At 37.3% G+C, this 140347-nt stretch overlaps 17 protein-coding genes across 33 annotated transcripts in view; 7 read left to right on the top strand and 10 right to left on the bottom strand.

The window, feature by feature from the left end:
- The window catches only part of LOC117618596 (elongation factor 1-delta 2-like), a 2290-nt gene extending 1499 nt beyond the window's left edge, over nucleotides 1-791 (bottom strand). The window contains exons 1-2 of the mRNA XM_034348236.1: nucleotides 744-791; nucleotides 1-193 (exon numbers count right to left, since the gene is read on the bottom strand). The exon at nucleotides 1-193 is cut by the window's left edge and continues 33 nt beyond it. Coding sequence (XP_034204127.1) covers nucleotides 1-170 — 170 coding nt within the window. The 5' untranslated portion in view covers nucleotides 171-193; nucleotides 744-791. The remainder of the gene's footprint in view (nucleotides 194-743) is intronic.
- Nucleotides 792-8588: 7797 nt separating this feature from the next.
- LOC117619353 (exopolygalacturonase-like) lies at nucleotides 8589-10205 on the bottom strand. The gene has a single exon (XM_034349282.1). It carries the CDS (start codon nucleotides 10162-10164, stop codon nucleotides 8938-8940), a length of 1227 nt encoding a protein of 408 aa, XP_034205173.1. The 5' UTR covers nucleotides 10165-10205; the 3' UTR covers nucleotides 8589-8937.
- An 882-nt stretch (nucleotides 10206-11087) lies between these two features.
- LOC117617310 (UPF0235 protein At5g63440-like) lies at nucleotides 11088-12318 on the top strand (the record flags this gene model as incomplete). Its single annotated transcript, XM_034346642.1, has 3 exons — nucleotides 11088-11169; nucleotides 11364-11478; nucleotides 11829-12318. Coding segments are annotated over 3 exons (357 nt in total), but the record flags the coding sequence as incomplete, so codon positions are not given.
- Nucleotides 12319-12568: 250 nt separating this feature from the next.
- Nucleotides 12569-14504, bottom strand: LOC117618813 (cytochrome P450 705A22-like). The gene is made up of 3 exons (XM_034348547.1): nucleotides 13838-14504; nucleotides 13416-13755; nucleotides 12569-13335 (listed from the first exon to the last, which is right to left on the bottom strand). Exons 1-3 carry the CDS (start codon nucleotides 14413-14415, stop codon nucleotides 12688-12690), a joined length of 1566 nt encoding a protein of 521 aa, XP_034204438.1. The 5' UTR covers nucleotides 14416-14504; the 3' UTR covers nucleotides 12569-12687.
- Nucleotides 14505-15787: 1283 nt separating this feature from the next.
- LOC117620326 lies at nucleotides 15788-18843 on the bottom strand. Its single transcript, XM_034350491.1, has 7 exons — nucleotides 18494-18843; nucleotides 18057-18230; nucleotides 17844-17936; nucleotides 17675-17743; nucleotides 16940-17146; nucleotides 16335-16460; nucleotides 15788-16197 (listed from the first exon to the last, which is right to left on the bottom strand). The coding sequence occupies exons 1-7, from the start codon at nucleotides 18719-18721 to the stop codon at nucleotides 16042-16044; spliced, it is 1053 nt and encodes a 350-aa protein (XP_034206382.1). The 5' UTR covers nucleotides 18722-18843; the 3' UTR covers nucleotides 15788-16041.
- Nucleotides 18844-23881: 5038 nt separating this feature from the next.
- On the bottom strand, nucleotides 23882-25401 carry LOC117617185 (protein LIM1). The gene is made up of 2 exons (XM_034346466.1): nucleotides 24385-25401; nucleotides 23882-24108 (listed from the first exon to the last, which is right to left on the bottom strand). Exons 1-2 carry the CDS (start codon nucleotides 24686-24688, stop codon nucleotides 24092-24094), a joined length of 321 nt encoding a protein of 106 aa, XP_034202357.1. The 5' UTR covers nucleotides 24689-25401; the 3' UTR covers nucleotides 23882-24091.
- Nucleotides 25402-25502: 101 nt separating this feature from the next.
- Nucleotides 25503-28520, bottom strand: LOC117617182. Its single transcript, XM_034346465.1, has 7 exons — nucleotides 28182-28520; nucleotides 27777-27950; nucleotides 27565-27657; nucleotides 27396-27464; nucleotides 26663-26869; nucleotides 26055-26180; nucleotides 25503-25917 (listed from the first exon to the last, which is right to left on the bottom strand). The coding sequence occupies exons 1-7, from the start codon at nucleotides 28407-28409 to the stop codon at nucleotides 25762-25764; spliced, it is 1053 nt and encodes a 350-aa protein (XP_034202356.1). The 5' UTR covers nucleotides 28410-28520; the 3' UTR covers nucleotides 25503-25761.
- A 404-nt stretch (nucleotides 28521-28924) lies between these two features.
- LOC117617181 lies at nucleotides 28925-33835 on the bottom strand. The gene is made up of 2 exons (XM_034346464.1): nucleotides 30725-33835; nucleotides 28925-29691 (listed from the first exon to the last, which is right to left on the bottom strand). The coding sequence occupies exon 1, from the start codon at nucleotides 33672-33674 to the stop codon at nucleotides 31719-31721; it is 1956 nt and encodes a 651-aa protein (XP_034202355.1). The 5' UTR covers nucleotides 33675-33835; the 3' UTR covers nucleotides 28925-29691; nucleotides 30725-31718.
- A 19299-nt stretch (nucleotides 33836-53134) lies between these two features.
- LOC117617535 (clustered mitochondria protein) lies at nucleotides 53135-68732 on the top strand. 2 transcript variants are annotated; one of them, XM_034346954.1, is made up of 30 exons: nucleotides 53135-53304; nucleotides 54008-54247; nucleotides 55546-55607; nucleotides 55821-56010; nucleotides 56084-56224; nucleotides 56337-56493; nucleotides 56604-56797; nucleotides 56890-56991; nucleotides 57846-57981; nucleotides 58119-58247; nucleotides 59045-59438; nucleotides 59825-59929; nucleotides 60069-60187; nucleotides 60325-60433; nucleotides 60523-60612; nucleotides 60921-61052; nucleotides 61265-61399; nucleotides 61486-61656; nucleotides 61847-61933; nucleotides 62873-63007; nucleotides 63262-63417; nucleotides 63746-63814; nucleotides 63923-64081; nucleotides 65261-65317; nucleotides 65408-65448; nucleotides 65557-65676; nucleotides 66366-66675; nucleotides 67171-67278; nucleotides 67379-67450; nucleotides 67860-68732. In XM_034346954.1, exons 2-30 carry the CDS (start codon nucleotides 54022-54024, stop codon nucleotides 68301-68303), a joined length of 4350 nt encoding a protein of 1449 aa, XP_034202845.1. In that variant the 5' UTR covers nucleotides 53135-53304; nucleotides 54008-54021; the 3' UTR covers nucleotides 68304-68732. The 2 variants fall into 2 exon arrangements, with proteins under 2 accessions (XP_034202845.1, XP_034202844.1); XM_034346953.1 differs by having other exon boundaries at nucleotides 53149-53304; nucleotides 67839-68732.
- A 749-nt stretch (nucleotides 68733-69481) lies between these two features.
- On the bottom strand, nucleotides 69482-76837 carry LOC117619751 (chaperone protein dnaJ GFA2, mitochondrial). The gene is made up of 18 exons (XM_034349777.1): nucleotides 76518-76837; nucleotides 76288-76384; nucleotides 76091-76162; nucleotides 75652-75737; nucleotides 75122-75205; nucleotides 75005-75043; nucleotides 73605-73688; nucleotides 72792-72836; nucleotides 72615-72702; nucleotides 72411-72475; nucleotides 72239-72313; nucleotides 71506-71578; nucleotides 71150-71241; nucleotides 70963-71034; nucleotides 70534-70590; nucleotides 70353-70401; nucleotides 70058-70124; nucleotides 69482-69925 (listed from the first exon to the last, which is right to left on the bottom strand). The coding sequence occupies exons 1-18, from the start codon at nucleotides 76602-76604 to the stop codon at nucleotides 69832-69834; spliced, it is 1326 nt and encodes a 441-aa protein (XP_034205668.1). The 5' UTR covers nucleotides 76605-76837; the 3' UTR covers nucleotides 69482-69831.
- A 2634-nt stretch (nucleotides 76838-79471) lies between these two features.
- LOC117617082 (FT-interacting protein 1-like) lies at nucleotides 79472-82894 on the top strand. The gene has a single exon (XM_034346332.1). The coding sequence runs from the start codon at nucleotides 79472-79474 to the stop codon at nucleotides 82682-82684; it is 3213 nt and encodes a 1070-aa protein (XP_034202223.1). The 3' UTR covers nucleotides 82685-82894.
- A 255-nt stretch (nucleotides 82895-83149) lies between these two features.
- On the bottom strand, nucleotides 83150-85494 carry LOC117617504 (60S ribosomal protein L6-3-like). Its single transcript, XM_034346894.1, has 4 exons — nucleotides 85053-85494; nucleotides 84331-84437; nucleotides 83625-83806; nucleotides 83150-83500 (listed from the first exon to the last, which is right to left on the bottom strand). Exons 1-4 carry the CDS (start codon nucleotides 85307-85309, stop codon nucleotides 83345-83347), a joined length of 702 nt encoding a protein of 233 aa, XP_034202785.1. The 5' UTR covers nucleotides 85310-85494; the 3' UTR covers nucleotides 83150-83344.
- A 388-nt stretch (nucleotides 85495-85882) lies between these two features.
- Nucleotides 85883-88990, top strand: LOC117617503 (30S ribosomal protein 2, chloroplastic). Its single transcript, XM_034346893.1, has 4 exons — nucleotides 85883-86328; nucleotides 87513-87614; nucleotides 87782-88081; nucleotides 88634-88990. The coding sequence occupies exons 1-4, from the start codon at nucleotides 86014-86016 to the stop codon at nucleotides 88670-88672; spliced, it is 756 nt and encodes a 251-aa protein (XP_034202784.1). The 5' UTR covers nucleotides 85883-86013; the 3' UTR covers nucleotides 88673-88990.
- A 1307-nt stretch (nucleotides 88991-90297) lies between these two features.
- Nucleotides 90298-96768, top strand: LOC117617502 (sister chromatid cohesion 1 protein 3). 2 transcript variants are annotated; one of them, XM_034346892.1, is made up of 15 exons: nucleotides 90298-90416; nucleotides 90484-90621; nucleotides 91290-91551; nucleotides 91637-91683; nucleotides 91791-91840; nucleotides 91964-92031; nucleotides 92126-92598; nucleotides 92704-92794; nucleotides 92876-93012; nucleotides 93103-93689; nucleotides 95121-95160; nucleotides 95325-95397; nucleotides 95520-95655; nucleotides 96196-96305; nucleotides 96594-96768. In XM_034346892.1, the coding sequence occupies exons 2-14, from the start codon at nucleotides 90498-90500 to the stop codon at nucleotides 96292-96294; spliced, it is 2187 nt and encodes a 728-aa protein (XP_034202783.1). In that variant the 5' UTR covers nucleotides 90298-90416; nucleotides 90484-90497; the 3' UTR covers nucleotides 96295-96305; nucleotides 96594-96768. The 2 variants fall into 2 exon arrangements, with proteins under 2 accessions (XP_034202783.1, XP_034202782.1); XM_034346891.1 differs by having other exon boundaries at nucleotides 90416-90621.
- A 2462-nt stretch (nucleotides 96769-99230) lies between these two features.
- On the bottom strand, nucleotides 99231-101190 carry LOC117617036 (thioredoxin-like protein Clot). The gene is made up of 2 exons (XM_034346276.1): nucleotides 100916-101190; nucleotides 99231-99802 (listed from the first exon to the last, which is right to left on the bottom strand). The coding sequence occupies exons 1-2, from the start codon at nucleotides 101058-101060 to the stop codon at nucleotides 99549-99551; spliced, it is 399 nt and encodes a 132-aa protein (XP_034202167.1). The 5' UTR covers nucleotides 101061-101190; the 3' UTR covers nucleotides 99231-99548.
- A 574-nt stretch (nucleotides 101191-101764) lies between these two features.
- LOC117619100 (pentatricopeptide repeat-containing protein At5g14770, mitochondrial) lies at nucleotides 101765-107316 on the top strand. 15 transcript variants are annotated; one of them, XM_034348942.1, is made up of 7 exons: nucleotides 101765-105055; nucleotides 105687-105790; nucleotides 105938-105982; nucleotides 106090-106136; nucleotides 106269-106333; nucleotides 106427-106501; nucleotides 107050-107316. In XM_034348942.1, exon 1 carries the CDS (start codon nucleotides 101859-101861, stop codon nucleotides 104934-104936), a length of 3078 nt encoding a protein of 1025 aa, XP_034204833.1. In that variant the 5' UTR covers nucleotides 101765-101858; the 3' UTR covers nucleotides 104937-105055; nucleotides 105687-105790; nucleotides 105938-105982; nucleotides 106090-106136; nucleotides 106269-106333; nucleotides 106427-106501; nucleotides 107050-107316. The 15 variants fall into 15 exon arrangements, with proteins under 15 accessions (XP_034204833.1, XP_034204834.1, XP_034204831.1 ...); XM_034348943.1 differs by having other exon boundaries at nucleotides 106082-106136; XM_034348940.1 differs by having other exon boundaries at nucleotides 105687-105808.
- Nucleotides 107317-127467: 20151 nt separating this feature from the next.
- Nucleotides 127468-129547, top strand: LOC117619107 (cytochrome P450 71AU50-like). The gene is made up of 2 exons (XM_034348953.1): nucleotides 127468-128418; nucleotides 128713-129547. Exons 1-2 carry the CDS (start codon nucleotides 127549-127551, stop codon nucleotides 129325-129327), a joined length of 1485 nt encoding a protein of 494 aa, XP_034204844.1. The 5' UTR covers nucleotides 127468-127548; the 3' UTR covers nucleotides 129328-129547.
- The last annotated feature ends 10800 nt before the right edge of the window (nucleotides 129548-140347 follow it).

Here is a 140347-nt window from a genome sequence, read left to right as displayed (position 1 = left end):
CACCGAGACACGTTCACAAATTCTGATGGTGGAGGCTTTGAAAGAGCTGCATGGACAATGAGATCATCCTTTGAACCTTCGTAGCCAGTGATGTAACTGCGGGCAAGCAAGTAGTCATCCAATTTCTTCAGGCCAACAGCCGAGTTGATGTCATGGAATGTGACTGCCATTGATAAGCCTTTTTGTGATTTTCCTACAACCCATATACAAAAAATTTAGTCTTTCGTCCATGGATGAGTTACAATTTACATACCCACTGATAGGTACCAAAATCAGCCAACTAATCTAATGAATAATTAGACAAAGCCCAACCGAACAAATATTGCCAAACATTATATTACTGACAAACGAAGTGCTTTTAAAGATTTTATTCTGGAAAATTTCTCAATCAATCAGTTACAGAAATTCAGTCTTTCATCCATGGATGAGTTACATAACCACTGATAGGTACAAAAATCACCCAACAAATACATAATTAGACAAATCCCACCAGAACAAATATTGCCAAACATTATATTACTGAAAAAAATAAGTGCTTTTGAAGATTTTATTCTGGAAAAAAATATCAACCATTGAGTTCCAGGAGTTCAAGCAACTAAGTGTGTCCGTAAAACTAGAAAGCTGTTTCAATTTCAAACACTAAAGAGATTGATGAATCATATAGCCTAAAAGGTGAATCATATAGCCTAAAAGACTCTGACTTGATCAAAAGTAAGGATATTAAGCAACGGATCTTAGCTTACCTTAAGCAGGAGGAGCTACTACACAGAGAGTAAGAGAGAGAGAAGACTGTTGAAAGGTTAAGATTTCTAAGGATTATATAGGCAATTACGAGTCGCCGTATATAATGAGGAGTCATCTAAATGGGCCAGTCCGGGCCGACACAATCAGGTTACGGCCCAATGTGTCTAAATTAGTAGAACATAACATGACATGAAAACGACGTTGTCCAGGTCTTTGTCTTGCTGTAGTAAATCCTAGCTTGACAATAGCACTTTCATGGTGTATTTATTAATCATGAATTAGAATTCTCATTAGGAATTAAATTCCACCTATGGAGAATTTTTGTGTTTACTTCACATCAAGGAATTAACGGCATATTTACTAATCCGTAATTGGATTATGAGGAATTGAATTGAGAATGAAATGGATTGAAGAGAATTAGATTCCGGATTCCTAATAAAATTGTTTACTAAACCATATGAATTGAGGGGAATTAGATTCCGGATTCCTATTGAAGTTGTTTATTAAAGCATATGGAATTGGGGTATGAGTGATACTAATTACTAAAATGTCCTCGTTGTTGGATTAAAGTAGATGACATGCTAGGAATTTTGAAAATTGTGTGAGGATATAATGTATAAAAAAGATGAATGCAGTCAAAGATTGTTTTAACCCATATAATGAATTTATGCGCTTGCAAACTTGATTTTTCTTTTCAGGAGCTAAATCACATCCTGGTGGTAAATCCATGTATATCTCTTCTACCAAGTCTCCGTGTAAGAAGGCATTCTTAACATTGAACTGATGTAGTGGCTAATCTAGATTTGTTGCTAGAGACAGTAAGACTCTGATAGTGTTGATCTTGGCTATTGGGGAAAATGTCTCTTGGTAGTCCACCCCATATCTTTGTGTGTACCCCTTCACCACCAATCTAACTTTATATCTTTCAATGGATCCATCTGCTTTGAGTTTCACAGTATAGATCAACCTGCATCCCACAGTCTTCTTTCCATAAGATAGCTCTCATGTGGCAATCTTCTAGAGAGCTCGCATGTAACACCTTGTCCCAAAAATCATTGTTTAATTTATTATTTAATTGTGGATTTACAATTTTGCCCTTACGGGTAGGGTTACTTTAGTCACTTTTCGATCTAGAAGGATTTGGAGAATTTGAGAGGCACAATTTCTTAGAGCTCGCTCTCACAAGTTCGTAGACACGTAGTGAGCTCAAATTGGAGTTATAACGAAAAAGTTGTGGTCAACGGAAGTGCAGCGGCGCAAACGTAAATTTTTAGAAGTTGGGTTTTAAAATACCCAGTCAGCCTCTCTCTCTCTCTCTCTCTCTCTCTCTCTCTCTCTCTCTCTCTCTCTCTACACGCACGCGACTTTCTCTCTTTACACGAGCGGCATCAAATTTTTTACGGCGATTTTGTCGCCATCCAGTGTCCGATTCGAGCAAAATTGGTTGCAAAAGTTTCGTATTGATGTCCTCTATCTTCCCCACATTTTCCCAGCTCAAAAACCCAAGGAAATTAAACTGAAACGATTGGAAATTCTGGTGATTTTGGTCGTTCAAAATACCCATTTTAGTCGACGGTTTCGGCTTTGATTCAGCTAGTTCTGACTAGTTTTTGGTTGTGGTCCGAGAACAAAACTTGGTCTTCTAGTAAGTCTGAATCTGTTGGCATAGGTATTCACCGGTGGTTTGGAGATTTTTCGTCGCTGAAAATTTTTTCAAGACACCCACGCGCTGCTAGCTGTGGGTGGCAGCCCATAGAGTTCTAAATTGTTACCCTTGTCGTCCTGAGCATGACGGTATGCTCGAATTTGGATTTGATTATCGTTTGACAGTCGAACGCATATTGCACCTATTATGCGATATCGGGGTTCAATAGGTTGGACCGTTCAATCGGTCCCATTTTCTAATGCGTTGCTCCTCATACTTTTAGGATTTGTGTTGGAAATGGTGGATCAAGAATGGGAGTCCTGGATACTCCGAATCAATGATTCTAGGGTTAAGTAAACCGATTACCGTCCGATCGTGCCATCGAGAGCAATTCGATTGCTCAATCGAAGTAGACCTTGTTGGACTTATAGTAAAGTTTGGATCGAATCGGAGGTTATGGGCCCGGCGGGCCCAATTGGTCAAATTCAGCGATCAAACCGACCATTAGATCGTGACGGGACTTCTAGAACGGCTGAACTTTTGGTTATGGACCAATAGGAATTGTCATATAACAATTGGGGTCGTGGGCCCTTCGAGCCCAATTGACTTAGATTGTGGGCTTTGTTGGCTCGGTTGAGGCTTTTTAGTAGTTGTAATTGTAATTGGAGATTTGTGTTAAAATGGTATTGTGTTTTGAGTGTTTTATTAAATTTTTATGAATTATTATGTAATCACTTTTATTTTCCATGAATAAGGAATGGCTTGGATAACCGGATTTTGGCATGAATAAGGAATTAATTAAATGCCTGATTTAAATATATGCTCGGTGGCTTGAAATCGATGAATGATGGATACTAGTTTTCTCAATAGTATGTTGTACATATTTGAATGTAGTTTGAGAAAAGTTTTGAAAGATTATGCATGGATAAAACCGGGTTCGATACGGATTCTAAAGTGGAATTTGAGTCGGGTCCTGTCATCGTATTTATTTATTCATGGCTTCTTTCCATTTTGAGCCTTCTAGTGCTTCAACCACACTATTGGGGACATATATATTTGCCAACTGCTCCACAAAATATACATGTGACTCTAATAATCTGCTTAGAGATATATAATTATTGATGGTGTATTTTTCTTTCTCTTTAAGACCTGCTTCGTACTGTACTCGAGGTTTACCACAATTATTTCTTTCTAGAAGTTAGTATATAAGGGTATCTGCATCCTTTATGTTTTCTAAAATCAAATCATCATGGTATTTTTCATTAGTGTTATTAGTTTTAGGAGGAGCTGTTACCTAAATGACTTCTTCGGAAGGTGATTGGTGGGGTACTAAAGCTGATCATGGGTCCGGATTGGGCAAAATCTCAAAAAACAGTTCAACTTCCTCCCAATGATTTTGGCAGCGTGGAGTTGACTGATCATTTTTCATTGGCGACCGGTTGTTTTGACACAGAGGCTTAATGTTCAGTAAAAGAGGACAAAGCGACCGATAGTTTGGGCAGAGCGCCGGTCGTTTTGACACCGTGGCTCTGGCTGTGAAGGAATAAAAAGGGGTGATGGGCGACACATATTCGCCGGGATAGGTCTATCCCATCAAAGTTCGCCGAGATAGGTCAATCCCGTTAAAGTTCGTCGGGCTAGGTTTATCCAGACAAAATTCGCCGAGACATGTCTAGTGTAGGTTCGGTTACATCATACTAACCCAAGACTGAGAACTAAACCTAAATCGTAAAGCCTAGGTCGAGTTAGGTGATTATCCAAGACTAATCGAGTCCTAAGAGCCCTACAGTAGATTTGTAGTTAGAGTTTAAGGCTTGCGAACGATTTTGGAACAAGTTCAGACAAGTTCGAAAGCTACGACTTTTGGTTCGAGACTTGGATTTAGAGTTTGGAGATTAAAATTCGAGTTTTAGAATTTTTAAATAATTGAAACTATTTTTAAAATAATTTTAAATTCCACAAAATTATTTAAGATAATTAAATATAATTTATTAGTATTTATTAAGTAATTTTTATGAAATTAATTGAAATGTTTAAATACTAATTATTCACTAAATAGTATAGCCAAGCGACTATACTATTTAAATATTAAATATAATATTTTAACGGTATAGCCGTTCTGACAGGACCCGACCCAATTTCAACTTTGGAATTCGAGCCAAGTCCTGTGCATGTCCGACACCTGGCGAATGTCGGGCACCAAGAACCTTTTTACCCTTCTTAATTTAAATTCTTTTTAACTTCCCTTAGACTTCTGCCGAAATTTCGGCAGAGTCTCCCCTGTATTTTGACAACTCCCAAAATTTTTCACCTGTTAAACAATCAATAATTTCACACTAACTGCCAGAATATCTCAAATAACCAATCTTAACTCTAGTTTCTCAGTTTCAACTAGATATCAGAGCATTTTTTTCTAAATTTTTCAAGGTTTCAAGGGTTTTCTACGAAACTCTACCTTACGTGGTGAAGCGGAAATTTTGCATGGCCCGATGGTGGATCCCGTGCACTTCTACGGCCTGGGGGCGAAAAACAGGTTGAAAAATGTGAGTAGACAAAAATATGGTTCTTAGAAACAACTTTATAACCATAATAACCCCCATTGTAAAAGTAGTTAAATAAAGCTGAATATGTACTTTCCATTGAAAGCATACTAAACTCAAGGCATTCTATATAAATCATATTCCAACTCGAAAAGTTTCGCACAAAAGCACTGAAATCAAAGCTTGCATAAAACACTGAAATCAAACTTGTATAAAAGCTCTGTACTCAAACCTTGCATAACTGAACAAATATATAAAGATATAGAATGCGCAAATATCAAAGAAACTGGTTTGAAATAGCTGAAAATCATAACTGAATAAAAGAGCTGAAAATCCTTTGAAAATACCACCTATTTCTACCCCTGTCATATCCGTCAATTCCCCTGGCAGGTCTCGGGCGCCACGCAGTCCACCCGAGCCGCAAACTGGCGAAATTAGGGGACTATGATCAGCCTGATCTGCCGGCAGATTCCTCGATGACACTAAGTCAACTCGAGTAGCTCTGGCAGGATGCAGGGGACCGTAGTCAGCCTGATCCGCAATCCTGGCAGGTCTCGGGGACACAGAGTCAGCCGAGCCGCAATTCTGGCAGGTCTCGGGACACCAAGTCTGCCGAGCCGCAAATCCTGGCACTCACGGTCCGAGCGTCCCCGTAACTCGTGAGGCAAAGTCAAGTGCACTGACATAAGCTGAAATCGGACTGGATGTCCGTAGACATCGGTCCAACTCTGGGTAATCACCAAAAAAAATGGGTACGAGGTGGTTTTAAAATAAATTCCTTTAGAAAAAAATATCTGAGTAATAACTGTAAAGCTCAAATTGTGCTGCGGTCTCAACTGATTCCAACCTCAAACTCTGTTTCTATAACTGGTAAATAAGCAGCACAGACTTATAGAACTATTTCTGTACTAATCATGTTCGGAACCACAATAAAGCTTACTCAAGATCAAATAAAGAAATTTATTCAAATAAACTCATTTATAAAACTCATTAATATAAAATCAATAGAAAATCACTTATGAAATCTTTTTTTATAGAAATCCTTTATATAACTCATTTATATAAAATAATTCGTGAAAGAAAGTCCACTCACAGATGGTCCGAGCTCAATGGACCCTTCGAAGGTCCCTCCTGCAGGTCGACTGGACCTCTGGTGCCTGATTATCCAGGAATAATAAATCAATAGTCTGCTGAAATAAAAGAATTAAATTAAACACCCTGCCCCCGGCTCCTAGAAATACGTGCACTTATCTTAAAGTTACTCTTATGCTCGCCTTAGCTTTTTAGATAGTTAGAATGGTCTTAAGAGACCCGAAGCCTCACTTGAGCGATAAGCTGCCAAATCGGCCGATCCGGGACCCCGTGGGTCCACGGTCTCCAATGGCCAATCTGGGCTTCTCTGAAGGTTCCTTACAGAGAAGGAACCATGTTCCGCGAATTTGGTCCGAAACGGACGGTCGGATTGGCCAAAATCTCATTATCGCTTAAAATCTAAACCCTAGCCCCAGGGTTCGCGATTTCGGAGTATCCGGGACTTCGATTCGCAATCCGTCGAATCTTACACGATCCTGAAATCATGTAGACCGACATATCCGAAATTCAGCGCGATCCGACGATTTGACGACACTGCACCCGCGGATCGCGCGATATGGAAAATCCGTTCGGGGCTCAAACGGACTCCGAATCGAGATTCGCAAAATCCTACGCGCTCGTGAAGACACAAGGGTCACAAAACTGCACAGAATTACTTCACCACCCTCTCCCATGCGCCCCAGCACGCGCGGTCAGATTTGGGTGTCTTAAGCGATTTCAGGTGGCCGAAAAATCTCGGAACCAAAACTCCAAACTCCTATCCTAGGTAAAACACCCCATTTGGAGTCACTTTTGTTCTTGGACATACCCCAAAAAGTGAACAGAAATAGTAGTTTTTGGCGGCCGAAGTTTCGGCCAGATTTTCAAGTCGAAAATTGATCGCTTTAGAGCTAAAATCGATCGAAACCATACACCCAACAGCTAGAACACGAAAAATAGCTGAGAAACCATACCTTACTCGATCGATTTGGTGAAGAATTGAAGGAGAAAATCGAGCTGGAAGTTTGAACTGGAATCGGTGAACATCCGTCGGAAATTGTGATTTTCCGACCAGCTCAGGGTGGCCCCGGGGTGGAGGTCGGTCAGGTCTTGACGGCGAGAGGGAGGCGGAGCCGATGGTACCCTCGCCGGAGATCGGCTCGGCCTGTGGTGGCCGGGCCGTCGCCTAGAAGTCGAACGGTCGCACTGCTGAGTGCGACGGGAGAGGAAGAGAGGAGAGAGAGAAGAACTGACGGGGGAGAGGAGAGAGAGGGAAATAAAAATCTGACTTTTTGACCAAATTACCATTTTGCCCTTCGCGGTATTTAGACCATATCTTCTTCGTTACAACTTCGATTCGGGTCTACTCCATGTCTACGAACTCGTTTCACCGCGCTCTACTCAATGGCGTAAGCGAAATTTCCAAATTCTTTTTCGATTAAAAAGTCAAATTTTCCCCCATTAAAATATGCGAGGGCAAACTTGTCTTTTTGCTAAAAGATATTTTCCTTACTTCTTAGATATTTTCTTTCTTTTTAGATATTTTGGTTTGGGTTATTACACGTTCGGCTATACTCCATAAATATAATATTTTAATAGTATAGGGCTATACTCCATAAATATAAGATTTTAAAGGTACAGCCAAACGGCTATAAACTAAAAAATAATAATATGTTAAAAGTATAGCCTTAAATATAATATTCTGACAGTATAGCCGTACGGCTATACGGTAAAATAGAATATTTTAAATGTGTAGCCGCACGGCTATACCCGGCAAATAGCAAACTCTCCCAACGAAGTTGCATCGGCACATGTCTATGCCGGCAAATATTCGTCGGATTAGACCTCTTCCGATGAAACTTACCTTTGCCGACGACATTTCGTCAAGAGATTTTTATTTTTATTTTTTTCATTTTAAAAATATAAAATTAGTTTCTTTACTTTTGTTTTTTGGCCAACTTCTTTAATTTAATATATGTAATTAAGTAATATCTTAGCCTTTTTTAATTACTGTAATTAGTAATTATGTACTAACTATTATTTCTTTAGTGAATATTTAAATATGTTACAGATTTAATTCTGCTGTGCAAAAATGAAAAAATAAATTACTTATTTTCTTTTGGGTGTCTTAATTAAATTTTTCCAGAGCTCAAGGCCCATCTTTTTTATAATTAAATATTATGTATTACCTATATAATATTTAATTCCCAAATTGAATTTGAAGCCCAATTGACTTCTATTTGGCCCAACTTCCAATTACTCCCATAATTATAAAGACCATGCATTTTCTTCTTTCTACAAATGTGGGACAAAAGTCATTGAATTTTATTCAAACTTCCAAAGAATAGCAATAAACAAGCCTACATTTAGTTCTTCGTAAATTTAAAGACATTTCTAGCATTCCATGGAAGAATTTGTAAAAGATTTATGTAATGGCCCCAAACTAAGTTATTCACACTCTTGGTCCCTCTAAAAATTGTTTTCTAGCTTCACCTCCTATTTTTATTATTATTATTTTTTAAATTATGATTTCATTAATTTTGATAAACTTGGAGTATTATCCAATAACAATGAAGTAAGTCATGGAGTCTCTTCCTCTAACCAAAAGATTCTTGATCTAACAACAAGGCATGCCTAGCAAGGGAGTGAGCCACCTTATTACATTATATGGAGCTATATCGCCATCTCACCAAAGAGAAAGAATGTGTGAGGCACTTAGCTTCTTTAAAAAGGTGACCTTCCACACACGCAAATCCTCCCCATCTTTCTCAAGAGCAGTAATAATAGGGTTTAGGGTTTATGAGGGCTCTAAATCCTGTTGGCATTGATGAAAATTGTGTTGTGTATTTATTTATCTTGGACAAAGGAGAGAGCATGTAGCACAAAAGCAAAGTAGAACACGTCAATGTATGTATAGAGAACATTAATTTGTACTTTCTACTTCTTGGATAAAGGAAGAGGTGCCAAGGACGATGTAGCACAACCAAGAGCCTTTGTCACGCCAGTAATTGTGGGCTTGACATTAGAACACATAGAGGTAAGAGGGCCTTTGTTTCCACCGTAGGTGAGATCAATGTCAGTCAACTCCACATTCTCACACGGTATGCCCGTGGTACATACAAGCTTGACTGCAAGTGGAGTGAAAGATGAGCCCTTAATGTTCTTGAAGCTAACATTGTTGATCTTAACTTTTGACGGAGGCTTTTGTTCACACTGAGTATATGGGCAGTACAATTGGTCTATGAGGATAGGGTTACTGACATTAACCATGATAATATCCTCATAGTGTATCCCCGAGGCAGTGCTAGGCGAAGGAGAATCTGGAAATGTTTTGATTCTCACACCGTTCTCCGTATTAGTCAGGGTGCAGTTCTTAACTATGATCCCGGTCACATCCTTTTCTTCCTTATATTTTCCAAGGCTTCCAATGCTTATTCCATGGCCTGGCCCACAAGTAACATCAGTCACTGTGATTTCGTGGGAGTCATCACCAATAGAAATACAGTCATCCCCAGTTCCAATCTTTGAATGAGTAATGTTGATAGCAGTCGACGCCCCGATATGGATTCCATCTGTGTTTCTGCTCTCGTCAGGTGCTGTGATAGTAAGCTGTTGAAACGTAGTATGGTTGCACCGGAAAACATGCATGTGGAAAAATTTGCTGTTAAGTGAAGTTATGTCTTGAACTTTGGAATTTGTGAGGAATTCGAACCGCAGATTAACGGGAAGAGGTTTGCAATTTTTGTTTTTGTGGCAGTCATTTTGATTCCAAGAAAGTGCTCCTTGGCCATCAAAAGTCCCACCACCTGATAAGGTGAGCATGTCAATGTACTGAAAACCAACCCAAGTATCCGGTCTTGTGAGTTGGCCAGCGTCTACTGGAGCCTGCAATGTGCCTTGAACTTGCATCTCAATGGGAGCCTTACAGGGGCCTCTGAAAGTTGCTTCTTTTAACTTGTATGTCCCGCTCGGAACAACAACTTTACTCGCGGATGGCGATGCACATGCATCACTCCAAGCCTTGGCCAAGGCCGTACTGACATCAGAGCCAGGCTTTGCACCGTATGTTGCACTCGTCACGTCAAACACACTAGCATGAGCTTTAGGTGTAGATGCTAACAATAAGCACAAAAGCATTGCCAAGAAACTTAATTTCATAGCCATCTTGATTTTCCTTCCACTTTGTTATTTTATTCTCTGTTTTTTTTTTTAACTCTGGAAGGATGATGCAACTCCATTTTGAGTTGAGGCCAATTTATAGTCCGATTGGGAAGGCTCAACACCATCAAACTATCCAACCAATCACTAACTATTTTTATACACAGTTGCATGTTGTTTTTATAATTAGTAAGCTGTTTAGCCTTGAGAATATTCATCACCAAATCTCTATCTAGAACGTGCTAAGCTGTTTGTAGTATTGCTGTCCTCCTCCACACCCCCCCAATATATGTATATTCCAAACAAGGAGGACCAAAACCATGCATGCACACCTGGATATAGTTAACAAGATCAACAGGAAAAGACCATGCCTACACTATTGGCGCATCTATGTATATACTTTTTCTAATATACTCCAACTAGAAAGTGCCTCATCTTAACAACTTTAATTCATCTACTTAGCTTAAATAATCCATTTGCACCATTGTGGTGGTTAGTTCATCTATTTTTGACCATACTCTTTTTGAAGGTGGTTTGGTCGTCATGTGAGGAAAGAACATTACTTACCCACTGGTCGTTATTGGTGGTTTGGTCACCATAGTTTATACCAAGTGCTTAACTGCTTGGATGGAAGTCAAGGTAAGGAGAGAATTACAAAAAAAATTCCACATGAACAGTCTGATGGGTTAGGGTGGGATTTGAGATAGGGGTTGGTATTTATACCTCCCACTAAAAAGTCTCACACAATTTCACATTTTAAAAAATCCTGTGAAATGCAAAGAACCCAGTAGTGTAGTGGTTTGGAGTATTTACTCCCTCAGACAAGGTCCTGCAAAATTAGCAAGGTACAAAAAGTCTTAATTGAATACCACATGACTTATTTATCCCAAAATAATCTTTTAAAATACCAATTGAATACACCTTAGTAAACAACTTCTAACTCTCCTCAATCCAACTCTGATCTCTTCGTCTACTACTGCAAGCACTGTGGATCTCACCTCCTCATAACTGGTTCTCTCTCCCTCTCTTTTGATTGTAGTTGGGTTATTGTTTGAGTAGAAATTAATATGTTTCAAAAAAGAAATTGGTGTAATTGCTCATTTTAATTGGTATTGGATTTTTCATAATGGTTGTTAAAAGAGAGTTTGTTGAATAATACTTGTGGGCAAGCAGTTTATATTATACTGAAGTGTGTGTTGTATAAGATACCCAGTTGCAGAAAATGCCCAAAAGGAAGACTGACAAAGCTTATGTGTTGGACAAGAGCAAACATCTTGCAAGGCTTAACATTGCTGAGGCTGGAAAAGTTGTATTGAAAAGGTTCTTCTTTCTTCTTCTAATGAAAGTATGATATCCTTAGTGTTATACCGTTTGTAAGAAGAAGAAAACAATTGGGATTTTACTGATGTGTGTTGTATACTGGACTGGATGACACTCTCTGTTTAACAGTGGCTGATCACCTGCCTTCGGTTTCTTGTACCTCAGTTTGTCTGACAGTTTCTGTGAAACTATTTTGTTTCTACACCTTTTCATACTTATGTTCTTCCTCGAGATTGTCCTGTCAGTGCATTATGTTCTTCAATCAAGATAGAGTTTAATGGTTTTTTCAAAATTTATGTGATAGTATCATCATAGTTCATAATTTGAAATCTTGTTCGTTATTAATCCAGGGGTGAGGGGAAAATGGAGAAGCAATTTCGTATGAACTGTGTGGGTTGTGGACTCTTTGTTTTCTATCGCTCAGAAGAAGATTTGGAAGGTGCTTCTTTCATTTATGTTGTTGATGGTGCTCTAAGCACGGTTGCTGCTGAAACCAACCCACAGGTATAAGTTATGATGCCAATTTAACTCAGAAACTGCTTAAGCTGATCTTGCTTGGCCTTCTTCATTATCATTTGGTGATTATTGCAGGTGGAGGATTTGTCTGCTAGGCAAGTATATGAGAAACTTCTGGAGGCTGTAACTTTGAGGTTGTACAATTTACATGTCAATTGTAATGAAAGATAAGATCCATTCAACTTGTACGTTTACCCCGGACATCCTGGACTTCAAATTATTCTTCTGTTAGTTGTGATTGTTGTAATGCAATGTTGCAATGTCAAAAATTCAATTGCACAACCTGAGTCTATTTGATGATAATTCCAGTTAATTCTGTCTGTAGTCTTGCCTTTGCTATTAATCAAGAATTGGTCAATTGGAGTAGTTACCAGTTATGCGCATGTGAGCTTTGTGAACGAGAATAAGAGTCGGGGAGAAATTAAGAAATTTTGCCCTCCAATTGTATCTCAATTTCTTGAAAATAAAACCACTTATGCTAGGATCCAGAGTTACCTTTTAGAGAAATCATTTTTAAGAACGCATTATACTTCGTATACTTTTCGCAATGGCATACTAAACATGGAGTGGCATGTAAGAAGTCTATGATCAAATTTCGTTATCTTGTACTGAGTAACACAAATACCCATATAGCTTGCCTTTCTTCTTAGCACAAGTTTGTTTTGCATAACCCACATGCAAGTTTACATAGAACTATGTTGAAGAAGCAAATGGGTTGAAGTGATCAACAGGTAAAAGTATAAGTGGGCGAGCCATGGGCAAAGACATGCCTGCGCCAACTTGCATATTAACCTTACCCTCATTTCCATCTCCAACTTTCCAATCAAAGCATTGAACCATGGCAGCAATTGAAGTATTCAACAAGATGGTTGCCAAATTCGAGCCAGGACACCTTCTCCTTCCCGATCCAAATGGAACATATTGAAAATTCTGTCCTCTAGTCTCTTTCTGATTCATTTCCCCATCTGCTTTCTCTTCAGGAGACAAAAACCTCTCTGGCCTAAAGTCATCTGGATTGTCCCATAACTCTGGATCTCTCATTATAGCATACTGGTTGATTGCTACTGCAGTCTTTTCTGGTATATCAAACTCTTTTATTTTACAAGCTTGGCGGCTCTCTCTTGTTGACAAAGGCACTGGTGGGTGTAATCTTAGTGTTTCTTTGATCACTGCCTGCAAGTAGGGGAGGTTTCCAACATCCGATTCCTCAACTAGTCTACTACCAACAACCGATTTTATCTCCACCCTGAGCTTGTTGAATATGTCGGGATGGTTGATGAGCTCAGCTACTGCCCATTGCATGGCCTCTGCTGTGGTAGCAGTACCTCCGATGAAAAGATCCTGACATAATGGTAAATTATGAATTAATCAGAAACAAGGAGATGCGGTTTGAAAATATAGAAAGGATTGAAATCACTTACAAGCAAGAAAGCCTTCACATGAGTTCTGGAAATCTTGACCTCAGCTTTATCATCTTGATAGGCCTTCAATAGTATATCCATCAAATCTTTATCTTCTCTATCCCAACCCTCTCTCTCTGCTCTCTCTTCATGCTGCTTCAGCATCCCCTCTAAAAGTTTATCATACCCCATGGTCACATCCATGAGCTGCTTCCCATAAACCCAGAAACCCAATCTCTTCAGTGGGCCCAACACATCCCCAAAACAAACCTTTGCAGCCAACTCAAATGATTCTTTTACCAACTCCCTGATTTTTTCAGCTTCCTCACCATTCTCTGAACAACTAGTGCTCATAGCCATCCTGCTATTAAACAGGTACTTGTTAAAAAGAGAAATATTGGAGAAAATTTCAAAGATCATATCAGATAAATTTTAGAGCATGCCTGCATATACTGTTGTTTGTAAGCCTCATCAGCTCCGCACCCACATCAACCATCTCTTTCCTCGTAGCACTCTCCAACATTTTCCTCAAAAACTTTGCAACCTCTGCATGTCGAATCGCGCGTGACCTTTCTATTTGCTTGGGTGAGAGCAGTTCTGTCATGCAAAGCTTCTTCATGAACCTCCAATAGTCACCATATGGGGTGGCAAAGAATCCCAAGTTTCCGTACGGCAACTCGTCAGCAAAAGCAAATGAGGGACGAGAAGCAAAAGTGAGATCGTGGGTTTTGAAGATTTCAGTAGCCATGGAGGCTGACGAAACCACTAGCATCCGAGAAGCGCCGAACCTGACTAGGAGGAGAGGACCATACTTGGTGGAGAGGTTGTGCAAGGACTTGGACAAGGAGGAGGAGAGGAGGTGAAGGTGACCGATGACCGGCAAAGCCGGTGGACTAGGAGGGAGGCAGAGAGTGGTGGTTTGCTTGGTGGGTTTGTTGAAGAAGGATTTGATCAAGATGGTGGAGAGGAAGCAGAGGATCAAGCAGATGAAGTAGTACTGGAAATCAGTCATGGTGCTCATGGCTTCCAACAAGTTTGAGCAAATAGATTCAGCGCAGAGCACTGATTGGATCACTGGAGACTTGTATTAGTATGGACAAAAGTCACTGAATTCTGATTTGTTAGGATAGATAATGTCGTTAATTCGTTCAATCATGTTCTATTACATCATGTTCAATTAAGACTTTAGGTTTTGTTGACCAGTGTGAGCAGCAAACCTTGTCGAGTTGTCGGTAAATAATGAAGACTGTTGATCCGTTTGACTGTGATGAGAACATGTGGTCCAGATTTTATAATAACGTGAACATCACTCACGTGTAAACCTTGGATAGTTACATATTAAATTAATAAGAAAGCTGAATTTTCAGCTGAAATCCAATTTGGATGCAGAACCATTTTAGTCAAGCCTGCCAATGTTGGCGGAGGTTGGTGTCAATTTTATAACCCATTTTATAAGCCCGCCAATGCAGAACCTTTTTCTTTTTTTTTATTTAATCAAATGGGTGAAAAATATTGCTTCAGGAACCATTTTTTTTTAGCACTGTTGTGTTAAGTAACAGAGAGGAGCTAGAGAGTACATGGTTCAAAGTTGATAATACACTTCTCTGGGAGCTGCATTGCCATGGTACGATCGACGCCAGAAATCGAAGGGCCATTGACAAACACACATAGGCAAGGCTGGCCAAGAGCTTTGAGGGCATTGCAGCAAGTCTCACTTGGTGGGATGGGGCTAAAAGGAACAACTGCTGCTCTGCAAGGTATTAGCTGAACAATAGACGAGAAGAAGGTGCTTGCGCACATGGTGCCCTCCCCTTGATCCACCAAACCTGTCAAAACTAACATAACCACCAAAACTGGAAGAGTCATAGTGATTAGCCTCATCTTAATTAATTTGAGCTGAGATTAATTACAGAGAAGATGTCCCGAATTCAAATATATAGGACATTATGATGAGGGTCATGCCATCATGCAGGTACATCCTACCCAAAGGTCACACCTATATGATGCCATTGTCGCCAGCTCTGCCACTGATGATATGTGCATAAAAACCAGCCAAAAATACATTTGGTGTGCTGGTGGAGCAGTTGTTAAAACTCAAATTTCATGACTCTTTGCATTTTCCAAATGCATTAGCAAAGAAGCTCCAGTTAAAATGAATCGAAGGCACCTACGTTCTCATTGTTTGCATATGTAGAGGCCAAAAACAATGCGCTTCAGCTACAAGATCCCAAAGTGAGACCATTCAAAATATTAATATCGGATAATTAGCTCCAAGTTAGTATTTAAGATTATTTGATTTAGACCAATCTGAAATTGCTAAGAAAAGTATATTCGATTATGAAGTGTTAAACTCCAAGGACGAAAACGAAATTGATGCTACAAATAGTTAAGCATGACTAACAAATCAGAGATATATATTCGATTTGGGAATCCAAAGAAATTGTACAAATTTTCTTGCTGGAGGAAGAACAGAAAGTCAGTAAATGAGACAATATAATTCTCCAATCTTTCCTCATGTGTGCGGCCACAGTTAATAATCATCGATCCCAACCTTCTTTATTACAACTCATCTCATTCCCAAAGTCCTCTTCAAATGCTTTTCATATCATTGACATAACAAGTTATGATTTTCACATATTACATGTTATCAAAGTTCTCCTTTGTTTCCTTTGAGATTGATTACTGCAAGCTCCTGTTCAACAAACTCTCCTGCATAAATCGCCGGATATTTACTGGCAAGCGAGGATTCTGCAAAGCGACCTAAGGGCTTTAACACAGCATCAGATGCTATGTGGGCAAACAACTACATCGCAAGAAATGTCACATATAAGTATACGATGCATCGAGAAATCTTATTTATATAAATCTCTTTTAAAATGCCAACTAAAAGTAGAAGAACGAAACGGTAACAATGACAACAATATGACTAGCTTCACTCACTGTAGAAGATACTCTCCAAAGTAAGCGATGTTGCTCCATTGCTAGTTTGATTGCGTCAACTGTTCTGTTTGTTACAACAACTTCATGCATTCCAGCTATGCAATCTCCTGCAGTCAACCACTCTATCTGCACATGAAAATTTGTGTGAATGGAATACAATTAGCTTAAAGATTTAAAATACAACACATGTCATACCCAACCAACCTAAAAACAGCAATTCCAATCAAAGAGGTGGGGTGTGTTGTGGTTGTTACACTAAGCACAACACAACTAATCAAATGTTTCGCAGGTGTTGTATTTTATTTTTTGACCAAAAGATGTGCATAAACCCTATCTGTACTACTAATCGAAAAGCCCTCCCCCTCTCCCTGTCCATTTTGAACTATAATCAGATAGATCTTGCACATGACATTATTGATATAGTTTAAATATAAGTTTAAATTTTTGTCTTTCATAAGTTAGGCCCTAAAGAACGTGTATTATGTGTTATTTAATTGATGCAACTGAAATCCAAATTGATTTCCCATAAAAGCCACCATATCCAGGGGATCAACTAGCTTGTAAACTATTGGAAAACTACTAAGCACAATGGTAAAAACTCTTACCTGCTTCCCAGCATGAATGAGAAGACATCCTACAGGAACCTTCACTTCAACTTTTTGCCCATTTCTTAGCCAGATATTCAGACCAGGAAATCTACTTCTGCCATGAATGGTAAGGAAGTTCAGGTCGTAGTGATATCCTGCAAACACAGTACCCTCCTGGCCGTAACGCCGAAGGTCACTTCCTGTTGGAGCTAGAAGGTGTGGTCCCTGGATTCACAAAGAAAGGGTACTTAGCATATATCGCATGAACTTAGCCAGGAAATTGGCAAATGGAAAGGAAGAGATTCTAGATACTCAATTCAGAAGTTGGTGATTGTCGACAAGGCAGCATGGAGACAAAATACATGCTCAATATACGATCACAAGCCAATGTATTTAATAAGACTATAAAGTGGTTGAAGAATATGCCCAGCCCAAATTAATCTTTGTAAGAAAAAAAGACAAAATAGAGAAGTGTAATAAGATAAAATAATAGTGGCATTATGGAGCAATACAAAAGGTATTCAACAGAATGCCACACAAATTTGGGGATACAGGTGGTCACAGTGGCTAAAGATAAGAAAAGTGATGGATATAGAAGATGGAATGGAAACTGATGGATGTAGGCAACTACTGTCAGAGTAGGCAACCAATAATCATGATTCCATTATTTGATTTCAATACCGCTGCCCCACCACTAGTGGCAGAAAGTCATAGAGACATGAATGTAAGTTTCACTTGGCAATCATTGGTCACCTGCTTCATAAGAGATGTGAATGCATCCTTTGGCAAGCCAAACCCAATAGCAGCCATTTCAGCAACAGCCTGAAAAGAAAGAGAGGCATAAATTACATGAAGAATATTAGATAATATGCAAAACAAGCAAGTGGTATGAGCAAGCTGAAAAATCAAATTAATGGCTCACCTCTATTGCGGATATCATCTTGTAACCCCATGAATCCATGGTATCTTTCCATTCAGGAAACCCCTCGGGTACGACCGGCTCTGCGTTAAGTTCCTAGAAAACAAGAATAACATAATCATCATCATCATGGCAAGTAGAATAATAGCATTTAATTAAAACAGTCAATACATATGAGTGCAAAGTGAATATCTAAAGGAAAACAAAGAATGAGACCTGAAAGCGGGTTTCTGAGGGTCGAGGACCCACTCTCCACATGTATCGCCATTTGCGATCTGCCCCCTTGGGAATGGATGGCTGGAACTCTTTGGGCAGTTCTTTCAATTTCTCCTGCATTTCTTCATCAACAAGGCTTCTTGGCACTTCCACACCCTCTGGTGTCACCCCAACCTGTAATCTTATCCCCACTTCAAGTTTTGAACAACAACAATCCAATTCCCACCACAAATCAAAAGAAATAGACAATTAAAATCAAAAGAGAACCCAGATTGTTACGATATCAAATCTCAATCATAGGAGATAAGCCACCAATCAGTAATCAAAGAATTGGGCTTCAATTTTCAATTTTTTTTTTTATAACAAAATTCAATTTTTCATTTTTCTGATATCTAGGCAACAGTTTTTCATTTTCTCGGGAACCAAACAGAACCCACCTGGTAATGCAATTGGGGCCTCTCCTGAAGTCGCTTGAATTCCGGCGGTCTATCGAAGTATCTCTCCATCATATTGAGGAAGCGATCGTTGTCCTCGGCCGTGTATCTGGGGTCCTTGACCAACAGAGCACCTGTTTCTCTCAGACTCCGGCTCACCTCGCCGCACAACTCCTTCACTTCGCCCTTCGATCCCAAGTACAAACTCAGATCTACCACCGTCAGCTCCATTTTCCCGATCCAAATCTTCAACCCGGATCAAAATTCGATGAGATTCCTGGTTTTTGAGGGTTTACAAATGATTTAGGGATGGCGGGAGATTTTTTATTTTGTTTCTGTATAATAACGCTTGCGTGGAGATTCGTGTAATAATGGTGTCGCTTTTCTTTTTGGGAGAAAAGGATTGCGTGTAGTGCACTGGACATACGATACGTCCAAATTCGGTATTATCCTGACACGTGGAATTGAGTGACTGAAGTGGATCCTGCCAGCTCAACATTGATGAAGGTCTGGGAAGTTTTTTGATACAAAGGGGAGGAATCCAACTTAATACATGGTTAAATACTTTTAAGATCACTTGAACTACAAGTCCTTACATGAAGGTCGGAAATTAAAGAAACCACTTTGCGGCACTTGCTAGTACTAGGTAGGCAACGAACACCCAATGTTAATATTGTACAAGCACCAAGCAAGCTGCACAATAGCAAGTGCAACACACAGGGCAATGAGTGATTGTATAATGCTTCTCTTATATTGATGGCAAGCATGCTTACCTATCTATACAAGTGAACTAGCTCACCATTCCACCGACTAGTCACCTCTTGATGAGCATTTTCATAAGTTACGGAAGAAAAGGAAGCATCAAAATGCTTGAAGAGTTACTTATAATGACCAAATACAAGAAAATAAAATAATTTGCTAACTACCAAAATACTCCCACACACAATCAAGCTGCTATGGGCTTGACTAATGACTTAGACAAGCATGGTCTGCGGCATTACAAAGCAACCCCTTATTTTTCAGCTTCCTCACCATTCTCTGAACAACTTGTTGAAGTTTGGTATGAAATCGATTATGTATTCCTAGCTAAGTTAGGAATCCAAGTTGTAATATGTTTGGGAGGTTAGCTAAGTTAGGAATCCAAGTTGTAATATGTTTGGGAGGTTTGGACGCAAGCTTTCAAGTTGGTCTTGGATTCTTAGTTTAGTTTTGGTTTCCTATGTATAGTAGGATTTGGTTGTCATCAATTTAGTATAAATAGAAACCCTAAAGCAGTCTAATATTGGAGAGTGAGGCATCTATTTATGATTTTGAGAGCCATTGAGAGTTTGTTAGTTCTCTTTCATTGAGTTTAATAAAAGGTTTCATTGCAGGTACTCCTATATTGGAGGAACCTTTAAATTGTTTGTGCTTCTTTTCTTTGTTCATTATTTTAGTTCTTGTTCCGGGTTAAAGTATAACAAGTGGTATCAGGAAGAATAAGACCTGGGAATTAGTAGAGTTGTATAAGACCAAATCCACCACCAGGGGCTAGCCTAGGCAGGAAGGGGCCCTAGGCTTGGAAGCCAGCTCCAGCGCGCATGACCCAGCTCGGGCAAGGCTTGGATGGTCAACCACCATGAAGTGTGCCACCGTTCTGGCCTATGCCGGAAACAGCCCAATCAAGGCGAGGAGGTTGATGCAGCCGAAGATGCGCACCCTCATGCCGTCAAAAGCATGCAGCACTTGGTGGTAGAAAGCGAGCACCCTAGACTCTAATCCGAGTCTGGAGATCGCGGGAAAGAACAAAATATTAACTGGGCTCTGTTTTTTCAATATGACATAGAGGGCGTCTTGCCGTGCTATGTCGGTCGTGATCGTGATAGGTCAATCGTGAATATGAGGTCTGTAGCTAAGGGCAACGTCTGGTCGATGGATGGCTGACACTGGTAACAATGTGATATTAAGCCGACTAGCACTTACGGAGCTCTCCTATGGTTAGGGCGAGGTGTATATTGTTGTGGGGTTGTACCTGAGTCCCTCCAAAGGCATAGAGCGAGGGTGTCCTTCTATCGATTAGCGCTCGATTTTATTCCGAGCTGGTTGAATACGGGCGCGAAGATGATATTGGAGGAACTCCCCTTATTGATAAGGACTCGAGTTATGTCTCAGTTTGCGACACCAACGGAGATTACCAGCGGATCACTATGAGGTTGAGAAGTATGGTCATCATCCGGGCTAAAAATGATGGGTTCCTCGTCGCCGTTCCTAGGTCGTTTAGAGGGTCGCGCTACATCACAGATGGAGAGGGCGTTGTTGGTTGTCTGGCCGAGCGATCGAGCATATCGCTTCCTGGACTTGTTGGTGTCGCCACCCAGTGAGGGGCCTCCCCCGATTGTGGATATTAGTTTTCGAGAGACCGAAGCATGAGTTCACCAACGCTTCGATTTCTTCCTTCAATTGGTAGCAATCTTCCGTTAAGTGGCCAAACATGTGCTGGTACCTTGCAGTACCGAGCTTCATCTCATTTCCCTATGTATTCATTTCGACCCTGGCACGGAGCTGGTAGCTCTTTCTCGGCGATTGCCAGGATGTCCCCTTTGCTAGTATTCAAAGGCGTATAACTTGGGTAGCGCTCGAGGACGTTCCACTGATCGATGTGTTTCTGCTGTCGGTTTTCTTTCTCTTGTGGATTCCCTCTCCGCGAGTCCTGGGTGTGATGAGAAGGTTCGGCGCTCGTGGTCTGCTCTCGGAGAAGGTCTTTATACATCTCGGGGGGAGGGGGTAAGGTTCCGAGTTAGGTGGAAAAGAAGCTTTCTCCTTGAAACCCTCCCATGAGGGCATTGTGAGCTGTAGCGTTGTCGCAGCCTTCGCAGTGGGCATACTCATTATTGAAACGGGTGGCATAATCCCGCAGAGACTCGTTTGTTTTCTATTTTACGAACAAGATATCGTTGGTAGTGTACAACTGGCTTGATATGATCATAGACGAATGAGCTGATGGATTCGGGGTTTAGCATTTTAAACCAGTTCAAGGCTGCTCCCTTCAGGGTGGTCGGGAAAAGTCTGCATCTGGTGGCCTCGTTTGCCTACCTTCCTTCCATTGCATAGTGGAAACTGTCAATGTGGTCATGTGGGGTCTGTAAATTCTTCGTAGAGGGCAATTTTCGGTGCCTTCGTTTCACCGACGACAGCTATCTCGAGGAGTTCCTTAGTGTAGGGGAGAGGGATTTCATCCTCGAAAAAATAGAGGACGAGCAGGTTGTGGGTCTTTTGGACCTTACCAAGCCTGTCCTAGAAGCTTCCCATTTCTCCTTTGATCATGGCCTTCATCGCCACTCTTAGGTCAGCCTCACTAGGGGGTGACGAGGTTGTCAGTCTAAGCGAAGTGGCCCTTTCCTTTGCGCAGGATGAGTTTTACAAGGGCGTCTTCTTCCAGGTTGATACCCTCGGGGGCAGGACTGAGTCCAGAGTTGCTAGTTTGAGGCATAGGAGTTGACGCCGACTCTTCGCCAAACAGGCACCTTTCCACCCTCCTGGTACTACTTGAATCCCTGGTGGCCTTTTTATGGGCTTTCCATAGGTTCACCTGGAGACCGATCTGCTGCTCTTCTAAGTGCTCGTTGGGGTCCTGGAGAGTTCTATTTAGATCTTGCATGGTATCGGCCCCGTTAAGGAGCAGTTCAACTTTGGCTTCAAGGGTGCTAATCCTTTGTTTTTTCGCTCTCTGGCATTTCGTACTTCTTTGATCAGGAGTGCCAGGGGTAGAGATTCCCTTCATCTTTCTGCCCAGCATATCGGCAGTGGAGTAGCTAACACGTAACCTTTGAGTGTCGTTTCCCATAGAAGGCGCCAAATATTTGAACCACAAATATTCAAGTGGTTAACACAAAGGAGTACAGTTATTTTAAAGTGGTTTCAAAGGGAAAAGAGCTTTAAGGAGAAAAATAATATATGGCAAATGACAAGACTTTTCTTCTTATTCCATTCTTCCGGGAGGGATCTCAATCTCTCTTTTTACAAAAATCCCTGCTCCATTTTTATAGGGGAACCAAACGAATTAAATTACAAGATGGCCAGCTCGGCTCGGAACCGAGCCGTTTATGTCACATCAGATCTGTCAGATGATGGGTGGCTGGGGTTAGTCCACATCCTCTGCTCATGATGACCTATTCGTATTTCCACTAGGAGGGGGTGTGGGCAAAGTAGCCTGTCGCGCACAGTGGCAGTCCCATCTGGTGAGGTGGCGATCCGGGTGGCTTACACCTGGCTTTCGAAAGGACCTAGACACGCTTTATGAGGTACGGCGAGTCAGCAGTCAAATGGGGTTTTGTCATCTACGTGGCCGATTTGAATCCTCTTGAATATTTCCAAGGAGTCCGAGACCGAGGGTAAATTTACTCGTTTCCTCTGGCGCAGTGCACGAGGCATACGTGTTGAGTTTTTATTGGGCAGATGGGCTCGGTGTGTATCGAGCGTCAACAAGAGGATCAAGCAGATGAAGTAGTACTGGAAATCAGTCATGGGGCTCATGGCTTCCAACAAGTTTGAGCAAATAGATAATTAGATTCATAGCAGAACACTGATTAGATCACTGGAGACTTGTATTAGTTTGGACAAAAGTCACTCACTGAATTCTGATTTGTTAGGATAGATAATGTTGTTAATTCTTAGGCCATACTATTACAGATGTTCAATTATGAATTTAGGTTTAGTTGACTAGTGTGAGCAGCAAACCTTGTCGAGGTGCCAATATATAACCCCGATTGTTGATCCGTTTGACTCTGATGAATTTTGCAAGAGGAACGCCACTCACATATAACCCCTTGGATAGTTAATAAGAAGGCTGAATTTTCAGCTGAAATCCAATTTGGATGCAGAACCATTTTAGAGCCCGCGAATGTTGGCGGAGATTGGTGTCAATTTTATATGCCAAATAAGTTTAGAAATATATCTCAGGAGAGATTCTAGGTTAGATTTTCTCATTCCTCAATATCACTTGTATAAAAAATAATAATAATAACTTAAGCATATGGATTATGGACTCATTATGAGCAATTAATTCCCTTTGTCACAAATGTTTTCTTGACAAGAGGTAATTGCAAGAATGAAGATATTGCAGCATTTACAAGATCTCTTCACTGATGCCAAAAAAGAATTATGGTTTTTTTTTCTAGTGTAAATAAAGTCAAGAATAGAGACAACAATATCTCTAGATTGTGTAAAAAGAGTCAAATTTGATTGCTGCATGTCATCAACTCTAAGGGATGCCTCGGCCAACTGGCCTAATCACTTAGAAAGTAGGGGGGAAAAGCAATGATGATGAGAAGAAAAAAAAATTAGAATTACCAAAAGGGGTATCCAGGTAAAAGGAACAAGTAAATAATACATATTTTTGTTTTTGTTTTTTTATCAAGTAAATAATACATAGTTATTAAAATAAACTAGTAATCTATTACATCAGAAATCAAATTAAAACCCAAGGGGTTCACTGCATAATCTCAAGTTCTAAAAATACAGCCTCTTATTAACAGCAGCATTAAATATTAAACAACCAAAAGGATCCCTATAACTCCAAGACACTTATTCCAGAATACTCCTCAGCTCTATGCTTCAACTTCTTTAATTCATGATTTCACCTGCATCCGAGAAAACAAAACACCAGATTCATCAATTATAAATTTTCAGAAATACACAAGGGAAAGATGTTCGTTTTCTTCTTTTCTCTTTTTTTTTTTTTTCCCCTCTAAAGATTCTTACAATATTACCAATAAACAAGCAGGTTCAATATAAACATATATAGTAAAAGTCATTATACAATATATTAGTTCAAATGGGTGAAAAATATTGCTTCAGGAACCAACTTTTTTTTTTAGCACTATTGTGTTAAGTAACAGAGAGGAGCTAGAGAGTACATGGTTCAAAGTTGACAGTGCACTTCTCTGGGAGCTGCACTGCCATGGTACGATCGACGCCAGAAATCGGAGGGCCATTGACAAGCACACATAGGCAAGGCTGGCCAAGAGCTTTGAGGGCATTGCAGCAAGTCTCACTTGGTGGGATGGGGCTAAAAGGAACAACTGCTGCTCTGCAAGGTATTAGCTGAACAATAGACGAGAAGAAGGTGCTTGCGCACATGGTGCCCTCCCCTTGATCCACCAAACCTGTCAAAACTAACATAACCACCAAAACTGGAAGAGTCATAGTGATTAGCCTCATCTTAATTAATTTGAGCTGAGATTAATTACAGAGAAGATGTCCCGAATTCAAATATATAGGACATTATGATGAGGGTCATGCCATCATGCAGGTACATCCTACCCAAAGGTCACACCTATATGATGCCATTGTCGCCAGCTCTGCCACTGATGATATGTGCATAAAAACCAGCCAAAAATACATTTGGTGTGCTGGTGGAGCAGTTGTTAAACTCAAATTTCATGACTCTTTGAATTTTTCAAATGCATTAGCAAAGAAGCTCTAGTTAAAATGAATCGAAGGCACCTACTTTCTCATTGTTTGCATATGTAGAGGCCAAAAACAATGCGCTTCTAGCTTTAATGCTATAATGCTTTACACACTTTTACTTCAATCAATTTCTTGAAACCTATTAAGCAAGAACATGGCAAACTACAAAATGGCTCAGAAAACCTCCTAAACCACCTTTCAAAAGATCCCAAAGTGTGACCATCCAAAATATTAATATCGGATAATTAGCTCCAAGTTAGTATTTAAGAGTACGTGATTAGACCAATTTGAAATTACTAAGAAAAGTATATACGATTATGAAGTTTTAAACTACAAGGACAAAAATAAAATTGACGCTACACCATAGCAACTCAGAATACAAAATCAGTTAGGAGCAAATCCAGACTTGCGTCATGATCATAAGTTCACAACATTTGAAGTATTCAAGAAGATAATTTCCGTGTTCAATTGAATGCATGATTCTCAAGGAAATTGCTTTCGAGCACATTTGACAACTTTTGGTGAAAATCAAAATATGTGAGCACAATGTACCAAAACAAAATAGTTAAGCATGACTAACAAATCAGAAATATATATTTGATTTGAGAATCCAAAGAAATTGTACAAATTTTCTTGCTGGAGGAAGAACAGAAAGTCAGTAAATGAGAATATAATTCCCCAATCTTTCCTCATGTGTGTGGCCACAGTGAATAATCATCAATCCCAACCTTCTTTATTACAACTCATGTCATTCCCGAAGGCCTCTTCAAATGCATTTCATATCATTGACATAACAAGTTATGATTTTCACATATTACAGGTTATCAAAGTTCTCCTTTGTTTCCTTTGAGATTGATTACTGCAAGCTCCTGTTCAACAAACTCTCCTGCATAAATCGCCGGATATTTACTGGCAAGCGAGGATTCTGCAAAGCGACCTAAGGGCTTTAACACAGCATCGGATGCTATGTGGGCAAACAACTACACCGCGAGAAATGTCACATATAAGTATACGATGCATCGAGAAATCTTATTTATATAAATCTCTTTTAAAATGCCAACTAAAAGTAGAAGAACGAAACGGTAACAATGACAACAATATGACTAGCTTCACTCACTGTAGAAGATACTCTCCAAAGTAAGCGATGTTGCTCCATTGCTAGTTTGATTGCGTCAACTGTTCTGTTTGTTACAACAACTTCATGCATTCCAGCTATGCAATCTCCTGCAGTCAACCACTCTATCTGCACATGAAAATTTGTGTGAATGGAATACAATTAGCTTAAAGATTTAAAATACAACACATGTCATACCCAACCAACCTAAAAACAGCAATTCCAATCAAAGAGGTGGGGTGTGTTGTGGTTGTTACACTAAGCACAACACAACTAATCAAATGTTTCGCAGGTGTTGTATTTTATTTTTTGACCAAAAGATGTGCATAAACCCTATCTGTACTACTAATCGAAAAGCCCTCCCCCTCTCCCTGTCCATTTTGAACTATAATCAGATAGATCTTGCACATGACATTATTGATATAGTTTAAATATAAGTTTAAATTTTTGTCTTTCATAAGTTAGGCCCTAAAGAACGTGTATTATGTGTTATTTAATTGATGCAACTGAAATCCAAATTGCTTTCCCATGAAAGCCACCATATTCAGGGGGTCAACTAACTTGTAAACTATTGCATAACTACTAAGCACAATGGTCAAAAATGCTCTTACCTGCTTCCCAGTCTGAATGAGAAGACATCCTACAGGAACCTTCACTTCAACTTTTTGCCCATTTCTTAGCCAGATATTCAGACCTGGAAATCTACTTCTGCCATGAATGGTTAGAAAGTTAAGGTCGTAGTGATATCCTGCAAACACAGTACCCTCCTGGCCATAATGCCGAAGGTCACTTCCTGTTGGGGCTAGAAGGTGTGGTCCCTGGGTTCACAAAGAAAGGGTACTTAGCACATATCACATGAACTTAGCCAGGAAATTGGCAAATGGAAAGGAAGAGATTCTAGATACTCAATTCAGGAATTGGTGATTGCCGAAAATGCAGCATGGAGACAAAATACATGCTCTATATCCGATCACAAGCCAATGTATTTAATAAGACTATAAAGTGGTTGAAGAATATGCCCACCCAAATTCATCTTTGTAAGAAAAAAAGACAAAACTGAGAAGTGTAATAAGATAAAATAATAGTGGCATTATGGAGCAATACAAAAGGCATTCAACAGAATGCCACACAAATTTGGGGAGACAGGTGGTCACAGTGGCTAAAGATAAGAAAAGTGATGGATATAGAATATGGAATGGAAACTGATGGATATAGGCAACTACTGTCAGAGTAGGCCACCAGTAATCATGATTCCATTATTTGATTTCAATACCGCTGCCCACCACTAGTGGCAGAAAGTCATAGAGACATGAATGTAAGTTTCAATTGGCAATCATTGGTCACCTGCTTCATAAGAGAAGTGAATGCATCCTTTGGCAAGCCAAACCCAATGGCAGCCATTTCAGCAACAGCCTGAAAAGAAAGAGAGGCATAAATTACATTAAGAATATTAGATAATATGCAAAACAAGCAAGTGGTATGAGCAAGCTGAAAAATCAAATTAATGGCTCACCTCTATTGCGGATATCATCTTGTAACCCCATGAATCCATGGTATCTTTCCATTCAGGAAACCCCTCGGGTACGACCGGCTCTGCATTAAGTTCCTAGAAAACAAGAATAACATAACCATCATCATCATGGCAAGTAGAATATAGCATTTAATTAAAACAGTCAATACATATGAGTGCAAAGTGAATATCTAAAGGGAAACAAAGAACGAGACCTGAAAGCGGGTTTCTGATGGTCGAGGACCCACTCTCCACATGTATCGCCATTTGCGATCTGCCCCCTTGGGAATGGATGGCTGGAACTCTTTGGGCATTTCTTTCAATTTCTCCTGCATTTCTTCATCAACAAGGCTTCTTGGCACTTCCACACCCTCTGGTGTCACCCCAACCTGTGATGTTATCCCCATTTCAAGTTTTGAGCAACAACAATCCAATTCCCACCACAAATCAAAAGAAATAGATAATTAAAATCAAAAGAGAACCCAGATAAGCCACCAATCAGTAAGCAAAGAATTGGGCTTCAAATTTCAATTTTTTTTATTATAAAGAAATTCAAATTTTCATTTTTCTGATATCTAGGCAACAGTTTTTCATTTTCTCGGGAACCAAACAGAACCCACCTGGTAATGCAATTGGGGCCTCTCCTGGAGTCGCTTGAAATCCGGCGGTCTATCGAAGTACCTCTCCATCATATCGAGGAAGCGATCGTTGTCCTCGGCCGTACATCTGGGGTCCTTGACCAACAGAGCACCTGTTTCTCTCAGACTCCGGCTCACCTCGCCGCACAACTCCTTCACTTCGCCCTTCGATCCCAAGTACAAGCTCAGATCTACCACCGTCAGCTCCATTAGGATCAAAATTAGATGAGATTCCTGGTTTTTGAGGGTTTACAAATGTTTTAGGGATGGCGGGAGATTTTTTATTTTGTTTCTGTATTTGTGTTTTTTAAAGTGTATAACGCTTGCGTGGAGATTCGTGTAGTAATTGTGTCGCTTTTCTTTTGGGAGAAAAGGATTGCGTGTGGTGCACTGGACATACGGTACGTCCAAACTCGGTATTATCCTGACCACATGGAATTGAGTGACTGAAGTGGATCCTGCTAGCCCAACATTGATGAAGGTCTGGAAAGTTTTTTTTTATACAAACGAATGATATTGGAGGGAGGAATCGAACCTAGTACATAGTGCACGGTTAAGTACTCTTAAGACCACTTGAACTACAAGCCCTTGCATGAAGGGCGGAAATTAAAGAAACCACTTTGTGGCACTTGCTAGTACGGAGTAGGCAACAAACACCCAATATTCATATTATACAAGCACCAAGCAAGCAGCACAATAGCAAGTGCAACACACAAGGCAATGAGTGACTGTATAATGCTTCTCTTCTATTGATGGCAAGCATGCTTACCTATACAAGTGAACTAGCTCACCATTCCACCAACTATTCACTCCTTGTAAGTAGCATGATGAGCATTTTCATAAGTTACCGAAGGAAAGGAAACATCAGAATGCTTGAAGAGAACTTATAATGACCAAATACAAGAAAATAAAATATTTTGCTAACTACCAAAATACTCCCACGCACAATCAAGCGGCTATGGGCTTGACTAATGACTTGGACAAGCATGGTGTGTGGCATTACAAAGCGACCCCTAACATTCTCCCCACTTAAGATGTCAGCGCTCACGATGACTACATCTTCTTGAAGTCTTCAATCTTTTTCTTAAACTGCTCCAAGTATATCTCCTTCTCTCACTTAGTCTCTGTCTCCAAGGCCCTTTCACTTGATGAGAAACTCCCTTCATAAGTGAGAAACTCCTTTCATAGGCAACCGCCTAACCTCATCCACTTCTTTCAGCTTCAACCACTTGATGTCGACGTCAGCTCTGGTTGACTGGTTGCATGCTGGATCTTTTGGATCTTGCATGAAAAACATGAAAATTATGGTGCACCTTCATCCACGTAGATCCAAAGTAGGAACATCAACTTTGTATGAGGCTCTCCCTCCAGCAAAAATAGCTAGGGAACCAAAATTGAACTGGGTAGAAGTTTGTGCAGTCACAAAGCTTCCCTCAAGTATCCAATGCCAACAATCGTGTACGTCTTACTTGTGTCCCGACTCCCATGAGATCTGCACTTTTCCACTTACAATCAATTCTATAAATTTAAATATTATTCTAACATATTTTTTCTGGAAATTAACAATCACGAGATTAAATAGAAGTTTCAAGCAGTACGTAATATGCTGTTAAGTTAGCTGATTTTCCTGCTTACTATATAGTTAGAGCAATTGCCAATTGATAGCTCCCTAAAGTCAATATGCACTAGTATCCTAAGCTACAAGGAAGGGGATTCAAACTCGGATACAAGGGACAGACACACTAACCTAGCTGGCCTCACCCTCATCTGCTTAATATTTACACATTTGATGATGGGTATCATTACATACTGGAAAAGTAAAATAAAATTTTATCAGAATACGGCAACTTTTGCTGTGAATATAAAATAGAAATTTGAGCCTTGTCTCTTCAAATTAAGGACAGTATCTAATATGGCACTTTTCAATATGACCAATGTCAGTATTTGATGAGTGAAATATACATCAAGATTAAGAAAGATGACTCACATACTCATTTTTGCTTGCAACACATACAACACTCATTCATAAGGAATCCTTGTTTAATGAAATTTCCCAACATAAGAATCTTTTTTAAAGAGAAATTAAAAGCCCAAAGAAAGAACGAGGCCTTTGATTACCTAAATGGCCAACAACTTACTGGTGCATGATGTAACTAGAAAATAGCTGAGTCCCTCTTACACAGTAAATAGAGGACTAATCATACTCCATACATTGCCTAGAAGATTGGTAAAACAAATAAGACAAACAATTCAAGTTGGAACCAAAAAGCGTGCAAGACAGTCCTATATTTGCAAGTTAGTCCTAGTACACATCAAAATGCTGTAGCATTCTTTTAATTTCGGTCCTTGCCTATATTACACAGTATCAAGCACAACAATCATCGTTCACAAATGAGTAAAAAAAAAAAAAAAAAAAAAAACAAATCGCAGATTTATGTCAACAAACATATGTAAAACAAATTTATATTTTCATGCATATTATACGAAGTTATAGAAATGACATTGGTAGCAGATTGTTAGCTTACCAGCCTGACCCGTGTGTCTATTATTGGGATCAAGGATGGAGTGATTACCCTCAAAACGCTCTCAGCATCAGCCTCCATAAAGGTTCCACTTGTGAATCTAAGCTACAAGAGACCTTATACAAAATTGTTGCCTTCTCAACTCAGCTGACGAAGCCAACATATAAACACAATTCTTTGTGCCAAAACCAGAATTCATTCCATGTTTTATTAACATCAATATGATAAAACACCACACTTTCTTCAACTACAAACTCTAAAATAAATATATAAAAAATTATCATACAATTAATTTATTATTTACCCAAAAATTGAAAACAATTGCCAAAGGGTGAATTATGAAGATGAAATTGCAGATGCATTCCAATACAAGCACAACGAAAATCAATGAAAAAGGCCTTTTTCCTCTTTTTGTTTGGTTTTTTCTAAATCTCTGCAAGCACAGTGAAAGCAGTGAATGGTACGGCAAACTGCAGTAGTTTTGTGGCTGTGGAATAAGATACAGCTTACCTACATGTTTGCAAACATAAGTGACACTGCAAAAGTTTCAACAAAACAACAGGGTTCGGCCTTCTTTTGCCCTCCAGCTTTTATATATCTCTAGCAGCCTTTAGCTTTTGGTTTTATATGATTTTTGCTAACTATGCAGTTGTTTTGGTTTCAAATTATATTTATCATCATAATTTTAGATTTTTCTTGTAGCACCAAGTGCTTGTCTTATGTAGCAAATATGTTTCAAAACCTGCATGTCCATATGATAGTGAAAGTAATAAACCAAAAGATGGAAGAAAGCATGTAAAGAGAAACTTGTATATCCATTCACACAAATGAAAAGCCAATACACAAAAACACAAAGCTTTCACATGACTGATAATCTAAGCTACAAGCTCATTATCAAAGAATGCTACAACAACATACAATCAACATAAATCTCTCAAAATAAACAGAGAAAAAAGAGGCACAACCCTCTACAATGCAACAGTGATTTCATCATGCGTCAATTGCACATATATACCCCACTCTCATACCTGTGATTAACCTCATAAAAATCTGTATTACCCTCGGAAGCCGGTCGCAAACAAACTCCGGACAATGATCTGTTTCCTTGCCAAGAAAATTTCACATGAGCAATAACTTCAATGTCCTCACTGCCATCTCCTTCATTAGAATCCACAGGCATCCTTGCTCTCAACCTACCCGGAGATCCATTCAACGGAATCTCAGGGACATGCCATTTCAGTTCTTTCTCAGACCTACTTAATACAGCTTTCGGGGACACCTTCAACAATGTAGGATCAAGGGGGAGTTTCAAAACAAATGTCACATCAGTCAAAGGCGCTGGCAGATCAGGATTTGACACATATTGTATCATCACAGAAAGTAAGCTCCCTGTATGGCGTTGCACAAGGCGAACCCTCAAGGGCAATGGTGTCAACCTAGGCAGCAGACTATACTTCAAGACGGGTAAAGGCTCATCTGAGGCTGCGGTCCTTACATGAAACATCCCATTGCCTAGACTACTAACTCGAGAATTCTGCATAATAAACCTCTTAACCGCACTGGTTCCCTCAACCCGGAATGAAAACTCGGTTTCTTTATCACCACTAGTCTTGGTTGGCAAAGTTTTCAAATAAACAACACCCATTAATCCTACTCTAGCAAGCAATGACTCTCTAAACTCAGCACTGATCTCTTCCACAATGTGCATCTCAGGACCCTTCATTTCACTTTTCACAAGGGTATCAAGAGGACTGCCTGCTGCCGCACCTCCTGCAGCCGCATCAGCAGTTTTCGGAGCATCTGGCCCGGTCTGCAACAACTCGAGCCCGCCAAGCCCTTCCTTCTTCGCAACCTTCTTTGTTCCAACAAACTCGGAAGCATCCAGCCCACCACCCCAAGCATCACTAAACCCTTCAAAAGTCTCACCCAAAGAAGCCTGGTCAAGCCCAAATTCAATCCCACCATACTCCCCTTCAAACCCTTCAACAGCAATATGAGTAGACTGGGTCGCCTCTGCCGGGGGCAATGTCGTCACTTCCAGTGTCGCCAACGCCAGTGTTAAGTCCGTGGCCGAAGGATCCTTATTCTTCTTGAACCCACTCACCAACTCTTCAGGCTGATTAATCTTTTCACTCGCAGCAAATGGGTCTTTCTCTACTTGAGTCTCTTCCTCATTCTCTAACTTCAGATCCTTCTCCTCACTCTGCACCACCGGCGCCAAGCTCGCCGCCACCTCATCTCCAGCAGCTATTGTCTCCGGGGGCAATTCAAACCCCAAATTGTTGAACGCCTCAATGCCCACCTCGTGTTCGACGGAATGCGCCTCAACAGCTCTCCAATTCTCCGCCCCACGAATCTTGTTCTCAGTATCCAAGGCCGAGTGCACCATCTTCGCAATGCCGTCGCCGTGCATCGACGAAAGCATCGCCGCCAATCGAATATTACTGACACCTCTCAGAACAATGTCGAGAGCCATGTAGATCTCGGCATACTTTCGACCCAGCTTCTCCGGAGTAACATCGACACCACGGCAAGCGGTGACGATGACGCTGACGGCTTGGTTGACGATGTGGATGCACTCGAAGACGTTGATCGAGTTGTCATGATCGGCCGTGGTGACGCCGAGGACGTAGATGGAGTTGACGAGGCGGTAGACGACTCGGTACCGAGATTCGACGCCGACTATGAGCTGGCCGCTGGAGGCGGCGAGTGGGTCGTCACCGAGGGATGCGATGGAGTCGGCGGTGGCGTCGGAGGAGGAAGATTCCGAGTTGTTGTGTTGCTGGTCTTTGGGGGTGTGGAGTTGTTGTTGTTTGGCGACGGCGAAGGCTAGGCGGGTTTGGCGGAAGGAGGAGACGGCGACGAGAGCTCGGGCCGGCGGGAACCATTCTCGGGTTTGGAGCAGGATATCGGATCCATTGGCGGGTTGGAGAGAGAGCGCTAGGCAGGACATGGTGGGATCGGATCAAGCTCAGATCTGATCCAGGGTTTGGGTTTGAAATGGTTGATGATGTGAAGTAGCAGAGAGAGAGAGAGAGATGACTCGGTGACCCTCCGATGGAACGAGACTCGGAGTAGATGGTGGGAAAGTGGTTTTGGGCCAAAATGAATTTAACAGGCCTCTCCTAGATTGGAACTAGTAGAATTTTGGCCCAATTGTTACAGTATTTCTACTCATTTGTCATGCAAAATATAAGAGAAATAATGACTATTACTACCCAAATAAATAGTATCTGCCCTAACAACTTTTTTTTGTTGATTTTTCACTCATTGCCATGACAATTTAAGGACAACCACTATTCACATGAATATAAGGAGAGGAATTCGCATAGAGTTTTGGTGTTGAAAGTGAATAATACGGCTAAGTATTTATTTAAAAAAAATTCTGAAATTTTGGGTTATTTTTTCCTTTTAAAAAAAAAATTTGTTATTTAAATTGGCTGTTAATGTCATAATGACATCAGAATTAGGTCACCTTGCCTAGGCAAGTCTTGTCTTTGGGCTTGCCTAGGTTGGCGGAGCCCAGCTCCTGCCCTAGCAAGACTAGGTGCTGGAAACACATTTAAGGGCCGAGGGGCCTCTTTCCCAGGCTGAGACCTCCGTCATAGTCATTAATGTCATCATCGCCGCCGTCGTAGTCATTAATCTCTACTATTATAAAACCAATCCAAAAGTTATTTCTTTCTTCAATTTCAACTTAATCAATTTCTTGATGTTTTTCTTTTCCGATTCAATTACGAAGTCCACACAAATGACGACATCAAATTCAATAACAAATGCCTTCCTTTTTTACTTTTGTTCTTTCAAACTTACCATTACTCATTTTTTTTTTTCGAAGCTTTGTTTTTCTTTACATGGATGTATAAATAATTTCATGAGGAAAACTGCTAAAATAAGTTTTTCAAAGCATTAAACATACATGTTTTTTTTATTTCAATTATATTATACGTCATTTTTTCAAACCAAAAAATATATATATTTATCTTCTGGTGTATTTACTAATAAGGAATTGAAGTTCGAATCATGAATTGAATTCCAATTATGGAGGATTTATGTGTTTACTTCAATCAAGGAATTAAAAAGTAAGTGTAGTCCACACAAAATTAGGAATCGAATTCTTGATTTTGGAGGAATTCAATTCTTGGGTGGGAGGTGGTATTCTAATTCCTGGATAACTAACCCATTATGAATTCATCTTTTTTACCCATTTGTTGAGGCCCAAAAAATCCAAGGTTAGGCCCAAATATATTTCTAGGCTAATACAACAGTTAACGGGGAAATAAGCCTGACTTGGGTATGCAAGAATTTGTCGTATGCGCTTATACAAGTTATGATCCACATGCCAAGCCAAGTAAACACGCAACCCGCCATGCAGAGAGGCTGTAACGAGCTTGTAAAATATACTGGTTCTATGAACCTGTGCTTATTGTCCCATCAAGCACCATTTAGCCCAGCTATAGCCTACTGCAATACAGGTGTAGAGGCTTTTTCGTTCCAGCAGCTACTACAGGTCTGGGCTGCTGTAAAGAGCCAAATGAGAGAAAATTGCCCTTGGGTCTGAGTTCAAGAATTAGGCCCCAAGAATGCTTCAAAAGGATAACTAAGCCTTAAGAAGCATCTTGATTACCTTCACCAGCAAAACTAACAGTCGCTCTCAGATAAATTCTTAGCTTGGCATGAAAGGCTTGTGGCATGAAAGCAAAGCAATCATGAGTTTAGCATTAAATAGAGAGAGAGATGTGAGTTCCTATGAGAAACAAGGGTTCTAAGGAGAAGGGGAAGGGTTTCTAAGTGGGTTTGTTGAAGAGAGTGAGAGGGATGGGGGTATATTGGGTGTGTTGAGTAGTTTATGGCAGCTCGACGAAAACTCTGTTAAGCTTTGGAACAGTTTACCAAAAGGGAAAATGGAGAGAGATGGAAGGATGAAGCTCGAAATTGCAGAGGTTTCAGAGGTGAGAGATAAAGCTTGCTTTCCAGATGTGTGTGTTGTAGCTAGTGGTGAAGTATTGGTTGTTTTGGGTAATTTTTCAGCAGCTTGACAAAGGCTCTGTCAAGCTCTGGAATGACTTACCAAAAAAGAAAATGGGAGGTGATGGAGGAGTGAAGCTCGAAATTGTAAAGTTTCAAAGATGAGAGATGAAGCTTGCTCTCTAGATGTAGGTTGAGATGATGGGTAGGAAATGCCTCTTTTTATAAGCGCTGGAAGCTCCTTCTTCCCAAGAAACCCTAATGTTTCTATCCAATTTGGCCATGTCTTTCCTCTCCTTTCTCTTTCTTCCTTTGACTCATCCTATTTGGTGAAATTCTCTCTGCCCAATCCCACAAAAACAGGGTTTGGGGAGCTCTAGGATTTTCTCGCAGCTGTTCCAGTGAGGGAATCCCATTTTCAGCAATCTTTCTTCCTTCTTTTCTCCCCTCTTCCATGGCTAGATCTTATGGGGGGAAAGAAATGGGTATGTACACTGGTTTGAAGGGTGCCTTGGCTCCTAGCAACCTACGCGCACTAATATCCCTTGGTTCTTTGCGTGTTCGACCATGGTGTTCGTTCTTAGCCTATGTGCTGGAGCCTCCTAACAGCCCACTGACATAATACTTTGGCTTTCATCATGGTTCATGTTTCCAGCTAAGTGCTGGAGACTATGGATATTTTCTTGGCTGCTTGGGTTTTTGCTAAAGTGATTGGTTAGCCTACCAAGGGAATGGGCTTAAATGATGAGCTACTTTATTTATGGTGATGGGCTAATTTCCTAGGGTATTGGGCTCTGTTTTTCTCTCTTTTATGCTTACCCACATATTTGGGCACAAGAAATGGGCTTGAGTTTTGGGTTTTGGGGCTCCCAAGTGACCCAAAACTTCCATTTCTAGGCTCATCAATGGGCTTCATGAAGGCTCGTTACCATCCATACCACAACCCACTCAAGCAATCCCCGAGCCTTTGTATGGCTTGGGCCCACTTAAGCTTGTAGCATGGTTGGGTGTGAAATAATGATTTCCTGCTTGGCATGGCATGACATGTCGATTGGCGTGCTTTAATTTTATCATCTTTGAAAAAGGACATGATGCTTGGAGGGGTAACTAACATGGGCTTGTAAAGTCGGTGCCTTTTATAGGCTTATTTCAATTTTTAGCGTGACGGATTGCATATTTATTTGACATGGCACATGGTCGTGGCTCGTGTAAGCGTGCATGACGAATTTCGCATGCTCCGAACCGGGTCTTTTCTTAAGGTGTCGCACTGGGCCAGGAATTTATTTGGGCCCAACCCTGATTTTTTTGGGCCTCAACAACAGGAAAGCTCGAGCACAAACACGCCAAGCAACGTGCAACCCAAGCGAAAAACCTTTATTTTGGTACGTAGCCACCTTACAAGAGTAAGTAGGTCCAAGCCATGCCAATGCTTGGGGCTTGCTGAGCAGGTAATGGTATGGATGGTTACGAGTATTCATGAGGCCCACTGAAGGTTCAAGGAATGGAAGTTTTGGGCTTCTTGGGAGCACCAAAACTCAAGGTCATTTTTTGAGCCCAAACATATGGGTAAGCATGAGAGAGAGAAACGTGACCCAATGCCTTAGGAGAATATCCAATGGTCTGCAGCACTTAGAAAAATCTCACATCAGCTAAGACATCCAGCAGCTTGTCAAAAGACAAAGCAAATGAGCTACTTCCAGTAGCTTGATGGAACTCACAGGCCGCTGGAAATAGAATGCCAATGACCCAATACCTTAGAAAAAAGCCCAGCCCAGAACCTTATAAAATATCTAGCATCGTATCTAGCGTTGTCAAAAGCCTCAGAACCAAGTCAAATGGTAAGCCATTGCAAAAACCAAAGGAAATTCATATGCGCAGGAGGAATACCCATTAGACTAACGCCTCTACCCATGTTTCTTTATTCTGCAAGCTCAAATAGGAAAACCAGAGAGAAAAGTGGGTGGCGCCTCACCCACACGAAGAAGTCCAGCTACGTGAAGACCTTGGAACCCCAAAAAGCTTCATGCCTATGCGCTCAGGCTAGGAAAGTTTCACCAAATAAGATTGAATGGAAGAAAGTGAAGGAAAAGGGAGAGGGTGGCTTGATAAAATTGAGGGTTCTAGCGCCTATAAAATGAGGCACCTTCTACCCCGCAAACACACAATCCAGGAGCGTGACCAAGCTTTGTCAAGTGGCTAGAAATTTACTCAAGACACCGTATTCTCTATTTCCATCTCTCATTCTCTTCCTTAGTCAAAATCCCAACAAATTTCTCTCACCCTCTTGCTATGAACCCTTGTTTCCATAAGAAATCCAAGCTCTCTCTATCTCTATCTCTCTCTAATGCTAAACTCATGAAGGCTTAACTCTCATGCCAAGCCATAATATTGATCTGTAATAATTGTCTATCTTGTTGGTGAGAGGAACCAAAGTGCTTCCTAAGGCTCCACGAGCTTTTCGAAGCACTCTTGGGGCCTGGTTCTTGAACTCAAACATAGGGGCAAGTATCCTCTCCCACTGTTGGAACCACCAGATTCAAGCTCTGGTTCTTCTATTTTCTCATTATATATATATATATATATATCTCTCTCTCTCTCCAAAAACCCTATTCCATATTTGAAACACTTATCTTTTGAAGCCAAGTTGAAATCATGGGCATTACTTTTTTGGTGAGAAATCCAAAGGCACGACCAAGCATTTGTCAAGCTACTGGAAGCCCAATCAAACAAGTAGCAGCTTCTAAAACACCTTTTCCACTATGTTTCAAGCAAACCCTTTCCAGCGTATGCTCCACCTCTATCATCAAGCAATAGCTTCACATTAGCTGATGTATTATTCTCATCAAAACTTTCAATGCATTGAAGAGCCATTGAAGAAGACCAAAGCACTCCCGAAGGTCTCAACTCTTTTGGGGTGTTTTGGGGTTTGGTGTCGCAAACTCAGACAAAGAGGCAACTCCACCCATTTGCTCTTTATAGCGGCACAGACCCATTTATAGCTGCTAGAATGAAAAAGCCACAACACCATTATATCCTCGCACAAGTTTTAAAATTTCAACTTTTACCATCTATTTTAACCCAACAATGAGGACATTTTAGTAATTAGTACCACTTCTACCCCAATTCCATATGATTTAGTAAACAACTTCAATAAGAATCCGGAATCTAAGTCCCCTCAATCAATATGGTTTAGTAAGCAACTTCAATAGGAATCCGGAATCTAATTCTCCTCAATCCAACTCCTCCTTAATTCCATTCATTCTCAATTCAATTCTTCATAATCCGATTACGGATTAGTAAACATGTCATTCATGTAGTTTCTATTATTCTAAAAAATTCGACACTTTTGCTGAGTTCACTTTTACTACCTTTGCAAATAGATGCATGGAGAAATATGAGGCTTTTAACATGCATGAACTCTCGAGCTTTTTTGTTAGACATTGTCACCGGTCGCTCTCTTGAGTCTAAAAAAACCCAATAGAGGGGGAAGGAGGAAGAAGTGTCACGACCTCTCTTCTCCTCTTCTCTCTTTTTTATTTGTCCTTTCGAGTTGATGAATGAGTTTATTTGGGCGTTTTGAATTAAAAAACCGTTTGTGGTTATTTTTTTTGAGCCATAATCATATCGAAGTTCCCCATCACATCTTTTGGGTATTTTTGAATAAGAAGCTCCTTGTTTGTGTAAAAGTGTTGTGGAAATGAAGAAATCAAATGAATTTCAAATAACTCTTTGTATATAGTCATTTCAAATTCATTCAAAATGTATATGATACAATTTTCTAATTCTTTATTATTATCAAATTTAGCCATGGAGCCTAAAGTCCATCATTTAAAAGGATTCGAATCCTATGCCTGGATTTCCTATGTTATAATCTGCTTGACTTTTCTTCTCTACATACCACATTATTTAAATATCAATCCAATGGCGAAAAACTAAAACAATATGAGCTCGTTTGGTACGTCAGACTGCACTGACTAATTTCCGTCGGATAATATTAATCTGTTCCAAAGAGTACTGACTATTTATCCAAAATATTATAAGGCGTTTGGTGATGTTCCGGATAAATAGTCTGACAAAGTTATACTGTGTTTGGTGATGTTTCGGATAACATCATATCAGACTATTTTTTGGTTTAAAAAAAATCTTTGATAATTTTAATGAAAATTGAGATTCAAATGACATGAAATTTTTTTAGTAAGATTCATATGACAAGATTTGTTTTTCAATTGTTTTTGCCAAGATTTATTTTTCCATATAACCCATTTTCAAAATTGTAGTAAGACTCTGTCACAATCTTAGTTATTACTTGATGGTTCAAATGCCTTTCGTCAAATATGGATAAGACTCAGTCAAAATTGATGTTAGAATTAGCTTCAGAAAAATCGTTTTCTTTTTTTGAGACGAAACTTATACAAAAGCCTAGCAACAATTTAACCCGAAGTTTTATTGAAGTTGATTTGTACGAACCTGAATGAGGGATGTATGTATTCAACTAAACTACCAACACTAGCACATTTGTTTGTTTTTGGACGAAAACTAGCACTACTCTAATACCAACAATCTAAATATTCCCACAACGTCGAATCACTATATCACATACAAAGAAAACATTCGATTAAAAAAATGTCAAAAAAGAAAAATTCATAACCTAATTTCCACAAAAATGTAATAAAAAATTGAAATATATAAAAAATAGAGAAGAAGCAAGAAGCAAATTGAAGAGAGTATGAAAAAGAGAGAAAGTGAGAGATGGATACCTTGAGAAGAGTGAAAAAATAACCTATGGAGAAGATAGCAGAGAAGAACCCTAGGGAGAAGAAGATGACAAGAGCGTCTAATTTTTTTGGTAGAACGCGTGTTCTTTTTTCTTAGCCGTATAATTAAACGTGTATTATCTAAACCGGGGTGTGAAGGTTGTATTAGGTCAGGTAAGGAGAGTATTAAAAGCCCAACCCGTATAAAATAGTCGGATAATTAAATAATACAAGTGGACACCAAACACCTGACATAAACTACTTACTCTTATCCAAAGTCTAATACGGTATATCAAACGAGCCCTACTTTATATATATATATATACACATATATATATATATATATATATCTATATCCCCACTAAAGCCAGACCAATCCAAATGAACCAGGAGACAATGGAATTCTGTAAAAAAGAAATTACAGAATTACTCCTGAAGGGAATCATCCGTAAGTCTAAGTCCCCCTGGTCTTGTCCTGCCTTCTATGTCCAGAAAAATGCTGAACTAGAAAGAGGAGTCCCCAGGCTAGTTATCAACTACAAACCCCTCAATACAGTCTTAGAATGGATTAGGTATCCCATACCTAATAAACGAGACTTAATTAATCGGTTAGAAAAAGCAGTTGTCTTTTCCAAATTTGATCTTAAGAGTGGATTCTGGCAAATCCAAATAGAAGAGTCAGATCGGTACAAAACTGCCTTCGTCACTCCTTTTGGTCATTATGAATGGAATGTTATGCCTTTCGGTCTTAAGAATGCGCCTAGTGAATTCCAGAATATTATGAATGAAATTTTCAATGCTTATAGCCATTTTTCAATTGTCTATATTGATGATGTCTTGATCTATTCCCGATCGATAGAACAGCATTGGAAACATTTGTCTATATTCCTTCAAGTTGTTAAGCAAAATGGTCTAGTTGTTTCTGCTAAGAAAATCAAATTGTTCCAAACTAGTATTCGATTTCTTGGCTTCAATATCTGTCAGTCTCAGATTAGTCCAATTGATCGAGTCATTCAGTTTGCTGATAAGTTCCCAGATGAAATTATTGATAAGAGTCAGCTCCAGAGGTTCTTAGGATCCCTCAATTATGTTTCTGATTTCTATCAAAATCTGAGAAAACAATGTAAGCCCTTGTTTGACAGGTTGCAGGAAAATCCTCCTCCTTGGTCCTCTGTCCACACAGAAATTGTCAAACAAATCAAAATTCATGTTAAGACACTTCCTTGTCTTGGCATTCCTTCAGTTGGTTCCTTCAAAATAGTCGAAACTGATGCCTCTGACATTGGTTATGGAGGTATTCTTAAACAAAAATTGAGTCCCAATTCGCCAGAGCAAATTGTTCGTTTCCACTCTGGTATTTGGAATCAGTCGCAAAGTAATTATAGTACTATTAAAAAAGAAATATTATCTATAGTACTATGCATCTCTAAATTTCAAGATGATTTACTTAATCAAAAATTCTTAATACGAGTTGATTGCAAATCTGCAAAACATGTTTTAGAAAAAGATGTTCAAAACATTGCATCCAAACAGATTTTTGCACGTTGGCAAAGTATTTTAAGTATCTTTGATTTTGACATTGAGTATTTGAGAGGCAGTGAGAATTTTGTTCCTGATTTTCTTACTCGAGAATTCTTGCAGGGAAAGCAATGGCACCCAAAAAAGACAAGCAGAAAGCAGGTGCCAGTCAGTCCAGCCAACCCAAAACCTCCCAAACACCAACCCAAGACCAGTCGCCCAAAAGAGTCCTCCCTGCATCCATGAGTCAATCCAGAATGGCCCATCCAGCCTCAATTGTCCCATATGCAGGTCATCCTCCAATCCCAATCGTCCCAATTGCAAACAGATTCACCAGCCTTGGAACCCCAATAGGATCCACCGTTGGCCCAATCCGCCCTAATTATCAGTCAGCCCTTGTTTCTGACTATGATCCATTTGCAATAGTTCCTCCAGTTGCTCCAATTGCCCAAACATCCCAGTCGTCCACCCAGTTCAGAAAGTCGTCCCCTTACTTCCCAAAAGATAAGGTTAATTTGTTCATAATCGAACCATTGTATGATGGGATTTCTGATCCGATAACAATTGTCAGGACATATTTCCCTCCTAATTCCCATTTCCTTCCTCCTGCACCCTATAAAGACCTCAAATACTATAGGGATATCCTGCATGAGACCAAATCAGTTGAAATTAAGCCTATTAAGGATAGAGATAACCCCGCGGTCATCCTCTATCATTCCCTTTATATTCAGCAAATTCTGAGCCAAGCTGAATTCAGTCGCCACCCCTATGAGTTGAAACACCTTAAGTCCACTCATCCTTATACCTATGCAGATTACATTGATGCATGGTATAATATCTTCCTCCATCAAACAGTTGATTTTTCCCACTCCTGGTTCATTAATTTCGATGCCAAATTCAGGAGTCCTTTCCCCTACTGGTTTCTTCATTGGTGGGATCAACATGGTCCAACAGCCGATATCCTCCCTACTGAAGTTCATAATCTGACCAATTATTATGCCAGTAAAAGCCAATTTACTAAACAACAGTTGTTTTTCCCCAAGTTGCTTCTTTTTATTGCCAGGTACAAAATCCCCTTGATAATGAAGTGGAATTATCATGTCAATTGGGAAACCAGAATCATGTCTCGCCAGTATTTTGTCAAGTGGTGGGATAAGTTCTCAATGGACAGAATTTCCATCTATGTCTTCAAGGATTTTCCCCAATCGGATCATCCTCCCAAGCCAAGTTCTCCTACAGGCTCAGTCAGCTCGGCCATCTCAATCGATGGAAAATCCAAAGCTGAACTCCGGGCCCTTGCTGCACAATTGCTTGACCAAGCTAGTCAGATGAATGATGATGAGGACAACGAATCTTCCCCATCTGCATCCAGCTGTCAGCCTGGCTCCAGCTCCTTTGACCCCAATATCCCTTTCGCGCAGGATCCTTATGACGCGTATGATTTGGGATCTGATTAGTCAAAAGTTGCCATCACTTCCTCTTTTCACCCCGGTGAAATGTTGGAATCAGAATAATTGTAACGTAAAAACAAAATTGCTTTTGCTTTTACCCTTACTTTACCTCAATAGGTAAAGAGAGTAAAACAAAAATACTTTTGCTTTTACCCCTGCTTTACCCCAATAGGTAAAGAGAAAGTTGTTTTCCGTACTTGAAACCATGGTTACTCTCCAATTAGGGTTACTTTGGATTCAAACCTTAGTTGCTTTCTTTCTTTTTAAGCTGGCTTCGGCCTCAGTTGTAAGCACTTGGTTTTTTTTTCTCCTTTCTTAGTTTTCAAAAGTTCTCTCTGAAACTCCTTCAGACATGAACTCACTTGTAAATATCTGAGTGTTTAGCTTTCAATAAACAAGACAACTTTGTAAGTTATCTTGAATTTCTCTTATTTTGAAAATAATCTTATTCTACTATTTTCATTTATGCATTATATTCTTGCATTAGTCTGAAAGGTTTTTTGTTTTTCTATTTCTCTTGTGTTTATATATATATATATATATATATATATATATGGGTCAGGATCGAGGGGCACACAAAAAACCACACTTTTTGACACACTTTTTTTAACCATTAGATTTAAGTAGTTTCAATGGCTAAGATTGCATCTAAAATATATCATTAGTTTTTTGTTTTGTTTTTAGAAACAATTAATACACATTGGAAAAACAAAAAACTTTAAACTTTTTTTATTTATTATTTATTTTCTCTCTCCTCTCCTAGCTCTACATCTTCTTCATTACTCACACTGCATCTTATTCTTCATCTATGATGACATGAATCTCTGAAAAACAAGAAGACCAGAGAACTCATGCCATGGGTCTTTCTTATGAACAAAAAGAAAAAAGAAAAAATCCAAAACAATTTTTATCTCTCTCCTGCACAATTTCCTTCGTCCAAACTCTCATTTCTCATTAGTCTTAACAAAACAAACACTGAGTCGTAATTGAGCATCTGTTATGCCTTTCTCTTTTTTCTTTTTTTGACATAATTGAGTGTCTATAATTTGAGGGTGGGTTTGTTTTCCACCATTTTCAGAAAATATAAGGCCATAAGTTTACCAATATAACAAAGTGGCCGAAATAACTCTTGTTGTTAAAATTAGACGACTTTAGGCAGAGATTCAAGCTAAGATCTGGGTTAAAATAAAGGCCTAGAAACAACAACGTAACTTTTCCAATGCCTATTTCCACCCATGACAATTGCTCCTGGGTTTGAACGGAAAAAGAAAAAACAGAGTCACCGACTTCAAACTAGGCGACAACGACTTCTACGTCATTGAAAATTATAATGATTAGACTAAACTAGTACATATATGGAAATTTATTGACAAACAATTTATTTAGATTAGATTGGTTGTTGTGTTTCAAAATTGGGTCAGGATTGAGAGATTGGACAACTGAGTTTGATCAAAAGAGAACTAAAGATTAGGAATAGAATTAAAGATAAAAATGGTGGTGTCATTTCTTATGGGTCATATACCTATGGGAAATTATCCTCTAAAATTTGTGCAGAAGGATAAGCTCTTTACACCGACATGAAATTAAAGAAACAGCTTGATGAGTAGAAGACCATAAGAAGAAAAGAATTATGAGACTTTTGTGAATAATTTGGTTTTGAACCAGTAAAATCATATTCACATAAACCACATAAAAAGGGAAAGAAATTTGGGGGGCGTAAGACTAAGAAATATGAGAAATAAGAGTCTAAGTCTGAGCCTAAGAAACTGTATAGAACCTTTAGAAAAAATAAATAAGTAGGATAAACTAGTAAAAAAGCTAGTAAATGAAAGAAGGTCTGGTCCGAACATGCTATAAGTGTGGAAAAGTTGGACACTATAAATCTGAATGTAAAATGAAGATTAAATCAGTAACTTAAGCATTAGCGAAGAACTTAAGCAACAACTTTGCCAAATAATGCCTAATTCCTCTGGTTATGAGCAAGATAGTAATGACAAACTAGCTCAACTCGAAAATGAAGAATTATTTGAATCTGATACTGAAACTAGCTCAGATAGCGAAGACGAGTGCGCATGTCAATTCGATGATCTTAGAATATGTGTTTTAACAAAAGAAGAAGGTTTGATAATAGACTTAATTGACAAGATAGAAGATCCAGAGAAAAAGAGAGAAGGGTTAGAAAGTTATATCTTGCTAGCTAAAGTAGGACCAAGTAACCTGCAACCATTTATAACTAATGTAAGACAACCAGTTGAAAACTATAGCTATAAAACTATTGTAAACATGATGAATGATCAAATTCATAAGAAAGAACCTACTCTCAATTACCTTCAGTGTGAAGTCATGATGTGAAAAAAGAACTTAGGGAGTTTAAAAATAGGGTTAGAGTTCTAGAACTCTATCATCCTTTTTCGAAAAAATATACAGAAGAAAAATCTGAGCAATTAGAGTTTGAAAATCTAATGGGAGAATTTCAAGAGAAAATAGAACCTACGAGAAGAGAAGCCCTGTAAGAAGAGCAGGTTAGTACAATGAAATTCGTTAATAGCATAGATAAAGTGATAGCATAGAAATGATATGCGATGATAACTATTGTGATTAATAAAACCTATAAGTTTACAGTTGAAGGGCTGATAGACACAAGAGCCGATCTTAACTGTATAAATGAAGGAGTGGTACCCACTAGGTGTTTTCAGAAAACTACCCATGTTCTACATACAACCGTTAATAGCTAGAAAATGGGAATTCAATTTAAATTATCTAACGTTGCTGCGCTTAATCAAGGAATTTGTTTTGAAACCCTTTTTGTTCTGGTGAAAGGTTTAAACCAGTCTCTAATATTACGAACACCCTTCATTAATATGTTTTATCATTTCTCTGTTTCTGAAGAAGGAATTAGAATTGAGGTAGAAGGTCAACCTATAATCTTTAGGTTTTCTCAACCACCGAAGCATAAGTATATTAATGAAATCCAAGAAAAAATAAAAAGGAAAGAAAATTATCTATATCATTTGAAAGAAGAAATGCAACACAAAAGAATAGAGGAGCAACTGCAAAATAATAAGATAAAAGAAAGAATTGATGAAATCCAAAAGATGTTCGAAAATCAAGTTTGTGCTGAAATACCTAATGCATTTTTAGAATAGAAAGAGGCACATAATTGAATTGCCATATGAGCCTAATTTTGACGAAAGGAAAATCCCAACCAAAGCCAGGCCAATTCAAATGAATACTAGGTTAATGCAAATTTGTAAATCTGAAATATCAGATTTATTGAACAAAAAGTTAATCAGGAAAGCTCATCTCCTTGGAGTTGTTCTGCCTTTTATGTGAAAAACGCAGCTGAATTGGAAAGAGGAGTACCCAGATTGGTGATAAACTATAAACCTCTCAATAAAGCCTTCAAATGGGTTAGATACTCGATTCCTAATAAAAAGGATCTCTTGGATAGATTAAATAAGGCAATCATCTTTTTTAGATTTGATATGAAATCAGGATTTTGGCAAATCCAAATCGCTGAAAAGGATAGGTACAAAACAGCCTTTAGTGTCCCATTTGGACATTATGAATGGAATATTCTACCTTTTGGATTGAAAATGCCCCTTCTGAATTTTAAAATATTATGAATGATATATTTAATCCTTACACTGCTTTTACCATTGTTAATATTGATGATGTTTTAGTTTATTCTAATTCTTTAGAACAACACTTTAAACATCTAAATATTTTCTTGAAAGTTGTAAAGCATGCTGGATTAGTGGTGTCGGCAAAGAAAATGAAATTATTTTCTTCAAAAGCTCGCTTTTTGGGACATAATATTAATAAGGGACTGATAGTTCCAATTGATCGAACAATATCCTTTGCTGATAAGTTTCCTAATGAAATTAGGGACAAGCAACAATTACTAAGGTTCTTAGGAAGTCTCAATTACATAAAGGATTTTTATAAGGATTTAACTCAAGACTCAAAATTATTATACCAAAGGTTGAAAAAGAACCCGATTCCCTGGTTTGATGAACACACTAAAACTGTTAGGAGACTGAAAGTCAAAGTCAAAGAACTTCCTTGTTTAGCTCGAGCCAACCTGGAAGCCTTTAAAATCATAGAAACTGATGCTTCAGAAATTGGGTATGGGGGAATCCTGAAACAAAAAGTCGATAACTCGGAACAATTGGTTAGGTTCACCTCTAGAATTTGGAAGCCAGCTCAAAAAATTTATTCCACTATTAAGAAAGAAATGCTAGCCATTGTCCATGCTGTTTCTAAATTCAAAAGTGATCTTTAAATAAAAGATTTTTCATAGAGTGGATTGCAAGGCCGCAAAAGACATTTTGTTTAAAGATGTAAAAAATTTAGCATCAAAACAAATTTTTGCAAGATGGCAAGGAATTCTTTTTGCTTTCAATTTTGATATTAAATTCATTAAAGGTGAAACCAACATACTCCCGGACTTCTTAACTCAGGATTTTTTGCAGGGTGTGAACTAGAAGCTCCAGACAGATGACTCCTAGTAAGAGTCCTTCAGCTCTTACTAAGTCATCGCCTCTTGATCCAAAGCCACTGATGTCTTCTTTTCCATATAATAACGGTAAGGAGAAGCAGATTGCTGAAAATCCATTCCGTGAATATATGAATATGTCTGTAGCAATCATTGAAATGAATGATCTAGATAAACACCAGAATTTTCTCGCTGAAAAATATTTAAGGGATAACCTTCCTCCCTTGAATGCCTTATATTTTCTATGAAACTCTTCTGATTGAAACCAAGTCTGTTAGTATTGTTCATCGTCATAGGGGTGTGTAGGGGTCTTTTTGTTCCAGTAGCCTGACGAATGGGCTTGGGCTGCTGTAAGAAGAAAATGAACAAAAATTCCCAAGTGCCTGAGTTCGAAAACCAAGCTCCCAAAAAAGTTTTTGAAAAGTTTGATGAAACTTTAGAAAAACACTCTTAGGTTCTTTTCACCAATAGCCAAATAAACATAATAAATCGATTAGTGACTTAGTTTGAGGAGCTTGTGGCATGGGAGCTAAGCTTTCATTAGTTTAGCAATTTGAGAGAGAGAGAGAGAGAGAGAGAGAAGCATGAAGTTCTTACAGAAAATGAAGGTTTGGAGAAGGGCAGAGGAAATTAGAATGATTTCTAACTTAAGGGAAGAAGAAAACAAACGAAGATGAAAATTAGGTGGCTTGAGTAAATTTTCAGTTGCTTGACAAAGCTTCTCAGGCCCTAGATCCTAATTTTGCTAGGTAGAAGAAGCTCCTTTTTATAGGCAGAAAGAATCCTTAATTTTGTCTAACCTCCTTCTTCCTTTTTCTTTGCTTCTTTCCATTTAACCCTATTCGGTGAAATTTTCCTATCGAAGGCACTTGGGTAAGGAGCCCTTTATGGTTCCAAGGTTTTGACACAGCTGGTCTTCTCTATAGGGGTAAGGCGCCACCAACTTTCTACTTGATTTTTCCTATAGGAGCTAACAGAGGAAAGGGGGAATGAGCATACGGTTTGCCCAACGAGTATCCTTCTTGCTCGTATGAATTTCCTTTGGTTTTTACGTTGGCTCCTGTTGACTCTGTCATAGAACTTTGGGCAAAGGTTGAACACGCTTGCTAGATACTTTGTAGAGCACTGGGCTGGGCTTTTCCCAAGGTTTTGGGTCGGTGATACTCTATTCTACAACGACCAGTTAGCTTGTTTTCGTCAAGCTGCTGGAAGCAGTTTGCTTGTTGCGTTTTTAACAAAGTATTTGGGTGCTCTAACCAACATAGGGTTTCCTAGGCAAATTACTATATTCTTTCTAAGGCATTGGGTCATTTTCTCCCATCTCTCATGCTAACCCATGTGTTTGGGCTCAAGAAATGGGCTTGAGTTTTAGGGCTCCCAAGCAACCCAAAACTTCTATTTCTTGGCTTATCAATAGACCTCATGAAAGCTCGTTACCATCCATATCACAACCCACTCAAGCAAGCCCTAAGCATTTTGTGTGGCTTAGGCCCACTTAAGCTTGTAGCGTGGCTAGGTGTAATGATGATTTTTCTCTTGGCATTGCATGTCGCTTGGCGTGCTTGAATTTTGTTGCTTTGAAGAAGGATATGACACATGACGGGATAATTAGCTTGGGCTCGTAAAGCTAGTGCTTATTTCAACTCTTAGCATGACAGATCGCATATTTATTTGGCATGGCATATGAGTCATGACTCGTGCGAGCGTGAATGACGAACTTTCGCGTGCTATAAATCAGGTCTTTTCTTAAATAAGGCATTGCGTTGGGCTGAGAATTTTTTTGGGCCCAACCATGGATTTTTGGGCCTCAACAGGGTGAAAATACCAACATGATAGCATTCTCTAAAATTCAAATTTTGAATGTCATCTCCTTGGGTGGGGTCCTAGCCCTGAAAGGGCCAGAACATTTATCCATCCTGAAATTAGGCCATATTCATATAATTTCTGGGATTATAAAAAAGCATAGAAGATGTCTTATGTTTTCAAAATCAAAACTATTCTCATACTTGGTTTATCCAGTTTAAACTTCGAGCTCTGAAAGAGCTTCCTAATTAGTTCAAGAGCTTTTTCCTTATTTGCGGTCCTACTTTGGAATACCTTCCTCTTGAAATTAAGAAATCTTTTCAAATGAAATTTTGTAAATGGAATAAAAACCATCATGATGAAAGGATCTTATTCATGTGGTTCATGATAATGTATGAACTACCATGAATATTAAAATGAGAATATGTTATTTCGGAAAATGTTGATGAAGAATGGACTTATATCCCTAATTTAGTCCAAAGTATCTTAGTCAGATGCTGAGATAAATTCACTAGAGATCGCTTGGCTCCCTCCAAGATCACCCGACACTCATCCCATCTTTTGACCCTGTTGCTGCTTAACCTTTGGCCACTTTTTCTGCTATTTTAAGTGTCTCCTAAAGGTTACAACTGTTGATAGACCAGCTATGCTCAACTTCATCAAAAGAAGACTTGAAAAAGAAAGTTCTCCAGGTTATTGATCTAGATGACGAATCCATGGCATCAGCATTTGTCACTCAGCCTGAAGATGAGGTGGACCCTTTTGCTAACGAAGATATGCTAGACAATTGTCATCCAGATCTTTATGCTGGGCCTCAGTAATATTCTGTCTGATAAGAAGACAATTTGTACTTATTGTAATTTTACATTAAAACATTTTTCTGTTGCTTTAGCTTTACTTTTCCTCTAGCTAAAGCAAGATGCTCCTGCCTTAACTCTGCTTTCACTTTACTTTTGTAAAAGTTTGCTTTTTTCTTTTGGTTGTTTACATGAAATTTTAGCAACAATCATCAAAGTGAAGATGCCACTCTACTGTAGGCTGCTTTGTGACTTCTTGTCTCTAATTGACACGTCAACAGCCTTGAGGCCTTAAATAGAGGGCTTCTCCTCAGTTGCACATCATCAAAAAATATCGCCTCAAAAATAAACTTTGTATTTTTTAGTGTTTAAGTGTTTTATTTTCCAAAGTGCTGCGTCTGCGAAGCTTTTGTTAAGCACTATTGCCCTTCTACTTCTATGTAAGTTCGCTAAATATTAATGATATCATTTTTAATTTCGTTATATTCTTATCTTTGATTTTGGCTTTGTATGTTTGAATTTCTTATAATTATTCTGTTTTTTTCTCTACTTCTCCACACTAACTTTCGCATGTAAGCTTAAAACTGATTAAAAATTTTGCTCTTAAGAGGCTGGGCCATATCTGGTATCAGAGCCAAAAGTCCCTAGAAGAGTTGTTAGTTTGAAGGTTTTAACTAAGTTTTGTAGGTCTTATCTTTTGGTTTTTCTGTCAAGTTTCCTTTCCTCACTAGTCATCGAGTTGTCTAGTTGTCGAATAGGCTCGTTGGCCATTGCTAGTGAGGCGTAAGGCAAGGAAGGAAGAAAGGAAGCTCTAACCACAGTTTTTCTAAACTCATGCTATTTTTCATTGTGATTTCAATTATGACTATGAGGAATTAATTTTCTTAACTAGGGCTACGATATATTCTAATCATGAATACTCAATTTCTTAGTTAATATTAATTTCAAGTTTTTCCCTTTTTATTGAGTATCTTTTGTTGTGCTTAATGTTTAATTTGGTTTGGATGTCTGATCACCATCTAAGTTGAATTAGTGTGATGCAAGTTAGAGTAGATGTCATACTTAACTTGAGTTTTGCTTCTTGCAATTAATACAATGAATGACTAATTGTAGATGCCATGCAGTTAGGGTTTGTGTGATCGCTACATAATTTCCATAGAGCTTAATGAGTCTTTATGTGTCGAATTCATCTAGACGCCATAGAGAATTGCATGTAAAGACACTTTTGATATAACCAGATGCCATGGCCATTGAATAATTTAAGGAAATTGATCTCAATAAGGGGAATTGCTTGGAATTGACATGCTAAGGGATTGGGTAGGATTGGTTAAGGTGAAATTGTTAGATTTTCTATATAAGTGTACATGATTTTTTCATGCAACCTAAAATACATAGAAGACATACCTAGCACCATCTTCCTTGAGAATACGATCTCAGCTCATTCAATTGTAGCAATAGCAACTCTGGCAAAAGACAAGAATGGCTCAAGACTTCTGCTCTCTCTCAGAAATTGTTTCAGCTCTCTCTTTATGATGGGATTAGGTTTAGAGAATGTGTCTGACGAGAGCAGGGTCTTAAGCTTATATAGGGCTAGGTCAAGTCATCTCCACTCATCACCAATGGCTGACTTGACTAACACTTTAAGCCCATCAAGCAACAGTTCACGCAAAAATAAATAAATAGGACCCCTTTAATTGGCTTTAAAAGTTTCCTTATTTCACAAGATTTTGGGCTTCAAGGTATAACCTAATTTAAACTTTTATCAAACATGATATAACTTAGTATCTAGTGCACCAATCTAAATAGGAATATAATAGAAATCAGATGCTCTAGTGTTTTTTTCTATTGGTTTTCCTAAATCCCTTATGTCGTGCAATTGTCTTTAATTTTAATTGAATTCTTTAATTTTAGTTTTTCTCAATTACAAATTCAAATCAATTTAATCCGTTAAAGTTTCTCAATTTAAAATTAGTTTTAGTTTAATCGTTAGGACTATTAAGAATTAAGTCAGTCCTTGTGGGACGATATCTATGCATACTTAGCTATACTATCTTTTGATTCATATACTTGCGAGCGTTAAAATTTGATTAATTTGTTAAACCTAAATTTCGCAACAATTGTGTTTTGACTCACGTTTCTAATGAAGTTTTTTACTTGACAAAGAAAGAAAAGAAGTCCATCGCAAGAAATAAGATATTGATTTGGAGAAAGAACTCATTAAAGAAAATGATTAGTTCCAATTTAAGTTTATATATACGTGTGTGTGTGTGTGTTGTGTTAGTGTTATAGCCGTTAGTTTGTATTTAAATGAGGTGACTTGTAAAGAAAATAAGTCTAATAGATTCTAGTAGACGAAATGAAAGTAGAGAATCTGAATCCGAATCAATTAAAATTGTAATCGTGTATAACCTAGGTTAAAAACAAAATTATATTACTTTTTTTTTTTCCCAACGCCCATTTTCTTAAATAATAAAAGAGTCCATTTGTCATTGGCTTGTAAATTTTCACAATTAAAAAGAGAAAAGCTTTTCGGCCGTAGATAAATGAGAAAGAAGGCCCAAGCCCACCAATAATGGGTCACCAAATTATTAGAAGGTCTCTTTCTTTCTCTCCCACTCTTACTCTCTCTCTTTCTCTCACATAAAAGGGCGAAACTTCGCCGCCTCTCGGGCTCTCAGCCACTGCCTTCTGCTCCTCGCTCTCTACCCCCTCCTAAAACCTCAGCGTGCGACTCTCACCCTCTCTCCACACACACAGATATATATTCATATATTCATCGTTCCCAACGTCACAGGTAATAATACTAGTGTTATTCTATCCGTTTCATTTCTGTTAATTCCTCGTTTGGTTCCCAAGAAAATGGAGTGAAAATATATCAAATAAAAATGGAAAATTGATTCTTTTGTTTTTTGGAGAATGAATGAACAGGTGTTATACCTGGCTCAGTTGATTGAAAATTCTTTTTTTAAAAACTTGTTTGCAAAATGAAGAAACTGAAAGATTGAAGACTTTTGTTTGTAGTGGTTTTCCAGACTTTGCTCTGTGTTATAACTTATATGTAGGCCTTTCTTTTTATGCTTAGTCTTACCATTGCAACTACTGTTTTGTTGTTCTTTTTCCTTTTATATTATGACTTTATTTTAAAAATAATGCTTTCATGCCTAGTTTGGGGAGGAGGAAAGGAGGCAGCGGCTTTGAATTCGTGCATTTTGAAATAGTAGGAAAGGAAGAGGCTTTCCATGTTTTTGAACTGGTTATATTTGATAAATGTATAAAGCACTATATGTGTGTGTATATGTATCCGTATGAGCACAAAAGTAATACTTATTTCCTCTCTCCTATTTAGTTGTTTGTCTTTCGGGGCTTTTATGTCCTTCATCTCGTGTGATATTGTTTAGTGGCTTACTAAATGCAGTGTGCATGCTTATTTTTTTTTCCTTCCTGTGTTTATTCATGTGTGGTGCTTATGTTTTGGGTGTTTTAATAAATCTTTGCAGAATTGGTGGTGAAAATGGCTGGAAAATCGAATAAAGGGAGGAACCGTAGAGTGGCACATAATGCTGCAAATTCTTCTGATGCAGTGGTCCCGACTGATGCTCCTGTGAAAGATAACCCAAGCGCTTCAGAGCCCATCAAAGCTGATGCTAATGGTGTTTCAGCGGTGGAAGAATCAACAGAGGCCAAGCCAGAGGCAAAAGAGTCTGAAACAGAGAATTCAACCAGCCAACCTAAGCAAGGTGAATTTGGTATTATGGGCTTCAAATATTTCTTCCACCTGTAAATACCTCTAGTCAATATGCCATTCCCATATTCACCCTCTCTCGAATCTTTAATTCTTTTCAATACAACAGTTAATTTAGGGCTTGTTTGTGAGTGATTCTGGGATGGCCAGAATCACTTATAGGGAGAAACATATCCCACGTGCTTCTCCGTATAGTCACTCTTAAGTGGTTTTAAGTGATTATGGGGAGAAGCACCTCCCATGTGATTCTCCATAAAATACTTAAAATCACATAAAGTGTTTATATGGAGAAGTGATTCTCCACAGAAGTGATTTTTGGCCTATCAAGAATCACTCCCAAACGAACCCTTAACCACCTGAAGGCAATGAGAAGCAATGTACATACATAAACATTTAGAACTTTACACAAACTCGCATGTGTTTAAAAAATATGCAGGCACTTGTATAATGTAAACCATGTTTGTGTAAGTAATTTAAGATAGTACAAAATAATTACATTTTTCTAGGTAAGTGAAGGCTTCGTTACATACAAAAGACATGTCCACCACTTCATATCTTTTAGCGGACACATAGGAAGTACTTATAAAAACACAAGACATGAATACTGAGCGGGCATATAGGGAAAGGATAACATATTGATTTAGCAGATGGAGAAAGTCACACATGCACACACATACACGCATATGTAGCTTCTTTCATATTCAACAAATCAAAGGATGAAGGTTAAGAGTGGACTCTCTTCCTTTCTTTCTCCTCTCAAGTTGTCTTTTTATTGTTGCAATGCTGTCATTGCAAGCAGACCAGAAAGATGGTATCATAGCGAGAACTTTGGACTGATAAAGGCTTTCGACACACAGATTTTTATTTATTTATTAATGATAAACTCTATGTATTTGTATATTTTAACGAAAAAATCATCAAGATGTATGGACGTGTTTTGCACTTTTTTAGAGGCAATCCAATGCATTTGACATGTGACTACTACCCCCCCAATTCTATAGCCGTGCTTTCTGGAATGTACTATTAACTTTAGCTGGATTATTCCTTTGTTTTTTTTGTCCTCTAACGTGGACATGGACTTATTTGTACAAATAATTGCTTAATTTCATCACATTTGTAGGTCATGACTGAATGCCTATATAAGTTTTCAATCAAGCTCATTTACCTTCAAAATTGGCGACCATTTAGTTTTTTGTTGTTGTTATTTTGAGCTAAGCTTTTAACTTTTTTTACTCATTCTCTTATAAAAAATCTGTTTATCTCATTCTGATTTCCCTATCCATGAGAATGCAGGCGACCTTCATCTGTATCCCGTCTCTGTCAAGACACAAAGTGGCGAGAAGCTTGATCTACAAGTGAGTTAAGTTTGATAATATATTGCTTGTAATTTCACTGAATATGTAATTGGTTGCAAAATGCAAAAGGTGATGCAATTTGAGCACCCTGTCCATGTTTGTTAATGCACACTTTATTTTGATAGTTGATTGTGGATATTGATATAATTATGTAATCTAATTAGATATTTTGTGTCCTTGAATCCATTTTACCTTATCCATTATAATATGCAGTTGAACCCTGGAGATTCTGTTATGGATATAAGACAGTTTCTGCTTGATGCGCCAGAGACATGTTTCTTCACATGCTATGACTTATTGCTACACACAAAGGATGGCTCCACTCATCATTTGGAAGACTTTAATGAAATTTCTGAAGTTTCTGACATTACCATTGGTGGTTGCTCCTTGGAGATGGTTCCTGGTATACTAACAGTGTGTTGCTTTTGGGGTTGTAAGATCTTAAAGGATCTTCTAATGTGAATATTTTTCTGCAGCTTTATATGATGATAGATCTATAAGGGCTCATGTTCATCGTACACGAGAATTACTTTCCCTGTCCACACTTCATGCGTCACTATCAACATCACTTGCATTACAGTATGAGACAGCACAAAACACAGTATCAAGTCCTGGAGGTTGAGATTTTGTTCAGTTAACATAAATTCATTCTAATATTCTCATTTATTGTACATGTTATCTACATTGGGGATTACTTTTAACTGGGGACTGTAATTCACTGTGATCTAGATGCCACAAAAACTGAGGTTCCAGAGCTTGATGGTTTGGGTTTTATGGAGGATGTTGCCGGTTCATTGAGCAATTTGCTATCATCACCGTTGAAAGAGATCAAATGCGTGGAGAGTATTGTGTTTTCATCCTTCAACCCTCCACCAAGCTATAGAAGGTGAACCATAAATTCTCTTGCTTGCATCTTATGACATAAAATAAAATGTATCTTTTTTCCTGGGAATTGTCTTATCTTAGCTATGTGCTGTCTGGCGTTTTTGTTGCCAGGCTTGTTGGGGATTTGATTTATTTGGATGTAGTAACAATGGAGGGTAATAAACATTGTATTACGGGGACTACCAAACTGTTTTATGTAAATTCAAGCACCGGGAATACTCTTGATCCTCGGCCAAGTAAAAGCAATTTGGAAGCTACCACACTTGTTGGACTTTTGCAAAAGATCAGCTCTAAGTTCAAAAAAGGTAATTGAAGTGGTTCAGACCTTTTTTACTTTTTTTTTTCCTCCTCTTTGAAATTTACAGAAGTTTGATTAATTATATTCTATTGATTGCAGCTTTTCGTGAAATTTTGGAGCGGAGGGCTTCTGCACATCCTTTCGAAAATGTTCAATCGTTATTGCCACCAAATTCATGGCTAGGGTTATATCCAGTTCCAGGTGAGCTTAACTTCGTTGGACTTGAATACTTTTAAATGAGGATTTTGGGGTTGTAGAAGGTGTCACTTTTGTGCTGTAATAATAATTTCCTCGAGAAGATTTTACAAGATCTCCATATTTTACATGTCTGGTAGCCTGGCCTCTTTCAGGCATTACTGCTACTGATAGAGATTACTGTTTTGCAAATTTTATCTTCAATTCTGCTTAGTGAATATCATTTAATTCCTAAAGAAATAAAGAAAATAGATTATAACAATTATAAAATTTAATGCTCTGTTATTTCGACATGTGTGCAGCCTGCTTTTGTTATGATACCTAAGCATGACAAGTTTTTCTTGTTGTCTTCAAATCAGCATGATAATTGACTTTGCGTTCAGTTTAGGGTTTAACAAAGTCTCAATCACAAACTTTTTTGTATCATTTGTATGGTTTTAGAAGGAAGTAATCTCATCCATTCATCATTACCTCGTTATAATGTTGCATAATATTTCTTGCTTGATCATAAATATTTATAAAGTTCCACTCGAAATGTGAGTATTTTCAATTTTACCTGTATGTTTTCTTTGTCTCAAAACTTCTAAATTCTTGCCAATTTTTTATTGTCTTTTGGGGCTATGTGTAACCCATAAATGAAAAGGAATTTTATAATAGAGTCCATAGTTAAAGTGGGAGAGTTCACCCACAGTACATGTAATTTATTGTCACTTTATGTGGTTATAATTCTTGATGTAATTTTTTAATATAAAATATTTTAGGGCATACAGAAGTTGATTTTCTGAGTTTTAGTGTTTGCTTGATGTTGTGTTTTATCTTCTTCACATATGAATACATTTTAAAGGATATACTATTGTCAGATCACGAGCGTGATGCAGCCAGAGCAGAGGATGCCCTGACTCTCTCCTATGGTAGTGAGTTAATTGGCATGCAAAGGGATTGGAATGAGGAGTTGCAATCTTGTAGGGAATTTCCACATACAACTCCTCAGGAAAGGTAATGATATCTGATAGAGTGGGTTCTAAAAGTTATGTATGTCCTTTAGTATTTTCCATTAATTAATTACTTTATCACTTAATCTGTGATTTTTAGATTCTTGTGTCGTTATCTCTCACGTAGGCCATATTTTGCAGAATTTTGCGGGATAGGGCTCTTTACAAAGTGACTTCAGACTTCGTTGATGCGGCTATGAGTGGTGCTATGGGAGTCATTAGCAGATGCATACCACCTATAAATCCCACTGATCCAGAGTGCTTCCACATGTTAGTCTGACCTGGAAAGGATTGCCTTTTTTTTTTTCTTTTAAAAAATACATATTTCCGTGAAGACATCAATTAGGTTACTCTATGTCTATGCAGTAAATTACATTTTGTTAGCTGCCTTAGTGGTGGTTACTCTATGACCCAGCTCCCCAGTAAACTAAGTACCACTACCTTTTTATTGATGTATGTATCAATTTACTCCAGTATTAAAGTCATTTTATCTGGCTAGTTAATATACCCAAGTTGACTAAAATTTTGTCAATATCCATTACTTGTGTGGTTGGTGCATACATATAATATTGAATCTCTTTTACTGTAACTCTGATTAGTAGTCATGATGGATCAGACCAACATTGCCATATGAGGGTTTCTACATTGAGTTCAAAGTTTGAAGCTACATTAAATTGTCTTTGACATATTATGCATTCTTATTTTGATTGAGTTGGGAGCATTTTTGCTCACCACTTTAACCCAAGATGTATGCTTACCATCCTTCTCAACACTTGACACGTGTCCATAAGTATAACCATGGTTACATAAATCAAAATAAAAAGTTAACCATGGTTATGCCTATGGACACGTGTCAAATATTAAGAAGGGTGGTGAGTGTACACCTTGGGTTAAAGTGGTGAGCAAAAATATTTCCTTATTGGGTTTGGTAATTATGTACTATCTAGGCAATACATTTTCTGATGGTGTGGTTGTAACTTTGATTCTTATGACACATGCATGCTTTTGTTAATAATAGATTCATGGAAATATGAATTGATATAAGATGTTGGTTTTTTTGGCTCTAGGTATGTCCACAATAATATATTCTTCAGTTTTGCTGTTGATGCGGACCTTGAGCAGCTGTCTAAGAAACATGCAGATTCTAGTTCAAAGATCGGGAGCACTGGCTCTTTACGCAGTTCTTCTGACAAGGCTCCTGATAGCTTGTTGCATGGAGATAGTGGAATTCCCAATGGGGAAAAATGTGATATATCAAGTTCAATGGAATGTCATGTTGCCATGGAATCAGCTCCTGATGTTTCTGCTGAGACACAATTGGGTGAAACTGAGCAGGCTACTTATGCTTCTGCAAATAATGATTTGAAAGGCACCAAGGCATACCAAGAAGCTGATGTTTCTGGACTTTATAATCTCGCTATGGCCATAATCGATTACAGGGGACATAGAGTAGTAGCTCAGGTGTGTCTCGAACCGGATGTTCTTTGTATGTATTATAATTTTTTTCGTCTTAGGAGAAACTGGGAATCCTAGTGCTGCACCTTTCCTGGACATAAGTTCAAAGGTCAATTTTGAAAACAATTCTCTATTAGAGCTTGGCCAGCCCCACTCCACCATAGAAAAAAGTATAGTGAAAATTGTCTTTTTAATTGCTGAACTCGACTGGGTTTCATACATAACATAAATGACCATAAATTTGTTTTTCTTTTCATTTGCATGTAAGTTTCTATGGTTTGCATTTGCTTTGGATTTTTTTTATACCTTTTTTTTGTTGTTTTTTGAGGAACTTTTTTTTAAAGTTATCTGATTGCTCTCTCCTTGTTTTATTTGTTATGTGTTCACTGCAGAGTGTTTTACCGGGCATTCTTCAAGGGGATAAATCAGACTCTCTTCTATATGGTTCTGTTGATAATGGAAAGAAGATATGCTGGAATGAAGAGTTCCATTCCAAAGTGAGGGAGATCTAACCCGGATTATTTTATTATGCTACCAATTTTTTCATATTTCGTCTTCTTAAGTGAGAAAAACTGCATATGTCCTTCTTCAGGACTAGAATTTCTTGTGAAAATTCTAAGATTTTTGTATGCTTAGGTGGTGGAAGCTGCTAAACGCCTTCATCTGAAAGAACACACTGTCCTTGATGGATCTGGAAATGTTTTTAAGTTAGCAGCACCAGTAGAATGCAAGGGTATTGTTGGTAGTGATGACAGGTAATTTTTACTTCTCGGAACTTCTCTAACAAAATCTCTTCAGCTCTTATGAAACTTCTTGCATTAAAGATCTATTCGTGCAGACCTAACTTAGTACACCCATGCATGTTCTTTTTTAATTCTGTTCCCTGCTTCAGGCATTATCTCCTTGACTTGATGAGAGTAACTCCCCGTGATGCAAACTTCACTGGGCCTGGATCCAGATTTTGTATCTTGAGGCCTGAACTAATTACTGCTTACTGCCAGGTAAGATATGATACCTGATATCAATACTGTCTTTGAATTTGCTTCATATGTTTCTCATATTAGCCTTTTTATTTTGGTATTGGATTAAGGTCCAAGCTGCAGATAAACCAAAATGTAAGTCAAGTGAGGGAGAAGGTCACATCACCAATGATTCTCCAAACATCACCGATGTTAAAGAGGTGAGAATTTAGCTGATGCAACTTTAGCTTATAGAGGTTATGAAGGTTGTATTGTTGTTAAACTTGTTTAAACTTTTTCAACATGTCAGTAAAGTGTATTATTATTTCAAAGATTTTTATACTTGTCATTAATCCTTATTTAGCGGGAGGAGGGGTTTCTCATTTTTTTTGGAGTTATAATTCACCTTGTTTTCAGTATGTTAAGAATGTGATGGGTACACTTATTGGCTATTTGGCATGGTATAGGATGAGTTCGTTTTATGCATTTTAGTACTTTGGGCTGTGTCTCATTTTGTTGCTTTTCACAGGACATAACAGAAGAAGGGAAGGACACAGATGCAGAAGGTGCTTCTCCACCCACCGACAACTCTGAATTATGCAAGGAAACTCTTTCCAACCTTGATGCCTTAACTGAGTTTAAGGTGGCTGGAAGTGTGGAGGTGTGTTTTGGACCTTTTCATCATCTGCTTTATTTCTCACTCATTCTGATTTAGCGAGGGGGTTTCTCATTGTTTTTGGTGTTAAAATTAACATGTCTTTTAGTTTAAGAATGTTACAGGTGAACTTATTGGTTATTTAGCATGGTATAGGATGAATTCTTAATTCGCCTTCTAGTAATACGGGCGATTTCTCATTTTATTGCTCTTCACAGGACATAACGGAAAAAGAGAACGCCACAGATGCACAAGAAGGTGCTTCCCCACCCACGGACAGCTCTGAATCATTTGAGGACGTTCTTTTCAACCCTAATGTCTTCACTGAGTTTAAGTTGGCGGGAAGTGAGGAGGTATTTTTTGGACATTTTAATTTTCTGCTTTGTTTCTCACTTAGTTTAAACCTGTATAAATTATTTGTTTTTCTTCCTGTTTCCAGGAGATTGCAGCAGACGAAGGAAATGTGAGGAAAGCCAGTTTGTATCTTACAGATGTTGTGCTTCCGAAGTTTATACAAGACCTTTGCACACTGGAAGTATCACCCATGGATGGGCAAACACTAACTGAAGCACTCCATGCTCATGGAATTAATGTTCGCTATATTGGGAAAGTAAGGATTATGGTTTTTAATAAATCCTTCGCACTTTGTAACCACTACTAGCATGTAGAAACTGTGGAAATATTCCTTTTTCTTCTCCTAGTAAGGATTTATATAAAATGGAATGTGCAAGGTCTGGGTGACTGATTGCCTTGAATATGTAGGGATATTGCTTTTGACACCCTCTGGATGTTTTCAACAGGTGGCTGATGGGACCAGACATTTACCTCATCTTTGGGATCTTTGCTCTAATGAGATTGTGGTGAGATCAGCAAAGCACATTCTCAAGGTGATAAGCATTTCCTTGTATGGTCTGTCTCATGTTATGAGGTTATAAAAACTGAAATGTTGTCCTGTTGGGACCAGCAAATGTTGATATGTTACTGGGTGTTATTTCCATAAAAATTATGTTGTAGTCGTAACCTAAGTAATTTGATTCAGGTCTCTTGGAGGGATACAACTCCCATGAGTCCTCTGATAGCAGTTTCATGATTTTTTATTTTTTTTTTGAGTTGTTGCTTACTATATTTAAAGGGATTTAGCCAAACATATTCTTGCAAGATGCCTGCGTGACGATTAAGCAACATCCATTAGGCTGTTTCAGTTGTTGAAGTAATCTTTATGCCTCAAATAACTTCTTCATTTTCTTTCTACACCATCCCTCTCTTCCCAAACACAGTATAGTCGGAGAGAAGGAATTCTTACTACAGCAAATAAATAAACTTCCCTGCAATACATTCGTGCCCTTGCTCTTGTTACAGTATGAGTTTGTTACTTTTTCAGTTTGAGGTGCAACTTCTTCTAGTGGTACCTAATGTCTTTAACTGAGCTCTTATATCGTATTACTTTTTTTTATATACCTGTTTCAGACTTCATTGTAACTGTTACAGACATTGAGAAATATCAATCCATGTGAAACCTTATTTCCTGCTGTTTTATGGCAATCTGTACTCTAGTTCCTATTAATTTGGTTCATGGGCCTGCTTCAAAAATGTAGCCTTGGATTCGTTATCTCGTAAGTGTTAATTACTAATTCAGATCCATCCTTCCACCTTTCCTACTTGTTCTCTAGTAATAGTAAAAACCAATCAGGTCCTTGATGTTTGGCCCATGTATCCGAGAGTTATTATTGACTGAGCACACTCAAACAATTGTCAATGTTCAGTGTTCAATCTTTTTGTCTCTGGTGGAAAGTGGTTCATGGTCTTTTCTACTTTCTTGTCTGCAGGATGCCTTGAGAGAAACAGATGATCATGATATTGGGCCTGCAATCTCCCATTTCTTCAACTGTTTTTTCGGAAGCAGTCAAGCTGTTGGCTCTAAAGTGGCTGCTAATAGTGTGCAGTCTAGAACCCCCAAAAAAGTATGTTTTATAGTATCAACTAGAAAGAAAGTTCGGTGCTAAGTTGTTCTAAGCTAATTCTTGATCCCTGTAATCTCTTTAAAGCTCAGCTAAGTACTGTTTTGCAGTAAAAAGTTGCAACTATATGCAGTTTACTATTAACTTGAACTTTTTGGGAATCACAAATGTTTGTAATACCAAGCATATCTCAGCAAAACTGGTCTATTTATTGAGTTTGAGGAACCTTTTGTAACTGTAAGTTCCTTTATCTTCAGGAACAAACAGGCCATCAATCTTCAGGAAAGCTGTCCAAGGGACAAGGAAGATGGAAGGATGGAGCATCTACAAGAAAGAATCAATCCTCATTTATGCATGTTAGCTCAGAAACTCTATGGTCTGACATTCAAGAATTTGCAAAGCTCAAATATCAGGTATCAATTATCAATAATGTCTGACTCTCCAGGAAGAATTTGACATCCCTGAATAACTTTTTGACGTGATGAAATTATGCTCCCTGAATAACTTTAACGGGTCACAATTCTTTATTGAGAAATATGTACACCCCGTGGGGATCTCGTTGATTTTATTTCCATGGGCCATATTGCATATTGTTTCATAACATTTTTCAGGGCTGTATAAATTAAAATGGACTTGTATATGTTTTGTGGGATCTCCAAGTTTAGTACTTGGTCCTCAAAAGGATATCTTTGATTGGTGTTTATTAACCTATCGTTTTATGTAATTTGCCATTGATGATAGTTTGAGCTGCCAGAGGATGCTAGGACTCGTGTAAAGAAAGATTCTGTTATACGTAATCTTTGTCAGAAGGTAACTATAAATTCTTCTGGTCCAATTTACTTGGTTGCTACTCAAATTTGCTTCACAATCACTTACGCTTCTAAGTGGCGGACAAATTGACTTTGGTTTCATTCGCAGGTGGGCATGACAATTGCAGCTCGCAGATATGATCTTAATTCTGCAGCACCTTTCCAAATATCAGATATCTTAAATCTTCAACCTGTAGTGAAACACTCAGTTCCTGTGTGTTCAGAAGCTAAGGATCTTGTGGAAACAGGAAAGATCCAACTGGCAGAGGTATGCACTGTACTCTGTTGTTTATCAATGATTCTTCAAAGAATTTGTATCTTGGTATTGTGATAGCATTAGGTTCAGGATGTAAGGAAACATTCTCAACCAGAATATAATCTTCTGTGAGAACCTTGAAGTCAATGCTATTTCCAAACGATGGTCAAGACTTTAATTTGAAGTTATATTAATATAAAGAATGTCAGGGTGTGTATTTTTATATCTGTTAGTTCTGGTATACATTTACCATGAATCTGATGATGACCAATAATTGTTACATTAGAATATAGAGATGCTGCATTTACCATGGAACCAAACATGTTTTAGTTCTGCAATAATCTGAAATTTAAAAAAGCATTCAACTTTAAGGTGTTGGTTTTTTATATTTATTATAATTAATTTGGGATTGTTCACTGGAAGAATTTATATAGGTTTGGCGAAAATCAGCTCAAAATCTGAAGCTTTGCACGTCCTGATATCCCATTATGAGTTTGTTATATATGAGTCCCCTTCTTAAGAGGGATCCCTTTGATAAGAACCGAGGGATGGCTTTGTTGAGGCCACAAGGCACTGTAGTTCAGTTGTCTAATATTTAGATCCCCATTTAAGAACTGTCCTTTGCAATTCTCATCAAAAGGGACCCCTTTCATTGAGGGCATCAAACTTATCGGGTAAAACTGCGAAAATGGTGAAATTTGCAAAAATGGAATTGCAGCAGAAAATGCCATGGGATCCTGGTTCTCAAGCTTTGTATATATATGATAAGAAACATAAACTTTAGCTACTGTAAAACTATTAGATCAAAACCAAGTGCAACAGTATTGTGCTGTAGTGGACAAGGCAGTTCACCAACGAATAGTAAAACTCAACTGCACACCTAACATAAACTAACACAACAGAAAAATCTCAATAAACAGTCTTCCCCTGTCTGCATGAAGTGTAAGAATGGAGTTCTCTGAACTCACATGATAGTGTGATGCTCGCAACAAAGCTCAGAACTGTACTCTATCCCACAAAAATGCGTCCACTGGTTTTCCTCAAAAGAAGGGACGGATATAGAACAAAATCATGATGGGATATCAGGACATTAGGACATGCACAAGTTGCAACTAGTATCAGTTCGTTGTGATTGACATCATGTTCAAATAATAATGTGGTTTGTCACTTATCTTGCACTTTTTATATCAGGGAATGCTGAGCGAAGCCTACACATTATTTTCTGAAGCATTTTCGATACTTCAGCAGGTGAATAATATTATTTGGGTTGTTATCTTAAATTTACCATGAAATGCGCATGTCTAGTACTATTATATCCTCTCTTTTTTGTGATTGCAGGTTACTGGTCCAATGCATCGGGAGGTTGCAAACTGCTGTCGGTATGCATTGCCTCCTGAAACTGTTCGACATATTTGTTTCTAATTGTAATTAGTTATTCATGATGCACATTACATCTAAGCTGATGTTTTTGCTGTACTTAATTTCAGGTATCTTGCCATGGTCCTTTATCATGCAGGAGATATGGCGGGAGCCATAATGCAACAACACAAGGAACTAATTATAAACGAGCGTTGCCTGGGTTTAGACCACCCTGACACTGCTCACAGGTATTGGGTTCTTGTGTTTATTTTTGTTTCATTAACTGAGATGGTTGTTGAATACTTATTCTGAATTGAATTTCCTGTGTTAGTCTCATACATTACGATTATATAACATAAACTGAAACTGTTAACTATTGTTAAAATTCTGTGATATTTGGGTGCTCTCTTGAGGATGACAATGCAAATTGTCACGTTTCCTTTTTTTTTTGAAGATTTATTTCCAATCAATGCTGGGGTAAATATTGGAGTCTTGGCGAGATTGCCCAGTACTGACGTTAACTGTGTGACATGTATTGGATTATTTCTGCTGATGTTTGTTTCTGTGCCCCCTCAACCCCCTTTCCTTCTCCTGTCTTCTGAGTTATAGTGAGGTAGGAAAAGTACCCATCCTACATGCTAACTCACTAATAATCTAGAAATGAATGAAAGTAAGGAAGAAACGTTTAGTTAATTAATATTAATAAAAAGAAATATTATCTATTGGGACGCCATGAACTGAAAGTGGATGTGGTGACTTAATCAGTTTGAAATTCTTATATGAGTTAGTTGATTTTTTTATTTTATTTTTGTTAATAGCGTTCAAACACTTGCCTTTAATGATTGATTTTACTCTCTCTCTCTCTCTCTCTCTCTCTCTCTCTCTGTTTTTCTGGATTTGATTTTGGGCTCCTTCATTTGCAACTTTGCTATGGCAGCTATGGAAATATGGCTCTTTTCTATCACGGACTTAATCAGACAGAGCTTGCATTACGACACATGTCCAGGGCATTGCTCCTACTGAGTTTGTCATCTGGCCCAGATCACCCTGATGTCGCTGCAACCTTCATTAATGTCGCTATGATGTACCAGGATCTTGGGAAGATGGACACTGCCCTTCGATATTTGCAAGAGGCTTTGAAAAAGAATGAGAGACTTCTAGGGGAGGAACATATCCAGACTGCTGTATGCTATCATGCACTTGCTATTGCATTTAATTGTATGGGTGCCTTCAAACTCTCTCACCAGGTATGTCCCTTTTGGAAATAGAAAATACAAAACTAAAGGACATCCAAATTCCACAAATTAATAGTGCCCGCCCCCCCTCTCTAGGAATTTAGACAGTGATATCTTGATCTCCGCATCTCTGCTTCCATGTTTGGGCTTCTTTTAAGCACACGCGCACACACACACACACACACACATGTATGTGCATGTGTTATTGCATGCGTGTGATTATACAGGCATGGAAAACATAGAAAGAAAATTGAATGTTACTGTGGCTCTATAGAGGACGAGTTTTATCTTCCATTTTGCTGTTGTCAAAAATATGTAACCTTCATATAGCATTCTAATACATAGAAGCAATAAAATGAGTGAAAAACGAAAGAACAATATTAAAAGTAGTGTTTAATTTAGATGTCATTGAATAAGTGGAAGAATAATAATGACATTTTGCCTTCTAGTGTAATTTTCACTTAATAGAAAACATTTCACTGTTCCATATGACACTTGGTGTTGCAGCATGAGAAGAAAACTTACGATATACTTGTGAAACAATTGGGCGAGGAGGATTCACGAACACGTGACTCTCAAAACTGGATGAAGACATTTAAGATGCGTGAGCTACAGGTATTTGTACCTTGCTTGGTGAAATCATACTGGAGGTTGGTTGCATATACTTAATTACTATTTGGTTCTGATTCTTAAACTTTTTTCTCTTGTTTGAAAGATGAATGCACAAAAGCAAAAAGGTCAAGCTTTGAATGCTGCTTCAGCTCAAAAGGCAATCGACATCTTGAAGGTACTTTGGATGCTCCTTTTTGCTAATAAGTTCAAAATCTTGTTGAATTGAAGGATAATTTGTGGTTAGTTTTTTAAATATCTTCCCAAGTCATATTCTTATTGTCGCCTATTCCTATTCTGCGTCCTCTTCATTTCTAATTTTCCATGAAAGGCTCAGAAGCCTAGTTTTTGTGTGCTTTCTGCACACTAGATATTCTGATGTGTTTTTGGAATCTTTTATCGGAAAAGAAAAGGAGATAACTGTAACTTATTTGGAGAGCATTTTGTAAATGTTGCTAGGATACTAATCCTTCGGTCTCCAGATGTTGAGACCCTCTTTCGTATCTCGTGGTATAATTTACACCAAGAATCTTGATTTCCAGTTAATTGTTAACTTTGCATGTCAGGCTCATCCTGACTTGATGCAGGCATTCCAATCTGCTGCCATAGCCGGTGGGTCTGGGAGTTCTAACCCTTCCGTCAACAAATCTCTTAATGCCGCAATAATTGGTGAAACTCTTCCACGCGGTAGGGGAGTTGATGAGAGGGCTGCTCGTGCAGCAGCTGAAGTTAGGAGGAAGGCAGCAGCAAGGGGCCTCTTAATACGTCCACATGGTGTTCCAGTCCAAGCTTTGCCTCCACTTACCCAGCTTCTCAATATCATCAATTCAGGTGCAACCCCAGATGCAGTAGAAAATGGAGAAACTGATGGAGTAAAGGAAGCCAACGGTCATCCTGTACATGGTCCGGCGGATGCCAAAAAAGATCAATCAACAACTGACCAGGAAGGTCAGCCTCCAGTTGGATTGGGCAAAGGCTTAGGAGCATTGGATGCCAAGAAACCGAAATCAAAAACCAAAGTTGCATCTTGAGATTTAAGTCAGATTTTATTAGCTGACAAGGTGGGTTTCTTTGTGAGGTTTGGCTATTTTGAGGGAAGAATTTTTTCTATTGGTTTGAGGATGAGAACCGAGTCCACTGAACTTTTGGAAGGTAGAGAACTCTTGAGATGTGTTAAGAAATCCGTGGATGTTCTCTGTAATTTTTTAGTATAATAATCAGGCTTGCAGATAGATTCAGGCAGCAAAAGAGCAATTTCCGGAGCAAATAGGCCCCATATGTAGGACTTGCCCTAGTACCGACGGATGGAAAAATTCTGTTCTGTTTCTATATTTTGCCAAATTTTAAGAATCATCTGAAAGGACTTTCAACATAAATGTTTCCTTTCAAGGTACATGTAATACTGCGATCATTTTTTTCCTGATTCAAGAAAGAAATAAATTGAATTTGACCATTGCTAATCAAAGGCTTAATGCAAATGGTGTGTTTAATACGCTGTAACTCGAGCTTTGCTCCTATTACAAAGAGAATTGATCAAAAATAGCCAAAACTTGGACCCCTAATTTCAAAAATGTCGGCTTTTGTAAAATATTTCAAATATAGCAAAAAACTCACCTAAATTGACACAAATACCCTCAAATTTAAAACCCACATAAACCTAAAAAAGAAAACCACTCACTTAGTGTAGTCTAAGTGGGAGCTTCAATGAAATTGAAATACCACTACTTTTAACGTTATTTACTTATTTTGTGAAATGAAGGCGGGACATTGCCCCTCTTTTTGGACCCAAGGCCGGCCTCATGCCAGCCTATTCAGGTGGAAGACAATGTCAGGTGAGGAGTTTGGCTGGGGCAGGCAAGGAGTGGAGATGAGAGAAGCAGAGAGAGAGAGAGAGAGAAGTTGAAGATGAAAAATGAAAAGCACTCGAAGAGGAGCCCTATGTTACGCTACAAAGTAGCTTATCAACGCAAGTTACGTGGAACAAGCCCATTTTTATGTAAGATGTTCTTGTATTCTGTTAATGCTTCCCGGGTAAGTGTATCCTTTCACTTAATCTGGAGAAAAAATGGTAGGGAGTTCTTCGGATGTCAATCAGTCTAAACTGTAAGTACAATTCAGATTCAGCCTAGAAGATTGCTTTCGACTGCCTAGCTTCTAAAAGAGAGAATGCAGTTTATTTACATGGCAGTTCAGATTCAGTTCCAAAAGAAAACATTTCAATCTGTGTTCAATATATTTGTGGCAAAAATAATTATGGACATGAACAAGTCCATTATGATTGTAAGTCAGAATATGTACATTGTCACAAAATTACTGCATGATGATCACAGATCACCTCGCCTAAATGACAAGTACGGATTATGACTCGGAAGTATAAAAAAAATATTACACAACCTTACAAATAGAACTGCTCAATTGGAATTTGGAACCTAAAATAACTCTGCTTCCAGAATGGGTGGATCCTTTTGCTATGCCTACTTCCTCTCATTCCTTCTCCTTCCAGCTATGCAAGACTAAAAAATATCTTAACAAACAAAGAAACCTCTCCAGCCCATATTATCAAGATGCTCCGGCAGCAGCACGCTTACCATATTCCCCCTGCTCTTCTTTGGCAAACTCTTCAATTAATTCTCGTTGTCTTTGTGTCAGATTCCTGCAATACAATTACGTGTCAAGTTCCGAGTTACCAAGATAGAACACTGACTGAAAGTCTTTCCGGTCAAAACAGAAGTTACCATATTAACAAGCTATACTAACAAAATTGTTTGAAGCCAGGATAACTTACGCTGGGATGCTGACATTGAAGTGCACATATTGATCACCAAACGAATAAGAGCTCCTTGTCTTGATCCCTGTTCTCAATCAACAGGAAGAAAAGTGAGAACTAACCTTGTTTTATTCACATGAAGCGGAGATTGATAAATTGTGTATTCAACCGAAATTACTAAACTGCAAAGCAAAATGGACATGCAGAGGAAACTAGAGCCTATCCAGGAGATGCAGTGGGTAAACTCAAAATTCTTATCAGTGCTAGAAACTATCAACACAATTAGCAAAAAGCTTGAATCCAATTTCCTGACCTTTCTTCTTTAGGACTACCTTCTGACCAGGTTGGGTGCCAGCACGGACCTGCAAATTAGAAAGCAACTTAAAATATTGCCACATTGAGTATTATAACAATAACCTCTACAGAAAATCAAATTTATCTGTCCTTTTCAGTTCAGAACATGGTGCTGATCATGCATGAGTTCCAAAACAAACCTTCAATACAACATCTCCAGTGAGAGTTGGGACCTGAATAGTTCCTCCCAGAATTGCCTGCAAAAAAAGCATTTATTAAACCTCTATATACAAATAAATGAATATTTCTCAGTACAAGAAAGATGGGAAATCCCAAGTTACAAGAAAGAAACAGCACAATAGGGAACTCCCCAAAACCATCATTTAAGATCCTTTAGTCTGCCTAGAAACATCATAACTCTCAAGAATCCATCAACAACACAATAATCATAGAAACTGAACAACAGAGTTTTCATACTTTAGCTGCTTGGTGACCTCGAGGTAATTAGATAATGCCGAAGTGAAAATAGATCATTCTATTTCTCCATCTCATAATACTCACTCTTCAAGATTTTCTTGCATTAGAGCATATAAACAACACTCTTGAGCACTAAAAGATTTAAGCAGTACCTGAGTGATACTCAGAACAGCATCTACATGAATGTCGGAACCTTCCCTACGGAAAACTGGGTCTTCCCTAACCTGCAAACAGAATTAAGATGTACATATATAAGACAAAAGGATTATACATACTACGGTACCAATAATGAGAAAGAAAGCAAGGACGTCAACAGCGATTAGAACTTATGCAGGTCACCTTAACAGTAACATAAAGATCACCAGGTTGATTTCCGTCAGGATCAGCCCCACCACTGCTATACACCTTTATAGTTTCATTGTCATCTACACCTGTAGATGGAAATAAAGTCATTACAACCACCATTACACAAAGAAGCAAATATAGTTCCAAGATTTGTAGTTTGACTTCTTTGTTGCAAATTATGATTCATGATTATTTTAACAAAATGACAATACGAGAGGCAACCCCACTTAAGTACATAAAATCCCATATATATATATAACGACTGAGCAAAAATAATGATCCTTGGCAACAGAAAAACCACAATTATCCATTGGGAAGCAACCCCAATGCCTCAAAACTATTGGAAATACCTGGCATGATATCTAACTTGACTGACTTCATTCCAGTTGTGACTCGTTTCCCATTGCATGATTTGCAAAGTGTCTGAAACCAAAAAGTGATGTATTTCAGTATAACTCATAACATTTAAAGAGTTATACAGTAAACATTTAGAACTAATACACAATAGGAATACAACATGAAATCGGAGCATAACCATTTAACATTACCCAAGTAGATCTATAAAGAAAGGAAGGGTTTCGAAACTCAATTCTTAACAAAGTAAATCTCATTGATATTCGGATACAAACCTATGCACAAAAGTGCCTAAGTGCATTACATGTATCTCTAGGAACACATTAAAATTACATTTGGCAAAAAAGTACAGGAACTCATCTATAAGTATTCATGAAACTCAATTTCAAGCACACTACTATTCACACATAGGAAATCTTCCCATGTTGATTTTCATGTTTGTTTCACTTCCCCCACTTCTTTATTGAACAAAATACGTGCTTCATGAGAAAGTGGGAACAAACCAGCCCACCCACAGAACCATTCCAGTAAGTAAGCAAATATCTAACAGCTGGCCAACAAAAGCAACAATAAAGCAAATATGAAGCAACAACGTTGGGACACTAGGCAGCAAACAAAGACTATAATTAAAAAATGATGACACGACATGTCTGGAGAATAAAAATAGACAATTAAACTTGTTTGTTGAATAGTGAAAATGAGTTATTATAGATATGACGTGAACCATACCGGGAAAGTTTTACCAGTACCACCACACTGAGTACAAGTTGTCTGCATCCTAAATGGGCCAGTTTGCATGTAAGTCTGGATATGCAGAAAATCAATGGTTAACAAGAGCAGATGATGTGATATTCTTAATGATCAAATAAATGATAAGGTTTCTGTTCTTAGAAAAACTGACCATGCCAGACCCTTTACAGCGCTTACATGATTCAGGTCTGGTGCCAGGAGGAACACCACTTCCACCTGCAAAGATCCAAAGGCAAAATAAATCAGATAAGGGAGTTTCATTCAAATACTAACGAGCAAAAAACAAATGTAAATGCCACAACAGCATACTTTCAAAAGTAGCAAAGGCATTTAGAAATGAGCAGAATCAGCATACCGCAAGCTTCACAGGCCACTGCAGCTGGAAATGTCACAGTTTTAGAACATCCCTGAACAGCTTCCATAAAGGAAAGTTCCAAAGAAACCTGTGTATTTTATGAAAAGAAATCCAGGTCATGAAGCAGATTCTAAAGCACATACACAGATCAACAATAAAAATGAAGAGGGATAAAACCTTGATATCCTGACCACCAAAATTCTGACGAAAAATGCTGAAGATCTAATCTCCATCGGAAACAGCACCCCACCAATAACATGCACATACAATCCAAAGTGAATACAACATCCAAAAAAAGGCAAGAGCAAATAATTAGGAAACATAGATGGTGCTTCATTTTGTTGTAGAAAGTATGATATGATTTCTATGATCATGAAGTTTGAAAGTTCTTCAGTAAGAAACCAACAACCCCACATCACATACTAAATTGCAGTAGCACCAACCTTAACAAAACTAGTTACAAATAATAGAAAGAAAGAGAAAGAAAAATAAGAAAGAGCCATGAAGCAGGAACATACTGCTTAAATAGAAAAAACTTCAAATTAGTGAAATAAAACAAACTAAACATAACATGTTTCCACCAGGGCTGGGGCTATCAAGATGTTCTGTGAATGGCATAACCATTTTCCAAGTTAAACTAAGAACTAAGCTTGAGATTGGAGTGTATCCAAATATAATGACATATAGTGCCACATCCACATCATGATGAAAAAGATTATGTGATGGAAGAGGCTCCTTACACATCCTTGAAATTTTTTGTAAGTTCACAAATTACAACAGCTAGAATATACATAATATATTCACTTGCCACAAAAAAAATGCCATGTTTCATGGATGAAGTTGCATAACAGTTATCTGCATGCAACACCAAATTTTTTTCTAAATGACACTGTTTTAGTTTACCAAAATTTTGATAAAAATTTTCAAAACTCCCAATGATAAAATATATCAACAATCAAACAAACCTTACAGTAAGGATAAAGTCATTACATTATCATCAAAGATATCTTTAAATGGATTCCTGAAATCATTGGGAAAGCCATTGCCTTGATCTTCAAATGCAGCATGGCCAACCTGCAAAAGTGTACTTAATGACATAAGTGCAGGCATAAATCAACAAGAGTAAATTAGACAAGGAACACGTAAAACCATAGTACAACAGGAGTCCTTCAGTTGAGATGATCACAAAGCTAAAAGGTTTACTTGCCATCACATGGATTTCTAAATACTTAAAGCATTATCGTTTATAAAATGCCTCTCACCTTGAAAATGAAAATTTTCTGCCAAATCATCTTAGTCAGTTCTTATCAATGTGAAACATGTGGAACTACAGTCAATTTCGATTTTCTAGGCCCCCGGGGGCGGGGGGGTGGGTGGTGTTGGGGTGGTTGTGTGGGTGGTTGTGTGGGGGTGTGTGAGAAGCAAACATTTTGTTGGACTTGCTGTGTGATTGTTATTGTTTGCTATTATAAATGAACAAAAAATATAAGAACCTTTCAAGACTATGAAGATAAGGAATGGGATTATGGGGGCACCGATGTGGGCCTCAGAGGTAAATATATGTTAAAACCTTGGGAAACTCTAAATACGAATGGAGTTGAAAATAACATAGCAAGGAAAAAAGTGGGAATTGCATAACTTAGTTCAAATTATGCCAGATAAGAAAATTAAAAGAAAGTAAAATGCCCATGAGTAATGACAATAAAATGACCACACAATTCCCTTGTTGACCACTCGAAAATTAGAATTGTCAGAATGCCAAACTAAATTACTATATCTTATAATACTCTGATCCCAAGCACACCAAACTATCCAAGTTGTAATAGAAACATAGTGGAAATCTCCATCTGGATTATAAATTGGGTAGAATTTGAATCCTACAATTCTCTTATATCACTTAAAAATTTATTTGAATGATTTGTCATCATTTTAATACACATAAGGATCTGAAGAACAAAACCAAATGAATTAGTCAAAATTAGTATAAGCCCTAAAGAAGCCCCAACCGATTCCGCTAAGTCCAGCTAATCACAATTTTCAAAAGCCAATTAAAAAAAATAAAAAGCAGTGTTGCTGTCAACCACATATTAAAAATTATTTTAAAAGAAGAAGTGAGAGACCAAAACAGCACTTGAAACTTCTATATCTTAGCACCACAAGAAATATCAACATGGATGCAAAACTGTTTGACCAAAGCAAATTTTACCCCCATCCAATGTATTGTCATGTAATACTTACAAAAGCATTAAATACAAGGTGTTACGAGCAAAATACCAAGGACCTATTCCACATCCTACTCAGCAAGAAGCATCTCATCAGGGAGGTATTCGGCAGTTAATTGTTTAATAATAAAAGGTATAAGGCATAAAGATAAAGATCAGAAGTGAAACCTCATCATACTGTTGACGCTTTTCCTCATCTTTCAAAACCTACAACAAAAATTGACAAAGTTGCTTTTTAGCATGTTAATAGTAATAGTCAAGAACTTCGGGAATAGAAAAAATAACCTCATAGGCCTTTTGAACTTCTTGAAACTTCTTTTCTGCATCAGGATCGTCTTTATTTGTGTCTGGATGGAGCTTCTTTGCTAGCTGCAAAATAAATAGGGGAGATGATGGATCAAAGTTAGCATGATTCAGAGCAGAAAAAACTTGAACCGGGGAAGTAGAATACACATTCGGATTACAACAAACAATGAGTACAGCTAGAAAAAGGACTAAACTTCCACTGACTAACTAAAATAGGTACTGACATTATGCATTATCATTATACACTTCTTATTCTTCCAACAGCAGAACTAACATTATAGAAACTTTCTAAGAATTCTGGAAAACCACTTTAAATGTTGTAACCATTTTAGAATTATAGTTTTATATCCATTACAGTACAAAATAAGAATCGCATCCCAAAATCTTAACTGCATGTCCAAGGGAAGTGAAGCAAAGAAAACCTACCCCATAATAAGCTTTCTTTATTTCTGAGTAAGTATTTAAATATGTACATCAAGAAAAAGGGAAGTGAAGCAAAGAAAACCTACCCCATAATAAGCTTTCTTTATTTCTGATGCATTTGCATTCTTGCTTACACCCAGTGTATCATAGTAATCTCTTGTGGACATAGATGCTGGTGCACAAAAGGCAGGAAAAGCCCCATAATTAAATTCCACATGCTCCCTTATGTTCTCAGTATCAAAATGAACAAATAATGGCATGTTATTGCAAGAAAGTACCCAATAAAATATAGAAATCCTTGAGCTCCAGTTCTTTTCCACATAACATTTATACCAAAAAATATTTCATAATACATAGTCTTTCAACTTAAACTAAAGACACAGTTTCATGGTATGTCAAAATCAGATAGGATTTGAATGAGTAAATTATCCCGAATAATTGACGTGCACAATTGCATAAACAAGAATATATTTATATACACTTGAACAAATAAAGAAAATGAAAACATATGTATGTGTCTGGTACCAGTTCCATGAATTGATCTTGCAGCGAACCAATTGGTATTCAGAGCTCCAAGCAACCAACTTTTTCTACAAACTGCAAAAAAAGGTGGGGGGAGGGGGAAGAGAAAAGGAAACAAAAACAAAAGAATCCATTAAAGGGGAATAAGAAATTTAATGCTCAGTAGAATTCAAAAAACGAAAAGTGGGTGTTTGACCTACCATTACTAGTAGTAGTATAATTTCCTAAAACCCTAGAATTGTTGCAAACCCCAGTCTTGAATGTCCTAAAACCGCCTCCAAGCATCCTCCCGCATGCCTAGCAGCAATTCAAACATGATCAAAGTTAAACAGCGAAAAGAAATTCACAGTAAATTAAAGCAAAAATAATAGGAAATGACAATAATTAGTACAATCAAATCGAAGAAGGGAGAAATAATGTGGAATCATACGGAGGATGTAGGGTTGTGGATGGGGTTGGAGGCAAAAGAGCGACGAGCGAGCCAGTGGACAAGCCTGACGCCATTGGAGCGAACCATTTGGGAAAGCTGGACGAACTACCCAAAAAGATCAAGTCTTTCGTGGAGTTGGGCTTTTCTAGGGTTTTTGGATGTGTGATAAACCCTCGAGAAACCCTAAATTTGGAGTCTTTGAGACAGTGATCGAAGGTTCTAGTAGTAGTTGATGGAAGAGAGAGAGAGAGAGAGAGAGAGAGAGAGAGAAGGGCCCTGGCCCAATCTTGTGGGAGACACTTTTCTATTGTTTTGCAAATAAATTATCAAAAAGAGAGAATTATAATTAACGTGTGTTAAGGATCTAATTTTAGTGAATGCGTGCGTGTGTGGTAGAGACCGTTGGCTACTTGCAGTTTGAGGTCATGTGGCCAAGCTGTAGTTTTTCAACTGCAAGTAATTTAATTAGGCCATTTCCAGTCATAGGACTAAATGTAGTTCGGGATTAAAAATTTAGCTTTTCAAAATATTAATTTAAAAAAAAAATAATGTATGGCTAAATTTTTCCATCCCCAATCATGTCCATGCATGACTATATTTTAGGACTCTATATATTTTATTATTTTGAGAAAAATTATGGTACAACGCTTATATGTTCCATAACTATATATTGTTTAATTTAATTAAACTATGATTTAGAGACAATATTTTTTAATTTATATATTTTTTTAAACAAAATGAATTTAAAACATTTAAAAAGGTTTTAAATAAATAAATAAAAAATAACCGTTAATCAATAGTTTTGACCTCCAACTATCAGAAACCAATTATATATATATATCAAACAAAATAAATTTAAAAAAATTTAAAAATAAAAATAAAAGCCTAATGGCTAGCTAACATCATCGATGACGTCAAGCGCCTTTAATATTGGCTGTTGAATCTGCAGTTGCATGAGATGTTTCGTGCTCTTGCCCACGTATGACACTTTTTCCTCTTGAAAAGTACATGCGCTAGGCCCACAAATAAATTTTGGCCGAGGCCAAAGGACCTAATGTGGCCCTACAAATTTGGCCAAATTTTTTTTCTTTCCCATGGCTAAAGATGGGTTTTGCATTATTTTAGAGTCATATTCGGTCTATGGCCTATGATTGGAGATGGCCTTACTAGTACTAGGTTGTGTCTTGACTTGGCTCTCTTATTTCTTATCCAAGCCATATTGGAAGAAAGGAGCCCAAGCCATATTGTAAGATTCACAATACAATTTTGTGAGATGAATTTTGTCGACGCTCAGAATATACCGAGCCCGTCTGCCCAATGAAAACAGAACATGTGGACCTTGCTTACCACTTGGCGAAAAATGACCAAACCAAATGCAGGCACCTGACAACTTGGTGTGACACAAACAACTCGGCTCCGAGCCGAAGTGACCAGCTCGTAAATTATCTTGTTTAAACCCCCTATAAATAGAACCCACCATGCTTGTAAGAAGGGACCTTTTTTCTTGAGTCTTGAAAGAATAATAATATACAGGGAATTCAGAGAATTTTTTTGTTCCTTGCTCTTATCCCAAAATAAACCCGAAACAACGAACCAATTCTCCTCACCTTCTCGCTCAGGAATTACATTAAGTATTCGTACTTCATACGTTAGCCACAGGAAATTTGTGGATAAAACAAATTTGAATTGTTGATCAAGTTAATGTTTGGCAGAACGTGTGATTCAGTAAGTATGTAATTAATATTAATCCTTCGAAGGTATCTGCCTCATGTTCCACCCCATCATTGGCTCAAATAAATAAAATATTTTCATGTACGAGCACAAGTTCAAAATACGAGTCCTTTTGTTAATATGATGTTCTAAAGTTCAAACAGTCAGATATGGCAAAACCACTGACAGACAGATCGCTGCATTCATAACAGAACATGAGAAGAACAACGATTGATCCAACAACACTCAAATATTCAAAAACATAATGAAGTCAAGCAATGAATCACATGGTCTTCCTAACAATGCAATGGTTAAAGTAGAAAAGAAAAAATAATAATGACAAACCAAAACTTGGACAGAATCAAAATGAGGGAGGCAACGATAATAAATAAGTTAAAAGTAAGAAAGAGTAGAAAGCAGAAAGCAAAGCATCTTTGATCACAACTCAAAACCATGCAGCTTCAGATTTTTGCTTTTTCTTTCTTTCTTAGGCTCCAACTATGCCTTTCATAGCCCTTTCTTTTCCTAACTTTCTTTACTTTACACTTCATGACATTCAGATTGCTGCCTAGCCAAGAAAGGGATGTCCCTTCAACACACACAGATTCAAGTGAATATATTTTTAATCAGATGGCAGTTATACCCTTGATAATAAGAAGAAAAGGATCTCTGAGATTTGATTCTTCATGCCAAAGAAAAGCTAGCCATGTAAGTTTCTTACAGAGGCCTCGAGAACATTTTATTCGTTTTGTATATAAAAAACACAAAAGTTAGCTTTAATTCTTCATCATGTTAAGAAGCTCTTACCTCAGCAAACAAAAAAGAAACAGAATTGAGATGATTCCCAAGCGATGCAGAAGTAATATAAAATAAAACAAATTTTGCTTGAAGCATTTGGGACAAAATTAATGAGATAATATTGCCTTCTTTGAGAATTATTTGAATGACTGACTTTCCCACACTTTATAAAAAATTTAAGGCTTCCCTCCAATTTTTTCCGGCTATCTTTCGATTTATAACAGAACTGACAGGCAGGGCAGCTTCTTCATCAAAACATTCTTTGCTTCACCAAAATAGCATGGTACCACAGTGCAAGAGAAAGAACCTGAACATTCCTTTTTTTTTTTCTTTTTAATTTTTTTCCTTCCTAGATAAAACTTCTTTGCTTCTGAAGCTTATTTCAGATTGCTTGAGGGGTGTCACTTCCTCTAGATTCTCACGGCAGCCAAGTAAGCAAAAGGAGAATGAAGCTGGTAGTTGAAGTGGTAGATGCTCATGATCTTATGCCCAAAGACGGTGAAGGGTCTGCTAGTCCATTTGTAGAAGTTGATTTTGTAAACAAGCTTAGCCGAACCAAAACTGTTTTAAAGAACCTCAACCCCATTTGGAACCACAAACTTTTCTTTGATATCGACCAAACACGAAATTTCCATCACCAAACCATTGAAGCCTATGTCTACCATGAGAGGAGATCACCTACTCCTGGCCGAAACTTCCTTGGAAGAGTAAGAATTCCTTGCTCACATATTGTCACGAAAAGTGAGAAAGCTTATCAAAGATTCCAGTTAGAAAAGAAGTGGTTTTTCTCATCCGTCAAGGGTGAGATTGGTTTAAAAGTATATACTTCACTAGAACCTGAACCAAAATCTCCTCCATATTCTCCACCACAACTACTAGAAGACTCTCCTTCTAATTCTCAACAACCACCAGAACACCCAACTTCTAGTCCCTCTGCTCCTCCAAATACAGAAAGCACAAGAACAAATAGCAAAGTATTGGCTGCTATTCCCAAAGAAAAAGTCCCTGTAGTAGATAACACTACAGTTATCACAGCAGAATTCAACAAAAAAGTTGCTGCGGTTGCTTTGATTGAAACAAATTCTTCTGCTGCTGCAGCCGGGTCTAGCATTAGTGATCCTGCACGAGATCCAAAGGAGGAGATCAAAGAGCCAGTTGAAGTAAAAGCTGAAACAGCGCACCACATACACAAGCATCAAGTTCTGCAGCAACCAGGCAAATCAGTAGAAATACAACATCAAGGTTTCCCATTAACCATGCGGCCAGCTCAACCGGAAGCCCATCATAACCATCAAGATGAATATGAACTGAAAGACACCAACCCACAGCTTGGTGGGAGATGGCCAAATGGTGGAGCAGATGGAGGAAGAGGATGGATGAGTGGTGAGAGATTTACAAGCACTTATGACCTTGTTGAACAAATGTTTTATCTTTTTGTTCGCGTTGTGAAAGCCAAAGACCTCCCTTCCAGCTCTATTACTGGAAGCTGTGATCCTTACGTGGAAGTAAAGCTGGGAAACTATAAGGGAAGAACAAGGCATTTTGAGAGGAAAATGAATCCAGAGTGGAACCAGGTGTTTGCTTTCTCAAAAGATCGAATTCAATCATCAGTGGTAGAAGTTTTTGTCAAAGATAAAGAGATGATTGGAAGAGATGATTATCTTGGAAGGGTGGTTTTTGACTTGAATGAGGTTCCAACCAGAGTTCCACCCGACAGCCAACTGGCTCCTCAGTGGTACAGACTAGAGCACCGCCGCGGAGAAGGGAAGGTTAGGGGTGAGATCATGCTTGCAGTTTGGATGGGAACACAGGCTGATGAAGCCTTTCCAGATGCATGGCATTCAGATGCTGCAGCTGTCTATGGTGAGGGTGTTTTTAATATCAGATCAAAGGTATATGTATCACCAAAACTATGGTACCTGAGGGTGAATGTGATTGAAGCTCAGGATGTGCTGCCCAATGACAGAAGCCGCCTCCCAGAAGTCTTTGTCAAAGCTCAAGTTGGAAACCAATTGCTCAGGACCAAGATATGCCCAAGTCGGACTGCTAATCCATTATGGAATGAAGATTTAGTCTTTGTGGCAGCTGAGCCTTTTGAGGAGCAACTGGTTATTACAGTCGAGGATCGAGTCCACCCTGCGAAAGATGAGGTCTTGGGGAAAATAAGCATGCCAATTGACATGTTTGAGAAGCGGCTTGACCACAGGCCAGTTCATTCTCGCTGGTTCAATCTTGAGAAGTATGGTTTTGGTATCTTGGAGCCTGATAGGAGGAAGGAGCTCAAGTTTTCAAGTAGAATTCACCTGAGAGTTTGTCTTGAAGGTGGATACCATGTACTAGATGAATCAACCATGTATATAAGTGATCAAAGGCCAACAGCAAGGCAGCTTTGGAAGCAGCCTGTTGGGATTTTGGAAGTGGGCATTCTAAGTGCACAAGGGCTTCTTCCAATGAAGATGAAGGATGGCCGAGGGAGCACAGATGCTTATTGTGTAGCCAAGTATGGCCAGAAATGGGTTCGCACCAGAACAATTCTGGATACATTCAATCCTAAATGGAATGAGCAGTACACATGGGAAGTTTACGACCCCTGCACCGTGATAACATTGGGAGTTTTCGATAACTGCAACCTAGGTGGAGGTGAGAAACAAACACCTGCTGCAGGCAGTGCAGCAAGAGATTCACGAATTGGGAAGGTACGTATTCGACTATCAGCACTTGAAGCTCATCGGATGTACACACATTCGTACCCACTCCTAGTTCTACAGCCTAATGGAGTGAAGAAAATGGGGGAGCTCCAACTAGCAGTTCGATTCACCACCCTCTCTATTGCTAACATGATATATGTTTATGGGCACCCCTTGCTGCCAAAAATGCATTACTTGCATCCTTTCACAGTGAACCAAGTCGATAATCTACGATACCAAGCCATGAATATTGTAGCAGTGAGACTTGGCAGAGCTGAGCCACCTCTTAGGAAAGAAGTGGTGGAGTACATGTTAGATGTTGATTCTCACATGTGGAGCATGAGAAGAAGCAAAGCTAACTTCTTTCGAATTATGTCACTACTTTCTGCCATGTTTTCTATGAGCCGGTGGCTTGGTGATGTATGCAATTGGAAGAACGGGGTCACCACAGTTCTTGTCCACATTCTCTTTCTGATATTGATTTGCTACCCAGAGTTGATACTTCCAACTCTTTTCGTCTACATGTTCCTCATTGGAATGTGGAACTACAGGTTCAGGCCCAGACATCCTCCTCACATGGATACCAAGCTTTCATGGGCAGAGACAGTTCACCCGGATGAGCTTGATGAAGAGTTTGACACATTTCCGAGCTCTAGACCCCACGATATAGTTCGAATGAGGTACGACAGGATCAGAAGTGTAGCAGGAAGGATACAGACAGTTGTAGGTGACATAGCAACACAAGGAGAGAGGTTTCAGTCTCTACTGAGCTGGAGAGACACAAGAGCAACCAGCCTTTTCATACTGTTTTGCCTTTGTGCATCTGTGGTTCTTTATGTGGCCCCATTTAGAGTGGTTGCTTTAGTTGCAGGGCTGTATTACTTGAGGCACCCCAGGTTCCGAAGCAAGCTGCCTTCTGTACCCAGCAATTTCTTCAGGAGATTGCCCGCTCGGACCGACAGCTTACTCTGAAACTAATTTGTGGCAAGTCCAGTGGAAACTGTAACGTTCATGTAACCTTGTTTATCTAACCTTGCTTTCATTTAACCTTGTTCGAGTTTGAATAAATGCCCCGTTTGAATTCCCTTTGTAACAACAGGGGCTCCCCTCTCAATAAAATAGAACTATGATCACAAAATGAACAATGTAAATTATTCTTGTATTTTAGCTGAGTTTTATACTCGTGGTGTTGGTTTTCAATTTGTTAGCTACTACTACTTATAACTCAATAAAAATAGTAAGGGTTTCTTCATACAACCATCTTCAACGCATTTATCCTAAGAATTCTGTTTTTATACTTCAATTTAAGCACCCCGAAAGAAAGGTTTCCATAATATTATCCTACACCCTAAGCAACCATCAAGTTAATCATCTCACATGACCGCAACTAAGGCTGTAATATTAGAAAACATGGCATGAAATGGGAGAGAGTAGAGATCCTAGGTTCAAACCTCCTTTAATAAAATAGAAAAGAAAAAAAACAATCGCACAAGGCATGATCTAAAGTAACATCCGATTAGATGTCAATTACAAATTAAACTTAAAGAGTACAACCACTAAGATCAAGTTCAAACAAAAATGGAACAATTTTGGATAGAAAAGCAAAATCTAACACTTTTCAGTTTCTTCAATCTAGAAAACAAGCTCGTGAGGCTTCATGCCTTGCTTAAGAGAAAACCTTGCAGCCAAATAAGTCTTCAAATCTGAAACTCCCTCGATGGATTTAATCAATGGTGTATCAACAGCCTTCTGGTCATCTTTTTTCCCCTGTGGAAGTACAGTTTTCTCCTACAATTTGAAGAAGGAAAGCAAAGGTTAGAAGAAAAGAACAAAAAGACGGCCAAAGAACGACCATAGACAGTATACGCTCGAAAAAAGAAAAAAGATTTTTTTAATAAAGAAAAACCCCAACCTCTTTCTCTGCTTCAAAGAACTCGCCTTCACCCTTGTTTTTCTTCTTCTGGACTTCCTTTGCAAAATACTTGTCATCAAACTTATCCACGTTAACCCCAGAGATGTCAACCTTGGTTGAGGTTCCAATCACGTAAGCTTGGTTCACACGTCTAAGAGGAACACCGTTAATCTTGAATGGTCCTGAAATGACAAGAAAGAACGACAGTAAGAAACACTCCAACTTTGAAATCTAAGGCACGAAGGGAATGTGAAAAAAAAAAAAAAAAAAAAGAGGGAAGGGAAATGCTCAACAAAACTACAAATCACATCACCTGGCACTGCCTAATGGTTCTTTTCAAAACAGACGTGCACAGCCAAATGGCTCTATTGAACTTCCATTCAAACACACCAACAAAATTTAATCACTTTTATCACAAATGTAAACAATGACCTTGTTCCATGTACTGAATGACCAACACTTCATCAAAGCATGTTTTTCTTTCTATTACATACGTGCTCGATCAAACCAAATAATCATCTCCATATGAAATCAACCAGCAGAACAATTGACACAAAAATTAAGCACTAATAAATTTGATAAGAACGAACTGAAACAGATGAAAAAGCATTTTTTTCATCATTGTTCTTGCACCAATAACATACAAGAAAAAACAAAAACTTAATTATGAGGAAAAAAAAAAAAAGAAAAAAAAAAGAGAACTTACCAGTGACCAAAAGCAAGCCAGATGAGAGCTGCTTCAGAAACACAACCCTCTTCCCCTTGAACCTTCCAGCAAGAAGGATCAACACAGTACCAGGAGTAATGCTATCTCTACAAGATATGAAGAAAAGAAAATACCAAAAAATTACTAACTATATAAACAAAAGGAACATAGGGAGATTACAGAAGATCTAAAACTGCTTCTCGAACATAAACAATCTACTTCCGCTTTAAGGTAAGCAACTGAAAAAGAAAATAAAACATTCTCACAATTTATGTTCTTTTTGGTAAAAAGAGATATCTAACTTCTAATCTCTATATCCTAACCAATATCGAACAAAAGAAAGATGATAATATCCTCAAACACCCAAAGGGGAAAAACAAAACTCAGATAACAAAGTGAATACTTTCTCAAACCCCAAACCATGGGGACCGTCCAATGCATATCTTCACTTTCTATGTTCCCAATTTCCTTTTTCATAATTGACATGGGTATTGGAAATCAAAGACGGAATCCCAATAAACAGAACTTAATAGAATGCACACACCAATCACATAAAAAAGTAGTCACTCACAAATCTAAATAGAGAGAGAAAAAATAAGCTCATAGGTAAACGCATTTTCTCAGAATCCAAACACATTAAGGCATCCATTCAAACCATTTCCCCACATTACGGAAAGAGCAAACCAAACCCAATAACATAAGACAGTCAAAGAAATAGGGACCTGAGCTTTGTGGGTTTGGGCTTGCGCTTGTTGACGAGTGGCTTCTTGACATCATCGGCGGGGTAAAACTTAGGCGGCTTCACAGCAGGGACGTCAGCCGCGGGCTTCTTGTCGTGGCGAGGGAAAGCGCCGCCGTTTTTGGCCTTGATAGCCCAAAGCCCTCGCTTGTGGTACATCTTCGACCTCGAGTATTTCCCAATCCCTCTAATCAGATCTGGGTTTCGGGTCACCTTTGGGGTCCTCTGCTTCGGCGCCATCGTGAAATCTTTGTAAGAGTCTCTCACTGGTTCTCCGTCTCCGAAAGGCTCAGCCACAAACACTGAGTAAGAAAATGGTGTGTATATATATGGGCCGAACCCTTAAAACCCTCAGACCTACCTGCAAAATGGCTACTCGCTATCACTTTTACTCACAGGGAATGAAATGACAATTTTGGCCACCTCCATTTCAATTAGGTCTCTATAATTTCTAGGCCTAATTTCTATTTTTTTTTCAAACTTTCTATAGAATGTTGGATAATATACCAAAATCACAAATACTAATTTTATTGTTTTAATTAGAGCAGCGGATCTATCCTTTGTACTCAAATTCGAATATTTTTTTTCGTATTATAATTAATTTGAACTAGTTTAGACTCTCACTGGTATAAAAATTTATGTTTAATTTACTATTTATTATTATTTTAAATGCAATTCACTATCTTTTTTATAAAAAAATGTAATTTAATATTTTTTTTAGTAAAGTAATTTACTTTTACTACAAAAGAAAAAGAAGTTCAATCATATCTCAACCGCGGGTGAGATACCTTGGACCAAAATCCCAGCTAGATAATGAGATAATGAAATTGAAGCCTCTTCAGTCTCAGCTCTTTTCCCACCCTCACTCTTTCGCTCTGCTCTGGAACCCCATTCACTTTTCTCCTCTTGTTCATAATCACACCCAATAGCCCAGAAAAAAAAAAATGGCTACAATCTCATCCCTACTGTCACCACCCAATCTCCTTCACCATCACACAAAACCCATCAAAGCCGCACCAAAACTGTCTCTCCAAATCCTCAAACCAACCCAATTTCAGGGCTTTCACAAACTCACTTCCTCTTATATGATTCTGACCCCCAGACATTCACAAAGAGTCTTTGCTGTTGCCGAAGAAGTCGCAGCCGACCCGTCTTCTAAAGCGGCCAGGAGAGTTTACATTGGCAACATTCCCAGGACTCTGGATAATGCTGAGCTTACCAAAATTGTTGAAGAACACGGAGCTGTAGAGAAGGCTGAGGTTTTTGGCTTTTCCTTTTCATTTTGTTTTATTATTTATTCCGTCTCGTTTTTGTGTTTTTCCATGCATTTTTATGTTTTTTTTTTAATTGTTGGGTTATTGAAGATTGAGAGCTCAGTAATAAGTACTTAATATGGTAGCAACTGCATTTGTGTTTGGGTTCATATTAGTATCGGATTAGTTAGCTTGAGAAGAATAGTTTGGTTGGGTTAGTATGTAGCATCATGGGTAACTAGCTTAATTGGTGTAAGGGACTTCAGTGTTGTAGGGTAATTCGTTGATTGGAACTGAACTAAGAGTAGTTTACAACGGTTGGTGGGGTGGAGCTCCTCGTTGGCTAGTATACGAACCCGAGACTGCCAATAGGTTTTACTTACATGCATGTGGTATCTGTCCGGTTTGACAATTGCATTCAAAGTTGCAGTTCAAGATTCTAAATGTGATGTTAAATAATAAGAGTGGACTAATAGCTTAGTTGGAACTTCATCCTGGGAATCGTATTTTTAACCTCATGAGCATGAATATGTCAATCTTGGTTATTACCAGCAATACCCTTTATATATGCATAAAATCTTGTCATGAATTTGATTTTGCCTGTCACAAATCTTTAGTTATTTTGATCATTCCTTTCAATGACAAATAATTCACATGTAGTCATATCAATATAAGACAACACTGAAGGCTTGAAGATAATGCGGCTATCAAAACATATGATCCTAATCTGGTGCTTTAACAATATCTTTTGAGCCGTTCTACTTAGAATTTCATATTGATTTTGTAAAGCAGCATGCCAAGACCTTGTTACTGTTTCTCGAGATGTTTTCCTGATCTTCTATTACTATATTTGTCATTGACAGTCAAACCATTTACTCTTTTCATGCTTGAGCATGGTTTAATAATACCAAACTTGAGATAACTGAAGATTTGCTAGTAACCCAGTAAGCTTTTACCAGAAAATATTGGCTGAAGTATTTTAAATGCTTGTGCAAGTATCAATGTGAAGAAATTACTATTGTAAAATCCAAGTTGGGAGATATGTATGGCTGAGCAAGAGAATGAGGATTTATTTGGCAATTTTCTTTCAATATATAGAATGTTGTTTTTTTTTTTTGAGTTGACTGTAATATAAATAACATAGAAAAGAAATAAAAGAGATGACTTTCCTCCCTTCCTTTTGGTCATAGGTGATGTTTGATAAGTACTCTGGAAGAAGTCGCCGATTTGCATTTGTTACAGCAAAGACTGTTGAAGATGCGAATTCCATTGTTGAAAAACTGAATGGAACTGTAAGTGTTGCCAAGGTTCATACGTTTATATTGATTAAAATACTGTTAAAGAATTCATCTAGTATAAAGTATACTTCCTCTGCCCTCTATCGGCACTTTTTCAATTTGTTTAGTAAAATGTTATTAATTGTCAAAAACGAATTTATTCCATCTGGTTGTTAATACAGGAAATTGGAGGACGTGAAATCAAAGTAAACATAACCGAGAAACCCCTGCTACAAGCGGACGTATCACTTCTTCAGGCAGAAGAGTCCCAATTCATTGATAGCCCCCATAAAGTGTATGTTGGAAATCTTGGAAAGGAAGTAACTACGGATACACTCAAAACCCTCTTCTCTGAGAAGGGAAAAGTTCTTAGCGCAAAGGTTTCCCGGGTTCCAGGGACTTCAAAATCTAGTGGTTTTGGGTTTGTTTCTTTCTCCTCGGAGGAGGATGTAGAATCTGCCATCTCATCTTTCAACAATACTGTAAGTTTCTAGCTGTTGTTCCATATTTTAGAGGAAGCTAGGAATCAAACTATACATACACATACTTGCCTGCTTGTTCATATTCTTTCTTCTATATGTTCTTATGGAAGTTTTCATATGACTGGCAACATAAAGCATTATTGAAATTCAATGATGCGAAAGCTAGAATTACTAGCCAATTTTCAAATTTGCAGGTGCATGGTGTATTTTGTCTCTAGTTGCTTCTGTTGTCTGCATAAATTCCTGCTAATTCTTGTATGATATCTATCGCGAATCAAAATACCCTTTTTCACCATCCATGATTTATACTTCCTTGTGGTTTCCATCCTTCTGATTTTCACATGTTACAAACAATAATTGTAGTCATGAAGTATGGTGGTTATGTTTTCATTAGGATGGATATTGCTTTCCTCATTAATTTCCTGGAACTGATTATTCCTTTATTGCAAATAATTGGAACTGTTTGAGCATTTGTTTCCTTAGCAATTTTGATCAGTTGGTGTCCAAATTTTCACGGTTAGACAATTTATTTCTATTTATTGTTCATTGCAGTTGTTTGAAGGGCAACGAATTCGTGTAAACAAGGCATAGTAAAGCTGGCAGAACACTTGGTTTTGGAGAGTTTCTACTTGTATCTATTGTATCAGAAATTAGAATAGGCCATTTATGGAACAAAAATCAGAGTCTTTTTTGTAGTTTCTATTGGTTTTGATCTTAATGAATGATTTTGTCAAGACCTTGATATTTTCTAGTCGTCCCTGGTAGAAGCTGACTGGATTGATAGTTATCAAAACGTATGAAAATGACCTGGCATGATTAGTGCATCTTGTGATGGTTCTCTGAGCAATACAGGTTTAAACAGCGTAATACAAATCTGGTTTGTTCAAGCTGGGTTTGGTTGAAGCGTCCTTTGTGTTCGAGTAATTTTGCTCAAGCTTCGTTGTTGTAGATTTGGTTGAACTTGAGCTAGTTTATTAGATTATAAGAATGGTTTTTTTTTGGGGTGAAAAAGTTTAGGGGGAGGGAAGGCTACCCCATTGCAGGGTCAGGGCATACCAAGCCCTTAGCCTTTTTTGGGTTTTCACAAATTACTCACCAAGAGGGATTGCCAGTAGCAAGACTCGAACCTAAGCCTTGCTGGCAACGCTCTTTACCAACTCAACCAACTCTCGTTGGCTATATGAATGGTTTTTCAGTTGACCACTGTTGGCTCATGGAATACTTTGTAGAGTTCAATGCTTTCTGTTTGTGCTTGCTGCCAGTAAAATTCCCTTGCATGATTACATCTCTTGCTACAGTATTGGCTTGGAATTTGAATGAAATGAGCGTTTTATTATAAATATTTGTTTGGAAATTTTTTTTTTTATTGATGGAAATATTAGTTAGTTATACGAAAAGATAATTAATCAAAATTAGGAACTTCTAGAGATCTCTTTATAAATCACACATAATAAATACCATTTTATTAAGCAGGCCGAATAACACCGAGAGCTACAATATGACCTTCAAATTTGATAACTTTGCGTTTTCTTTTTCGGTTTGGCTTTTGTTTAAAAGGTGTTGGTTTTGATCTGTTATTTTTTAATTAGAATTTTTTTAGTGGTTTTAGCATTTTTTGTTGTTGTTGAAGCAGATGTACTGTAAAATAGAAACAACTTACAAGAATACAAAGATAGCAAGAAAAATTATCTAAAACCCAATGTGAAAAGCATGAATAATAACGTAATTTTAAATAAAAAATTTGCGGCGTGAATCAAACATATGGAAACAAAAAAAAAGTTTAGCTTAAATTTCTTTGATTAAAAAATAATTAAAAAAACAGTTTAGCTCAGAGTTTTTATCTTCAGACTTTAATTACTACCAATTGAAAAACTTGAGAATTTTCTCTGGTGGATATATAAAATTTTTTTAATTGAATTCTCTGGTGGATTACCCCCCTTTTTTTTTTTTTTTGAAAAGTGAGCATATATATATATATATATATATTTTTTTTAAAATTTGAGTAGCGGAAACTTCCAAAGTATCTGTTGTTTCGTTTGGGAAAAAGAAAAGAAGAAAACAGTCGTAAATTCGTAATTCTTATAATCCACAAGGGTTATTCCCGTAAACCTCACGCCAAATGGGCGCCATTTTTCGTTTCCCGCGCCCCATTTCCTCCTTCAATCTCCAATAACCCTAACCGTAAAACCCCCGTCTTCTCTCTCTCTCTCTCTCTCTCTCTCTCTCTCTCTCTCATAAACCATATTTATACACAGAGAAACACTAACGAAGCACTGTTCTTATTTATATATTTATAAGTTTTGCCATTGAAATAGTGTAGAAGAAGAAGAAGAAGGTTTTGCCATTGAAATAGTGTAGAAGAAGAAGAAGAAGGTTTTTTTGAAATAGTGAAGAAGAAGAAGACGAAGGTTGAAGGATGTTTTATTCGCAGACGTTCCTGGCTCGGAAGGGCCCACTGGGAACCGTATGGTGTGCGGCGCATCTGCAGAGCAGGTTAAAGAAGTCCCATTACACTTCCACCGACATCCCCTCCACCGTTGGTCCGTACAACCCTTTTGTTTGTTTTGCTTAAAGTTTGAGTTTTTTTTTTGTGGTGTTCTGGGTGTCTCAAAATCTGAATCCAAAGCTACTTTCCTCTGTTAAATTTTGAGACTTTTTTGTGAACCCGTCGCCTTTCTTTGAGAAAGTGTTTTTTTTTTCCTTCTTTAATCTGGTCTTTTTATTAAGTTTTGATTTGTAAGATGCTAATTTAGATCTTAAAATTTTATGGAATTCATAATTTTTGTCATACATTATAACCAATCCGTTCTAAATTTCGCTGAATTGAATCCCTTTTTCGTTTTGATAACATGATCAGTCCGGTGAAGATGGGTGGTACCTGTAAAACCCCTTTTTGTTTTACAGGTACCGCCCATATAAGGATTGCCCCATCAACAGAATCATATACCCATTTAGATTTGCTTGGGTTCAAGTTACTTGTTCTTTTTTTGTTTCATTCCCCTTTTCTAATTTCCTAATCAATTTTGGGAATGATATGTGTTTATTGTGGGCTGTGTATACAATTTTAATTGGTCATACTTTTGAATTTAACGATATCTTTCTCTCAGACTCATTTCACTATTGTGCGCAGTTTTTCTCTTGATCGTGTAAAAACTTGAATGTTGAAAAAGCAATTGGCTAACAATGTTCATATGAATGCTTTTATTAGATCGCATCATGTTTCCGGATGTTCCTATTGCACTGAGAATGTCAGGACACCTTCTAGTAGGTGTTGTTCGGATATACTCGAAGAAAGTCGACTATCTTTACCAGGACTGTAATGTTGTTTTGACTAGCCTAAGAAAGGCCTTTGCTTCTATAGACTTGAATTTGCCAGAGAATGCAAGACAAGCACCGGTTCAATCCATCACTTTGCCTGACACATTTGACCTTGATGCTTTGGATTTGGATACAGACTTGTTCTGTGAGGGGTAATATTCGCAGAAGGCCCTTTTCATCCATCTTTTTTTTTCTGCTTTTAAATGGATGTATGATGCAATGATTTTGTTTCCTCAGGGCTCATGATAATCATCTGAGGAGTGAGGAAGACATCACACTAACAGGTTGTAGAAGTGACTTGCTGTTTGAAATTTTCATCTTACTTTTCTTATTTTTCTTTGTTTATGTTCATTTGGTGAAAGTCTTGAAATATTTGAACTTTGTGTTACAGATCAAATTCCTATTGGAACAAACCCTTATGTTGCTATAACTTTTGACGAGGTTGAACATCTATTCCTTTTCCGTTTTAAAGTATATATAGTTTTTGCTCTCCTTTATTTTACTGTTTGAATGTTGAAGTACTGGAATTGCATTGTTACTGACTGAAGCTTGTGTTATTTTTAGGATATTCAGATGTATCTATCACATCCAAAAGAGGTTTTTGGTTCAGATGCTACCCCCATGGATGAGGAGTATGCTTCTTAATGCATTTGAGTTTTCCATGTATGATTTTAAATATTTCTTTGAGAAAGCAATATAGTAATTTTTATGTTTCCATGGTTACAGCATCCTCCATACACCTCCAGCTGAGGGGGCGCCTAGTCCAGGCAATCAGACAGATGAACAAATAAGATTTAGTGATGACTTCACCCTTCCAAATTTTCCAGAAGTTGAGGTTCCACAACATGTTGGTTTTGAAGATCCTGTTCCAACTAACCAGGGAGAAAGTATTGATTTGAGGGATAGAGATGGCGGTTCCCCTGAACATGTTCAAGAAATGGAAGTTCTGCGAGATGCTGTTCCTGATTTTAGCTCAGAAATCCTTCCTCTGGTTTCCCCCAATAACAGGGATGATGTAACTGAACCACACAGATCTGTTGACCCTGAAAGGAGTGAGAAAGACATTCTTTCTCCAATTATGGAGGAAACTATACCTTCTGGTGGGCCATCTCCATTGTTTCAGCCAAGTTCAGGACCACCAGCATCTGTTGCTTCTTTGCCAGAGGGTCTACAAAATATTGATACACATGTTTCATTTGGTGTGTAGAGTTACTATTCATCATCTAATATCCTCTTCAGCGGTAAACGTCAATATGACACAACTTTATTTTTACCTTGAGTGTTTCTCTCTTCTGTTGTTGCAGAACTTCAACCAACACCACCTCCTGAGCAGCCAAGAGCAAGACCAAGGAAGAGAAAGCAGTATTTTGATGAGACCCTTGTGTTGTCCAATGAGTATGGTTGCACATATTATTCATCATATGGTCCGTATTTCTTCTGGTATTGGTCACTGAGATAAGGTTGTGAATTTTGCAGGTTTATGAATAAGACAATTCAAGATACTAGTGATTTATTGCGTAAAAGGAGGAATATTCCGTGCTCTGCTTTGGGTGTTTGGAAGTTGAACAACAGTTTAAGAAAGGAACAAATATTCTTCCAGCCTTCATTAAGTGGTGAGTGGGTCTTTTTCCTTCATTAGTTTTCTCTTGCTGCTTGTCTGCCATTTTAATGACTTTATTTCTAATCTGGGTGTCTGCCTGTAGGTCTGTGTTCAGATCTTTGTAACATTTCCAACAAAGACTATATATCCACAAAATCCCATTTGTTTGAGGAAGCTCTTCCTGACTCTAGGCCTACAAGATCTCCTTCTCCCACAACTGAAGCTTTCTTAGAAGCTAGGGTTGCACAATCTCCTCGTCCTTTTACAACTGAAATCTCCCCAGAGCGTAAGGTTGCACGGTCTCTTCCTGTAACTGAAGCTTCCACAGAGTATAGGGGTGCACAATCGCCTGCTACTCAATGCAACCCAGAAATTGATCAACTCAGACATGTTGAAGAACATGATGGGGAAAGTATCTTACCTGAGTTTATACCTTCACCAAGATTCATGCCTTCTCCCAGGAGAGATGACCTTACGCCTGCTCCATCTCCATACATACGGTCAGCTTCAGTTCCTCCATTGGAAACAAGCACTGGAACACAAATACTGCAGACACCAGACCTACCATCATCAATTGGATTTCATGAGTCTGTTTTTGAAACTCCAAGGACAATATTTGAGGAGCAGTTACGTCCAGAAAACACTGGTCTATCAGATACTCCTGACTTAAGGAATACTGCAGAAGCTGAAGTAAGTTATACAGTATTTGGTCCTATAAGTGCTTTCATATAAATTATATTTGATGTTTACACCCTTTTTTGCTTTTCATTTTACTGTTTTGTGCCTTTTGTGGGAACTTTACAAGCCTCAAGTTTTATGCTTGAGTGGGAGGCATTAGATTTAAGATTGCTTTGAGGTAATGCTTAGGGATACATTATAGAGAACCTAAGCTTGTGAAACAGCTCACTTTATTGAGCACAACTTACTCTACCGAGCTCTATTATGCTTAACTTTAGCCTTGAGTGATCTATGTTCATTAAGTGTTTTCTTTGCTTTTTGAGGCTTATATATCCATTTACTTTGAAACATTTAGATGTCTTTCATTTTTTATATGATTATATATGATATAATGCACTTGATAATTTCCATTAAGGATAAAGAATGTTTATCATTTAACTCTCTTTTGAGTTAAATTTGAACGTTAAGCAGATTCATATATATCCATTTGCTTTGAAACATTTAGATGTCTTTCATTTTTTATATGATTATATATGATATAATGCACTTGATAATTTCCATTAAGGATAAAGAATGTTTATCATTTAACTCCCTTTTGAGTTAAATTTGAACGTTAAGCAGATTCATATATATTTTTTTGGTGTCAATAAGTTGCATGATAGATTTACTGAGGAATTAAATAATATTAGTGTTTTTTCTTTGAGAAATGGTTTTTGAAGATTAACAAACCCTTTTTTACCAACTCTCTGAGAGGAAGATGGCAAAGCCAAAATTTTCCTTTACCTTGGGATAATGCATTTTGATACATGTTGAATCATTCAGAGCAAAGTTGGAGAATATCACCTAAAGTCAAACCAAAACTGAGTTTGAAATATAAAACTACGAATGTGTATCACCCAACTCACAACTACAAGACAATTACTAGAAGAAGTCTAATATTCTAATATTCTAGGAGCCGCGGAGAGGGCCGTGGGCCTGTGGAATCCCTAGGCACAATTTGGCTCCGCCTTTGATCAAGAGTCTCACGTATTTAATCTTATTCTTATTTCTATGATATTCCTAACTCCTGAGCCTTGTTCATTTTTACCTTTTTTTACTTGTGGACTAAAGTTGTAATAAGATTGGTCCATGTGAAATTCCTTCCTCAAGTCTTTAAACTTTCTTTATGGTTGTTTTTTGGAAAATACTTCATTGAAATCCTGAATTACTTGTATTTATGCAATATGAGATTTATACTTTCAACCTGCCAGGCATTTTGTTAATGTGTAATTTTAACTCTTCTTATCTTTTAGTTTTGAGAATCAACTTATGAGAGACATAGAACTTCATTCTGAAACCCCTCTCCATATGCAATAGGTGTATTAGTGCATTACTTAATGTTTTCCTCTATGAACCAGTTAACTCTCAATTAACTTTCGAACTTCTTAAAATGTTTCATTGTAGGATCTTTATTTTCTGGAAGCAGATAGCAGTACACCAGCTGGTAAACTCAGAAACCTTTGCTTGATCAGTGATTTGGATGATTCTGTAAATTGTGTATAGTGTTTTTCTTGGCTGCCTGTATGAATAAAGAGTACTCATTCTTTAAGTTCAAATTTTCTAACTTTTGTGTACACTATTTGGATGACATATCTATGCTTGTACCAGGATCTCAAGGGACACAAGGAGTACCAGGATCTCAAGGGACACATGCAGTTGATTCATTGTCTGTTAGAACCAGGTACTTCTCTTTCAATCGTTTCTTTTCTTTCTTTATGAAGGGTTTAGTTAGTCGCTGTATTTCTGTACTCAGTGGCTCATTATCTTTAATTTTCTTAATAATTTTTCCCATTTGGTGCACAGGGCTGTGGCTCAGTATTTAAAAAGGCAATCTCCTATCACCTCAACCTCAGAAGACCTATTTGGAGATCTCAGCTTAGACAAAATCTTAGAAGGAAAAACAAGAAAGCTATGTGCCCGAATGTTCTATGAAACTCTGGTAAATTTTTGAGACATTTCTGTTAAGTTGTCTTGCTTTGAATCCAAGTGCTTTTTTGGATAGTAAATTGAGAATTTCTCCAAGTTCTGGTGTATCATGTATGTATCTTATGGGTACATCATAGAATTTTAAGAACAAATTATTTGTATACATTTTAGATGAATATGCGCAATTGAGCAAAATGTTTGTATAGGTTTAAATCAACCTAGTTATTGAAAAATGATTCAGTTATTTAAATTCTTTATTTTTTTGTTAAATATCATTTAACTTTGTGTTTGGGTTTTTCGTTACATATCATTTTATCTCTGATTCTTGTTCCTAGTCTTGGTGCTATTAGAAAATGTTTTGCTGCATTTCTATTTTCTGAAATATGCAATGTATTGGATGCATCTTTCTGTTTTTGTTTGTTTGTTTAATTGGCTTGTCATTTTGTTCCTTTTATACTTTCTGAACAAGCAAAACTTTTACTGCCTGTTGAAGTAGGTGATGCAGCATTTTTGGTATCTTACTAAATGTGAATTTTCATGGTCAATACATCAGGTTTTGAAGAGTTTCGATCTTGTTGATGTAAAGCAAGAAGTACCTTATGGTGACATTAGTTTGAAATTGACTCAAACCCTATCGAAGGTGCAAATTTAAGATGATCTGAGGTAATTCAGTGTGCTTGGTGGCTTTAATATATTTTGTTAAGAATGAGTCTTTTCACAATCGTATTTTCTGTATGCAATTTGATATGCTGTAGTGCCCGCATACTCCTTGTGTGAAAGTGAAACCAATTTGTCATTGTTAGTGCCTTGGGTTTTTTTCATTTTCCATTTCATGTTTTACTTGTGCGTGAACGTTGCACCAACATGCATATGTTGTACATTTAGTGTGAATCGTAATTTGCTTTACCTTATAGAAATACGGTGCCAAGTTTTACTTTCTGTGGATTGCAGGCGTTGCCAGGTCAAAGCACGAGGAAGGGAATGATGCAGTGTTAGTTTGTAAACAAGTTAAGTTGCAAAGGAATTTTTGACCTTGTAGAGAAGTCTAGTAGCCCACATGTGTAACTAGTAGAGGTTGTGGTGTAAATTATTGTACTCATATTGTAATAAAAGGTATTTTCATGCAGGTTTTCTTTTTCTTTATTTGCCATTTTTACTCGCTGCAACATAGTTATTCATTGAACTTTTTACCTCTCAATTCATCATACTTTAGTATGTGCCATTTATGGGATTAAAACCGACAGAAAATGTTACAATAGGACTAATTTACCTCAAAATAGGTTTAAGTTCATAGAGTATTTTGGTAAAAAAATCCATAATAATTATACTATAAAATAAATTGAAACAACTAAATTATATTACAGAGAAAAAACGTTCAGGATTCAATAAACAGAATGATTATTAGAATATGTATAACAATACTCCGGGTTTGTTAGTTTTGGTTTTATGTCTACCTCGTGATGATCATGACGAGGATACAAATTGAATACCAAGCCCATGGTTGCAAATAGATACACCCTCAGGGTGGGTAGACGAGAGACAATATTCGAGAGCATACATATCTAGAGGCCTGAGGAAATTCAAGAACTGTAAGAACCACTAGTGGTTCAACTTGGTTGTTGCAAAACAAGTAAAATTTCAAGAGAATACCCATGAGGAAATTCAAGAACAGGGACTACTAGTGGTTCAACTTGAGAATTTATAGTTGGTCTTTGATAAAACAAGAATTGATAAAACAAGGACTAAGAGCATCTATAATGGGCTCTCTAAACCATCTCTTTAGATAAATTTTAAGGAGGAATTGGAAAAATACAACTCCAACTATGCTCCCTATCCATCTCATAAAATAGGGAGATATTTAGGAGCTCCTAAATCCGAGAAGAGAGAAAGGACTCTTAGTGGCTCCCTATAATTAAATGTTGTTCTATTTTATGATTATTTTAAACTTTTAATTAATGCTAACTATTTTTATATTATTTTTTTAATAGAAATGGACCAATTGAAAAAGAGTTATAGTATTTATGACTCCCTAAACTATAACTCTTAAATAGCTTATATATATTTTTAAATAAATTTTAACTAAAAAATAAAGAGTATAATTGTAGATGCTCTAATAAGTTCTTGAATAGTCCACAAAAGTGCAAGGAACACAAAATGCATTGGGCCATAATAGGAAAGACTCAAAATTGCAAAGAAAGGCTCAAAGCAATTGAACAAAAAGAACCATGAGAGTCCCCATCAACCACCATAGGCACATCGACACAGGTGCGCAACCAAAACTCAAAATTCAAACCCATATAACTTGGGAAGCTTGGAATTCATAACATGCATAAAAGATGTTACAAGTATGTCTCAGCCATCAGTACAAGTTCATACTAACAACTCTGAACCTGCACGCAGAAAATCACATGTAGATCAAGAAGGCTCAAATGATGACACCTGTCATGTTTAGCTTAACCATGTTGTTAGATGTTAGTAACAGGTTGTTACTCATAGCTAAGTTTCTATTTTGTATGAAAGCAAAACTACTGCAATTATCATTATTCAAGTGAATGAAATCAGAGGAAAATTCTAGATTTACTTTTCACACAATTCCAGACTTCTCATCAAAAGACACATGGAACATCAAGGCTCTACTTGCTAATCTTATGTAATGCTTAGCTTTCCGTGATTCGAACTAGAAGAACTATAGGGACATTGGGGGAATCGGAGAGAGAGAGGAGCTTAATGAGGAGGACGACGAGGGAGGCTCTGGATTCTTCAACGGGAAGAGAAGTTTCTTTTATGAAGTTGAAAGCATTGCTCAAGATTTAATTGAGGGCTTGTGAATATGGTATTGTATAGGATGTTGAGGGATTAAGTGGGTAATTGGTGGATTTTGGTCTTGGAGCAGCTATTGCAGAGCTCCATGGATATGTTGTTGTTCTGCTTCTGTAGCTATCAAGTAATTTGTTTCTTTGGTAAAATATATAGTTTCATCTCTGAGTTCGTTGGACTCCTATTCAATTGGGTATATTTGTATATGGTGGAATTTGACTATAGGCACTGTAATATTTCTGGGTTTCTGATATATTGATCCATGGAGGCCGAATTTGGAGCCAAAACTCATAATTATTATGGGTTATTTTTATACCAAATTATGTCATGTCAAGAAATGAGCGTGGAAATAGCAGCACTCTTACTTTAATATCCTCCAATATTTCAAGATATGCATAATAGGCATATGGAAATTATATTTAAAGGTCGGAAACATTAAGGAGAAAGGTTAAACTGACAGTGAAAAAGCAGAAAGAATATTAAACTATGAGTTAAAACACATTTGAACAATGAAAAACCCAAATCTTTCACTCCTTTAAAATGGGATGCTACTACTGATTCATGCCCTTATTGAGTCCTACGGAAATAGTTGTCAGACATTAGACAACATGCATTTCAAGAATGAAACAATATATATGTGAAAAACAATTTTTTAATGCGATACAAACCTAACACAAAATTAGTATGTTTAAATGCAACTTAGAATATTTCACAAAAACGCCAATATTTGCTAACATGAATAATATATGGATAGGATTTGATGAACAAACATGAATCGTAACCCAATCCATTTATTATTAATTCTTGTAGAATTGGAATCCTGCAAGACTGTAATCACAGACAAGTTCACAGAAGCAACAAGAACAATTGGCTGCTATTAGCTGCAGCATATATTCTTAAAAACACTGAAGAAGTAAAAGGCAACATCTCAACTGGCTATAACCACCATGGCGCACCTTATTTTTATTGTTGCTAAACTATGAATTTATTTATTTTAAACTATTAAGTGCAGAGTACAAAAAGGTCACCAGTCTAACAAGTCATAAAACACACGCAAATTCAACCATACTAGATATTCAAACGATAAACTTAATTTCCAGCAACAAGTGCATCGATTTTGCTTTCAACATGCGCTTCATGGTCTTCAAGGCGACCCTTGATCGCATCATTTTCCCAGCGGAATAGTGTTGGAACTCCAGTCAGCTTGAACCTTGAGTCTACTCTCCATGGGTGCACCGGATTCCTCCATGTTGGTCTATCTCCGACATATGCTCTCAGAAGTGCAACATCATCAGCTGTAGCTTCCAGCTTTTTGTAGATTACAGGTTCTGCTCTCACACAATCTGGAACAGAGAAGGGAAAATCAATGACATACATGATTGCACACTTCATTTACGTTTTAAAAAAAATGTCAATAAATGGGAGAATCCTCCTGCCAAGTATTTCTCAATGCAGTCTTTAGTAGGAGAAGCATGAAACTAGTTCTTTTACGGGTTGTTCTACTTGGTGACATAGCAAATCAGTGTTTTGGATTCAGCATTTCTGAGGATGCACCACCACCACAAGTTTCAATAGGATCGGGATTATGATCCATTTTTGTCACTCTGTGCTGATTCAAAGATATGCAAACTACCACCAGTAAATTTGAAGAGATCTGATACAGGTCTGACATTTTGACAGCCTTCCTTCCTTCTAACCATGGATGATCAGGACATGTCTGCAAGAAACTACTTTCCTCTAGGAGCAATCATCACACAAGATTTTAGACGAAGACTTTGCTAACTTGCTCCAAGAATCCATTTTCACATTGAAGCTATTCTTAAACTGACAGTCAAGAAAGCAACTTGCCTTTTCTTTTCTTCTTCTATATCTAACATGTACGGAGCATCTATTTTCATCCAGAGCCCCCCTTAGAACCCAAGCTCCTCTTAAATCGATGGAAATGCCCTCACAGGATGATAAAAATTTCCTTGTTTTTTTTAACATACACTTGGGGTCCATGGTGAGAAAGAAGATGGCTAAAGGGCAAATTTCAACCAAAACTCTTCCTAGCAAGAATTTAAGATCTTGAATCAAAGAAAGGTATCGGAAGATTCATGTGAAGGTTTATGTAGAATTTGGAATTCATAATTGTATACAAAGTGAGAAGAGCAGATCAGTCTCTCAGTGTCAATCTGACAGTGAACTGGAAGAAGTCAATGATCACTAAATTCTTTAAAAAGGTGAAGCTGGGGGCGCTATTTACACATCTGAAGACACCAACAGGGTGATTTCTTAGTGATTTAAAATTATGGGATTTTGAATGTGAACCTCTGAGAGTCCAGATCAATTTTATCAACACATTAGTATCGAAAAATTTCACAAGAACCCTATCACGGGCACTTGTATTTTATCGCATAAAATGAACACACAAAACTGAAAAGAAAATTCAATTTTGAAGTAAATTAAATAATTACCAGGGCACCAGCTGAGAGAGGTAGAAGGGTCTTTGTCAGCCAAGAAGAGGATGAGATTGGCTTTGTTCTTTGGGGCTTCTGCTCTGAATTTCTCGAACACACTGTCAAAGGTGGAGATGGTGGCGTCCAGCAGCTTGAGAGGCATTTTTCAGTTTCAGCTTTTCCAAGGGAAAGTCAAGGAACGAAGTAATTGTGCTGCTCTGTTCTCTTCTGTACGAGGAAGATGCTAAGCTAACGACGTATTTATAGGAGAACATAGCTTGAGGTAAAGTCTGCTTTCTAGCTCCCCTACCCTGTTTTGTTAGACAAATACATCACCCAATAAAACCATTCACAAAAATACTCACCTGACTTTAGTGGAATAAGGTATTGTCTTGTAAATGGGTGGCCTCAAATTCGAACCTATGACACAATACAATGTGAGAAATTCCATTACTTAATATGGCTTATATAAGAAAATAACATTTTCTATCTTTTTCTTAAAAACAATTATAACCTACACTATCCTGTTTTGAATGTAAACCCTTTTTTATGTGGTTAAATGTATTTATCTATATATTTAGGTTGAACTCATCCTTCTCCAATATCGCTTATATTTAAAATAAAAAAAATCCTGATTCAACTTTGCTTTCCCTAATATGACTTGTATAAAAATAAAAATGAGAAAAGTCAAAGAGAGGGACATTCGAACATAAATATATGTAGTGTTATTATTTTTGTTTTTAAATTTATGGAAAAAGGAAAAAAATAGGACTTATTCATACAGTAGCAATGTTTATTGTTTTGGTTAGTGGTACTAGTTGTACTCAGACTGTGTCTACTTCACAACAACAAAAAACACATGTTTGTTTGGCATTTCTGAATTCTTTTGATAGCAGTTCCGAAGTTCAATTATTCAGATAAACAGAAGAGAAGAGTAAGCGAGGAACTAGCAGTATCACAGATGCTGCTTTTGAAGAAGCGAGCGAAGAGCACCCCTTTCCTCTCTCTATCTTTGAGTTTCTCATCAACCAAACTCCGCCCAACCAATCAAAACCCACTTATCTTTGGTCCTTCTCATCTCCAAAGCAACACTTCTGCCATCCCACCATCCAAGACCCACCTCTACTCATCATTCTTCTGCACCCTCATACACCTTTACTTGGCATGTGGAAGATTTCTAAGCGCTTCTGATGCCTTCTTTTCTATGCGAAATCACAGCCTTGTTCCTCTTTTGCCGCTTTGGAATCGGCTTCTTTACCAATTCAATGCCTCGGGTTTTGTTTCTCAGGTACCTCTTCTTTACTCTGACATGCTTACTTGTGGGGTTTTCCCCAATGTTTTCACCCGCAACATTTTGATTCATTCATTCTGCAAAGTGGGAAACTTGAGTTCGGCTCTAGATTTCTTGAGAAATGGTCAAATTGATACTGTTTCCTATAATACTGTCATATGGGGTTTCTCTAAACAAGGATTGGCTTATCAGGCTTTTGGGTTTTTGTCTCAAATGGTGAGGAGGGCTATTTCAATCGATTCTTATACTTGCAACACACTGGTTAATGGGTTTTGTCAAATTGGGTCGGTAGATTATGCAGAATGGGTTATGGATAATTTGGTTGATGGTGGAATTCCTAAGGATGTTGTAGGTTTCAACACCTTGATTGCTGGACATTGCAAAGCTGGACAAATTAGTCGTGCACTTGAGTTGATGGAGAGAATGAGAAGTGAGAGTCTGTTTCCGGATATTGTTACTTATAATACTCTCATTCATGGGTCTTGCAGCACGGGTGATTTTGTAAGGGCCAAGAGTCTTATAGATGAGATGTTGAGATCTCGGAGATATGAAGACAGCCCTCATGATGAAAGAGACGATGACCAGAATCAGACTGACGGTAACCCTTTGAAACCAAACCTTATAACACACACCACACTCATTAGTTCTTACTGTAAGCAGAAAGGACTTGAAGAGGCCCTGTCTTTGTATGAGGAAATGGTTATGAATGGCATTTATCCTGATGTAGTAATTTATAGCTCCATTATAAATGGTCTTTGCAAGCATGGGAGGTTATCAGAAGCCAAAGTGCTTTTAAGGGAGATGGAGAAAATGGGTGTGGATCCTAATCATGTCTCCTATACTACCCTTGTTGATTCCTTGTTTAAGGCAGGCTCTTCCATGGAAGCTCTTACCCTTCAAAGCCAAATGGTTGTTCGTGGCCTTGTTTTTGATATAGTAATCTGTACTGCTTTAGTGGTTGGACTCTTTAAGGTTGGGAAAGCTGATGAGGCTAAGACTCTTTTTCGAACAATTTCAAAGCTTAGCCTAGTTCCAAATTCTATCACCTACTCTGCATTGATAAGTGGGCTTTGCAACTTAGGGGACATGAATAGTGCAGAATCAGTACTTAAAGAAATGGAAGAGAAACATGTTCTCCCGAATATTGTTACTTATTCTGCAATCATAAATGGCTTCATGAAGAAAGGAAAGGTTGGTGAGGCTATGGATTTATTGAGGACGATGGTGCAACAAAATATCCTGCCAAATGCTTTTGTGTATGCAGCACTAATTGATGGGTGCTTTAAGGCAGGTAAACAAGAATTTGCTCTTGATCTTTACAAGGAAATGAAAATGGGAGGATTGGAGGAAAACAATTTCATACTTGATACTTTTGTGAACAACAAGAAAAAGTGCAGAAGGATGGAAGAAGCTGAAGGATTAATTATGGATATGACTTCTGGGGGTTTGTCTCTTGATTGTGTTAACTACACATCTCTAATGGATGGGTACTTTAAAGCACGAAAGGAGTCAATTGCTCTTAACTTGGCCCAAGAGATGATGGAGAAAAATATTGGGTTTGATGTTGTTGCATACAATGTCTTAATGAATGGTCTGTTGAAGCTTGGGAAATATGAAGCAAAATCTGTCTGTATTGGAATGAAAGAGTTGGGTTTGGCTCCTGACTGTGCCACATACAATACCATGATTAATGCATTCTGCAGAGAGGGTGACACTGAAAATGCTTTTAAACTCTGGCATGAGATGAAGTGTCAAGGGTTTATTTCGAACTCAATAACATGTGACATTCTGTTAAGAGGACTTTGTGATAAAAATGAGATTGAAAAAGCACTAGATGTCTTAGATGGAATGCTGGCTGTTGGTTTTCTCCTTACCTCATTTACTCATAGAATTTTGCTTTATGCTGCATCAAAGAGTGGGAGAGCTGATACAATTTTGCAGATGCATCATAAGCTTGTAAGTATGGGGCTTAACCCCACTCGTGATGTTTATAACAATCTCATCACTATCTTATGCAGGCTAGGAATGACCAGGAAAGCTACTTCAGTACTGAAAGAGATGACTGGAGGAGGATTTCTAGCAGATACTGATACTTACAATGCCCTTATATGTGGATATTGCATAAGCAGCCATCTGAAAAGGGCTTTTGCTACGTACTCGCAAATGTTGGCTGTGGGAGTTTCTCCAAGTATTGAAACGTACAATTTTCTCTTAGGGGGACTTTCAGGTGCTGGTCTGATGACAAAGGCAGAAGAGTTATTTGGTGAAATGAAGAATAGAGGCTTTGTTCCTAATGCCTCTACATATGATATTTTGGTTTCTGGCCATGGTAAGATTGGAAATAAAAAGGAAGCTATAAGACTTTATTGTGAAATGGTAGGGACAGGTTTTGTTCCCAGAACTAGCACCTATAATGTTCTTATTAGTGATTTTGCTAAAGTGGGAAAGATGAGCCAAGCTAGGGAGCTTATGAATGAGATGCAGACAAGAGGGACCTCTCCTAACTCTTCAACTTACAACATACTAATCTGTGGCTGGTGTAAGCTATCAAAGCATCCAGAGATGGAGAGGAATTTGAAAAGGTCATATCGGGATGAGGCAAAAAGATTATTAACTGATATGAATGAGAAAGGGTATGTTCCATGTGAAAGTACCCTTCGATGCATCAGTTCTACCTTTGCTAGACCAGGAAAGAAGGCTGATGCTCGGAGGCTATTGAAGGAACTGTACATAAAAAAGAACATATGATAGATGGGCTGAACGAAGAAAAGAGGAAATACCCATCCTGGTATAACATGCCTTCCAATCAATACTGTGGCTAGTTCAATTCTTCAGTTGGAACCAAGTCCTGAAATGCTATATACATGGTATGCATTCCTCATGAGTTGATATTGATGCAGAGTTTTATGTGGTCTTCAGTCCCATAGCCTCCAAAACCAAATCCAAAAAGTCACAGTTAGAATACAAAACAGCTCAACTAACACTGGCAATTTTAGAAGACCTCCACCTGTGGGCATAGGATAAGAAGAAACATACATTCCGAAATTCCAATGACAGTGAAGCCCACTACACTAAATCCCTTCCTATTCCCATTCCCCTTTATGTTTCGTTCATCTATATTCTATACTACCAAACAATAGCAATCACACAGCAATTCCACAAAGTTTTTCCTTCTCACCCACCGCCAAATGAAAAGTGCTTCTCAGTAAACATAGAAATTCTCTAGAAAACCGAAAATGGGTTATAGTTCCACATGTTCCACACTGAGAAGAAATTAAGATGAATTGGTGGAAATTGTTCATTGTGAAGGTCAGAGGCATTTTATAAACGATAATGTTTTTAAGTCTTTAGAAATCCATTTGATGGCAAGTAAACCTTTTAGCTTCATGATCATCTCAACTGCAGGACTCTTGTTATACTATACTTTTACGTATTCCTTGTCTAATTCACTTCTGTTTATTGATGTCTGCACTTATGTCATTAAGCACACTTTTGCAGGTTGGCCATTCTGCATTTGAAGATCAAGGCAATGGCTCTCCCAATGATTTCAGGAATCTATTTAAAGATATCTTTGATAATGATGTAATGACTTTATTCTTAAAGTAAGGTTCTACAACAAGGTGAAGTACCATCTATGTTTCCTAATTATTGGCTCTTGCATTTTTTCTTTTTTTCTTTTTGTGGATGTTATTTTCACTTTGGGTGGTATGTGCATGTTATTGGTGGGCGTTGTTTCCAATGGAAATTAGATCTTCATCATTTTCCGTCAGAATTTGGTGGTCAAGATATCAAAGGTTTTATCCATCTTCATTTTTGTTGTTGATCTGCGCATGTGCTTTAGAATCTGCTCCATGACATAGATTTCATTTCATTGGAACCATCCTTTATGGAAGCTGTCCAGGGATGTGCTAAAACTGTGACATTTCCAGCTGCAGTGGCCTGTGAAGGGTATACTGATTCTACTCACTTCCAAATGTCTTTTCTAGTTTTGAAATTTGTCTAGTATTTAGTTGTTTTTGGCTCATTAGTATTGGAAGGAAACTCTCTTTTCTAATTTCTTGTGCTATTGGATCTTTGCAGGTGGAAGTGGTGTTCCTCCTGGCACCAGACCTGAATCATGTAAGCGCTGTAAAGGGTCTGGCATGGTCAGTTTTTCTAGGAACAGAAACCTTATTAGTTATTTGATCACTAAGAATATCACATCATCTGCTGTTAACTCTGATTTTCTGCATATCCAGACTTTCATGTAAACTGCCCCAATTAGGATGCATACAGCTTGTTCGAATTGTGGTTGTAACAGTAAAACTTTTTTGGTATGGTTCGCATCTTATCTGGACTAATTTTCACTACTCTACAAACAAATTTAATTGTCTATATTTGTTCTCCAGACATGCCATGTCATTTAATAAAATCTCTGGAACCTGACTGTTTCCCAGAAGCCTTCTTCATTGGCACTATAATTCTAACAAATTCTTCTATTTCTCTCCAACCAAATCACCCAAAAAACAGCTGTCACTGTACAATTAGATAATAGCTGCCTGAAGATGGAGACAATAATGGGAATGAGATATATTTCTAGCTTAAAAGCCATGGAAACTCAATAGCTTAGTCACAATTTTTCTTAATTTCTGTAATTAAAATGGGAATACCAAAAATGAGAGATGAGAATGGGTTTATGTTCGACCGAAAAAGAGAATAGGTTTATGTTGCTGGCTTAAACGGGGATACCACCTATCTTTTGTTATAAAGTGTGTAGCTGAGCTTCAAGATCAGATGTTTTCAAGTTTGTGGATATGTTTGTGTGCGCGTGTAAGTATATGTGTTGTCGCTGATTCTCGCTAGTATGCATTTTCATTTGCAGGCGCGACTACCTGAAGCAGGCAGGACTATACAAAAAGGAACATTTCTGAGCCTTTGAGTACTTTATTTTGGCCTTCTTTGCAGGACCAACTACTTGTAGCAGGATGCCCTTAGGATTGCTTTTCAGAATTTGCTGCTTGAATAAAATGATGAATTTTTGATCAGAAAGGGTTTTGAGGCTCCTTGTTCAGGTTGAGAGAAAATGTCAAGTGATCTCACATTAGCGTGACAATTGGGCCCTTTAATTTTACAGAACTGCTTTACCACATCTCTGCCTTTATCTGAGTTTAATAATCTTGATCTTAACCTTTAACATGGCTATATCTGGATGCCATCTAACCCAGCCAAATTTATCCTCTTAACCTTTAACTTGGGCTTTGTTTTCCCTCATCATGGGATAGTTTGGGAAAATGAGCCAATATTAAATAAATATTTTTCATGATCATTTTGTCTCAATTAACAATTTAGAATTACAATATATCATTAAAAGCATTTTTTTATATTTGATTTAATATGGGTATAATTGAAAATTTATACAAATCTTGTTTTCCATTCATACTCAAAACAAACGTGGGAAAGGAAATAAAGTGATATTTCCTGGTTACTTTCCCAGCATTACTAAAAGTAAGAAAAGAATATTTCATTTTCCATTCTTTAGGAAATGACATGGGAAATAATTTCCTCTCAAATACGTTCTGTGAACCAAACGGAGAGTATGGCTTTACTTTTCTCCGTACTTTCCCATATGCAAGGCAACAATTTTTCATACCTAAACTTACTAAACATGAGGATTTCTCATTCCCAAGTCTCCTTTTCCATGAACCAAACGGGGCCTTAATGGAAAGTCATATCACATGTTTTCTTTTGATTGACTGGGTTCTTGGAGGTTCACGCAATTGATGAGAAAGGAATTGGTTTCCAACCACAGTGGATAAGCTGTACTAAGTTATGTGAGACTTTGGATCCTGTTTCTAGCTGGCACAAGAGTAGCTTTCATATTAATTTGGACGTGTTTCAACATATATAATTTGCCGATGGTCATAGATTAGCAGCAGCCTACTAAGCAGTAACAAGTGGACAAAACCTTCAAAATCTCGTTTTCCCCGCAAGATAATCAAAGAAACGTCACATTTCTATCCCACTATAAATTTTCAACGACCATACTAATTAATCGCATACATACATATCTTATCCTATTTCCCTCTCTGATTTTTGTTACTACCATTTTGCTGCCTCATCCATCCATTTCTACTTTGCTGTTCGAATGGCCATTTTCTCAGGTTTTCTCAATTGTTTCTTTCCTTGCTCATCTCAAAGTAGGCAGTGGCGGAGCCACTCCTAGACCTAGAGTGGCCTTGGCGCCCCTATTTTTTTTATCACTCATCTATTATATTATATATAATACATAGAATTTGTAATAAACAACTTAGAATTTAAGTTAAAATTTTCTCTAAAACAAATTAGACATGACTCAATTAGAAATATTTAGCTCTAAACATGTAAGTATTAAATACTTACATGTTTTATATACTTGTATTTTCTATTTCGGCCTCCTTATTTTTACAATTCTAGCTCTGTCTCTGATGATGTAGTAGGAGGCAGCTCCAACAAAGAGCCTTCTTTGATTTGATGTAATATATTTCAAATTATTAGCGTGATTTTTCAGTTCCTCTTTGGAGAAGTATAATATTAAGAAAATGTGTAAAGTTGAATAGTTCCTTACCGATTTTAATTAAATTATAATTCATCTCACTCGTGCTGCTTGTTAACTGAGTGGATTATTAATTTCTTCCTTGGTCCACAAGCTCATCTCTCGTTAATTACCTTTGAACTCTGTGTTTCTCGCCATTTGAAACATCATGGTCGAATAGACACATGCATGCATATATGCTTTACTAACCAGTCCCTCTTCTTGCTCTGCAAGTAATTGGTGCCTAAATTTGTTGACATTTTATAATCTCATATTTATATCACCACATGGCACATGTAGTAGCTGGCTACCTAGCTAGGCATCTCTTGACCATTGACCTCAATTTTCTCATCTTCATCACTCTCTCCGTTGTCGAGAGAGGCCACCCACTAATCGAGCAGAGGTGAACCACGTGGCATTGAAAAATCATAGTTGAATGAAATCATGACATTTGATTCTTGGGAAATTCTACAGTGTCGTCAAATTGGAAGTGCATTCTTCCTTGCTCTGCAAGCTTCTTATCTCCCACAACAACACGCATATTGGTGTATTAAAATTAAGATTCTACACTTCATTTCATTGCGTGGGCTCCATATATATATATATATATATATATATATATAATTAGTCCTCTCAAACGGCAGCTGATAGAGCCAATTTTTCAGGATTTTCTTTTGACTGAGTCACAGAAGTTCGATGTGGCTTCCTGGAAGTTCACAGACACAATAATTGAGAAGTAAACATCCAGGTTTTTTTTTTTTCCTTTTCAGCATTAGAGAAGTTTACATGAATAATAAGAATATCCATTATATTAAATTTTACTTTACACAACACCACATAGACATTGACAATATTAAAAACTAATGCTATTAGTATATTAGACATCAACTTTATAAATAACAAGACTAGGTTTTATAAAGGGACCACACATATTTGGCTTTCTATGACGTTGCCTTTGATGTCACTTTAGCATAATTTATTATATCCACCGAACCGATGCCTAAAATGCTTTTTAGTTTTTTTATTTTATTTTTATTTTTTTAAAAAGTGGAACATTAGGTATTGATGCCTAAACTTTGGTCAACACTCCATAAAATAATTTTCACATTCCCTTTCAAATTTTTCATACTCCTTCTCAAACAATTTCTATAAACTCTTCTCAAACAATCCCAAGTTGAAGTTTTAGGTTTTAAATAATAATAATAATAATAATATTGTATAAGTGAAATTTTAGTGAAATTTCGTGGAGTTAACTTTGAGGGGTACTGACTTATCTCTAACTTTAAATAATGTTTAATAGTTGGCAGAAGAGTAATTTTTTTAATTCTATGTCGTCATAGTTGTTAATTTAATGACTTTGAATCACATTTTCCAACATAGTTTGTCACCATAGATTGTTTTGTCCAGTTAAAGCAGCTTAGAGCATCCGCAATCATGTTCTCTATTTTATTTTTTTGAGTTAAATTTTAGCTAAAAACATATAAAAGTTATTTTAGGAGCTCTCTTTAAAATTTAAACTTTAATCATGCTCTCTAGTTTATGAAGTCATAAATGCTATCTCTTTTTTAATTGGTCCATCTCTATAAAAAAAATAGTTAGCATTAATTAAAGGTTTAAAATATTTATTAAATAAAACAGCATTAAATTATAGGGAGTCACTAGGAGTCCTTTCTCTCTTCTTAGATATAGGAGCTCCTAGAGATCTTCCTATTTTAGGAGGTGGATAAGGAGCATGGTTGGAGTTGTATTTTTTCAATTTCTTCTAAAATTTTCTAAGGAGGTGGTTTAAGGAGCCCATTGTAGATGCTCTTAGCGTTGACGGAACCTTCAAATCCTTCTTGCCCTGCAAGTTAATCAATAAACGTCACATTTGTATCCATCTCATCCCACTATAAATACTCAACGACCATGCTAGCCTTCCCCTTAATCTTATCGCAAACTCTTATCTTTGGTGGCCAGCCATCCATTTCTTTGTTGTAAAAAGTAGCCTCAGCTACCAGCACAAGCCTAGCTCTCGTCTCTCTTTGCTATTCATTCACCCTTTTAATAAAAAAGAATGGCCATTTTCTCAGGTTTTCTCAATTGCTTCTTTCCTTGCTCATCGTCACATCAGGTCTCTGATGATGCGGGAGGCAGCTGCAACAAAGAGCCTTCTTCAAAGGACTCCAAAAAAGGCAAATCAAAATCATCCTCATCATCATCATCGGGAGCTCCCATAGTGGTTTCTTACTTTCCCCAAAATTCATATCTCTCTCGGTTGTAATTAATTGCGTCACTAAATAATGAACCAGAGATCGATCGAAGCTACGTACCCGCTTTCTCTGAAACGTACTCTCTGATATAATCTGAGGAGCTGGCCTGCAAGACACTCATGAGTTGCAAGAAGCTTCTGTCTCACTGACGCTAAGAAAGGGATGAAGATTCGCAAAACAATTAGTGCATGGAAATAGCAGTTGTTATATATATATATATATATATATATATGATTTGAAGCTGGAATTGGGCGGAGTTTGATGATTTTAACATCTTCATTTTGTATTGTTTAGATTCTAGTTTGATGTTTGTGTTAGAATATATCTCAAATTCTTAGCGTGATTTTTCAGTTTCCTCTTTGTTGAAGAATGATAATAAGAAAATGTGAAGTTGAATAAGGATCCTTACGGATTGTTTAATTAGAATGTTATAAATTTTTAGTTTAACACATCAATAATTTGTCGGCAAGTTTCTTTTCTCGAGTTAATTTTGAGGAAAAGAACACGAACATGGATGGATGGATGCAGTGGCGGATCCAAGGTTTTAATCCCTATGGGTCAACGTGTAAAAATTATCAAATTTTTTTCAACAAGAACTATTAGAAATAATATGAGTTTAATATGAGAACTATTAGAAAATCATATAAACAATAGAATTAAGGGAGATTCACTATTATACCCAATATGGGGGCCCAAATTATAAAAATACCATATATAAAATGGACTTTAGAAACACACCCAAAGCCCATTTACAACATAACAAAAAAGTTTTTAACTTCTTATAAATTACAAAACTGCCATCAATTTCTTAAAACAAGCCCAACCCCAAAATCTCATAAAAATACCCAAAGCACTCAATAGGGCATCAAAGTAATTTAATAATCAATATTAAATTCAATAAGGCTAGCTATCATTTTTTGGGTTTTTTTTGGGTTTGTTTATAGGAATTCAATTGTGTATGGTTTATTTATAATATTAGTGCTAGAAATGGGTATATCACTAAATATCTCTAGAAGTAATTCTAATATGAGATTTTTTTATTTTTTTATTTTTTTTTATTTTTTTTTTTTTTGTGTGGTCGGAATTCCAATATGAGATTACATTGCGCATATTGACTCTATCTTTGCTTCTCTCAAAGAAAAAAAAAAAAAAACCAAAACATGCTACTTTTATAAATTCTAGAAAGAAATTTTTTTTTTTTATAGGGTTATTTTTAAAACTAATTTAATTGAAAAGGATTTTACAGAAAGAAGAAAGAAAAAGAAAAATTTTCCTTAATTATAATCTACATGAACAAAATACTAAAAGACTAAAAAAGAATTCATCAGAAGGAATAATAATCGTTAAAGTTTGATAGGGAGTGGGAAATGTGAACTAATTTGGGAATGAAGGGGTTGGGTGGGTGTGGAGTTGAATGGGCGCGGGGGGTGACCTTGTGTGCGGCAGCTGTGCTTTGACTTTGCAGACTTTCATTGAGCAGAATTACTTATGGGAAGAAGTACTTATTATTTGATTCTCTATATAATTACTTTAAAAGTAATTTTAAGTAATTATGGAGAAGTGCTTCATAAAATTACTTAAAACAATTTAAATAAATTATTGGTTTATCTAAAATCATTTTCAAACGAGCTCTAAGTTTAATTTTCAAATGAAGCCTAATTAAACTTTAATCACATCTCTAATCTAATGGTCTCACATCAGTTCAGTATCATGCGGCATCTTATGCATGATGTAAACAGTTAAATAAGTGCCTTTCTTCTTCCTTGGTCTGCATGCAAGCTCATCTCTCATTAATTACCTTTTGAACCCAGAATATCATCATGTCACCTGAGAGAGCCTTGTTGGAATTCACATCTTTATGAAGGTCATCAACTTCAGTCTCCCTTCCTATATAATCTGTCGCTCTCAAGTGTCAAGTACTTGTCAAAGTGGACAGAACCTGAATTCATATATCTTGCCCTGCCGGTCAATCAACAAAGTCACGCATTTATTATCACACTATTCAATTATCTCAAACATTTAGTTATTGGCTGTCCATTTCTACTTTGCTAAGCAACTAAAGAAATCGCGTCTCTAGCCGACAAGAGTTGGTTAAGTTGGTAAGGATCGTTATTTTCGCTATTAAAGTTTAAGTTCGAGTCTAGCTACCGACAATTCTTCTTGGTAGGTAATCTATAAAAATAAAAAAAGAGGCTAAGACCCCAAATCCTCAAAGAGACTTTGATATGCCCTGACCTTGAGATGTGATAGCCTTCCCTACCTCTAAATTTTTTGTTATTGACATGTTTAGAAGAGTTTTTAGTATTGTCAATTAATTAGTGTTTAAATTCACCCCTATACTTTATTAACCGATCCCTCTGCTCTTTTTGGTCTGCAAGCTAATATTGATGCCTAAATATATATTTACATTCTATGATCTCATCTCATGTCACCACATGTAGCTAACTAGGCATCTCTCTTGACCTCAATTTTCTTATCTTCATCACTTTCTCCGTTGTATAGAGAAACATATGGCCACGTACCCCACTAATCAAGTAGATGTGAAAACAAGTGGCACTTGAAAATCGTACTTGAATTAATGAACCAGATAGTGCCACATTTGATTGTTAAAATATCTGTGTCGTAAACTAATATTAGTTAAGATTCTACCCATAAACGGAGTCTAGTTTAATAGAAAATGATTTTGATTTGTAGATTTGGTGGTGTGTAATAAAACTCCCTTTTAAAAACATTTTTTATTAAACAGATATTTTAGACCTGAAAGCGTTACATTTATTTGTTAAAATATCTTTTTAAGACAAAATGATTTTAATTTGCAGCCTTCTTGGAAATTCATAGAGTTTTCTTTAAATATTAGCAGGTCCTGGTCTAGAACTTTTTTTAGTGCATCTCGAATTAATTATTTTTAGAATTAAGAAACGCAAAAATATGTCTATTGATTTAGTCAAGGTTAACAAATAAAATAAGCTACATACAATTTCATGCTTTACTGTTAACTTTGAGATTTTTCAACATGCCTTTGTTAATTATGATATCTGGTCAAAGAGGCCACGTCTATTATATGAAAGTACACAGAACCATCGATATATCAGATGATGTCTTCAAATGTTGCTTGGCGTCCAAGTTAAATGGACAGAGTGTCATTTCTATCTCATTATAAATATATTGGACAACATAGCAACTCACATATCCATTTCTGCTTTGCTCCGCTCAAGTCTAAACAAACCACACAAAATCATTTTCCACAACCCTTTATACTTACAAACAAATGGCTATCTTCTCACCCATTCTCAATTGCTTCATGCCGTTGTCAAACTCACAGGTCTCAGATGATGCAGGAGGGCCTAACGGTGGTGCAAAAGCTCCTTCTTCAAAGGAATCCAAGAAAAGCAAATCAAAATCATCGTCGTCTTCATCGAAAGCTCCCATTATAGTTTCTTACTTCCCCCATAATTCCTATCGCTCTCGCTTGTGATTGTTTTGCTCAATGCATGAAGTCTGAATATGGTTGCTTCAACACTTTGTATAGCTGAGGAGCTGGCCTGGATATACACAGAAGCCAATTGGGTTATATAGTTTATATTTCTTTTCTTTCCATTCTTCAAATTCTGGGTTTTGGAGTTGATAATTTGATTCTGGGTTTTGAATGAGTAGTTTCCTTTTAGTAACTGTGATCGACAATTCGAACTTAGAACCTCTTATAAAAAGAGAAGCATAAATAAACAAGAAAAGAAACTAGTTAATTTTGAACCACTACTTTCAATTGTTTTAAACACAAACCAAGCAACTTGAACAAGCAAAAATCAACTAAATAACTAATTGGAAATAAAGATTTCGTTGATAGAATAAGAACATCATCCAACCATTTCTAGCAGAAGGCCAGTCACGCTGCTACATCTACTTCTAAATAATAAATCTTATGCAGAACCGTGAGACATGTTCTTCAGGACCTAGTTGTAAGGAAACCAAAGTATATCTTTCATCATATACCCGAGGATCATAAGTTCTGTTTTCTTTTTCTCTTTTTTTTTGTAAATTAGGGCGATTTCGTATATTTACTTTACTTTTTTACTTTCAGTTGCAAGCTTAGCGTAAACATTTTTTACATGGTGACTATGTTGAAGGATAAATCTCTCTCTCTCTCTCTCTCTCTCTCTCTCTCTCTCTTAGTCAACTTGGTGTATCATAGGAATCAATTTTCAAGGGAGATGTCAAATACAAAATGTTAAATTTGAATGTTCTCTCTCTCTCTCTCTCTCTCTCTCTCTCTCTCTCTTAGTCAACTTGGTGTATCATAGGAATCAATTTTCAAGGGAGATGTCAAATACAAAATGTTAAATTTGAATGTGATGGTTATGTGGCAATTTGACACTTAGTAAAAAAAATGAACTACACTTGAAATGCCAAATATCATATTATTTTATTATATTTTAAAAAAAAATGGGGTTCATATAATGCCTAAAGTTTTAAAATAGAGTAAATGATAGAGGGGTCCATGATTAAAAAAATATTAAAGTAATATTTGACATCCAACTTTTAGATATGTTACTTTTGACATATCTCTTCCAGCCTTCAAATCCACGTAGGATTTGACTATTCGGTTGGAGTAACTTTAACTTTTATTTTTTGTTATTTCATGTCCACATGGTAATTTGATATCTCATTTGAAGATGCTTTGATTAAGGCATATAGCCTATTTGTTGTTGATTATGCTTACTCTAGCGAATCAAAGGACTAATGGTATGTAATCCGTAATTGGGAGAATATGAATTGAATTAAGAAGGAGTTTGACTGAGAAGGAGTTTGATTATTAAAGATAGATAGTTTTTTCTTTCCTTAAAAAAGTTATTCCAAATAGGGAGGAGAGATTCAAACTTTGATTTTGGGTGTGGAGAAAACTATTCTTAGTCAAACCCAAAAAAAGGAAAACAGAGGCACGAGAAGCTGTATGTAGGAATCACACCATTTGAAAATATATCAAAAGGACATGGTCGAATAGACACCTAGGCTATATACTTTATTAAATGGTTCCTGCAAGCTAATGTTGGCGACGAATATATATAAACTTTTATGATCTCATCTCATGTAGCTACCTAGGCATCTCTTGGCCTGAATTTTCTCATCTTCATCACTTTTTCCGTTGTCTGGAGAAACATAATCAGGTCTTCATCGGGTTATATACAATGTTAATTATTTCTTGTTCGAAAAGAGGAAAAAAAAAATAATTGAAAAAGGAGTACAAGTAGGAAAATTATAAAGAAACGCGAAGGACCCATAGTGTAGTGATTTGAAGCAATTGCTCCCCATAGGAAAGGTTTGAGGTTTAAGCCCTAGCATCTATATAGTGTGTGTGAGTTTAGCATACTATCACCCCTCTCAATATGAAATGTCTTAAAAAAATTATAAAGAAAAAGAAATAATATAGAGTAAGGGTAGAATAGGAAAGAGAAAGAATAAAAAAGAACAAAATTGATTAAAAAATATTATTTAAAAAAAAAAGAGAGTGTAAGGGTGATTCCTCATGGGTTATTTCTCCAACAATTAGAATACTCCTTTCCAACACAAGAGTCTAATTTCATGATGATATTGTGTGGGGCCCTACTTGTGTTTCCATTCTCATTTGGTTAATAAACACATGAGTAATCCGTAATCGGAATTCAACTCCTTAAAAATAATAAAATGTCATAAACTATAACTCCAATTAACTAGAATCCTATTCTTAAGTATTTTCAGGGTTTAGTAGGTCAATTACTTGTTTGATAAACTTCTTCTCTACCTTATTAAACAAGAACCTTATTCAAGAAAATAATCAAAAAGCCATGCTAATTGTGTGGTCAAAACTAATACTGCATGCGGGCATGTCTTCCTTCCTGTCTCTCTACAGTCGGGTTTAAATTGATTGATTTCGTCCAAATGATGAAAAGAAAATTAGAGGACTGACCGACCAAAGACTTTAGATTGGGCCAACCAACGTGATAGTGATTAATTAGGTGCATGCATTGTCTTCCCTTGGATCGCAAGCTTTCTAGCTATGTCGTCACTTTCTCTCCCGTTGGCTTTACAATTTTACTCATTTTTTTCTTTTCACCAAAAGAATAGGAAAGAGCACTAACCATGCCGATGTCTCTTTAAAAAAATCAATATATGCTTTAGCTGATAGCTGGGAATCTCTGCTTTATGGAAACAAAACGTGGCATGATGAAAGTTATAAAGGAGTCAAAGCAGCCACGATACCAAGAAAATGGACACAACCATCTAATGACTTGCTTGATTACTTGTCCTCCAAGTTCGATGTAGTCAACAAAATCCCACTATAAAAATGAAGTACCGTCTTAACTTGATTCTCATCAAACATACATTTATCTCATCTTTAATCTTTGGCCCTCTACAAAACTCTCTCAGCTTTATTTTCCTCTGCTGAAAGACTACCTGAGGAACTGTTTTTTCAAATACAAGAGAAAGGCAATTTTTGAATAGGCTGATTAATGGCTTTTTTCTCAGCTTTTTGGAATTGCTTCATGCCCTCGTTGTCATCACAACGGGTTTCCGATGATGCTGGAGGCTCTTCTGGAGTGAAAGCGTCAAAGGAATCGAAATGCAAATCAAAGTCTTCATCAGAAGCTCCATTAGTAGTCTCTTACTTCCCCAGTAACTCTTATCTCTCCCGCTTGTGATTGTATATATTGGTTGGTTGTTTTATATCTCTCTCGCTTGTGATCAAAATCATGATCAGAAGAAGCTCCATGAGTGCAGAACGTTGGCAATTATAGCGACCAAGAATAGAAAGGATGACTGAAAATTTTCTGGAGTGGAAACAGGTGGAACCACACTTCTTCATGTAAAAAACTTTAAGACTTGTGTAATTGTGAGGAAAATATTGAATAATTTATATTGTTGGCACCCATTGATTAATATGTTTTGCTCTCCTTTTCAAGCAATGAAAGCTAGCTCTGTGACTGACTGAAAATAATGATCATATCGCTTCATTGTAGATGCTCCATACTAATACATATATATCCAAGGATCACAAGTTTTTTTGTTTTTTTTGGTAAATTTCGGGATTTCGTATTTTTGTTTTACTTTCTATTCTCAGCTAGGGTTTTGAGCTCACCTATAAAAGCCAGTTTCCAAGCTTGTAGACATTCTTTAGGTGTTGAATAAACTTGAATTGTAGACACTATTCTTACCAACAACAGAAAAGAAAAAAGAAAAAAAAGAGAGGCTGGTAGGACCATACCATTTGAAAATATACAAAGGGCATGGTCTAATAGACATATTTAGGGCCCGTTCGGTAATGTTTTTAGAGCCACTTTGTTGTTTTCATTTTCTGATTTTTGGCAAATACACGTTTGGTGGCTCATTTTCATTTTCCCTCACAAAATGTTTTCTGAAAACAAGTCTAACTTTAGACACAATGGAAGAATTCATTTTAAGAGAGACAAGTTTGACAATCTTAGTTACTTCACTAAGCAAATGATCAACCTGATCTTGCAAAGATCTGGGATTCCTTCTAGACATGGAAGACAATTTTTTGATTTGATCTCTTTTGTACATGACAGACTGGTCGAATATGACCAGTCAAACCACACTTTGTAACAAGTTGGAACAAACTTTGGTTTCTTGACAACATGCTGTATATCAAGAGGTGCAATATAACTTGAGTTGTAGACTTGACAAACTTAGTGGTAGAGCTAGACGCAATAGACTCAAAGTGATTATATCCAAGACCACCTTTGTCCCCATGAAGTTTTCCCATATTCAACGTTTTGTCAATTTTTGAGGCACCAATGGTCAAAGATATAACCTTACTTTTCACCTCATTCAATTCACTTAGGAGCTATTTGTTTGAATTCTAGAAACCAATGTTGCTCTCCTTGAGCACATTTACTTGACTTTCAAGATTTCTCCTAATTGACACAAGCTTAGCAATTTCATTTTCTAGGGACTCAAATTTGTCACTCAACTTCTTTTTGGTTTCTTTCAAGTGAGAACATCATGTTGGAGTTCATGGTTATTGGCCTCAAGTTTGAGATTTTCCTCTTTCAAGGAAAAAGTCTTTTTGAACAAGCGATCATATTTTCTTCCTAAGGACTCGTATGAATAGTCATTTGAATCAAAAGCAGATTCATCTGACAACAGTCGCACAGAGGCAACGAAGGCAATTTGTTGGTCACCATCATGGTCTAAAATATTGATGATATTGAAAATATCGGTAGTCTAAAAACATGGAAATTTCGATGAGAATATCGGGATATTATCAATATCGATAAAAATTGAATAAAAACCACAGAAATTTTAAGAAAAACTTGGAAATTTTTATTGAAACTTTGGATAATGTTTATTTAGTCAATTATCTATTAGTTTATCTATAAAAAAAGAAGAAGAAGGAAATGCATTACATGATGGATTTAACTAATTTAAGTTGATTATACAGCGAGCTGGCAAATACTGTGAGTGTAGAAAATATGTAGTAATTAATGAAAAAAAGATTAAACACACCATAATCATTTTATATATAATGATTTCCTACAATATTTTACACTTTATACATTGCATGGTAAGATACATGAGTGACTTAGTACCACATAGAGTTCCTATGAGGTTCAAATTTTTCACTATCTTCATCATCTCTATGTGTAGAGTAAGTGTTTGTGAAGAGTATTCATCAAAAGATAAATCCCCAAAATAGTTTTGCATGTAATTGTTAACATGCCACCTATATAAATATAAATATTTTAGCATATTATCACTAAAACATAAGTCAAAAATATGGTGATTAAGGTGTTGGAGTAGTAAAATGGGAGGGGTTCAAATCCACTTTGTGTATTTTTTTTTTTCCACCTTTTTTTCCCTTTTTTTTTCTTTCTTTTTTTGCCCTTTGCATAGATATTTTTGATATTTTAGTGATATTACATCGATATTTTGACAAAATATTGCTGAAGTTTGAGCGAAATTATCGATATCGATATTTTTCGATATTATCGTCGATATTTATACGATATGTACATGGATATATTCTGAAATATTCGTGATTCGAAAAAACTGAAATATCTTCGATATTTCGTCGATATTATCGATATTTCAAACTATGGTCATCATCAGAAGAAGATGATGAATCCTCTTGAGATACATCACTTTCACTGTCACACCAGCTTACTTTCATGGCTTTGTCCTGTCCCTTGAAGTAATTTTTTTTCTTCTGGTTATTTGAACAATCGGCAGCATAGTGCCCAATGCCTCGACATGTGAAGCATTTGACGAATTTCCTAGAGTCTTTAGTGAAAGGTTTGACATCCTTGTTCCTCTTATTAGACCGATTAGTTGATGGTCTAAATTTTCTCTCACTTCCAGAACTATCCTCTCTTGCAAACTTCCTTTTATCATTGAGAATTCTTCTAAGTTTTTTTGACAAACAAAGTCATCTCATCCTCAAAAGGTGAGGATTTTTCACCACCTTTCAGTGAGGTATCATGCACTTCTTGAAGTGTAACATTTTTTGATTTTTTAGTGTCATTTTCCTCCATATTCAACTCCATCTCATAGGTTTTCAATTTATCTACAAGCTTACCAAGCTTAATTTCATTTAAGTTTTGGACTTCCATGATTGAGGTTTTCTGAAGGAAGTACACAAAGAATTTTCTGAACAACAAGAAGTTCTTCAATTGGTTGACCAAGACTCATGGCTTCATTCATGACCATCTCAACTCTCTTATAGGACTCAGAAATAGACTCAATTTCAAACATCCTAAGTTCTTCAAATTGTGCAAGCATCATTTGAAGTTTTAGTGTTCTAACTTGGTCATCCCCTTCATGAAGAACCCTTAGTTTGTCCCAAGCCTGTTTAGTATTAGGAATGTGTGGGATGTGTGAGAACTGTGTGCTAGACAAGGCAGTAACTAAGGCATTTCTTGCCTTCTTGTTGGAATGTGCAGCAAATGAATAAGATTCAGTCTATTCCGACTTAGGTTTGGGCACGACTTTACACTTGTAGGGGTCTTTTTATTTTAGCAGCCTGACGAATAAGCTTGGGCTGCCAAAAAAGAGAAACAGGTGAAGCTGCCCTCTGAGTCCAAGTTCAAGAATCAAACCCCAAGAATTCTTCGAAAAGGTATCTGAGCCTTAGGAAGCACCTTGGTCTTCTTCACCAATGAAACTAACAGTCGCTTACAAATAAATTCTTAGCTTGGCATGAGAAGCTTGTGGCATGGGAGCTGAGTATTCGTGAGTTTAGTATGAGAGAGAGAGAGAGAAGGCTTGGATTTCTAGAAAAGAAGATGGGAGGAGATGGAGGAAGAGGGCTCGAAATTGCTGGGGTTTCAAGGATGAGAGATGATGCTTGCTCTTTGGATGTGTGTTTATGGAAGGAGAGGAAGAAGATGGAAGCATGGATGGCTTTAACAGATTTCCAACAGCTTGATGAAAGCTTCGTCAGGCTTCTAGGTGGCTTAACAGATGAGATAAAGGGAAGCAATGGAAGAACAAGGCTTGAAATCGAAGGATTCCAGAGTGGATGCTTGCCTTCAATTTGTTCTTGTCTGTTCTCCTCTGTTGGGAAGAAAGTGGCTCCTTTTATAGGCGCTGAAAACCTTAATTTTGTCAAGCCATCCTCTCCTCTTTTCCTTCACTTTCCATTCCATCCTATTTGGTGAAACTTCCCTAGTCTGAGCATGTAGGCATGAAGCTTTTTGGAGTTCCAAGGTCCTCAGGCAGCTGGACTTCTCCATGTGGGTGAGGAGCCACCCATTTTTGTTTCTTATTTTCTCACCAAAGCTTGAAGAGGAAAGAATGGGTAAGGGTGTTGGTCAAAAAGGTGATCAGCACATGGGTTTGCTTGGTTTTGGTGGTTTGGCTACGATCTGGTTTTAACATAGATGCACGACGTTGGATATTTTATAAGGTGCTGGGCTGGGCTATTTTGTTTTCCAGCGGCTTGTGAGTTTGCTGCAAGTTGTTGGAGGTTTTGGCTGATGTGGGCCTTTTCCTAAGGTGATGGGCCATTAGGTTTTCTCTCATGCTTACCCATATGTTTGGACTCAAGGAATTGCCTTGAGTTTTGGTACTCCCAAGTAGCCCAAAACTTCCACTCCTTGGACCATCAATGGGCCTCGTGAACGCTCGTAACCATCCATACCACAACCCGTTCAACAAGCCCCAAGCATTCGCGTGGCTTGGGCCCACTTAAGCTTGTAGCGTGGAATGTTGCTTAAATAAGGATTTTTCGCTTGGTGTTATACTAGGCCGAAAATATATTTGGGCCCAGCCATGAATTTTTTGGGCTCAACAACCCTAAACAGTCTTGACTAGAGGTAACTACTCTGTTGTGAGATATTCATTTGCCACTAATCAAGAGCATCAAGGAATATCTCAAATTTTTCTCTCCATGCAGCATAATTATTTCCATCAAAGAAAGGAAGGAGTTACAAGATCCTACAACTCGTTCCTTTTCCATAGTGAGCACACCTAAACACCAAAACAAATTCTAGGATCTCTCTATTTATGTTAAGAGCTGACGCTTTGATACCAATTGAAATTGGTACTTAGCTAATGATGGGTAAATTTAAATGCTATTTAAACAGATACAACAATCTTCACACAACTTAAAACTTGACCAAATATAACTATGACTAGTCAACTGCTAGTCATGAAATACCATAACTAAGTAGACATACACAGAGCATAACAATCTACACCTGCAAGACGAGAAGATTATTAATGACAACTTAGGCACTCAGAAGGACCCGTCAATCTAGGCATTCCCTGTGCTAGCAACAACTATGATGAAAGTGTGTGAAAAGATCATAATTAAATAAACAGCAAATAGCAGATAATTATGACTAGTCAACCATAAGAACACAAACCCAGAAAGACATGAACATCATGCGATGACTAGTCAACTGTCAAGAACACAAACCCAGAAAATAACAAAACTACAAACTAGAAATTGTTCACCCAGAAACCCACCACTAGAAAAAATTTGGGGTCATCAACTGACTAGGCAATCCACTAAGCAAAGAAGATTCTTACAAAGAAACACAAGTAAGCTCAAGAAATCCTAAATCTATTTAGGAAGATAAGCTATACCTCATTTGTGCAATCTTCTTCTCCAACTTAGCAATGCTAGCAGCTTAGTCCTTCATAGAAATGACAACTCCTTCTTCAGCTCTTTCATCTCATGGCACCAGTTAGCTATCCCAAACTCGAACAGAAAGCGGCAATTTGGATTCAAGGAAAAATGATCAATTTCTTCAAGAAATCATACTCTTGAAAAAAACCAATCTTGAATCTGACCTAGATGTATTTGAGCATGTATTTGTTCTAGCTAGATGCAGATTTCATATTTCAAAAGCTGTTTTCGAAAATCATTTAGAAAAGTCATAGATGAAAATCGTGGTTTTCTCTTGAGGAAGAAGAAGAGCAAAAAGTTGTCAAGAACCTTTTCAAAACTTCACCTCAAAAGTGACGGCTGCCAAATGAGGAATCAATGGGCATTTACCCAAAAATTCCTAGGTCAGAATGGTACACATGGTAGTTGAAAAAATTCGTAGAATAGGACAAAAAGGTTTGTTAGAATCCAGCTGGAAACCAGTGAACTGGAAATCCTACTATTGCAAAGGATGACTATACAAAAACAAGATGACTAGTCATAATCTTAAGAATTCTAATGAATGCAATGTGATGCAATGCACAAATTACCTTTGTTAATTAGATTGATCTTCCATAAGATAGCAACCATATAAGAACACTTAGAGAAACTATTCTTAATCTAAACTTGAGCTTGGGTAATTACAATGTATGTCCTATTACAATATTGTCAAGGCAAGCCAAAACATAAACTTAACACCTTCCTAATACCACTATCTTGCTATTGAGGATGTCCTGAAAAACACAATGAGTTGGCCAAAAAGTTACAACACAATCCAAAATTTGGGCAACAAACAATAGATTATGGTGCAAAGATGGGACAATGAACACATAATCCAAAAGAGAGAGATAGAGAACCCTCCCCGATCATGAGGGAGGGGGTACCATTAGCATTAGACACCACTGATTGAGGAGATGGTGTATGAGATGTGATTTGTCCAGGATCAAACGTTATATGGTTAGTTGCTCTTGAATCAATGATCCATGTGTTTTTTCTAGATGAAGTATTTAAAACATAACCTTGGGTACTTGTCGTGGTTATAAGGGCAGATGCAAAAACCAGCGTAGCTAGAACAACAGGACTTACATGATCAGTTTCTGAAGATGTTTTGAGTTTTTTGGTCCTATTCATGCATGGAGCTTGTGATCCCATTAATCAGGGTACCTAATGAACTCATGACAGCTAGCACGAGTATGTTTGTCTTCTCCACACTTTTCTCCGGTGAGATCCTGAGGCCTTATTCTGAGAAGGGCCACTTGGAGAAGTCTGCGACCCCTAACAGAGGCTTCTTGAGCACCAGTCATGGACAATCTCTGTTGAGCGTCTCTACGAATATAAGCAAAAGTTTGATCAAGGTCTAACGTAGGATATTCGCGTAGGATTTCCCCTCGGACTTGATCAAACTCAGGGTCAAGGCCTGCAAGAAAAAGGTGAACACTAAGACGATCAAGTTCCATCTGGTGCTTAGGAAGGTTCGTGGCGCAGTGCATGCGGATGGGACTACGATGGTTAATTTCTTGAAGATACCCTGCAACTAGCTGTAGTATTTATGAACGGGTGCACCATTATGTTTGATAATGACTGCCAGTTTGTTGAGATAAAAAAGATAAGTTTCATCGCCACCATCATAGTAGTTCTTCTTGATGGCAGCCCAAATTTCTTTGGCGGTACTTAATCGGATAAAACGACTCATTAAGTAGGGGGACATGGAGTCAATTAACCACCTCTTGACCCGAAAGTTCTTGGTACACCATTTGTTGTAGGTGGGGGATAGCTCAGGAGGCTTTGGAGTGTCACCGGTTAGGTAATCCAATTTTTTGCGTGTAGTAATGCGCATCTCCATGACTTGAGACCATAAGGCATAATTGGTCTCAGTCAAGGTGACACCGTCAGGGAGCAAAGAGTTGTTACTCTGAATAGTAATGATTTTAGGTATACATAGGAGTTTACAAGGAAATATATACAATAATTAATTAGGAGATTATCTCCTAATTATACAAGGATTGTCAACTATATGAAAATAAGGAAGTAAATCACCTAATTAACTTAGAAAATAAATCTCCTTGATTTGTTAGGTTAACTCACGTCAACAATCACTTCCTGCAAAATTAAAAGCTTAGTTCAACTTAGATAAGCAAACAAGATGAATTTTTTTTTTTTTAAAGAAATGAGCAAGATCAAAATCTCATGAACCCAAAAAAAAGTTCCTCATGTAGTGTATACCTTATTTTCTCATGGATTGAAAATCATGTCATTCTTGCTCGCATTATTTTTCCTAAATATTCATTTTTATTTTATATGTCTTCAGTTTTTGTGGTTTAGTTTTAAAAGTAAGTCAAATATATAAATTGAACTTAAATTTCAATTGAATCTCACGATTCCATTCCAATCTGTCAATGTCACTGACATATCTAATTTGAATATACTTATTAATTTCTTATATTTTATTACCGTAAATATTTGCGTGATGCTTGACAATATGTATTCTTTTGTCTATTTTATATGTACTTATTTGTGTTAATGTTGAAAATGAATGAACTTGTTTGGCTTATAAAATTTTTCATTGAAGAAGAATATATTATAACATAGAAGCTGGATATAAAAATAAAATTAGCCCACCCTAATATAAATTCATGGTTCCGCCCTTGGAACGGTAGCGTGGAGGTGTGAAGATAGACCATCTTGTGTGTGTTCCAGAAGAATGAGAAAGAGCTAGAGAGAAAAGCGATGAGGGGATGATGGATGATGGTTGGGTGTCGTTGGGAAGAAAGAAGGCATAGATTGAACATACTTGAATCCCTAATTATTTTTTTTCATTGTTTTTATTAAAAAAAAAATAGAATAATTAGAGTTTGTGTAAAATGGGGAGCATGAGTGTGGATTAAACCAAGGGCCTTCATTAAATAGGTCGTCATATGACCTCATTTTTAGGTCCTTAAGTAAGCACGACTATAACTGGCACCAAAGTTCTTTCTTTCATTATCAAATTTCACCTCTTCTTATCTCATATATACACATTATAATTGTTATTTTTGAGATATTTTCCAAAAATGAAAGAAAAAAAGGGAGATTTTTTTTAAAAAAATTTCACATATGAATAACTCCTTTATATTGATAAAAGAAAAACAATTACAAATTGAAAATTACATTTTAAAGATAAAGTAATTACATTGACGAGATCTCCATCATTTGCCTTGGATATTATGTTTCATGGTAGATTGTTTTTTTTTTCTTTTAGGTGACGTTGTCTTATATATAGGAACAATCTTTATCATAAGGAGAATCCTGAAAAAAAACAATATATAAATAAACCACTTAAACACTCATCTGTTTATATTGATTGAAATAGAAATTCAAAGCAAAACCTAGATTCAAACATGGTTTACACTCACCCACAACAAAACCACAATACAATAATACTTGTTATTAAAAAGACAGCAAACATGGTTTTTACATACCCCAAAAAAAAAAAAAATGGTTTTCACCAATTAGCTATTGGTCTAGTGGTATTTTTCATTCCAATGTTGAAAGTAGTTTCAAATTTGATTCCTCGCTCTCTAATTAACAAAAAGGAAAAAAGCAAAACAATCATAGAATTTCAATTGAACTAAAAACATATTTCGAATTTTTTTTTGTAGGATTTGATTAGTTCTTAGGATAAATTTTTCTTTTTCATTTCTTACCTTGCATCTCATGATCATGTAACATTCAGGTGCAAATGCTCTTCGTTATGTAATTGATGGCCTAAAAATGCTGCCTACTCCTGCGCACATGATTCATGAACGAAAGCATTTATGTACTCTTGCGCATATGATTCATGTTTTTACGTACCCTTTTTCTTTTCTTTTTTCTTTAGTCTATTAAAAACTGAAAATCAACTAGTTCCACGAAAAGGTCTTAAAATTGAGTTTCCTCTTTTCCGTTGGTAAAAGAAATATTTAATTTTGAAAAGAAAAAAAACATAATTTATCAAACGCATGAAAGTTTTTCCTGACCTATGCAGTCAAAAAGTGTAATAGGTACACCATGTAACAAACACGATGACATGATCCGTGGTTTGGCCACGAAAGAACAATGGCCTTTGTTACCATGGTCTACGGATTGATCTGTGGCCTTTGTCTGTTCTAAAGAGAAAATTATGAGATGCAAAAAAGATACAGATAAAGGCAGAACAAAAACGCTATATATACCGTATTGCTCCATAATTGAATAAAATTATTGGATAAGGACGAACTTAGGTATGTGGTAGCTATTCCATTTGAAATGGTGCCTTGGGATACTTTATCAATATCGTATGATGTATAGATCATTCATTAAACACAACGAAACAAAGCATACAGAGAAGAGCATAGAGAGACTTCTCTCCTCTTATACACACTCAGCTAGTCAACCATTTGAGCTCATCCTCAAAGAGCAATGGTTTGGATTTGGGCAACAATTGGGTTGCTTGCCTTTGTTCATATCCTGCAAGCATGGTGGAAGAACAAGAAGAAGATGTTACCCCCTGGTCCAAGAGGGTTTCCCATTTTTGGAAGCCTTCACTTGCTCGGGAAGTTCCCCAACAAGGATCTTCATCGGCTGGCCCAAGAATACGGCGACATCATGTACATGCGATTAGGCCTTATGCACACCATTGTTGTCTCATCTCCACAAGCTGCCGAGCTGTTCCTCAAAACACACGACCTTGTTTTTGCAAGTAGGCCACCACATGAAGGAGCAGAGCACATCTCTTTTGGGCAGAGCTTGGTTTTCTCTGAATATGGTGCATATTGGCGAGACATGCGGAAGATGTGCACCCTTGAGTTGCTCAGCAACCACAAAATCAACTCCTTCAAGTCCATGAGAAGAGATGCGATTGCTCTCTGTGTTGAGTCTATTCGAGCCACTGCCGATAATGGACGTGTTGCTGTTGATCTGAGTGACAAAGTCTCATCTCTCAGCGAGGTCATGAGCTGCCGGATGGTGCTTGGGAAGATGTACAGGGATGAGGAGTTTGATGCGAGGGGTTTCAGGTCTGTGATCAAAGAGAGCATCCAATTGATTGTCGCCGCTAACTTGGGTGATTACATTCCTTTTATAGCTCCGTTCGACCTCCAAGGTTTCACGAATCAGATGAAGTCTGTTAACAAGGCGTTAGATACCTTCTTTGAGAAGGTCATTGACGAGCATATTCAATCTAACGAGGGAGAAAGGACTAAAGACTTTGTTGATGTCATGGTGGCCTTCATGGGATCTGAACAATCTGAATACCGAATCGGACGCCCTCATATCAAAGCCATAATATATGTTAGTATACACAAAAACTTACATAGAGGCATGGTGGCACTAAACACCAAATCGTTGCATCATTTTAATTCTTTGTCCTCCTATTCTAGCATTACTCGAAGTAAAACGAAATCATTTCTTGTGAGACAATTTAACATGTCAAGGTTTAAGATTGTAAATCTGAACCATTATTATGTGGAATTTTGTTTCAGTTGATCTGTTATACATGTCCCTTTTGTTATTTATCATGCGTATATAGTTTCGACTATGTCTGCTACACTAAATTATGTGAAAAAATGGCAAATTTCTTTGCAGGATATGTTGGTGGGCTCCATTGACACATTATCAGTTACGGTCGAGTGGGCACTGTCCGAGCTCATTAGGAATCCAAAGGCAATGAAGAAAGTCCAAAAGGAGCTAGAAGATGTTGTTGGATTGGGGAGAATGGTGGAGGAATCAGACTTGGGGAAATTGGACTACCTGAGCATGGTAGTGAAGGAAACCATGAGGCTACACCCAGTTGGGCCATTGTTGATTCCTCATGCAGCCACTGAAGACTGCACCGTCAATGGCTACCACATACCCAAAAAATCGCACGTTATCATAAACGCGTGGGCAATCGGGAGAGACCCGAGTGTTTGGATCGATGCAGAGGAGTTCATACCAGAAAGATTTGATGGTAGCGATGTTGATGTTAGAGGAAATCACTTTCAGCTTATCCCATTTGGCTCTGGCCGAAGACGTTGCCCAGGAATTCAGTTAGCCCTTATTGTGGTCCAGTTAATGTTGGCACAACTTGTCCATTGTTTTGATTGGGAACTTCCGAATAACATGTTGCCAGAAGAATTGGACATGACTGAGGTGTTTGGCATAACGGTTGCAAGGGCAAAACCTCTAATTGCCATTCCTTCCTATCGCCTTCACAAATGATCATAATCTGTCTGCAATGCCTCATTTCGTACTGTTGGAGAACTAAACCAAATATGCTTGATCATTGCATTCAAGAAGTTATTATATTGAGATGTTTCTTATTCTCTTTTTTAATAAGTTCATGTATTAATTAGTGAGTCAGTTTTATGTATTAGTAGGATGATGAAGAGTCTTTAATTATGATGAGATAAGTCTTTAAATAGGTATGTTACCAATGTTATTTGGGAACTGGATTTAATTGAAAGACCCTATTCTCCCAAGAATGTAGTGTCTGTTTGTGTTGTTTATTTCTCTTCCTCCTACATGTACTTGTAATATTTTGCTGTGTCGTTTATGTTTTTCTACTGTATGCCACTCTTGTAACGCTTTAAATTTTTGTTTTCTTCACATGAGAAAAAATTTATTTAAAAAAATGGAATAAATTAAATAAAATCGTGTTACTTAAGTTTAGTGTCTCTTTCTCCTTTGGTTTACAACGTGGATACATTCTTGAATCCAGATACGAATCAGCAGACTTTTTTTTCTTTTTGTATGTGCTTATGGTTAACTGAGAGGCCCAAGAGCAAATAACAACCCGACTGATGTCCAGGAGGACAGCTGGGGCCAGAAAAGATAAGCCCAGATTTTGTAAACATCAGGCACCCCATTTCCAATTCTTTCTCTCTCCTTTGGCTTTTTTCAAAGTCTCCCGTTAGTTAATCACGGCAAAAATATATATATACATAAAACCAAGGCAAGTAAGAGCTATTCCAGCGAGGAGCCCAAGCCTGGGGCTGGGAGAAGCCCAAGCCAAAAAGCAAGTTCCAGCGGGCCACTTTTGCTCGGGCTGGAGGTGGGACCCACGAAGATGAACTAGCCCGAGGGCTGCGCGAGCCCTAGCTCGAGCCAAAGGGAGGAGATGACGTCAGCCCTGCGCATAGCCAACAGGTGTCATCGTATGAGCGCTCCGATCACCTTCTCTCCTCCAATCCAACGGCTAGCCTTTTTTTTTTTTTTTTTTTGCTATAAAATTATGAAAAAAATACGAAAAAATTATGGAATTTTTTTCTATAAATACCTACCAATACTTTTCACTTTCAACCCCAAATCCTCATACATTTTCTACTTCTACTATTATTCACTTTTTACTCAACATTTTATTCACTTTCAAACTGTATTTTTATTTATCATCTTATTCGAAGATTTTATCCGATTATGAGATATGAATTTTATAATAAATATTGACACGTACAAACCCAAAATTCTTATCCGAAAATATTATCAAAATTAATTGTTTAGGTAAACAAATTTGTGAAAAAACACAAACAAATGAATAGTCTTTGACCTTTGCCATGGCAACAAGTGGAAACACACATTGCTTTTTGCAAGGACAGGCACTATTCACGTAAATAGTAGCTGCCCTAACCTCCTCCCCTCTTACCATGACAAAGAACAATTGGGCGGAGTTGCTCTAACATTTCCTTTTCTATTCAGTCACTACTACAAATTTGATCTCAAACAACACTCCACAGCTAGGAATATAGGGATAAAAAAATAATGATGCCATTACGCATTAGGCATCGTTCACTAAAGTAACAGAGTCTTATGTATTTAAAGACTTCACCACTTGGTTCTATGGATGACTTTTGTGCATTATAACATCATTGTTTTTACCAAAATTTACGGAAAAAAATTAATTAATAGGAGGGTCAGATTCTTTGTTGTCAGATTCTTTGTTGTCAGATCATCTCAAAGGTAGATTTCAAAACATATTAGTTTGTTATAATTTTTAGGGTAAATTACTCAAATGTTCCTTAAATTTGTATGCGATTACATTTTGGTTCCTAAATTAAATTATTAGTCCAAATGGTACATAAATTCTATTTTAATCGCCCATTTGATCTAACCGTTACATTCTGTCAATATTGCTGTTAAATATGAGGGCAAATTGGTCATTTCGTACATTAAAAATAAAAAAAATAATGAAAAATAAAATAAAAACTCTCTCTCTCTCTCTCTCTCTCCATATTCCCTCATGGCCACCACCCTCAAGCTTCAATCCCCAAACCCATCCCACAACCACTCTCCACCCAAACCCATCCAACAACCACCCTCCACCCCAGGCCCCATGAACCCAAAACCCCAGCTCCTCCCCACCCTTCATCCAAGCTAGCAACTACATAAAAAGAAAAAAAAAAAAAAAATCTTCCACAAACCCCATCCCAACGAATCCAGAACCCCAACTCAATAGCCATCCAGACCCTCTCCCCCTCCCAACAAACCCACGATTCCATTCATACAATCCCATCTCATCTGCCTTAAACTTAAAACCTCCACAAAACCCCAAACCAACTAACCCAATTCCCTCAAAATCTCCCAATTCTCTATCACTCAGCTCCACCAGGACAACCCCAAATTTGAAGGCTCCATCAGAGCCTAATTCAAGCACTGACGCTTGTATTAAAGCGCCCACAGCTCCATGGATGAAGGGTCCTCTTCTTCTTCAACCCCATGAAGTCATTGACTTCTCAAAACCCCGAAACAAGAAGACCCACAACAATGCCAAAGCCGAAACGCCGGAAACTGTGCTGGCTGGGAAGTTAGTTGGCATTAGCGGCGATAAAGCAATCAAGCAAATTGTCCAAAGCATTGAAAGGCTTGGACCAAACCAGAAAACATATGAAACCCAGAAAGGTTTTGGGGAATTTAGAATTTGGGATTCCTTGGAGGGACTTGGACAAAATGAAAAATGGGATGAAACCCACTAAGATTTTGTGGAGTTCGGAATTGTTGGTTGCTTGGAGGAACGCAGTAATTGGAATAGGGGAGAAGAAATCGAAGGGAGGGGGTTTGGGTCTCATGATTTTTTCCTCTCTTTTTCTTCAATTATTTTCTAATTTTGTATTTATTTTAACCCTATTTTATTTGTTAATTAGGAAAAGTCATATTTGCCCCTAAAATTTGGTTACATTAACAGAAAATGCAACGGTTGGATCAAATGAGCGATTAAAATAGAGTTTATGTACCATTTGGACTAATAATTCAATTTAGGGACCAAAATGTAAATCGCGTACAAGTTTGAGGATTATTTGAGTAATTTACCCTAATTTTTAAAAACAAATGAGGGCCGTATAATGTTTCTAGATTTTTAAGAAGTCACTACTACAAAATTGCTATAAAGCTACAGTTCGAAGAGAAAGCATGCCTTTTTCGACCTCATTTAACAGGTCTTAGATGATGCAGGAGGCAGTGCAAACGCTCCTTCTATAATTCCTATAGCTCTCGATTGTGATTGTGATTCTTTTGCTGCGTGGGAGCAAAAGCAAGTTCTAAATTTGAGTATGCCTACTATATGCCTAGCTGAGGAGTATGGAGGAGAGTTGCAAGAGCCTGCAACTCTTTCTTTTTTCATGAACACCACCTACACACCAACTAGCGCCCTAGGACCTCTTTATTTGCATTAAGAGCTGACGCTTTGATACCAATTGAACTTGGTACTTAGATGAAAGGGGTAAATTTAAAGCGTACTCAGACAGATTGATAATAACAATAATCAAATAATCCTGGAGACAATATGACTAGTCAATAACTAGTCATAGATTTATGAACAAGTAAGTAAAACATAGAATTAACCTATATTATCAATCAACACCTGCAAACCTAGAAGAGTTCTAGTGACAACTTAGGTACTCAGAAAGACCCGTTAATCTAAGCATCCCCTGTGCTAGCAACAACTAAAGTACAGAGTGTGTGAACATCCATTGAATCATAATATAAATACTCAGCAGATTATGACTAGTTAACAGTCAAGAATATCAAACCCAGAAAATTGTTCACCCAGAAACCCACTATTGGGAAAAATTGCGGTCATCATCCAACCATGCAATCCACTAAGAAAAGAAGGTTCTTACAAAGATTACAACCAGAAGCTCAAGAATCCTAGGTCTATTTAGGAAAAACTATACCTCTTTGTGCAACCTTCTTCTCCAAGCTTAGAAAGAACTAGCGGCTAGTCTTTCATGGAATTGGCAACTAGTTCATTAGCTCCTTCACTCCATGGCATTGGCGGCTTAGCTCTCGAAGAACACATGAATGCAACTGTAGATTCTAAGGAAAAATCGATTTCTTTAAGAAACCATTCTTAAAGAAATTGATTTGAGAATATGACCTAGATCTAGATGAGAATATGATTGACTATTTTAGATGGATATTTTAATCTTTAAAGTTCAGCTGGGCAATCTCTACTTTGTAGCAACAAAACGTGGCCTCATGGAAGTTGCAACCTTTTTGGTCGTACAAAAAGAAGTCAAAGCATCAATACCAAGAAAATGGGCGGAACCATCTGATGAATGAATTAATTGCTTAATTACTTGTCCTCCAAGTTCGACGTAGTCAACAAAATCCCACTATAAAAATGAAGTAAGGTCTTAACTTGATTCTCATCAAACAAACAGTTATCGCATCTTTAATCTTCGGCCCTCTACAAAACTCTCTCAGCTTTATTTTCCTCTGCTGAAAAACTACCTGAGGAACTGTTTTTTCCAATACAAGAGAGAGGCAATTTTTGAATAGACTGATTAATGGCTTTCTTCTCAGCTTTTTGGAATTGCTTCATGCCCTCATTGTCATCACAACGGGTTTCCGATGATGCTGGAGGCTCTTCTGGAGTGAAAGCGTCAAAGGAATCCAAATGCAAATCAAAGTCTTCATCAGAAACTCCATTAGTAGTCTCTTACTTCCCCAGTAACTCTTATCTATCTCGCTTGTGATCATATATATTTGTTGTTTTATATCTCTCTCGCTTGTGATCAAAATCATGATGATCAGAAGAAGCTCCATGAGTGAAGAACGTTCGCAATTATAGCAACCAAGAATCAAAAGGATGATTGAAAAATATCTGGAGTGGAAACAGGTGGAACCACACTTCAGGCCGCCCATTTCGGCACGAAATGGCTGTGCCTCCAAATTCCAGTATTTCATGTAAAAAAACTTTAAGACTTGTGTAATTGTGAGGAAAATATTGAAAATTTTATATTGTTGGCACCCATTGATTAATATGTTTTGCTCTCCTTTTCAAGAAATGAAAGCTAGCTCTGTGACTGACTGAAAATAATGATCATATCGCTTCATTGTAGATGCTCCATACTAATACAAATATATACCCGAGGATCACAAGTTTTTTTTTTTGTTTGTTTTTTGTTTTGTTTGTAAATTTGGAGGTTTCGTATTTTTGTTTTACTTTCTATTCTCAGCTAGGGTTTTGAGCTCACCTATAAAAGCTAGTTTCCAATGCTTGTAGGCAATCTTTGCGTGTTGAATAAACTTGAATTGAAGAGAAGTTCGATTGAGGGGTTTTTGATTGATGATATATAGCTTTTCTCTTCTTTTTTTTAATTGGCGAGATTCAAACTCTGATTTTGGGCGTGGGACAAGACACTATTCTTGCCAACAACAAAAAGGAAAAAAAGAGAGGCTGGTAGGACCGCACCATTTGAAAATATATAAATGGGCATGGTCAAATAGACACATACATGTTTGGAGCCCGTTCGGTAATGTTTTTAGAGCCAATTTTTTGTTTTAGTTTCCTAATTTATTTATTTTTTAAAAAGCGTCAATATAATATTGAGAGAAAATAACTAATACAAAAGGAAACTAAGGTTTACAGTCCTCATGAAGGACATCAGTATCCTTAAACTATAAGAAAATGACGATGAACAGTACCTGTTCAAGGTGAACGATGGAGTTGAGCTTCGATGAACAGATTTCGCTGGGAGAGGAAGAGAGAAGAGACAGTCAGAGCTGAGCGACGAGAGATTGAGAGCTGATCGACGAGACAGTGAGAGTTGATCGACAAGAGATGAGAGAGTGAAGAGAAACTGAGAGACGGAGCCAAGAGAGAACTTCAGTAAAAGTGATATGTGTGTAATAAGGGGACAATAAATATATATTTATAGGTTATAGTTCCAAATTTTTAAAAAAATGGTGATATTTTCAGTTACAATTATAAAAATAGTGGCATTTAGAGCTATTTCCCAAGGAAATTAGAGGACGACTGACCAAAGACTTTAGACCAGGGCAACCAACGTGATATTAATAAATTAGTGCGGCATGTGTGCATTGTCTTCCGTGATTTGCAAGCTTTCTCGCCCCGTCACTCTCTCTCCCGTTAGCCTTACAATTTTTATCAGTTTATCATTATTTTTTCCATTAAATTAATAAGAAGGGGCAACCATGCTGCGCATGTTTGTTATAAAAGTATATATATACATATATATATATATATTATAATTCATAAAATTTAAAAAAGAAAACAAAAATTTTATGAATTTAAAATTTAAAAAATTTAAAATTTTTATAAGAATTATTTGTGATAGGTGTGTGAACATCAAGGATGTTTTGTGATATACATATATGCCACGTCAGCAAACTAACAAAGTTTTTGAAGGAACCTAATAACAGGGACCATTTATGATCATGCATGCTAGCCTTGAGGACCACGAATGACAAAAAAAAAAAATTTTAAGGATGCAATATGATAGTTTCGTAAACCTTAGGAACGTTTTGTAATAATAAGCCTTATTAAAATTATATTTGTTTCATAATTCAATATATCTTTTCTGGTCATTTTATATTATGATAAATTAGTAATTCAATAAATAATTTGAAAGTATAGTATATTAAGTTAATTTCAGGATTCGTTTAGCATCACTCAAAACAAAAAAATGTCAAATAAAATAAGGCAAACAAAATATCTTGCTTGAGGTTAACTTGAAATTTCAACACTGGTCAAAGAGGCCGCGTGCATTATACGAAGGAACACGGAACCATCGATGTAAAATTAATGAATATATGGTCTTGAAATCTTCCTTCGCCCCCAAGATAATTGACAAAGTCTCATTTCTTTTTCTTTTTTTTTTATGAAAGACAGTCTCATTTCAATTTCACTATAAATATTGGACGACATTTATCCTGATCATATCCGCTCAAGTCTAAATAAACCACACAATCAGCCTTCACCACTTTTCCACTATTCTTACAAACAAATGGCTATCTTTTCGCCCATTCTCAATTGCTTCATGCCATTGTCAAACTCACAGGTCTCAGATGATGCAGGAGGCAGTGCAAAAGCTCCTTCTTTAAAGGAATCCAAGAAAAGCAAATCAAAATCATCGTCGTCGTCGGGAGCTCCCATCATAGTTTCTTACTTCCCCCATAATTCCTATCGTTCTCTCTTGTGATTGTGATTGTTTTTCTGCGTGCAAGAAAAGCAAGTTTTGAATTTGAGTATGCCTACTTCAATACTGTAAATAGATGAGGAGTTGGCCTGGATACACACAGAAGCCAATTGGGTGTAGTACGATATGATTGATTGTTAATTTCTTCTTTAAATTCAGGGTTTTGGTGTTGATAATTTGATTGCGATTTAAGTAATAAAACTGCCCAGAAGCAGCTATATTTGCCTTTCATGAATTTCACTATTTAATGAGTACTTCGTTTTAGCAACTGAGAGTAACAATTTGAACTTAAAACCTCTTTCAAATAATTTATTTATTTATTTATTTTTAAAAAAACGTCAATATAATATTGAGAGGAAATAACTAATACAAAAGGAAACTAAGGTTTACAGTCCTCATGAAGGACATCAGTATCCAATTTGAAACTGCCTCATTTAGAATAATATATGTATATTTATTTTTTCATATGGATATATTGTTACTTCTAGGTGTGTCTCACGACTCCCACCAAAATATATATTCCCCATATTGGGGTAGGGCGGAGAAGTTGTTCCCCTATGAATGGAGAATCCCTAATTTGTATTACGGGTATGAAGGCTAGGATGGGGAAAAAATGTAAATAGGGATGGAGATGGGAAGGACATACCCATTCCCGATTTGTCCCATTGTCATGTTTTTCAGTCTCTGATTTTCAGGAAGCCAAAATATTTTTCATAACAATTATACTGTTTACATACCCAATGGACAAATTTTTATTTTTATTTTTTGGTTTTTGGTTGTAAATTGGGGCAAGTTCGTAACTTTTTTTCAATAAGGTTGAGAAGCAATTTTACATTATTTCATAACAAAAATCACTAACAAAAAAATGGGCAACAGTCACCATTATTTGGTGACTAATACTGGGATGAATAAAGGCTTTAGTCATCAAATGTCACCAAATAATGATGACTGTTGTCAATTATTTTCTTTTTTTTGCATTAGTGTGATTTGGCTAGCAGAATCGCCCTTATATTATATATATATATATATATTTTTTGCAACCAGGTCAACACATCGCCACTACAGAAACAAAATTTCCTTAGTCCTTTTTCTGTGAAACAAAGCCAAATCTTTTCCGCTTTCCATCCCGCATTTAGCCTAAAAGAAAATTTGATTAGTTAATTGGAGTAGTTATATAGTTTATGTCATAAACTGCTTGTCAACCTTATTAAAGAAATTAATGAAAAGCAATATAATTGTGTGGTTACACAAAATATTACATACACGCATGTCTTCTTTGCTCTCTTTATCTCTCCCTCTTGTAGTGGGTCGTGTTGCCTGCTTTTTTATTGGGTTGACATGACACAGCCCATTAAAATAACAAATGATTGACCTGTTACGGAAATAAAAAACAACCAGAGAAGAGTTGGGGGAGGAGAGAAGGGAATTAGAGGACGACCGACCATGACTTTAGACATTAGTCTGGACCAACCAACGTGATAGTGATGAATTAGTGAAGCATGTACAGTGTATTTGTCTTCCGAGATTTGCAAGCTTTCTCGCCTTGTCACCCTCTCTCCGTCACCTTTACAGTTTTTTTAATCAGTTTATTACTATTTTATTATTATTAAATGAATAGGAGAGAGCACTAAAGACTAAACCATGCCGCCCATGTTTTTGGTTTGTGGAAACAAAACGTGGCGTGATGAAAGTTACAATGTTTTTGGTCGTATACGACGGAGTCAAAGCAGCCACAATACAAGAAAATGGAGAGAACCATTGTTGACTTGCTTGATTGCTTGTCCTCCAAGTTCGACGTGGTTAACAAAAAATCCCACTATAAAAATGAAGTACCGTCTTGACTTGATCCTCATCAAACAACCAGTTATCTCATCTTTAATCTTTGGCCCTCTACAAATCTCTCTCGGCTCTACTTTCCACAGCTAAAAAACTACCTGAGGAATTCCTTTTAGGCGTACAAGTTACAACACAGAGTAAATTTTATCAACACTAGTTAATGGGGTTCTTCTCTGCTTTTTCGAATTGTTTCATGCCGTCGTTGTCATCGCAACGGGTTTCCGATGATGCTGGTGGGTCTTCTGGAGTGAAAGCGTCGAAGGAATCCAAATGCAAATCAAAGTCTTCATCAGAAGCTCCTTTAGTAGTCTCTTACTTCCCCAGTAACTCTTATCCCTCCCGCTTGTGATCGTATATATTGGTTGGTTCTTTTATATCTCTCTCGCTTGTGATCAAAATCATGATCACAAGAAGCTCCACGAGTGCAGAACGTTGGCAATTATAGCGACCAAGAATCGAAACTATGTTCGAAAAATATCTGGAGTGGAAACGGGGGACCACACTTTGGCAGATATGCGTATGGTCCCTGGCTTAAAAAACTAGCATGGGTAACATATGATAACACATTAATTGGAGGCTAAAAGCTCACTTTTGATATCTGTAGTTTGTTTTTTTTTCATTTTTGGTTTCTGTAGTTTCTATTCGATCACTTTTACCATTGTAGTTTCATAATTGTGGCAATTTACAATAAAGAAATTCTGTCAATTTTATTCACACCGCCAGATTTATTTATGTCTAATTATACCATTTCTACCATTTTATTCAAATTAAAACTCTCCATTTTATGTTACGGCGCGAATATGGGAATTTGGGTTTAGAGTTCTTCCGTTTGTTTTTTGTTTTTTTGGGTGATGAAAACATTATGGGCCTCAATTTCATTGTGGTGTTTCTTCTTGGGCTCATTTTAAAATAAAAATATTTGATCTTTTCATTTTTTATTATTTTACTTTTTTTGTCATTGGTCGAAAGAATAAAAAAATCGATTATCACATCAAAAAAATTATTGTAAATGTTAGGGCTAACATCAAAACACCCCCTAAAAGTTTGAAGTCATTCTCAATAAACACCCCCTAAAAGTTTGGAGTCATTCTCAATATGGGCCCTTAATTTCATCAATTTACATCCTATTATTTTCAAATATGATAAATTTAAGGATTAATTACAGTTTAGTAATTTAACATAAATCCAAAATATTTCATTGAATCATTGATAAAGAGATTCGGCGTGGCCTTTGAACCAAATTTTTAGTGAAAAAAATTCTATAGAATCGACTAAAAAAAAAGAGGTAAAAACATCTCTCTTCTACGAGAATTTTTTTTTTTTTAACAATGAACCGATGAATCCATGAAAAAAGTTATTCAATACTCCCAAGTAAAAAAGGGAATTGGTCTATGGTCGATTCAGTAACAAATAAATAGGAATTTATAGTTGTACCTCGTCAGTGGTTACACATTTAAGACACGTTAGTCCATATCTTCTTAATTTTTACAATTACATACCCTGATCTTTTAAATTTGTTACAATGTGGTTCTACCGTTAGGATTTCCGTCAAATCTCTTCGTTAGTTGCTTACGTGGCATTTATGGGTTCCACATTTTAGTTTTTTTATATTTAGGTGTAATAAAATATTTATATAATTTTTAAAAATCAATTAAAAAATAATATAAAAAACCCACACCACCCATTTTCTTCACCATCCAATGGAAAAAGAAACAGATCTTCGTCGTGTTTGTCTTCGTCGCCAACGTCACACCACCCATTTTCTCCTCAGATCTGAACCCTTTTCTTCTTCTTTGTCAGTTGCAACCTGTTTATACCGGAAATAAACGGCCTATGACCACCAAACACGTGGACGGGATCAATATTTTTCACAATGGCCCTTCGGCAAGAGGCCTGCCGAAGCTATACATCTTGACTCTTCTCTTGCAGGACACGTGTCATGCTCACAATCCGCTTCTATAGTCCCACAT

The sequence above is a fragment of the Prunus dulcis genome, chromosome 2, assembly GCF_902201215.1.
Source record: "Prunus dulcis chromosome 2, ALMONDv2, whole genome shotgun sequence".
NCBI classification, from domain to species: Eukaryota; Viridiplantae; Streptophyta; class Magnoliopsida; order Rosales; family Rosaceae; genus Prunus; species Prunus dulcis.
Note: the sequence above shows the minus strand (reverse complement) of the source record. Positions and strands in the feature narration are given on the sequence as shown.

Coding starts and splice junctions, on each gene's coding strand:
- LOC117617504 (XM_034346894.1), bottom strand. CDS start 85,309: ATGGCGCCGAAGCAGAGGACCCCAAAGGTGACCCGAAACCCAGATCTG. Junction 84,438..85,052: donor CCCAAACCCACAAAGCTCAG/GTCCCTATTTCT, acceptor CATATCTTGTAG/AGATAGCATTACTCCTGGTA. Junction 83,807..84,330: donor TGGCTTGCTTTTGGTCACTG/GTAAGTTCTCTT, acceptor TTGTCATTTCAG/GACCATTCAAGATTAACGGT.
- LOC117617036 (XM_034346276.1), bottom strand. CDS start 101,060: ATGCCTCTCAAGCTGCTGGACGCCACCATCTCCACCTTTGACAGTGTG. Junction 99,803..100,915: donor CTCTCTCAGCTGGTGCCCTG/GTAATTATTTAA, acceptor TCTCTGTTCCAG/ATTGTGTGAGAGCAGAACCT.
- LOC117618813 (XM_034348547.1), bottom strand. CDS start 14,415: ATGAGCACCATGACTGATTTCCAGTACTACTTCATCTGCTTGATCCTC. Junction 13,756..13,837: donor ACAAACAACAGTATATGCAG/GCATGCTCTAAA, acceptor GTTTAATAGCAG/GATGGCTATGAGCACTAGTT. Junction 13,336..13,415: donor ATGTGAAGGCTTTCTTGCTT/GTAAGTGATTTC, acceptor CCATTATGTCAG/GATCTTTTCATCGGAGGTAC.
- LOC117620326 (XM_034350491.1), bottom strand. CDS start 18,721: ATGGAGCTGACGGTGGTAGATCTGAGTTTGTACTTGGGATCGAAGGGC. Junction 18,231..18,493: donor GGCCCCAATTGCATTACCAG/GTGGGTTCTGTT, acceptor ATAAGATTACAG/GTTGGGGTGACACCAGAGGG. Junction 16,461..16,939: donor TCATTCATGCTGGGAAGCAG/GTAAGAGTTTTT, acceptor TTTCATGTGCAG/ATAGAGTGGTTGACTGCAGG.
- LOC117619100 (XM_034348942.1), top strand. CDS start 101,859: ATGCTGCTTTTGAAGAAGCGAGCGAAGAGCACCCCTTTCCTCTCTCTA.
- LOC117617535 (XM_034346953.1), top strand. CDS start 54,022: ATGGCTGGAAAATCGAATAAAGGGAGGAACCGTAGAGTGGCACATAAT. Junction 59,930..60,068: donor ATGAAGAGTTCCATTCCAAA/GTGAGGGAGATC, acceptor TTGTATGCTTAG/GTGGTGGAAGCTGCTAAACG. Junction 66,676..67,170: donor CCTTCAAACTCTCTCACCAG/GTATGTCCCTTT, acceptor TTGGTGTTGCAG/CATGAGAAGAAAACTTACGA.
- LOC117617181 (XM_034346464.1), bottom strand. CDS start 33,674: ATGTCCTGCCTAGCGCTCTCTCTCCAACCCGCCAATGGATCCGATATC.
- LOC117617185 (XM_034346466.1), bottom strand. CDS start 24,688: ATGAGGCTAATCACTATGACTCTTCCAGTTTTGGTGGTTATGTTAGTT.
- LOC117617502 (XM_034346892.1), top strand. CDS start 90,498: ATGTTTTATTCGCAGACGTTCCTGGCTCGGAAGGGCCCACTGGGAACC. Junction 92,795..92,875: donor ACCCTTGTGTTGTCCAATGA/GTATGGTTGCAC, acceptor TGAATTTTGCAG/GTTTATGAATAAGACAATTC. Junction 93,690..95,120: donor GGAATACTGCAGAAGCTGAA/GTAAGTTATACA, acceptor GTTTCATTGTAG/GATCTTTATTTTCTGGAAGC.
- LOC117617503 (XM_034346893.1), top strand. CDS start 86,014: ATGGCTACAATCTCATCCCTACTGTCACCACCCAATCTCCTTCACCAT. Junction 86,329..87,512: donor GAGCTGTAGAGAAGGCTGAG/GTTTTTGGCTTT, acceptor TTTTGGTCATAG/GTGATGTTTGATAAGTACTC. Junction 87,615..87,781: donor TTGAAAAACTGAATGGAACT/GTAAGTGTTGCC, acceptor TTGTTAATACAG/GAAATTGGAGGACGTGAAAT.
- LOC117617082 (XM_034346332.1), top strand. CDS start 79,472: ATGAAGCTGGTAGTTGAAGTGGTAGATGCTCATGATCTTATGCCCAAA.
- LOC117619353 (XM_034349282.1), bottom strand. CDS start 10,164: ATGGCTATGAAATTAAGTTTCTTGGCAATGCTTTTGTGCTTATTGTTA.
- LOC117619107 (XM_034348953.1), top strand. CDS start 127,549: ATGGTTTGGATTTGGGCAACAATTGGGTTGCTTGCCTTTGTTCATATC. Junction 128,419..128,712: donor ATATCAAAGCCATAATATAT/GTTAGTATACAC, acceptor ATTTCTTTGCAG/GATATGTTGGTGGGCTCCAT.
- LOC117619751 (XM_034349777.1), bottom strand. CDS start 76,604: ATGGTTCGCTCCAATGGCGTCAGGCTTGTCCACTGGCTCGCTCGTCGC. Junction 75,044..75,121: donor AAGTTCAAAAGGCCTATGAG/GTTATTTTTTCT, acceptor TTTTTGTTGTAG/GTTTTGAAAGATGAGGAAAA. Junction 72,476..72,614: donor AGTGGCCTGTGAAGCTTGCG/GTATGCTGATTC, acceptor GGATCTTTGCAG/GTGGAAGTGGTGTTCCTCCT.
- LOC117617182 (XM_034346465.1), bottom strand. CDS start 28,409: ATGGAGCTGACGGTGGTAGATCTGAGCTTGTACTTGGGATCGAAGGGC. Junction 27,951..28,181: donor GGCCCCAATTGCATTACCAG/GTGGGTTCTGTT, acceptor ATAACATCACAG/GTTGGGGTGACACCAGAGGG. Junction 27,658..27,776: donor CATCAGAAACCCGCTTTCAG/GTCTCGTTCTTT, acceptor CTTGTTTTCTAG/GAACTTAATGCAGAGCCGGT.